The following is a 121896-nucleotide window of genomic DNA, read 5'->3' on the forward strand; positions in this document are numbered from 1 at the left end:
AGACAAGGATTGAGAAGATGCAAGAAAGGTTTAACAAGGACCTAGAAGAAATAAAAAAGAGTCAATATATAATGAAAAATGCAATAAATGAAATCAAAAACACTCTGGAGGCAACAAATAGTAGAATAACTGAGGCAGAAGATAGGATTAGTGAATTAGAAGATAGAATGGTAGAAATAAATGAATCAGAGAGGAAAAAAGAAAAACGAATTAAAAGAAATGAGGACAATCTCAGAGACCTCCAGGACAATATTAAACGCTACAACATTCGAATGATAGGGGTCCCAAAAGAAGAAGACATAAAGAAAGACCATGAGAAAATACTTGAGGAGATAATAGTTGAAAACTTCCCTAAAATGGGGAAGGAAATAATCACTCAAGTCCAAGAAACCCAGAGAGTCCCAAACAGGATAAACCCAAGACGAAACACCCCAAAACACATATTAATCAAATTAACAAAGATCAAACACAAAGAACAAATATTAAAAGCAGCAAGGGAAAAACAACAAATAACACACAAGGGAATTCCCATAAGGATAACAGCTGATCTTTCAATAGAAACTCTTCAAGCCAGGAGGGAATGGCAAGACATACTTAAAGCGATGAAGGAAAATAACCTACAGCCCAGATTACTGTACCCAGCAAGGCTCTCATTCAAATATGAAGGAGAAATCAAAAGCTTCACAGACAAGCAAAAGCTGAGAGAATTCAGCACCACCAAACCAGCTCTCCAACAAATACTAAAGGATATTCTCTAGACAGGAAACACAAAAACGATGTATAAATTCGAACCCAAAACAATAAAGTAAATGGCAAAGAGATCATACTTATCAATAATTACCTTAAACGTAAATGGGTTGAATGCCCCAACCAAAAGACAAAGACTGGCTGAATGGATACAAAAACAAGACCCCTACATATGCTGTCTAAAAGAGACCCACCTCAAAACAGGGGACACATACTGACTGAAAGTGAAGGGCTGGAAAAAGATTTGCCATGCAAATAGGGACCAAAAGAAAGCAGGAGAAGCAATACTCATATCAGACAAAATAGACTTTAAAACAAAGGCTGTGAAAAGAGACAAAGACGGTCACTACATAATGATCAAAGGATCAATCCAAGAAGAAGATATAACAATTATAAATATATATGCACCCAACACAGGAGCACCACAATATGTAAAGCAAATGCTAACAAGTATGAAAGGAGAAATTAACAATAACACAATAATAGTGCTCCCACTTTAATACCCCACTCACACTTATGGATAGATCAACTAAACAGAAAATTAACAAGGAAACACAAACTTTAAACGATACAATAGACCAGTTAGACCTAATTGATATCTATAGGACATTTCATCCCAAAACAATGAATTTCATCTTTTTCTCAAGTGCACATGGAACCTTCTCCAGGATAGATCACATCCTGGGCCATAAATCTAGCCTTGGTAAATTCAAAAAAATTGAAATCATTCCAAGCATCTTTTCTGACCACAATGCAGTAAGATTAGATCTCAATAACAGGAGAAAAACTATTAAAAATTCCAACATATGGAGGCTGAACAACACGCTGCTGAATAACCAACAAATCACAGAAGAAATCAAAAAAGAAATCAAAATTTGCATAGAAACGAATGAAAATGAAAACACAACAACCCAAAACCTGTGGGACACGGTAAAAGCAGTCCTAAGGGGAAAGTTCATAGCAATACAGGCACACCTCAAGAAACAAGAAAAAAGTCAAATAAATAACCTAGCTCTACACCTAAAGCAACTAGAAAAGGAAGAAATGAAGAACCCCAGGGTTAGTAGAAAGAAAGAAATCTTAAAACTTAGAGCAGAAATAAATGCAAAAGAAACAAAAGAGACCATAGCAAAAATCAACAAAACCAAAAGCTGGTTCTTTGAAAGGATAAATAAAATGGACAAACCATTAGCCAGACTCATCAAGAAACAAAGGGAGAAAAATCAAACCAATAAAATTAGAAATGAAAATGCAGAGATCACAACAGACAACACACAAATACAAAGGATCATAAGAGACTACTATCAACAAATATATGCCAATAAAATGGACAACATGGAAGAAATGGACAAATTCTTAGAAAAATACAACTTTCCAAAACTGGACCAAGAAGAAATAGAAAATCTTAACAGACCCATCACAAGCATGGAAATTGACACTGTAATCAAAACTCTTCCAGCAAATAAAAGCCCAGGTCCAGACGGCTTCACAGCTGAATTCTACCAAAAATTTAGAGAAGAACTAACACCTATCCTACTCAAACTCTTCCACAAAATTGCAGAGGATGGTAAACTTCCAAACTCATTCTATGAGGCCACCATCACCCTCATACCAAAACCTTAGAAAGATGCCACAAAAAAAAGAAAACTACAGGCCAATATCACTGATGAACATAGATGCAAAAATGCTTAACAAAATTCTAGCAATCAGAATCCAACAACACATTAAAAAGATCATACACCATGATCAAGTGGGTTTTATCCCAGGAATGCAAGGATTCTTTAATATCCACAAATCAATCAATGTAATACACCACATTAACAATTTGAAAAATAAAAGCCATATGATTATCTCAATAGATGCAGAGAAAGCCTTTGACAAAATTCAACATCCATTTATGATAAAAACTCTCCAGAAAGCAGGACTAGAAGGACATTCCTCAACATAACAAAAGCTATATATGACAAACCCACAGCAAACATTATCCTCAATGGTGAAAAATTGAAAGCATTTCCTCTAAAGTCAGGAGCAAGACAAGGGTGCCCACTTTCACCATTACTATTCAACATAGTTTTGGAAGTTTTGGCCACAGCAATCAGAACAGAAAAAGAAATAAAAGGAATCCAAATTGGAAAAGAGGAAGTAAAACTCTCGTTGTCTGCAGATGACACGATCCTCTACATAGAAAACCCTAAAGACTCCACCAGAAAAGTACTAGAATTAATCAATGGTTAGAGTAAAGTTGCAGGATATAAAATCAACACACAGAAATCCCTTGCATTCCTATACACTAATAATGAGAAAACAGAAAGAGAAATTAAGGAAACAATTCCATTCACCATTGCAACGAAAAGAATAAAATACTTAGGAATATATCTACCTAAAGAAACTAAAGACCTATATATAGAGAACTATAAAACACTGGTGAAAGAAATCAAAGAGGGCACTAATAGATGGAGAAATGTACCATGTTCATGGATCGGAAGAATCAATATAGTGAAAATGAGTATACTACCCAAAGCAATTTATAGATTCAATGCAATCCCTATCAAGCTACCAACGGTATTCTTCACAGAGCTAGAACAAATAATTTCACAATTTGTATGGAAATACAAAAAAACCTCGAATAGCCAAAGCGATCTTGAGAAAGAAGAATGGAACTGGAGGAATCAACCTACCTGACTTCAGGCTCTACTACAAAGCCACAGTCATCAAGACAGTATGGTACTTGGACAAAGTCAGAAATATAGATCAATGGAACAAAATAGAAAGCCCAGAGATAAATCCACACACATATGGACACCTTATCTTTGACAAAGGAGGCAAGAATATACAATGGATTAAAGACAATCTCTTTAACAAGTGGTGCTGGGAAAACTGGTCAACTACTTGTAAAAGAGTGAAACTAGACCACTTTCTAACATCATACACAAAAATAAACTCAAAATGGATTAAAGATCTAAACAGAAGACCAAAAACTATAAAACTCCTAGAGGAGAACATAGGCAAAACACTCTCCAACATACATCACAGCAGGATCCTCTATGAACCACCTCCCAGAATATTGAAAATAAAAGCAAAAATAAACAAATTAAACTTAATTGAGCTTAATTAAACTTAAACCTAATTAAACTTAAAAGCTTCTGCACAACAAAGGAAACTGTAAGCAAGGTGAAAAGACAGCCTTCAGAATGGGAGAAAATAATAGCAAATGAAGCAACTGACAAACAACTAATCTCAAAAGTGTACAATCAACTCCTACAGCTCAATTCCAGAAAAATAAACGACCCAATCAAAAAATGGGCCAAAGAACTAAATAGACATTTCTCCAAAGAAGACATACAGATGGCTAACAAACACATGAAAAGACACTCAACATCACTCATTATCAGAGAAATGCAAATCAAAACCACAATGAGGTACCATTTCACGCCAGTCAGAATGGCTGCGATCCAAAAGTCTACAAGCAATAAATGCTGGAGAGGATGTGGAGAAAAGGGAACTCTCTTACACTGTTGGTGGGAATGCAAACTAGTACAGCCACTATGGAGAACAGTGTGGAGATTCCTTAAAAAACTGGAAATAGAACTGCCTTAAGATCCAGCAATCCCACTGCTGGGCATACACACTGAGGAAACCAGAATTGAAAGAGACACATGTACCCCAATGTTCATTGCAGCACTGTTTATAATAGCCAGGACATGGAAGCAACCTAGATGTCCATCAGCAGATGAATGGATAAGAAAGCTGTGGTACATATACACAATGGAGTATTACTCAGCCATTAAAAAGAATACATTTGAATCAGTTCTAATGAGGTGGATGAAACTGGAGCCTATTATACAGAGTGAAGTAAGCCAGAAAGAAAAACACCAATACAGTATACTAACGCATGTATATGGAATTTAGAAAGATGGTAACAATAACCCTGTATACGAGACAGCAAAAGAGACACTGATGTATAGAACAGTCTTTTGGACTCTGTGGGAGTGGGAGAGGGTGAGATGATTTGGGAGAATGGCATTGAAATATGTATAATATCATATATGAAACAAGTCACCAGTCCAGGTTTGATGCACGATACTGGATGCTTGGGGCTGGTGCACTGGGACAACCCAGAGGGATGGTATGGGGAGGGAGGAGGGAGGAGGGTTCAGGATGGGGAACACGTGTATGCCTGTGGCGGATTCATTTCTATATATGGCAGAACCAATCAGTATTGTAAAGTTTAAATTAAAATAATATAAAATAAAAAAGCAGAGACATTACTTTGCCAACAAGGTCCATCTAATCAAGGCTATGGTTTTTCCTATGGTCATGTATGGATGTAAGAGTTGGACTGTGAAGAAGGCTGAGCGCCGAAGAATTGATGCTTTTGAACTGTGGTGTAGGAGAAGACTCTTGAGAGTCCCTAGGACTACAGGGAGATCCAACCAGTCCATTCTGAAGGAGATCAGCCCTGGGATTTCTTTGGAAGGAATGATGCTAAAGTTGAAACTCCAGTACTTTGGCCACCTCATGCGAAGAGTTGACTCATTGGAAAACACTCTGATGCTGGGAGGGATTAGGGGCAGGAGGAGAAGGGGACAACAGAGGATGAGATGGCTGGATGGCATCACTGACACGATGGACGTGAGTTTGAGTGAACTTCAGGATTTGGTGATGGACAGGGAGGCCTGGCGTGCTGCGATTCATGGGTCACAAAGAGTCGGACATGACTGAGCCACTGAACTGAACTAACTGATGAAATTGCATAGGATCAAATGATTACGTGGTCCGAATTTGTCAGTAATCACATCCTGGTTTCAATGATGTTTTGAGGAGTTACACACTGAAGAATTCAGAGCCACTGAGCACCATGTTGGCAGTATATTCTCAAACTGTTCAGCAAACACAGAAGGCTGTACTGTACTTGAAAATTTGGTGGGAAACTGAGATTATTTCAGTCTTCAAAAAGAAAAGTGAAAGTTGCTCAGTCATTTCCAACTCTTTGTGACTCCATGGACTATACAGTTCATTGAATTCTCCAGGCCAAAATACTGGAATGGGTAGCTTTTCCTTTCTCCAGGCTATCTTCCCGACCCAGGAATCAAAACAACGTCTCCCACATTGCAGGCGGATTCTTTACCAGCTGAGCCACAAGGGAAGCATAAGAATACAGGAGTGGGTAGCCTATCCCTTCTCCAGCAGATCTTCCCAACCCAGGAATCCAACTGGGGTCTCCTGCCTTGCAGGTGGATTCTTTACCAACTGAGCTATCAGGGAAGCACTTCAAAAAGTAGGAAACACTCTATTTTGAAAGAGACAAATATATGAATAGATAAAACATTTCTATCATATGGTTATAGGCTCAGCCCTGGGACACTCCAACTTTTAAAAATCAGTCAGCAGAGAAACAGCCAGCCAAGAAGGGCTGAGAAGAAACCATCAGTGAGGCAGAATATAAAGCAGGAGAAGCTGAGGAAGAAAAAATTTTCAGAAGTAGCAAGTGGTTCAGTCTGTCAAATGCTGCTGAGACATCAAATAGCATGAACAGAAATCACGTGATCACTGGAACTGGCCCCAAGGCATCCTGGGAGGAATCCTGTTGGAGCCGTTTTCAGCTGAGTGAGGACAGCAGTCAAATTAAGAAGAGATGAAAAAAGAAAGGGAGGTGAGGATGTGGAGTGAGTGAATATAGATATCTCATCCCAAGAGTGTTGTTATAAAAGGGAGTCGAAAATGTTGTAGGTGGTTGCAGGAGTTACTAGTTAGCCACCTGTTGCTCTGGCTAAGGCATGAGAACATCACCATGGGAAAAGAATAAAGGCAAAATATAGCAATACAGCATAACCCAAACAAAAGTACATCAGGTTGATTAGTTGGGGTCATCATGCCCTGGTAAGCTGAGGAAAAACATAGTGTGGACCTTGGAAAGCCAGGTCAGCACAGGTTCAGATCGCTGCTTGTGCACACACCAAGATGTTTTCCCAAGATGTTTTCCATATGCAGGTCTATGCCCTCCAGCTAGACAAAACCCTTTGTAAAAGAAAATAACAAAGATAGTTTAAAGTAATCAATAAAATGGGAGACATGACCGGGGACACAGGAGGCTGACTTCATCGTTGCACAATAGATGCTTTCTGTTGCCAAGACACTAAATAAAAATGATGTGGCTCCAAAGAACAGGGCTCTTGATCTAAGAAGTCTTGAGTTCTCTGGTCCCATCTTTAAAACTTTAATTTTGACTCTGGTTTATTTTTTCCCAAACTGTGCATCGACCACTTTTGATCCCTACCTGCTGCACTGGCCGCAGCAGTTAGAGGGGTGTGTAGAGCCTACGGAGAGTTCTATATAAGATGAAACGTTCCCAGGGCAGCTCGTGCAGTGCTGGGGATGATCCAGCAGAGGGAGAAATCGGGATGCAGGAAACCCTCAGCCTAAACTGGAGTCGTGAGAGGGCTGTGATAGACTGCATTTGGAGACTGCCATTTGAGGAGCAGAAGCCCTTCATCCCAGTGATAAGGGGAAAGAAGGGAGGGCGGGCCCAGGGAAAGATGTTAGCTCTGCTATGCTGGCCAGGAGGGGAGGAGTTTGTATGAGGTTGCTTCTGTTCTGTCAGTGTAATATCATCTGACAGATGACTTAAGACTGTAAGGCGGACTGTAAGGTCATCTGCTGAGAGCAGAGTATGGAAGGCCAGGGGTTGGTGTGTGTGCTGGGACTTTGAAAAGAGGGAAGTAAATAGTGACAGTCATTTTGGAGAGTGAGGACACCAACACAGAAGGATTTCAGAGAAGTGACTATGATGACCAGGTAGACGTGAGGGCCCATTTGAGATTTGTATTGATGAATTTTAAGTGAGGGGAAATCCTTGGTGGGTCCATGGTTAGGACTCTGTGCTTTCACTCTTTAGAGTAAGAAGTCAAGCCCTCTTGGGGAACTAAGGTCCCTGAAGCTGTATGGCACAGCCAAAAAAGATTAAACATTTAAAACATTAAGTGAGCTATCAGCAGGCTTATGGATTTCTCTAGCAATATCCACCTGTTTCAGTACAGGTGAGAATGTAGGAAATACTAAGTGTCAGATCATTATTTCCCAATACATACGTATTTCTTCAGAGACATTAAATGGCTCTAAACAAAGGAAGACAAAGTATGAATTGCAAAGCTTTTAATGAAAATGTTTTTCTTTTACAACATGCATAGTTTCACATCTATTGAATAGCAATTAATTCAATGCTTGCAGGCTCATCTGCTTCTGAATTTAGTCATAATGCATGAATTTAAGCTGATAAAACTAAGGAAAATCAACAGCTCATCTAATCCTTCTTTATATTCCTTCAGGATCAGCAGGATGCCTATATGAGTTCTTTACAAAGGCTAAAATAGGTTGATGTATAAACTGTGAGTTTATTTTTAAAGCTGTGTGAATGCAACATTTCTACTAAAACATTTAAACCAAAGGTCACACTTATGAAAACAAATTCTTGATCGGGCTGTTTCCATTTTTACCATTTGACGTTCTGCTCTTTTTGACAAAACAGATGAAAGTCCACATGCCTACTCAGGTGGGGCTTTGCCTAAGATCAATTTGCTTAGAGATATTGTTTTGTTGGAGAAGGCAATGGCACCCCACTCCAGTACTCTTGCCTGGAAAATCCCATGGATGGAGGAGCCTGGTAGGCTGTGTCCATGCTAAGGGTCGGACACGACTGAGCGACTTCACTTTCCCTTTTCACTTGCATGCGTTGGAGAAGGAAATTGCAAGCCACTCCAGTGTTCTTGCCTGGAGAATCCCAGGGACCGGGGAGCCTGGTGGGCTGCCATCTCTAGGGTCGCACAGAGTCGGACATGACTGAAGTGACTTAGCATAGCATTGTTTTGTTCTATTTTGTTGAATATTGGGGAGTACTTATATCATTCAAGATTAAGTCTGGGTTATCTCTTTGAGGAACTAAATGTACCAGAGATACATGTGATAATGAAGATTTTAGACAATTATTCACCAGCATTAGTTCTGTTAGCAAGCTGAAAAATGTAGGCCCAATATCAAACAATAAACACATGAGGTAAATGTCAGCCTCTTCGAAGAAAGACGATATGCTCCTGCTTTGGTAAAAACATGATTTGTTTGAAAGAGTGGTAGTATAACCTTTTACTCAACGATTACTTCCTTAATATGAAAAAGAGACAAATGAGCTGAAGACGAAAACTCCACAGTTACACTCCGCAACCCTTAACATATCTCGTGAGATCTCGGTTTTGACACTTGTTTTTCCATGCCACCCTGTAGAAAAAGGTAAAACAAATGATAATAAGATTAAAACATATCTTCATTGTGTTATACATACTTCAAATCCTTTGTGAGAACAAAATAGTTAATCAGTCCATGAAATACAAGCTACAGACAGATCCAAGTATTGCTTATTTATCAACTGGAGACATGTATACCAAGGCTTCAGTAGAGCACAGAATGCTGAACACAAATGTTGAGTCTTGTGTAGTCCACAACACAACTGCAAAGCGTATTCCATATTTACTTACTTTCAAAAATAATTTCAAGATATGACAAGGCATTGGTAGAGTGTGGAAAAACTTAAAAATTCTAGAAGTCCTTAGAATAAATTGAGGTTAAAGTAGATTGTTTCTATGTAGTACACTGTTTAGCATAAATCATAATATTTAGATTTTCCATTTTCAATTCCCTTGGTCTTAGAGAATCTTCCCACACTTTTCTCATAACAGTAAGATAAAACCACTCCCTACCCTCTCACACACACCTTTTTTTGGCCACACACACCACATGGCCTGTGGTATCTCAGTTTCCCAACCAGGTACCAGATCCCCTCCTGCGTTGAAAGCATAGACTCTTAACCACTAGGGAAGACCCCACATCTCTCCTTTAATGCTTAACCCATACCTTGCTCTGTGAAGGGAACTTACCTAGTGTTGAAGGTCCATTATACTTGAAACACAAACAAACTCAGAAAAAGAAATCAGATTTGTGGTTACCAATTGTGGGTATTGTGGGTGGGGTGCAATGGCACCCCACTCCAGTACTTTTGCCTGGAAAATCCCATGGATGGAGGAGCCTGGTAGGCTGTAGTCCATGGGGTCGCTAAGAGTTGGATTCGACTGAATGACTTCCCTTTCACTTTTCACTTTGATGCATTGGAGAAGGAAATGGCAACCCACTCCAGTGTTCTTGCCTGGAGAATCCCAGGGACAGGGGAGCCTGGTGGGCTGCCGTCTATGGGGTCGCGCAGAGTCGGACACGACTGAAGCGGCTTAGCAGCAGCAGCAGCAGTGGGTGGGGTGAGGGGTGGGGAATTGGATGAAGGCATTGGAAAGTACTACAAACCTCCAATTATAAGATAAGTAAACACTGGAGATGTGATGTGCAACATGATGAATAGAATTAACACTGCTGTGCTCACATATGAAAATAGATTAGAGAGTAAATCACAAGATTTTTCATCACAAATTTTTTTTCTTCTGTTTCTTTAAGTTTTTAATTTATTTTTAAATGAAGGATAATTGCTTAACAGTATTGCATTGTGTTTCTTTAAATGTGTATCCATTGAGATCATGGATGATCACTAAACTTACTGTGATAATCATTTCATGATGTACTAAGTCATTATGCTGTACACCTTAAAATTATGAAGTACTGTGTGTCAATTACATCTTAACAACACTGTATGGAAAACAAAAACCAAAAAATAACATACCACGCTCTAATGCCTTGCTGAGTGACAATCTTCTTTGCACATGCTACAGCTTGAGTGATGTCATCTTTCAGCAAAGCTGAAAAAGAGGTGGTGGGAAATGAGGACAATGTTCACAGAAATTCACGTAAATTTTAGGTTCAGCCAGCTTTATTCTCTTAGGCTGAGGAAAGAACAAATACAATTATTTTTTTAAGAGTCCCTGTTATCTGTGAATATTGGGAGAAAACTCACTCTCTCCATTCTATCCCCTTTGGCATGAAATAAAGCATTCTGTTTTTCGTTTGCCGATGTCATTGGAAGCACTGAAACCATTAACTAATATGATAGAAGGTTCTCTTTTCACTGGACACTTTGAAAACAAAACAAAAACAAACAAGCAGAAACCAGTCTAGCAGTTTTTTGCTCAGCAGTTCTACTAGTGAAAATTCATTCCAAAACAAAAAAAGTAATAAGTGATGTACCCAAGATGTATGTATCAATACAAGAGTTGGATTAATAAATGTTAGAATATTTAGTGAAATTCTATTCATCCAGAAAAATTAATAAGATTGATATTTGTTGAGAAAAATGATATTGTGCAATAACGAGCATATTGTAAAGTAGTAAATAGAGTACAATTTCATTTTTGTTGAAGCATATTGCTTGCATGTTTGTATGTGGGTACAAATGTGGATTATATAGCTTTACAGTCATGTACGTGAGTGATGTGTATTCTGAAAGAAGATGTGGAGACCACAAGTTACTGTGGTCATAAGTCTCTGGGTAGTAGAACTTTTATTCAATGACCACAGATTACTATATAATACAAAAAAATTTTTTAACTAAACTAACTGTATACAAAAGATATGTCCAGAACGAATCTTCTTTATTAGGAATTTTAATATTAAAAATTAAACAATATCAAATTGGCAATACTTCTCCAATATTTTATGCAATAAATACTGTGTGGCACACGTGCATGTGTGACTCTCTGCGACCCCATGGACTGTAGCCCCCCAGGCTTCTCTGTTCATGTTGATTTCCTAGGCAAGAATGCTGGAGTGTGTTGCCATACCCTCCTTCAGAGGATCTTCCCAACCAGGGATTGAACCTGCATCTCACATCTGCTGATTGTCAGGAGGGTCCTTTACTACTAGCCCCACCTGGGAAGCCCTAAATATTGCATATGTTATCTCAGTTTTAAAAGGAACTCAATAGAATATTTGTTTCACCCCAATTAAAAACAAATGCATATATTAATTTGTTAGAATGACAGTGATTAAATAGGAAGTGCATGTTTGAGATATGCAAACTAAAGAATTTAGGAATGAAATGTGAAATGTTTCTAATTCACTTTAAAATCACTCAGCCAAAAACCCCTACTGTATAATATATACATAAAAGAAGTAAATATGACAAAATTTTAAAAAAGACCACACAACCAAATTATCCCTAAACCTCTCCCAACCAGGTAAATTAGTAGGAATGGCATTGCTCTTTACAAAGCATCAACATGTCCAGTTACAATGCAGTGATAGATCATTCCAACTCTTGTATGTTAGCAAACAGCAACCTTCTGTGATACCAGCTTTTTGATTTCTGACTTAAGGAATTATGAGGTAGATGATAAAGCCGTTTCTAGAAGTTAAGATGGAGCTTTTCTGGGTCCCTCATGAACTCTTCAAGACCTTTTCATTTGTACTAAGTCTCTCCTCTTATAGGTACCACCAAATGGGGCCTGTGCCATCACTCAACAGTGTCTTGTCTTACCACTGCAGGATACGCCACAGCCGTTAACTGCTTTTGGGGTTTTGCCATCATTACACCACCATTTGCTGTTGATCTGAAATATCCCATAATCAGTGCTTTTGCTTCCAGGATTATAGTTTATAGCTTGTGTGTTATAACTGCTTTCTCCTTCGGCCAAACACATCCCTGAAAAAAAAATGTATTTTTAGTATTAAACAGCAACATCATATGACTTATATTTCATAGCACAATTCTATTTTATACTGATTTATTTTAGAAGCATAAAGATATATTTCACTTGTAAATATTTTAACATTTGATGTTAGGGGCCCTTAGGAGAATTCTTTTGTTAGCAAATCATTTGCTAATACTAATGAAACAAGATAACACGTTGTAAAAAATATTGAAATAGCTGTGTCTTCCATTGCTCCCATCCCCCAGGTAAGATTGAGCCTAGAATAGAAAAATGAACAGAGTGATTAAATGGGTTTGGTCACTGGCAGCAGATGCATATGCTAATATAAAAATATTTGTACTAGCAAAAATAGGGATTTACTAGGAGAAACAAAATTTCTTATGATACCTAAACGTGAATTTGGATATCAAATTAGAATCCAGACAATAAGAATCACAGGATAGGAAAGACTATGTCATCCATCCATCCATCTAGCCATTTGCTCATGTATTAAAAAATAGTTATGGAGCGGAAATGTCTGAATTCACTCTGAAAAATACAATGGACTGAAATACAAAGGAACTTTTCCTTAGGGCACATCTTGAATTCTGTGGAAGAAAATGAAAAATAATTAATGAACTAGAGGCAGAATAATAGAATGCTATTTCATGCTACATTTCAGGGATCCTTATGTAGATATTGATTGAGGAGAAACAGGTTCCTACAGTCCCTGTTCTAAGAGTTCAATGTAATTTTTTAAAAAGCTTGGCTGTTAAAAACCCAGCATCATGGTAGGGGGATTAAAAATGACAAAAATACTGCCTTACTCTTGCTTGCTGAACCCAAATTGCAAGCTGGAAATGGCTGAGGGCTGAAATATATCTTGTAGTCACCCTACAAGTGCCAGCTGGCAAGTTTAGTGGCACTAGAGGAGTACAGCAAGACCTGGCATGCTTGGAATGGTATAGAATTTGACCCTCCCATGCCTCAATCCTTCCCTGGGTACATCTGATTCTGAGCTGATGTGTTTGAGCCATTGTAAATGTACAAACCCTTCAAGGGACATTAAAAAAAAGCCATTCACTCAAAGTCCCTTTCTTATTCTTCTTCCTCAGTTAGTATCTGTTCCACAGCTGGCTGACTATTTGGAAGGATGAAGAATAGTTAACTTACAGTTTGCCAGGCTGACTCCCTTGTAGCCAGCCAATCCAAGTTTCTTCAGAGTTCTGGCAAGCTCACACCTCTCAAATTTCTTGCCCTGGACAGCAACAGAAAGGAGCAGAAGCCCCAGAATAAGGAGAGCCTTCATGTTCACAGAAGCCAAATGTCCAAGTTGACCAGGTGAGCTGGACTTGCTATTTAACATCTTTTCACTTCCCCCTTTTCTGACCAGTTTGGGAGCTCCACCCTTGGAGACACGTGGAAAGCAGGGAATGTTTATTGCTTCACTTACGCTAAAAGTTTTGATGTCCTAAGAGTTAATTGCAAGAAAATCATGAAATGATATTGCTTGAAGACATTGCTCAGAAAGAACTGGCATTAGCTCTATTGCCCAAAGAGGAACTTCCTCCTATTTGATTATGAATGTGAGCAACTAGAAAGCAAAAGACCCTGAATGAACATATTACACAATGGAAAATGTGCTCCCATCTTTGATTAACATTCATTTGCATTAAGTTTTTTATGTGCTTTCATTATGTTGTCTTCATCTTTTTCACTTAAAAGTATTTTATGTACACTTTCCACAAAGAATGTGACACTCTGCCTGTTGTTCTGATAAGTATATAGCAAAGCACCACGTTGATCACAGAATCCTATGCTGACTCTTTTGGTTGTTTCTCAGTTCTTAATTTGTAAATCAATATTTTACTGTTTTAAGTAAGCCTCATGTGAACATTGCTAAGTCCTTTCTGACAATGTCTTACTTCACTTTCTCATGTTAGAACATAAACAGTCATTGTAAAGCAAGAAAACAGTATAGTAAAACCTACAAAAGAACAGCAGAATTATGCCACCCAAAATCTTTCCATTTGGCACAAGGATTGTTTTGAGCTGAAGGCAGTTGAAAAGAAGCAGATTTAAGAAAAGTCCTCTTCCTCCCTCTATTTTCCTGAAAGTAAAACATAAATGTGTGCAGAAATTAATCATTTAAAACACTAGACACTTATCAGCCCAAGACAGCACCTGAGGACTCTGCAAGAGAGCCTTTACTGACTAGCTATTATCTTCCATTATTCTCTAATGTATTTACTGTCCCACAATTTGCCACTCTTGGAAGCCTAGTACTCTGTTCCTCTGTCTTGTTGCTCACTTAAAAATATACTGTTCTTTGGTTAAGATAATCTGTAAGTCCAAATGCTGGCTTCCTCCTTGAGTTAGTCATCCCTGCATTTCTTACAAGTATACATGAGATGCATATGTTAATATACTTGTTTCCTTTTCTCTGGTTAATCTATCTTTGGTTACAGAGCCGCAGTGAAAAGCTGAAAAGGGTAAAAGGAAACACATGTCTCTTCCTGCACAGTTTCTAGTGATGAGGATGGGACAGCGAAATGCTAGAACGCTCCACTCTCCCTGGAGTGCAGTTGAGATATGGGATAACCGACAACAGACCAGCAGAAGATAAGAGGTCTTACCATGTCAGTCTCGCAAATCTCTGTCTATACAGCATAGTCAGGAGAGAAGAATAAAGATTTCTCTTTGTCCCTTTCCAAATTCACAGCGGCAGGAGTAAAACATTTGTGAAAATGGATATTGAATCATGACTCTTGTGAATTTGATTTTGGTAATCAACACCTATGGTGACTGATTCTTGGCCTCCCAGATAGAGTCATGTTTTCCTTTATCATAAGGATGAAAAACTATAAGATGAGACTCTCCATTTGTTTTGTTTTATGTATTGAGAGCTTGGCTTTATAACCAGTGAGAATGTGCCCTCTGGTTTCTGCCCCTTATGGGGTCCAGGTTTCTGTCACACTTGCATCCACAGCCAGCTAGAAGCCTAAGACATGAAGTGAGAGGCAGCATTCTCTGTCCAAACATGCTGGCTCTCAGGGAAGTGTGTCTTAATAAAGTGTGCAAATTCATAAGGGACCTTTTTGGTCTCTACCTTCGTTGCCTGGTTTTGAGGGGAAAATTCACACAGTATTGTCACTAGTCTGGTAACCCAGGTTAGGAGGTCAGCGATTTAAGATGTCTCACTTTGTGGGAGATAGAGGTTTATTTGTCACCTGAGACAAGGAAGGTCTTTGCTTCTTAGGCTTTCTCTGCAGAGGCTCTGCATCTTGAGAAGGCTACATTTCTTAGAGAACACCACTGGTGTCCCTGGGTAAACCCTAATGTTGGTTTTAAGCCATAAAAATACTCACTGGCTGGAGTCAGAACTGAAATAGATACATTGAAGATTTGGACTTGTACACCTAAAAGATTTTTTACATTTTATTTGTTTGTTCACTTGTTTATGTATGGCTGCTCTGGGTCTTCCTTGCTGTATACAGGCTTTCTCTAGGTGCTGCTAGCGGGGGCTATCTCTAGTTGTAGTGGGTGAACTCGTTGCAGGGGCTTCTCTTGTTACTGCGCATGGGCTCCATCCAGGTTCCCAGGTTCCATAGTTGCAGAGTGTGGGCTCAGTAGTTGTGGCGCCTGGGCTTAGTTGCCCCACGGCATGTGGAATCCTCCCAGATCAGAGATCAAACCCATGTCCCCTGCATGGCAGGGTTCTTAACTACTTTACCACCAGGGGGTCTCTAAAAGGATTTTTTTTTTAATTAATTTATTCTATTGCTGGCTGTCCTGGGTCTTCATTGCTGCGCGAGCTTTTCTCTAGACGTGCAGAGAAAGTGCTACTCTCTAGTGTGTGGGCTTCTCACTGTGGTGGCTTCTCTTGTTTTGTACCACAGGCTCTAGGGCACATGGGCTTCAGTAGTTGGGATTCATGGGCTCAGTAATGCAGGTCCTAGGCTCAAGAACAGAGGCTCAGACGTCGTGGTGCACAGGCTTAGTTGCTCTGGAGCATATGGGATCTTCCTGGATCAGGGATCATAACCATGTCCTGTGCATTGGAAGGCGGATTCTTTACCACTGAATCATTAGGGGAGCCTGCTAAAAGGATTTTTAAGAGAGCTCTATTCCCTGGTGGCTCAGACAGTAAAGCGTCTGCCCGTGTTGCAGAAGACCCGGGTTTGATCTCTGGGTCGGGAAGATGCCCTGGAGAAGGAAATGGCAACCCACTCCAGTACTCTTGCCTAGAAAATTCCATGGATGGAGGAGCCTGGTGGGCTACAGTCCATGGGGTCGGAAAGAGTCGGACACGACTAGGCCACTTCACTTAATCTTAAACAAATGTCCTCTTGGTACCTATAAGAAGATCACATTAAAGAAAGAAAGACAAAGGAAGAAGAAAAGAAACAAGAGAGAAGTATATACAGAATACCTTGGCTGTATATACACAAAACACTTCCTTAACATGTTTTGGAGGGGAAATTCAGAGACCCAAATGTCAAGAACTGCAGATGGCACTCAGGTTGGTGTGAAACTTATGGAAATATTGATAGTGAGGAAATGGTTTTGACGAAGGTCAAGAAAATGCACAAAAAGGCTTGATAGACTGTCCCCTCCTCTGTAAGCTGACCCCACCAGGTCCAGACCTTCCCGTATTTGGGGCAGGTACTACAGAAAAAAAATTATTGAACTATCTTATCCAACCATTAAAGAAAAGAAAAACATTACGGTAGGCAAATATGCCTCTGAGTTCCTTTTTTGAAATTCTTTCTTAGTCCCTTGGAAATATTGACCTTACCATGTCTTTGAAATGTAAGCATCCAAAAAGACAAATGTTGGCTAAAGCAAACATGGAACTGGGGAAAAAAAAAAAACGAGAAACACAATTTATTAAAAAAAACAAATTGCTATTTGATATTTCTGTAAGCTCCGTTTCTTCAGATTTTGTCCATGGCCTCCATAAGATTGTCTATTAAAGAGAAGTAAAAAATTTTTCCACAAATATTGGTAAAATGCTTTAGCCATCTGAATTGGGTATACTTAACTTGTTCCATCTTGCAAGAAACACCATTTAGATACAGCTATTCTTTTATAATAGTTATCAGAAATAACTCTTCTACTTTTATTTTAAACTTATAAACCATAGAAGTTTATTTGCCACAGCTCTGGGGGCTGGGAAGTCCAAGATCAAGGCACCAGCACATTGGATTCTTCTGCAAGTCCCCTTTCTGGTTCATCACCAGTGCTTTCTTGCTGCTCTTCACAAGGCGGAAGGGTCTCTGTGGGGTGTGTTTTATGAGCCCACTAATCCCATTCATGAAGGCTGCACCCTCATCACCTGAGAACCGCTCAAAGGCCCCATCTCCTAATATATCATCTTTGGGGCCTTAGGATGTCAACATCTGAATTTAGGGATAACACAAACAGAATATAACTACTCTTATAAAACTATTCTTTTGTAAGTTCATCTCAAGGTGTAGTTGGGATGTTTTGGAATTTTAAATCCCTTAAAAGGTGTTAGCTTCCTGCCCTAGCAGTTCGCTACCAGTTAATAATTGTTTAAATGAATATTCTTATGATGCAAAATTAGTTCTCAAGAAGTTTCAGTGTTCTGGGACTCTGTCAGGTGATCTTAATCAGGAGTTCTGGGTTATTGAAAAAAGGGGGAATCTATTTACAGGTCTTCCTTGATTTACGGTGAGGTTACATTCTGATAAGCCTATTGTAAGTTAGACATATAGTAAGTAAAACAAATGTATACTATACACCTAACCTACCAAACATCGTAGTTCTGCTCAGCATACCTTAAACTTTTCCGGGACAGATATATTAGCCTACAGTCGAACAAAATCATCTGACGCAAAGCCTATTTTAAAATAAAGTGTTGAATATCTCATGTAATATACTGAATACACTTCTGAAAGTGGAAGACAGAATGTTTGTCTGGGTACAGAATGGTTGTAAGTATATTGGTTGTTTACCCTTATAAACAAAAAATATCACTATCCTGGGAAAAGATCACATTTTATATTTTCTACTGAATGCATACCACCTTCACACCGTTACAAAGTTGAAAAGTCGTAAGCCGTCATGAAGTTGGGGACCTTCTATACTGTTATAGCAAATTTAGACAGTGCTTGCCATGTCCCAGGCATTATTCTAAAAAGCTAAATATGTATTAACTCACTTAACTCCCCTTGAAAAAGGTATTGTCAACATTGGCATTTTACAGATGAGGAAACAGAAATTCACTGAAGTCCAGCAGTTTGCCCACAGCCCCTTTGGGAGTGAGTAAAAGGCCCCCCTGCCTGTCCACCTGCTTTTCCTGTAAGCTCTACCCAACATTCAGTAAAACTACCCATTAAAGGCCCATCAGAGCGCCTCTAACAGGAAGTTGATCTGAAAGCAGGCCAGTTAGTAGAGCAGGAATCTGTGGGAAATGGAAGGACAGACTTGATGACAGAGTGCTGTATCTTCCTTGGGTTGTTGCTGTTCACTTAGCATTCCATTTAAGGGTCATACTAAGGTACATAGAAGGAGAGGCCTACCTGTGTTTTCATTTATAGGTTCTCTTGCATGCAAGAAGCTGACAGGGCAGATAATCAAACCTGTGATCATTGTGCTCATTGTTACTAGGGTAATTCCCTGGCTCCACCAGAAAAATAGCTTCAGGGAGAAGTAACAGTTCCCAGGAGCCACCAAATGCTTGCAAAGGCTGGAGTTTTACTTCCTCATCAAGATAAGCCTCTCCAAAAACACGCGGGAAACTAACTATGCAAATTCTTGAAAGTATACATTTGCCTGGTGTGAATCACTACTTGCCTAATTGGGTGCTTTGTTAAGAAAACAGCTTTGAATAAGGATGGGGGGAGAAACAGGGACAGGAGGTGGTGGAGATGGTGCTGGAAAGGGATGGGCAGGATAAATAACTGTTAGGGCAAATGTATTAATTCTATCTGCAGAGTTTTTTGGTTTTTAATTTTTATTGGTTTGGGGGTTTTGGAGGGTTTTTCAGGTTTTGGTGTCATTTTGGTTTGTTTCTGGCCGATCTTTCTCTTTAATTCTACAAGGTGAGTTTGACCAAGCAGAAGACAGACCCTCTGATCTTAGTGGTAGTTTCCAAAGTTACTTGTTACTCACTTGGTGGCTGTTGAACTCTGAAATCTCCTCTTTTACTTTCTGAGAAAGGTGAGAATTCCATTTTTAAAAGTTTGCATACAGATAACATCAGGATTCGGTAAACTTCATAAGAAGTTGGGTTTTGGCTTTGTGTCTGGCAGAGAGTTCCTTATCCAGGAGAGTTGGTTTTGATCGTTCTAAGCAACGAGGCTTACCGTGAATGCTCTTCTGTCTTCAGCAGCCACAGGTCTGCTTGTTGCCTGGTGTGTGCACCCGCCCCTTGCTTTAGCCACCCTTTGTGGACACAGGAGATTAATTAAACCCTGTGCAGTTCCTTTTCTTTCAAGTTCTGCTTGAGAGAACGTTCTGATTTTCAAGTAAGAAAATTTGTTTAACTTCTAGTCATTCTGGAGCAGGACCCTGAGGTGTCTTGCCACAAGTTAGAATCCTTGAATTATGGACAGGGAGGCGATAGCTTAAATTCAAATCTTTTTCTTGCATGTGTGATCTCTCAAGGAAAATGTTCCAAGTCTATGCCTTATAGGTAAAACTGAGCATGTCATTAAATGATGGAGGCTTAATAAAAAATGGAGGCTTCTCTTTTGGCTCAGTGGTAAAGAGTTAGCCTGCCAATGCAGGAAATGCAGGTTCGATCCCTGGGTCAGGAAGATTGCCTGGAGAAGGAAATGGCAGCCCACTCCAGTGTTCTTGAGTGGGAAATCCCACAGACAGAGGAGCCTGGTGGGCTACAGTTCATGGGGTCATGAAAGAGTCAGACATGACTTAGTGACCATAACAACAGCAACAATGAAAGATGCTTGTCTGAGAATTTACACGGCAGGCGTAGAAATCCAGGAACTTGACTGTCATCCTTCAGAAAAGCCCAAGCCTCATTGCCTTTGTTCCAGATAAATTTTCTGCTGGCGTTTGTGTGTTTGGGAAGGGTAAGTGCTTCAAGGAAGACAAAGAGCTAGCGTGCAGGGTGTGGGTGAGGCCGGGAATGGTGTCCCTTGTGTCATGCCTGTGTCACCTTCGTGCCACCCTCCACCCCTGGCTTGCTTTTCAAATTTCTGTTGTTTTGCAAGCAAGGTGAGCCAAGCAGAGGCACTGTAGTTCTTGGGAGATAACTTGTTATGAAGCTCATAGATGGGAAAGGGTGGTGTTTAAGATCAGTTAGATCGTATTTTAAGACAAAACAGAGGCAATTACTCTATTTCTTTATGGACCACCTGCAGAACTACTGGAGGTACTGACTTTTAAAAAGAAGAGTTTTCTATACCCCCCCCCCACCAAAGTTGATATTAAGCCCTGAGAATCTGCTACTTTAACAGGCACCCCATGTTTTTTCAAATATTAACTGTAAGTCTTAGAGCTTTGCAGAGTATTTCATAGACTGAAGGGATATATCCATGTGCACAGTTCTCTCTCTTTAAAAAATTTACTTCCACACTGAGAGTAATGGCCAGCCTGCAAAGAGACTCCCTATCCTGCCTCACTTAGCCCTGGAAAGGATTTAGTTCAGTTCAGTTGTTCAGTCATGTTCAACTCTTTGAGAACCCATGGACTGCAGCATGCCAGGCCTCCCTGTCCATCACCAAGTCCTGGAGTCTACTCAGACTCATGTCCATTGAGTCAGTGATGCCATCCAACCATCTCATCCTCTGTCCTCCCTTTCTCCTCCTGCCTTCAATCTTTCCCAGCATCAGGGTCTTTACAAATGAGTCTGTTCTTCCAATCAGGTGGCCGAAGTATTGGAGTTTCAGCTTCAGCATCAGTCCTTCCACTGAATATTCAGGACTGATTTCCTTTAGGATGGACCGGTTGGATCTCCTTGCAGTCCAAGGGACTCTCGAGTGTTCTCCAACACCCCAGTTCAAAAGCATCAATTCTTCAGTGCTCAGCTTTCTTCACAGTCCAACTCTCACATCCATACATGACCAAAGGAAAAACCATAGCCTTGACTAGATGGGCTTTTGTTGGCAAAGTAATAACTCTGCTTTTGAATATGCTGTCTAGGTTGGTCATAACTTTCCCTCCAAGGAGTAAGCATCTTTTAATTTCATGGCTGCAGTTACCTGTACTATAAGTACTTTTACATTTCATAACTTATTGAATATCCTTTACAACCCTTGGAGGAAGGTACTGTTAGCCCCATTTTGCATAGAGAGATTTGATATCTTGCCTCAAGTTACTCAGCAAAGAAAGAATTTAATTCCATACAGAGTCTAGACTCTTAACCAACATACAGAGTTGTATTTCTTTTTAAAAGCCTTTCAGTCCAGTTACATTGTAAGTTATATTGACTTTGCAAAAATAACATTTCTTTTTTGAATTGATTTACTGTAAATTGAGGCTTCATTTGGAGATTTGAAATGTTTTATATATATCTATAAACATACACACATATATACATACATATATAATGTATGTGTAAGCATTTAATCTACAGAAGCAGAAAACTAAAATAGGCTAAAGAAGTTTTTAAATGTTTTCCCCTAGGATCTCATTGCTATTTAACCCAGTCCTTCCAATATATGGTACCCTTTAGAATCTTCTGACTTGTCAAAAATAAAGTGTAGTGACTAAATCAAATAACAAAAATCCATATATGTAGTGAACCCAATCCTCTGATGAATTAAAATCGGGTCTTCCTGACTAGATTTAAAGCTACCTATTACACTCAGGCAGTCCTTGTTTTTTCCCAAATCTTTCTGTACTATTTCCAAGGCCTGCTATGTCCACTTCATCCAATTTCTTTCTTATTCTTGAAAACTCAGTTCACATTTTCCTACTGCCAAGAAGCCTTCCTTAATGTACACACACACAATTTGCCCTTTTGTATGAATCCTATCTGCTCTCTTAGCTCCCTGATTACCTCATGACACTGTAATGCATTTTTCCTTCTTATCTGTCTGCTACCTCTGCTGTATCTGCCGTATCCCACCCAGCATCTAACAATGTGTCTTTACTCTGCATATGTTTTTATTTGATATGGCGTGGGGGAGTTGAGGGGGAACAGGAAGATAAAAATTTCCACATACTAAAAAAGCATTGTCAACAAAGTCTATAGACAGACATACCATGAAGAAATAGTGTATTCATACCCCACATGACTTTTTTCTTTGATACATAAACAGCTCCTACACATCATTAAAAAAGTCCACTAACCAATAACTAAAAAGCCTCTGCAGAGCAAAGGAAACCATCAACACAATGGAAAGGCAGCTTACTGAATAGGAGGAAATATTTGCAAATTATGTATCTCATAAGTCCAAAATATATTTTTGTTTCTATCAAAAATACATAAATGCATGCAACTCAGTGGCCAAAAAAAAAAAGCATAAAATTCAATTAAAACTGAGCAGAAGAGTTAAATAGATATTTTTCTAAAGAAGACATGCAGATGGCCAACAGATACACAAACACGCTCAATATCAGTAATCATCAAGGAAATGTGAATCGAAAACACAATGCAATATCACTTCATATCGGTTAGAAAGTCTATTATCAAAAACACAAGAAATACCAAGGTTGGCAAGGATGTGGACAAAAGGAAACCTTTGTGCAATGTTGATTGGTACAGCCACATCTAGACTGTATATTGTCAGCCTGCTTATTTAATTTCTGTGCAGAATACATCATGCAAAATGCCAGGCTGGATGAGGCACAAGCTGGAATCAAGACTGCCGGGAGAAATATCAATAACCTCAGATATGCAGATGACACCACCCTTATGGCAGAAAGTGAAGAGGAACTAAAAGCCTCCTGATGAAAGTGAAAGTGGAGAGTGAAAAAGTTGGCTTAAAGCTCAACATTCAGAAAACGAAGATCATGGCATCTGGTCCCATCACTTCATGGGAAATAGACGGGGAAAGAGTGGAAACAGTGTCAGACTTAATTTTGGAGGGCTCCAAAATCACTGCAGATGGTGATTGCAGCCACGAAATTAAAAGACGCTTACTCCTTGGAAGGAAAGTTAATACCAACCTAGATAGCATATTGAAAAGCAGGGACATTACTTTGCCAACCAAAGTCCGTCTAGTCAAGGCTATGGTTTTTCCGGTAGTCATATATGGATGTGAGAGCTGGTAGTGTAGAAAGCAGAGCACCAAAGAATTGATGCTTTTGAACTGTTATGTTGGAGAAGACTCTTGAGAGTCTCCTGGATTGCAAGGTGATCCAACCAGTCCATTCTAAAGGAGATCAGTCCTGGGTGTTCTTTGGAAGGAATGATGGTAAAACTGAAACTCCAATACTTTGGGCACCTCATGCGAAGAGTTGACTCATTGGAAAAGACTCTAATGCTGGGAAGGATTGGGGACAGGAGGAGAAGGGGACGACAGGGGATGAGATGGCTGGATGACATCACTGACTCGATGGACGTGAGTTTGAGTAAACTCCGGGAGGTGGTGATGGACATGGAGGCCTGGCGTGCTGCAATTCCTGGGGTCACAAAGAGTCGGACACAACTGTGCAACTGAACTGAACTGAACTGATCTGGGGAATGGGAGATGGCAGACGGAATAAGGCTCATAGATAAAGCAAGATAGACCATATGTTCCATTTTTGAAGCTAGGCAAGAGGACATGGGAATTATTTTCTCTACTTTTGTATATGCTATAGTTTTTCCATAATAAAAGGGGCTTTTTAAAATTTAAATTTTTTTTTAATTAAAATTTTTTTCTTGGAATGTAGTTGCTTTCGAATGTTGTGTTTGTATCTGTTGCACTTTAAAGTGAACTAGCTCTATATATTGGAGGATATGGCAACCCACTCCAGTGTTCTTGCCTGGAGAATCCCAGGGACAGCAGAGCCTGGTGGCCTCCATCTATGGGGTCACACAGAGTTGGACACGATTGACGCGACTTAGTAGCAGCAGCAGCAGCTCTATGAATACATTTATCCCCTCATAGCCCTTCCTCACACCCCATCCCATCCATCTAGGTCACCACAGAGGACCAAGCTGAGTTCCCTGCATTGTACAATAGGTCGCCACTAGGTATCTGTTTTACACATGGCAGTGCACATCCACCAATCCTGATCTCTCAGTTCATCTCACTGACATCCCACCGCCATGTCCTTAAGTGCTTTCCCTATGTCTCTGTCTCCATTCCTGTCCTGCAAACAGATTTATCTGCCACTTTCCTAGAGTCCACATACACCTATATTTGTTTTTCTCTTTCTGACTTTACTCTGTAGGTCACACTCTGGGCCCATCCACTCATCTACAAATGACTTACTTTTGTTCCTTTTTATGGCTGAGTAACATTTCATTGTATGTATGTACCACATCTTCTTTATCCACTCATCAGTCAGTGGACACTTAGGTTGCTTCCATGCCCTGGCTACTGTAGACAGTGCTGCAGTGAACCCTGGGGTGCACGTGTCTCTTAGAATTACAGTTTTCTCAAGGCATGTGCCCAGGAATGGATTGCTGGATCATATGGTAGTTCTATTTTTAGTTTTTTAAGGAACTTCCATATTGCTCTCCATAATGGCTGTATCAGTCCACATTCTCACCAACAGTGCAAAAGGGTTCCCTTTTCTCCACACCCTCTCCAGCATTTATTGTTTGTAGATTTTTTTTGATTCTTGCCGTTTTGACCCTGTGAGTTGATACCTTATTGTAGTTTTGATCTGCATTTTTCTAGTAATTAGTGATGAGCATCTTTTCATGTGTGTTTTTGTTGCAATGGTAAATGGGATTGTTTCCTTAACTTCATTTTCTGCTTTTTCATTGTTAGTGTACAGGAATGCAAGAAATTTCTGCATTCACTGTGTATCCTGCTGCTTTACCAAATTCAGTGATTAGCTATGGTAGTTTTCTGGTGACAGCTTTCGAATTTTCTTCGTATAATATCATGTCATCTGCAAACAGTGACAGTTTTACTACTTCTTTTCCAATTTGGATTCCTTCTACTTCTTTTTCTTCTCTGATTGCTGTGGCTAGGGCTACCAAAACTATGTTGAATAATGGCGAGAGTAGACATCCTTGTCTTGTTCTTTATCTTAGAGGATATGCTTTCAGTTTTTCACCATCGAGAATGATGTTTCCTGTGGGTTTGTTGTTTATGTCCTTTATTATGCTAAGGCAGGTTCCCTCTCTGTCTACTTTCTAGAGAGTTTTTATCATAAATGTGTGTTTAATTTTGTGAATTGCTTTTCCTGTGCCTATTGAGATGATCTTATGGTTTTTATTCTTTAATTTGTTAGTATGGTGTGTCACATTGATTGATTTGTGTACATTGAAGAGTCCTTGTATCCCTGAGATCCCACAATCCTGGTATGATTCTTATACTGTGTTATTGGATTCTGTTTGCTAGTTATTTTGTTGAAGATTTTTGTGTCCATGCTCATCAGTGATATTGGTCTTTTAATTGTGATTTAATTTAAAATTTCTTGGTCTTTCATATTTTGGTGATATCTTTGTCTGGTTTTGGTATCAGAATAATGGTGGGCTCATAGAATGAGCTTGGGAGTGTTCTTTACTCTGCAATTTTTTGCAAAAGTTTGAGAAGGATGAGACCTAATTCTTCTCTGAATGTTGGTTAGAACTTGCCAAGAAGCCATCTGGCCCTGGACTTTTGTTACACAGCAAAAACTAACACAGCATTGTAAAGGAATTAAAAGTCAATTAAAAAAAAAAAAGGCTAAGCAAAATCCTTAACAGACATTGCTTTCCCTTTGGGCCAGCTTTTACTAATCTGTCCTCCCATGGCTGGTCACATAGACTTGAGACCTGACCCTTGGAGCCTCAGAAGCTGCTGTACTGGAATCATGTGGGATGAGAAAGTAAGAAAGCTCTCAAAATGCCCACCTTGGGGGAATATGCTAAATAATTGGAGAGATTGATTCAATCAACTGATATTTATTGGTCATGTATCATGTTACAGGCACTCTTGCAGGTGTTTGGAGTATGGATGAAAACAGGAGTAAAAAGTTTCTGCCCACCTTCCTGTAAGGCCCAGTGACCAAACATGATGTGCTAGAGATGTAACACAGTAGAGAAGGTGAAGAGATGTGGAAGAAGAGGTGCCTCAGTGAGGGGTATCAGCGACTGAATGAAAAGCATCTATTCCACAGTATGGCAGAGTTGAAAGACTGATTACATATAAGCAAATTGATCAAATCTTTGCAGATGCTCAGATACTTTTAAAGGTATTACAGACAGTGGGAGCTTGGTTTCTCACTGTCATGCTATGGAGTTTCCAACAGAGGAAAGGAAATTTACTTAATAACTAAAATTAACCTTGTAGTGTGAGAGTGGAATAAGACGTGTTATATGAATTCAGTTTAAATAGATAAAACTATGTAAATGTATTCATTCTCCAGCTCTATCCATAGATGGAACCTGGGAACAGTGATACTCTAGTGCCCAGTGCTTAGTTTTTTTGCATATCATTGTCCTCTGTGAGGAATAAGGGCTTTTTGGCAAAATACCTGATTCCAGGCTGAAGGAGGAAAAGTACAACGTGACTCTTAGAACATCCTGTGAGAGAAAACAAACAGGTGGCCAGAGAATAATGGGGACAATTCAAAATGACAGACTTAGCTGGCAGAGACTCCTATTGCCAAATCAGGGAAAATATGAACATCAAAATAAATGATAGCAATGAATTATGATTCATTGTAATTGGAGTAAAGTAGGAAACCAGGGGTCCATACTGATATAATGTGTGTATGCCTGCTCTTTGCAACCCCAGGGACTGCAGCCCACCAGGCTCCTCTGTCCTTGGAATTATCCAGGCAAGAAAACTGGAGCATATAGCCAGTTTCCTCTCCAGGGGATCTTCCTGACCCAGGGATCAAACCCATGTCTCTGGCGTCTCCTGCATTGGCAGGCAAATTCTTTATCACTGAGTCACTGGGGAAGCCCATGCTGATATAATAAGTGAATATAAAAATTGAAACTTTGTTGTGGAATAAAATTCCTCAAAGTGCCTCCCCCTCTCCCAAATACTTCACAGTGGAGGTGATCTGCAGACATCACCTAAATCAAATGATCAATGCGAACATCATCAGTAGTAGAACATTTCAGAACTGCATGTCACTTGAAAGGATGCATCGGGAAGAACACAGGGTCACATCTGTGGTATCCCTGCCAAAGGTGCATAACCTAACCTACTCCAGAGAATATCAGAAAAACCTTAGGCCATTTTACACAATGACTGGTTGAGGTCTTCAAAAGGGTTAAAGTCATAAAAGTCAAGGAAAAGCTGAAGTGAACTAGATGGAAGGAAACTGAAAAACATGACAGCCAAATTATAGCACTCGATTCTGAATTAGACCTTTTCATTAAGAAGGATTTATGGGACACTTGATGAAATTGCATGGGGTTCTCAAGGCAAGAATACTGAAGTGGTTTACCATTCCCTTCTCCAGTGGACCACATTGTGTCAGACCACACTGTGAGTGCACAATTGCACTAATCACATGCTAGTAAAGTAATGCTCAAAATTCTAAGCCAAGCTTCAGCAATACGTGAACTGTGAACTTCCAGGTGTTCAAGCTGGTTTTAGAAAAGGCAGAGGAACCAGAGATCAAATTGCCAACATCCACTGGATCATGGAAAAAGCAAGAGAGTTCCAGAGAAACATCTATTTCTGCTTTATTGACTATGCCAGAGCCTTTGCCTGTGTGGATCACAATCAACGGGAAAATTCTGAAAGAGATGGGAATACCAGAGCACCTGACCTGCCTCTTGAGAAACCTCTATGCAGATCAGGAAGCAACAGCTAGAACTGGACATGGAACAACAGACTGGTTCCAAATAGGAAAAGGAGTACATCAAGGCTGTATATTGTCACCCTGCTTATTTAACTTCTATGCAGAGTACATCATGAGAGACGCCTGGCTGGACGAAGCACAAGCTGGAATCAAGATTGCTGGGAGAAATATCAATAACCTCAGATATGCAGATGTCACCACCCTTATGGCAGAAAGTGAAGAGTAGCTAAAAGGCCTCTTGATGAAAATGAAAGTGGAGAGTGAAAAAGTTGGCTTTAAGCTCAACATTCAGAAAACGAAGATCATGGCATCTGGTCCCATCACTTCATGGAAAATAGATGGGAAAGAATGGAAACAGTGTCAGACTTTATTTTGGGGGGCCGCAAAATCACTGCAGATGGTGACTGCAGCCATGAAATTAAAAGACGCTTACTCCTTGGAAGGAAAGTTATGACCAACCTAGATAGCATATTCAAAAGCAGAGACATTACTTTGCCAACAAAGGTCCGTCTAGTCAAGGCTATGGTTTTTCCTGTGGTCGTGTATGGATGTGAGAGTTGGACTGTGAAGAAAGCTGAGTGCCGAAGAATTGATGCTTTTGAACTGTGGTGTTGAAGAAGACTCTTGAGAGTCCCTTGGACTGCAAGGAGATCCAACCAGTCCATTCTCTAGGAGATCAGTCCTGGGTGTTCTTTGGAAGGAATGATGCTAAAACTGAAACTCCAAAAGTTTGGCCACCTCATGTGAAGAGTTGACTCATTGGAAAAGACTCTAATGCTGGGAAGGATTGGGGGCATTAGGACTAGGGGACACAGAGAATGAGATGGCTAGATGGCATCACCTACTCAATGGATGTGAGTTTGAGTAAACTCTGGGAGGTGGTGATGAACAGGGAGGCCTGGCGTGCTGCGATTCATGGGGTCACAGAGTCGGACACGACTGTGCAACTGAACTGAACTGAACTGATTTGGGGAATGGGAGATGGCAGAGGGAATAGGGCTCATAGATGAAGCAAGATAGACCATATGTTCCATTTTTGAAGCTAGGCAATGGGAATATTTTCTCTACTTTTGTATATGCTATAGATTTTCTGTAATAAAAGGGGCTTTTTAAAATTTAAATCTGTTTGTTTTTAATTAAAATTTTTTTCTTGGAATGTAGTTGCTTTCAAATGTTGTGTTAATATCTGTTGTACTTTAAAGTGAACTAGCTCTATGTATACATTTGTCCCCTCATAGCCCTTCCTCACACCCCATCCCATCCATCTAGTTCACCACAGAGGACCAAGCTGAGTTCCCTGCATTGTACAATAGGTCGCCACTAGGTATCTGTTTTACACATGGCAGTGCACATACACCAATCCTGATCTCTCAGTTCATCTCACTGACATCCCACCGCCATGTCCTTAAGTGCTTTCCCTATGTCTCTGTCTCCATTCCTGTCCTGCAAACAGATTTATCTGCCACTTTCCTAGAGTCCACATACACCTATATTTGTTTTTCTCTTTCTGACTTTACTCTGTAGGTCACACTCTGGGCCCATCCACTCATCTACAAATGACTTACTTTTGTTCCTTTTTATGGCTGAGTAACATTTCATTGTATGTATGTACCACATCTTCTTTATCCACTCATCAGTCAGTGGACACTTAGGTTGCTTCCATGCCCTGGCTACTGTAGACAGTGCTGCAGTGAACCCTGGGGTGCACGTGTCTCTTAGAATTACAGTTTTCTCAAGGCATGTGCCCAGGAATGGATTGCTGGATCATATGGTAGTTCTATTTTTAGTTTTTTAAGGAACTTCCATATTGCTCTCCATAATGGCTGTATCAGTCCACATTCTCACCAACAGTGCAAAAGGGTTCCCTTTTCTCCACACCCTCTCCAGCATTTATTGTTTGTAGATTTTTTTTGATTCTTGCCATTTTGACCCTGTGAGTTGATACCTTATTGTAGTTTTGATCTGCATTTTTCTAGTAATTAGTGATGAGCATCTTTTCATGTGTGTTTTTGTTGCAATGGTAAATGGGATTGTTTCCTTAACTTCATTTTCTGCTTTTTCATTGTTAGTGTACAGGAATGCAAGAAATTTCTGCATTCACTGTGTATCCTGCTGCTTTACCAAATTCAGTGATTAGCTATGGTAGTTTTCTGGTGACAGCTTTCGAATTTTCTTCGTATAATATCATGTCATCTGCAAACAGTGACAGTTTTACTACTTCTTTTCCAATTTGGATTCCTTCTACTTCTTTTTCTTCTCTGATTGCTGTGGCTAGGGCTACCAAAACTATGTTGAATAATGGCGAGAGTAGACATCCTTGTCTTGTTCTTTATCTTAGAGGATATGCTTTCAGTTTTTCACCATCGAGAATGATGTTTCCTGTGGGTTTGTTGTTTATGTCCTTTATTATGCTAAGGCAGGTTCCCTCTCTGTCTACTTTCTAGAGAGTTTTTATCATAAATGTGTGTTTAATTTTGTGAATTGCTTTTCCTGTGCCTATTGAGATGATCTTATGGTTTTTATTCTTTAATTTGTTAGTATGGTGTGTCACATTGATTGATTTGTGTACATTGAAGAGTCCTTGTATCCCTGAGATCCCACAATCCTGGTATGATTCTTATACTGTGTTATTGGATTCTGTTTGCTAGTTATTTTGTTGAAGATTTTTGTGTCCATGCTCATCAGTGATATTGGTCTTTTAATTGTGATTTAATTTAAAATTTCTTGGTCTTTCATATTTTGGTGATATCTTTGTCTGGTTTTGGTATCAGAATAATGGTGGGCTCATAGAATGAGCTTGGGAGTGTTCTTTACTCTGCAATTTTTTGCAAAAGTTTGAGAAGGATGAGACCTAATTCTTCTCTGAATGTTGGTTAGAACTTGCCAAGAAGCCATCTGGCCCTGGACTTTTGTTACACAGCAAAAACTAACACAGCATTGTAAAGGAATTAAAAGTCAATTAAAAAAAAAAAAGGCTAAGCAAAATCCTTAACAGACATTGCTTTCCCTTTGGGCCAGCTTTTACTAATCTGTCCTCCCATGGCTGGTCACATAGACTTGAGACCTGACCCTTGGAGCCTCAGAAGCTGCTGTACTGGAATCATGTGGGATGAGAAAGTAAGAAAGCTCTCAAAATGCCCACCTTGGGGGAATATGCTAAATAATTGGAGAGATTGATTCAATCAACTGATATTTATTGGTCATGTATCATGTTACAGGCACTCTTGCAGGTGTTTGGAGTATGGATGAAAACAGGAGTAAAAAGTTTCTGCCCACCTTCCTGTAAGGCCCAGTGACCAAACATGATGTGCTAGAGATGTAACACAGTAGAGAAGGTGAAGAGATGTGGAAGAAGAGGTGCCTCAGTGAGGGGTATCAGCGACTGAATGAAAAGCATCTATTCCACAGTATGGCAGAGTTGAAAGACTGATTACATATAAGCAAATTGATCAAATCTTTGCAGATGCTCAGATACTTTTAAAGGTATTACAGACAGTGGGAGCTTGGTTTCTCACTGTCATGCTATGGAGTTTCCAACAGAGGAAAGGAAATTTACTTAATAACTAAAATTAACCTTGTAGTGTGAGAGTGGAATAAGACGTGTTATATGAATTCAGTTTAAATAGATAAAACTATGTAAATGTATTCATTCTCCAGCTCTATCCATAGATGGAACCTGGGAACAGTGATACTCTAGTGCCCAGTGCTTAGTTTTTTTGCATATCATTGTCCTCTGTGAGGAATAAGGGCTTTTTGGCAAAATACCTGATTCCAGGCTGAAGGAGGAAAAGTACAACGTGACTCTTAGAACATCCTGTGAGAGAAAACAAACAGGTGGCCAGAGAATAATGGGGACAATTCAAAATGACAGACTTAGCTGGCAGAGACTCCTATTGCCAAATCAGGGAAAATATGAACATCAAAATAAATGATAGCAATGAATTATGATTCATTGTAATTGGAGTAAAGTAGGAAACCAGGGGTCCATACTGATATAATGTGTGTATGCCTGCTCTTTGCAACCCCAGGGACTGCAGCCCACCAGGCTCCTCTGTCCTTGGAATTATCCAGGCAAGAAAACTGGAGCATATAGCCAGTTTCCTCTCCAGGGGATCTTCCTGACCCAGGGATCAAACCCATGTCTCTGGCGTCTCCTGCATTGGCAGGCAAATTCTTTATCACTGAGTCACTGGGGAAGCCCATGCTGATATAATAAGTGAATATAAAAATTGAAACTTTGTTGTGGAATAAAATTCCTCAAAGTGCCTCCCCCTCTCCCAAATACTTCACAGTGGAGGTGATCTGCAGACATCACCTAAATCAAATGATCAATGCGAACATCATCAGTAGTAGAACATTTCAGAACTGCATGTCACTTGAAAGGATGCATCGGGAAGAACACAGGGTCACATCTGTGGTATCCCTGCCAAAGGTGCATAACCTAACCTACTCCAGAGAATATCAGAAAAACCTTAGGCCATTTTACACAATGACTGGTTGAGGTCTTCAAAAGGGTTAAAGTCATAAAAGTCAAGGAAAAGCTGAAGTGAACTAGATGGAAGGAAACTGAAAAACATGACAGCCAAATTATAGCACTCGATTCTGAATTAGACCTTTTCATTAAGAAGGATTTATGGGACACTTGATGAAATTGCATGGGGTTCTCAAGGCAAGAATACTGAAGTGGTTTGCCATTCCCTTCTCCAGTGGACCACATTGTGTCAGACCACACTGTGAGCGCACAATTGCAGTATCTCACATGCTAGTAAAGTAATGCTCAAAATTCTAAGCCAGGCTTCAGCAATACGTGAACTGTGAACTTCCAGATGTTCAAGCTGGTTTTAGAAAAGGCAGAGGAACCAGAGATCAAATTGCCAACATCCACTGGATCATGGAAAAAGCAAGAGAGTTCCAGAGAAACATCTATTTCTGCTTTATTGACTATGCCAGAGCCTTTGCCTGTGTGGATCACAATCAACGGGAAAATTCTGAAAGAGATGGGAATACCAGAGCACCTGACCTGCCTCTTGAGAAACCTCTATGCAGGTCAGGAAGCAACAGCTAGAACTGGACATGGAACAACAGACTGGTTCCAAATAGGAAAAGGAGTACATCAAGGCTGTATATTGTCACCCTGCTTATTTAACTTCTATGCAGAGTACATCATGAGAGACGCCTGGCTGGACGAAGCACAAGCTGGAATCAAGATTGCTGGGAGAAATATCAATAACCTCAGATATGCAGATGTCACCACCCTTATGGCAGAAAGTGAAGAGTAGCTAAAAGGCCTCTTGATGAAAATGAAAGTGGAGAGTGAAAAAGTTGGCTTTAAGCTCAACATTCAGAAAACGAAGATCATGGCATCTGGTCCCATCACTTCATGGAATATAGATGGGGAAAGAGTGGAAACAGTGTCAGACTTTATTTTGGGGGGCCGCAAAATCACTGCAGATGGTGACTGCAGCCATGAAATTAAAAGACGCTTACTCCTTGGAAGGAAAGTTATGACCAACCTAGATAGCATATTCAAAAGCAGAGACATTACTTTGCCAACAAAGGTCCGTCTAGTCAAGGCTATGGTTTTTCCTGTGGTCGTGTATGGATGTGAGAGTTGGACTGTGAAGAAAGCTGAGTGCCGAAGAATTGATGCTTTTGAACTGTGGTGTTGAAGAAGACTCTTGAGAGTCCCTTGGACTGCAAGGAGATCCAACCAGTCCATTCTCTAGGAGATCAGTCCTGGGTGTTCTTTGGAAGGAATGATGCTAAAACTGAAACTCCAAAAGTTTGGCCACCTCATGTGAAGAGTTGACTCATTGGAAAAGACTCTAATGCTGGGAAGGATTGGGGGCAGTAGGACTAGGGGACACAGAGAATGAGATGGCTAGATGGCATCACCTACTCAATGGATGTGAGTTTGAGTAAACTCTGGGAGGTGGTGATGAACAGGGAGGCCTGGCGTGCTGCGATTCATGGGGTCACAGAGTCGGACACGACTGTGCAACTGAACTGAACTGAACTGATTTGGGGAATGGGAGATGGCAGAGGGAATAGGGCTCATAGATGAAGCAAGATAGACCATATGTTCCATTTTTGAAGCTAGGCAATGGGAATATTTTCTCTACTTTTGTATATGCTATAGATTTTCTGTAATAAAAGGGGCTTTTTAAAATTTAAATCTGTTTGTTTTTAATTAAAATTTTTTTCTTGGAATGTAGTTGCTTTCAAATGTTGTGTTAATATCTGTTGTACTTTAAAGTGAACTAGCTCTATGTATACATTTGTCCCCTCATAGCCCTTCCTCACACCCCATCCCATCCATCTAGTTCACCACAGAGGACCAAGCTGAGTTCCCTGCATTGTACAATAGGTCGCCACTAGGTATCTGTTTTACACATGGCAGTGCACATACACCAATCCTGATCTCTCAGTTCATCTCACTGACATCCCACCGCCATGTCCTTAAGTGCTTTCCCTATGTCTCTGTCTCCATTCCTGTCCTGCAAACAGATTTATCTGCCACTTTCCTAGAGTCCACATACACCTATATTTGTTTTTCTCTTTCTGACTTTACTCTGTAGGTCACACTCTGGGCCCATCCACTCATCTACAAATGACTTACTTTTGTTCCTTTTTATGGCTGAGTAACATTTCATTGTATGTATGTACCACATCTTCTTTATCCACTCATCAGTCAGTGGACACTTAGGTTGCTTCCATGCCCTGGCTACTGTAGACAGTGCTGCAGTGAACCCTGGGGTGCACGTGTCTCTTAGAATTACAGTTTTCTCAAGGCATGTGCCCAGGAATGGATTGCTGGATCATATGGTAGTTCTATTTTTAGTTTTTTAAGGAACTTCCATATTGCTCTCCATAATGGCTGTATCAGTCCACATTCTCACCAACAGTGCAAAAGGGTTCCCTTTTCTCCACACCCTCTCCAGCATTTATTGTTTGTAGATTTTTTTTGATTCTTGCCATTTTGACCCTGTGAGTTGATACCTTATTGTAGTTTTGATCTGCATTTTTCTAGTAATTAGTGATGAGCATCTTTTCATGTGTGTTTTTGTTGCAATGGTAAATGGGATTGTTTCCTTAACTTCATTTTCTGCTTTTTCATTGTTAGTGTACAGGAATGCAAGAAATTTCTGCATTCACTGTGTATCCTGCTGCTTTACCAAATTCAGTGATTAGCTATGGTAGTTTTCTGGTGACAGCTTTCGAATTTTCTTCGTATAATATCAAGTCATCTGCAAACAGTGACAGTTTTACTACTTCTTTTCCAATTTGGATTCCTTCTACTTCTTTTTCTTCTCTGATTGCTGTGGCTAGGGCTACCAAAACTATGTTGAATAATGGCGAGAGTAGACATCCTTGTCTTGTTCTTTATCTTAGAGGATATGCTTTCAGTTTTTCACCATCGAGAATGATGTTTCCTGTGGGTTTGTTGTTTATGTCCTTTATTATGCTAAGGCAGGTTCCCTCTCTGTCTACTTTCTAGAGAGTTTTTATCATAAATGTGTGTTTAATTTTGTGAATTGCTTTTCCTGTGCCTATTGAGATGATCTTATGGTTTTTATTCTTTAATTTGTTAGTATGGTGTGTCACATTGATTGATTTGTGTACATTGAAGAGTCCTTGTATCCCTGAGATCCCACAATCCTGGTATGATTCTTATACTGTGTTATTGGATTCTGTTTGCTAGTTATTTTGTTGAAGATTTTTGTGTCCATGCTCATCAGTGATATTGGTCTTTTAATTGTGATTTAATTTAAAATTTCTTGGTCTTTCATATTTTGGTGATATCTTTGTCTGGTTTTGGTATCAGAATAATGGTGGGCTCATAGAATGAGCTTGGGAGTGTTCTTTACTCTGCAATTTTTTGCAAAAGTTTGAGAAGGATGAGACCTAATTCTTCTCTGAATGTTGGTTAGAACTTGCCAAGAAGCCATCTGGCCCTGGACTTTTGTTACACAGCAAAAACTAACACAGCATTGTAAAGGAATTAAAAGTCAATTAAAAAAAAAAAAGGCTAAGCAAAATCCTTAACAGACATTGCTTTCCCTTTGGGCCAGCTTTTACTAATCTGTCCTCCCATGGCTGGTCACATAGACTTGAGACCTGACCCTTGGAGCCTCAGAAGCTGCTGTACTGGAATCATGTGGGATGAGAAAGTAAGAAAGCTCTCAAAATGCCCACCTTGGGGGAATATGCTAAATAATTGGAGAGATTGATTCAATCAACTGATATTTATTGGTCATATATCATGTTACAGGCACTCTTGCAGGTGTTTGGAGTATGGATGAAAACAGGAGTAAAAAGTTTCTGCCCACCTTCCTGTAAGGCCCAGTGACCAAACATGATGTGCTAGAGATGTAACACAGTAGAGAAGGTGAAGAGATGTGGAAGAAGAGGTGCCTCAGTGAGGGGTATCAGCGACTGAATGAAAAGCATCTATTCCACAGTATGGCAGAGTTGAAAGACTGATTACATATAAGCAAATTGATCAAATCTTTGCAGATGCTCAGATACTTTTAAAGGTATTACAGACAGTGGGAGCTTGGTTTCTCACTGTCATGCTATGGAGTTTCCAACAGAGGAAAGGAAATTTACTTAATAACTAAAATTAACCTTGTAGTGTGAGAGTGGAATAAGACGTGTTATATGAATTCAGTTTAAATAGATAAAACTATGTAAATGTATTCATTCTCCAGCTCTATCCATAGATGGAACCTGGGAACAGTGATACTCTAGTGCCCAGTGCTTAGTTTTTTTGCATATCATTGTCCTCTGTGAGGAATAAGGGCTTTTTGGCAAAATACCTGATTCCAGGCTGAAGGAGGAAAAGTACAACGTGACTCTTAGAACATCCTGTGAGAGAAAACAAACAGGTGGCCAGAGAATAATGGGGACAATTCAAAATGACAGACTTAGCTGGCAGAGACTCCTATTGCCAAATCAGGGAAAATATGAACATCAAAATAAATGATAGCAATGAATTATGATTCATTGTAATTGGAGTAAAGTAGGAAACCAGGGGTCCATACTGATATAATGTGTGTATGCCTGCTCTTTGCAACCCCAGGGACTGCAGCCCACCAGGCTCCTCTGTCCTTGGAATTATCCAGGCAAGAAAACTGGAGCATATAGCCAGTTTCCTCTCCAGGGGATCTTCCTGACCCAGGGATCAAACCCATGTCTCTGGCGTCTCCTGCATTGGCAGGCAAATTCTTTATCACTGAGTCACTGGGGAAGCCCATGCTGATATAATAAGTGAATATAAAAATTGAAACTTTGTTGTGGAATAAAATTCCTCAAAGTGCCTCCCCCTCTCCCAAATACTTCACAGTGGAGGTGATCTGCAGACATCACCTAAATCAAATGATCAATGCGAACATCATCAGTAGTAGAACATTTCAGAACTGCATGTCACTTGAAAGGATGCATCGGGAAGAACACAGGGTCACATCTGTGGTATCCCTGCCAAAGGTGCATAACCTAACCTACTCCAGAGAATATCAGAAAAACCTTAGGCCATTTTACACAATGACTGGTTGAGGTCTTCAAAAGGGTTAAAGTCATAAAAGTCAAGGAAAAGCTGAAGTGAACTAGATGGAAGGAAACTGAAAAACATGACAGCCAAATTATAGCACTCGATTCTGAATTAGACCTTTTCATTAAGAAGGATTTATGGGACACTTGATGAAATTGCATGGGGTTCTCAAGGCAAGAATACTGAAGTGGTTTGCCATTCCCTTCTCCAGTGGACCACATTGTGTCAGACCACACTGTGAGCGCACAATTGCAGTATCTCACATGCTAGTAAAGTAATGCTCAAAATTCTAAGCCAGGCTTCAGCAATACGTGAACTGTGAACTTCCAGATGTTCAAGCTGGTTTTAGAAAAGGCAGAGGAACCAGAGATCAAATTGCCAACATCCACTGGATCATGGAAAAAGCAAGAGAGTTCCAGAGAAACATCTATTTCTGCTTTATTGACTATGCCAGAGCCTTTGCCTGTGTGGATCACAATCAACGGGAAAATTCTGAAAGAGATGGGAATACCAGAGCACCTGACCTGCCTCTTGAGAAACCTCTATGCAGGTCAGGAAGCAACAGCTAGAACTGGACATGGAACAACAGACTGGTTCCAAATAGGAAAAGGAGTACATCAAGGCTGTATATTGTCACCCTGCTTATTTAACTTCTATGCAGAGTACATCATGAGAGACGCCTGGCTGGACGAAGCACAAGCTGGAATCAAGATTGCTGGGAGAAATATCAATAACCTCAGATATGCAGATGTCACCACCCTTATGGCAGAAAGTGAAGAGTAGCTAAAAGGCCTCTTGATGAAAATGAAAGTGGAGAGTGAAAAAGTTGGCTTTAAGCTCAACATTCAGAAAACGAAGATCATGGCATCTGGTCCCATCACTTCATGGAATATAGATGGGGAAAGAGTGGAAACAGTGTCAGACTTTATTTTGGGGGGCCGCAAAATCACTGCAGATGGTGACTGCAGCCATGAAATTAAAAGACGCTTACTCCTTGGAAGGAAAGTTATGACCAACCTAGATAGCATATTCAAAAGCAGAGACATTACTTTGCCAACAAAGGTCCGTCTAGTCAAGGCTATGGTTTTTCCTGTGGTCGTGTATGGATGTGAGAGTTGGACTGTGAAGAAAGCTGAGTGCCGAAGAATTGATGCTTTTGAACTGTGGTGTTGAAGAAGACTCTTGAGAGTCCCTTGGACTGCAAGGAGATCCAACCAGTCCATTCTCTAGGAGATCAGTCCTGGGTGTTCTTTGGAAGGAATGATGCTAAAACTGAAACTCCAAAAGTTTGGCCACCTCATGTGAAGAGTTGACTCATTGGAAAAGACTCTAATGCTGGGAAGGATTGGGGGCAGTAGGACTAGGGGACACAGAGAATGAGATGGCTAGATGGCATCACCTACTCAATGGATGTGAGTTTGAGTAAACTCTGGGAGGTGGTGATGAACAGGGAGGCCTGGCGTGCTGCGATTCATGGGGTCACAGAGTCGGACACGACTGTGCAACTGAACTGAACTGAACTGATTTGGGGAATGGGAGATGGCAGAGGGAATAGGGCTCATAGATGAAGCAAGATAGACCATATGTTCCATTTTTGAAGCTAGGCAATGGGAATATTTTCTCTACTTTTGTATATGCTATAGATTTTCTGTAATAAAAGGGGCTTTTTAAAATTTAAATCTGTTTGTTTTTAATTAAAATTTTTTTCTTGGAATGTAGTTGCTTTCAAATGTTGTGTTAATATCTGTTGTACTTTAAAGTGAACTAGCTCTATGTATACATTTGTCCCCTCATAGCCCTTCCTCACACCCCATCCCATCCATCTAGTTCACCACAGAGGACCAAGCTGAGTTCCCTGCATTGTACAATAGGTCGCCACTAGGTATCTGTTTTACACATGGCAGTGCACATACACCAATCCTGATCTCTCAGTTCATCTCACTGACATCCCACCGCCATGTCCTTAAGTGCTTTCCCTATGTCTCTGTCTCCATTCCTGTCCTGCAAACAGATTTATCTGCCACTTTCCTAGAGTCCACATACACCTATATTTGTTTTTCTCTTTCTGACTTTACTCTGTAGGTCACACTCTGGGCCCATCCACTCATCTACAAATGACTTACTTTTGTTCCTTTTTATGGCTGAGTAACATTTCATTGTATGTATGTACCACATCTTCTTTATCCACTCATCAGTCAGTGGACACTTAGGTTGCTTCCATGCCCTGGCTACTGTAGACAGTGCTGCAGTGAACCCTGGGGTGCACGTGTCTCTTAGAATTACAGTTTTCTCAAGGCATGTGCCCAGGAATGGATTGCTGGATCATATGGTAGTTCTATTTTTAGTTTTTTAAGGAACTTCCATATTGCTCTCCATAATGGCTGTATCAGTCCACATTCTCACCAACAGTGCAAAAGGGTTCCCTTTTCTCCACACCCTCTCCAGCATTTATTGTTTGTAGATTTTTTTTGATTCTTGCCATTTTGACCCTGTGAGTTGATACCTTATTGTAGTTTTGATCTGCATTTTTCTAGTAATTAGTGATGAGCATCTTTTCATGTGTGTTTTTGTTGCAATGGTAAATGGGATTGTTTCCTTAACTTCATTTTCTGCTTTTTCATTGTTAGTGTACAGGAATGCAAGAAATTTCTGCATTCACTGTGTATCCTGCTGCTTTACCAAATTCAGTGATTAGCTATGGTAGTTTTCTGGTGACAGCTTTCGAATTTTCTTCGTATAATATCAAGTCATCTGCAAACAGTGACAGTTTTACTACTTCTTTTCCAATTTGGATTCCTTCTACTTCTTTTTCTTCTCTGATTGCTGTGGCTAGGGCTACCAAAACTATGTTGAATAATGGCGAGAGTAGACATCCTTGTCTTGTTCTTTATCTTAGAGGATATGCTTTCAGTTTTTCACCATCGAGAATGATGTTTCCTGTGGGTTTGTTGTTTATGTCCTTTATTATGCTAAGGCAGGTTCCCTCTCTGTCTACTTTCTAGAGAGTTTTTATCATAAATGTGTGTTTAATTTTGTGAATTGCTTTTCCTGTGCCTATTGAGATGATCTTATGGTTTTTATTCTTTAATTTGTTAGTATGGTGTGTCACATTGATTGATTTGTGTACATTGAAGAGTCCTTGTATCCCTGAGATCCCACAATCCTGGTATGATTCTTATACTGTGTTATTGGATTCTGTTTGCTAGTTATTTTGTTGAAGATTTTTGTGTCCATGCTCATCAGTGATATTGGTCTTTTAATTGTGATTTAATTTAAAATTTCTTGGTCTTTCATATTTTGGTGATATCTTTGTCTGGTTTTGGTATCAGAATAATGGTGGGCTCATAGAATGAGCTTGGGAGTGTTCTTTACTCTGCAATTTTTTGCAAAAGTTTGAGAAGGATGAGACCTAATTCTTCTCTGAATGTTGGTTAGAACTTGCCAAGAAGCCATCTGGCCCTGGACTTTTGTTACACAGCAAAAACTAACACAGCATTGTAAAGGAATTAAAAGTCAATTAAAAAAAAAAAAGGCTAAGCAAAATCCTTAACAGACATTGCTTTCCCTTTGGGCCAGCTTTTACTAATCTGTCCTCCCATGGCTGGTCACATAGACTTGAGACCTGACCCTTGGAGCCTCAGAAGCTGCTGTACTGGAATCATGTGGGATGAGAAAGTAAGAAAGCTCTCAAAATGCCCACCTTGGGGGAATATGCTAAATAATTGGAGAGAGTGATTCAATCAACTGATATTTATTGGTCATGTATCATGTTACAGGCACTCTTGCAGGTGTTTGGAGTATGGATGAAAACAGGAGTAAAAAGTTTCTGCCCACCTTCCTGTAAGGCCCAGTGACCAAACATGATGTGCTAGAGATGTAACACAGTAGAGAAGGTGAAGAGATGTGGAAGAAGAGGTGCCTCAGTGAGGGGTATCAGCGACTGAATGAAAAGCATCTATTCCACAGTATGGCAGAGTTGAAAGACTGATTACATATAAGCAAATTGATCAAATCTTTGCAGATGCTCAGATACTTTTAAAGGTATTACAGACAGTGGGAGCTTGGTTTCTCACTGTCATGCTATGGAGTTTCCAACAGAGGAAAGGAAATTTACTTAATAACTAAAATTAACCTTGTAGTGTGAGAGTGGAATAAGACGTGTTATATGAATTCAGTTTAAATAGATAAAACTATGTAAATGTATTCATTCTCCAGCTCTATCCATAGATGGAACCTGGGAACAGTGATACTCTAGTGCCCAGTGCTTAGTTTTTTTGCATATCATTGTCCTCTGTGAGGAATAAGGGCTTTTTGGCAAAATACCTGATTCCAGGCTGAAGGAGGAAAAGTACAACGTGACTCTTAGAACATCCTGTGAGAGAAAACAAACAGGTGGCCAGAGAATAATGGGGACAATTCAAAATGACAGACTTAGCTGGCAGAGACTCCTATTGCCAAATCAGGGAAAATATGAACATCAAAATAAATGATAGCAATGAATTATGATTCATTGTAATTGGAGTAAAGTAGGAAACCAGGGGTCCATACTGATATAATGTGTGTATGCCTGCTCTTTGCAACCCCAGGGACTGCAGCCCACCAGGCTCCTCTGTCCTTGGAATTATCCAGGCAAGAAAACTGGAGCATATAGCCAGTTTCCTCTCCAGGGGATCTTCCTGACCCAGGGATCAAACCCATGTCTCTGGCGTCTCCTGCATTGGCAGGCAAATTCTTTATCACTGAGTCACTGGGGAAGCCCATGCTGATATAATAAGTGAATATAAAAATTGAAACTTTGTTGTGGAATAAAATTCCTCAAAGTGCCTCCCCCTCTCCCAAATACTTCACAGTGGAGGTGATCTGCAGACATCACCTAAATCAAATGATCAATGCGAACATCATCAGTAGTAGAACATTTCAGAACTGCATGTCACTTGAAAGGATGCATCGGGAAGAACACAGGGTCACATCTGTGGTATCCCTGCCAAAGGTGCATAACCTAACCTACTCCAGAGAATATCAGAAAAACCTTAGGCCATTTTACACAATGACTGGTTGAGGTCTTCAAAAGGGTTAAAGTCATAAAAGTCAAGGAAAAGCTGAAGTGAACTAGATGGAAGGAAACTGAAAAACATGACAGCCAAATTATAGCACTCGATTCTGAATTAGACCTTTTCATTAAGAAGGATTTATGGGACACTTGATGAAATTGCATGGGGTTCTCAAGGCAAGAATACTGAAGTGGTTTGCCATTCCCTTCTCCAGTGGACCACATTGTGTCAGACCACACTGTGAGCGCACAATTGCAGTATCTCACATGCTAGTAAAGTAATGCTCAAAATTCTAAGCCAGGCTTCAGCAATACGTGAACTGTGAACTTCCAGATGTTCAAGCTGGTTTTAGAAAAGGCAGAGGAACCAGAGATCAAATTGCCAACATCCACTGGATCATGGAAAAAGCAAGAGAGTTCCAGAGAAACATCTATTTCTGCTTTATTGACTATGCCAGAGCCTTTGCCTGTGTGGATCACAATCAACGGGAAAATTCTGAAAGAGATGGGAATACCAGAGCACCTGACCTGCCTCTTGAGAAACCTCTATGCAGGTCAGGAAGCAACAGCTAGAACTGGACATGGAACAACAGACTGGTTCCAAATAGGAAAAGGAGTACATCAAGGCTGTATATTGTCACCCTGCTTATTTAACTTCTATGCAGAGTACACCATGAGAAACGCCTGGCTGGACGAAGCACAAGCTGGAATCAAGATTGCTGGGAGAAATATCAATAACCTCAGATATGCAGATGTCACCACCCTTATGGCAGAAAGTGAAGAGTAGCTAAAAGGCCTCTTGATGAAAATGAAAGTGGAGAGTGAAAAAGTTGGCTTTAAGCTCAACATTCAGAAAACGAAGATCATGGCATCTGGTCCCATCACTTCATGGAATATAGATGGGGAAAGAGTGGAAACAGTGTCAGACTTTATTTTTGGGGGCTCCAAAATCACTGCAGATGGTGACTGCAGCCATGAAATTAAAAGATGCTTACTCCTTGGAAGGAAAGTTATAACCAACCTAGATAGCATATTCAAAAGCAGAGACAGGGTGGAGGAGCTAAGATGGCAGAGGAGTAGGACGGGGAGAACACTTTCTCCCCCACAAATTCATCAAAAGAGCATTTAAATGCCGAGTAAATCCACAAAACAACTTCTGAATGCCGGCAGAGGACATCAGGCACCCAGAAAAACAACCCACGTCTTCGAAAGGAGGTAGGAAAAAATATATAAGACAAAAAAAGAGATAAAAGGGAGAGGGACGGAGCTCTGTCCCAGGAAGGGGTCTTAAAAAGAGAGAAGTTTCCAAACACCAGGAAACCTGCTCACTGCCGAATCTGTGCCGACCCTTGGAAGCACAGCAAGCAACTTAACAGGGAGGAAAAATAAATAAACAATTAAAACCCGCAGATTACGAGCCCTACGGTAACTCCCCCAGCGGAGAAGCAGCACAGACGCCTGCATCTGCCATTAGCAAGCGGGGGCTGGGCAGGGAGGCACGGCGCGGGCTGTGTCCCTTAGAGTAAGAATCTGGCCTGAATACCCCGAGCGCTATCTGAGCAAAAATAATTTGGGCTAGCAAACCAGACTGTGGGATATTTACCACACAAAAAGCCAGCCCTAACCTAAGACACTGCCAGGCCCCCGCAAGAAACAAAGGACTATACAGACATAGCCGGCTGCAGACCGTCCCCCTCTGGTGACAGGCAGCCAGAGCTGGAAGGGGGCAATCACAGCCCCAGAGAGACATTATCTACAAAACTGTAAGCAGGCTTCTTTGCTAACTAAAACTTCTTGGGGGTCTGGACGGTCAACATCCGCCTGAGAAGGTGCGCCAGTTGTACACCTAGATAACCGAGCGGCGGAGAGGTGATAATATGCAGCAATCGCGCTCGCCAAAAACCTCATCACCTGAGCTGCTCGGACCTGGGAAGGGCACAAAACGCTGGCCCAACTGAGTCTGCGCCTCTGAGGACTACCCGAGTGCCTGAACCTGAGCGGCTTGGACCTGGGAGGTGCAAGCAGCCCAGGGCCGGCCATGGATGGTTCCTGGTGGAGCAATCTAGAGCCTGAGCAGTGTGGACATGGAGGCTACACACGCTGTAAGCGGAGGCAGGCCCAGTGTGGCTGAGGCACTGCGAGCACGCGCCTGTGTTATTTGTTTGCAGCGTCCCTCCCTCCCCACAGCGCGACTGAACAAGTGAGCCTAAAATAAAAAAAAGAAAGAAAGAAAAAAGTGTCCACCACCGTCCCCTTTGTGTCAGGGCGGAAACCAGACACTGAAGAGACCAGCAAACAGAAGAAGCTATAACAGAGGGAACCGCCTTGGAAGCTACAGGCAATAGATTAAAACCCTGTGGTTAGAACTGAATACATAGGAAGGGGCCTATAGACCTTGAGAAATATAAGTCAGACCAAGGAACTAGCCGAAAATGAACTGACCCCACAATACCCAAAACAAAATCAGAGGAAGTCCTAGATATATTTTTACTATTTTTATGATCTTTTTTTTTTAATTAAAAAAAATTTTAAGTCCTCTATTAGTCCTTAAATTTTCACTTTTATAACCTACTATTACTTTGAAAAAAAAAAGAGAGACCCTATTTTTTTTTAAGAAAGCAAACTTCATATATATTTTTTTTCTGATTTTTGTGACCTTGTTTTTTTTTTTCTTCTTTTCTTTAACATTGTATTTTTGAAATTCCAAACTCTACTCTAGATTTTTAATTTATGCTTTTTGGTATTTGTTATCAGTTTTGTACCTATATTTTCTTTACAATTTTTGTGACTTGGTTTGTTTTTGTTTGTTTTTTCTCTCTTTCTGTTTCTTCTTCTTCTTTTTTTTAACATTGTATCTTTGAAATTCCACACTCTACTCTAGATTTTTAACTTTTGCTTTTTGGTATTTGTTATCAATTTTGTACCAATATTTTCTTTATAATTTTTGCAACTTGGTTTGTTTTTGTTTGTTTGTTTTTCTCTTTCTTTTCATTATTGTTTTTTTTTCCACATTGTATTTTTGAAATTCCAGACTCTACTCCAGATTTTTAACTTTGGCTTTTTGGTATTTGTTATCAATTTTGTACCTATATTTTCTTTATAATTTTGCGACTTTGTTTTTTTCTCTCTTTCTTTTCCTTCTTCTTTTCTTTAACATTGTATTTTTGAAATTCCAAACTCTACTCTAGATTTTTAATTTTTGCTTTGATGTATTTCTTACCAATTGTGTACCTTTAAGAACCCAATCTTCAGTACCCATTTTTCACTAGGGAGCGAGACTACTGGCTTGACTGCTTTCTCCCTCTTTGGACTCTTCTTTTTCTCCACCAGGTCACCTGTGTCTCCTCCCTAACCCCTCTCTACTCTATGCAACTCTGTGAATTTCTGTGTGTTCCGGACAGTGGAGCACACTTAGGGAACTGATTACTGGCTGGATCTGTCTCCCTCCTTTTCATTCCCCCCTTTTATCCTGCTGACCACCTCTGTCTCCTTCCTCCTTCTTCTCTTCTCTGTATAATTCTGTGAACATCCTGAGCGGTCCAATTGTGGAGTGCACATAAGGAAGTGATTACTGGCTAGCCTGCTCTCTCCTCTATTGATTCCACCTCATCTCATTCGGGTCAGCTCTAACTCCCTCCTCCCTCTTCTCTTCTCCATGTAACGCTGTGAACCTCTCTGGGTGGCCCTCATGGTGGAGAAACTTTTCATCTTTAATGTAGATGTTTTATCAGTGGTGCTGTATAGAAGGAGAAGTTTTGAAACTACTGTAAAAATAAGACCGATAACTGGAAGCAGGAGGCTTAAGTCCAAACCCTAACTCCAGGGAACTCCTGACTCCAGGGAACATTAAACGACAGAAGCTCATCAAACGCCTCCATACATACACTGAAACCAAGCACCACACAAGGGCCAACAAGCTCCAGGGCAAGACATACCAAGCAAATTCTCCAGCAACAAAGGAACACAGCCCTGAGCTCCAAGATACAGGCTGCCCTAAGTCACCCCCAAACCATAGACATCTCATAACTCATTACTGGACACTTCATTGCACTCCAGAGAGAAGAAATACAGCTCCACCCACCAGAACACCAACACAACCTTCTCTAACCAAGAAACCTTGACAAGCCACCTGTACAAACCCCCACACACCGAGGAAATGCCACAATAAAGAGAACTCCACAAACTGCCAGAATACAGAAAGGACACCCCAAACTCAGCAATTTAAACAAGACGAAGCGACAGAGGAATAGCCAGCAGGTAAAGGAACAGGATAAATGCCCACCAAACCAAACAAAAGAGAAAGAGATAGGGAATCTTCCTGATAGAGAATTCCGAATAATGATAGTGAAATTGATCCAAAATCTTGAAATCAAAATGGAATCACAGATTAATAGCCTGGAGACAAGGATTGAGAAGATGCAAGAAAGGTTTAACAAGGACCTAGAAGAAATAAAAAAGAGCCAATATATAATGAATAATGCAGTAAATGAGATCAAAAACACTCTGGAGGGGACCCACAGCAGAATAATGGAGGCAGAAGAGAAGTTAAGTGAGGTAGAAGATAGAATGGTAGAAACAAATGAAACAGAGAGGAAAAAAGAAAAATGAATTAAAAGAAATGAGGATAATCTCAGAGACCTCTGGGACAATGTTAAATGCCCCAACATTTGAATCATAGGAGTCCCAGAAGAAGAAGACAAAAAGAAAGACCATGAGAAAATACTTGAGGAGATAATAGTTGAAAACTTCCCTAAAACGGGGAAGGAAATAATCACCCAAGTCCAAGAAACCCAGAGAGTCCCAAACAGGATAAACCCAAGGCAAAACACCCCAAGACACATATTAATCAAATTAACAAAGATCAAACACAAAGAACAAATATTAAAAGCAGCAAGGGAAAAACAACAAATAACATACAAGGGGATTTCCATAAGGATAACAGCTGATCTTTCAATAGAAACTCTTCAGGCCAGGAGGGAATGGCAGGATATACTTAAAGTGATGAAAGAAAATAACCTACAGCCCACATTACTGTACCCAGCAAGAACGTGAACGTGAAGTCGCTCAGTCGTGTCCGACTCTTTGCGACCCCATGGACTGTAGTCTACCAGGCTCCTCTGTCCATGGGATTTTCCAGACAATAGTACTGGAGTGGATTGCCATTTCCTTCTCCAAGGGATCTTCCCAACCCAGGGATCGAACCTGGGTCTCCCACATCGTAGACAGACGCTTTACCGTCTGAGCCACCAGGGAAGTCCAGCAAGGATCTCATTCAAATATGAAGGAGAAAGCAAAAGCTTTACAGACAAGCAAAAGCTGAGAGAATTCAGCACCACCAAGCCATCTCTCCAACAAATGCTAAAGGATCTCTAGACAGGAAACACAAAAAGGGTTTGTATTTGGGTTCTTGTTTTTGTATCCATTCAGCCAGTCTTTGTCTTTTGGTTGGGGCATTCAGCCCATTTATGTTTAAGGTAATTATTGATAAGTATGATCCTATTGCCATTTACTTTATTGTTTTGTGGAGCAAACTTCATATATATATATATATATTATAATTTTGTGACTGTAAATGGCAACGGGATCATACTTATCAATAATTACCTTAAACATAAATGGGCTGAATGCCCCAACAAAAAGACAAAGACTGGCTGAATGGATACAAAAACAAGACCCCTATGTATGTTGTCTACAAGAGACCCACCTCAAAACAAGGGACACATACAGACTGAAAGTGAAGGGCTGGAAAAAGATATTCCACGCAAATACAGACCAAAAGAAAGCAGGAGTAGCAATATTCATATCAGATAGAATAGACTTTAAAACAAAGGCTGTGAAAAGAGACAAAGAAGGACACTACATAATGATCAAAGGATCAATCCAAGAAGAAGATAGAACAATTATAAATATATATGCACCCAACATAGGAGCACAGCAATATGTAAGACAAATGCTAACAAGTATGAAAGGGGAAATAACATAATAATAGTGGGAGACTTTACCACTTCAACACAATAATAGTGGGAGACAATAACACAATAATAGAAATTAACAATAACACAATAATAGTGGGAAACTTTAATACCCCACTCATACCTATGTATAGATCAACTAAACAGAAAATTTAAAAGGAAAGACAAACTTTAAATGATACAATAGACCAGTTAAACCTAATTGATATCTATAGGACCTTTCACCCCAAAACAATGAATTTCACCTTTTTCTCAAGTGCACACGGAACCTTCTCCAGGATAGATCACATCCTGGGCCATAAATCTAGCCTTGGTAAATTCAAAAAAATTGAAATCATTCCAAGCATCTTTTCTGACCACAATACAGTAAGATTAGATCTCAGCTATAGGAGAAAAACTATTAAAAATTCCAACATATGGAGGCTGAACAACACGTTGCTGAATAACCAACAAATCACAGAAGAAATCAAAAAAGAAATCAAAATATGCATATAAATGAATGAAAATGAAAATACAACAACCCAAAACCTGTGGGACACTGTAAAAGCAGTGATAAGGGGAAGGTTCATAGCAATTCAGGCATACCTCAAGAAACAAGAAAAAAGTCAAATAAATAACCTAACTCTACACCTAAAGCAATTAGAAAAGGAAGAATTGAAGAACCCCAGGGTTAGTAGAAGGAAAGAAATCTGAAAAGTTAGGGCAGAAATAAATGCAAAAGAAACAAAAGAGACCATAGCAAAAATCAACAAAGCCAAAAGCTGGTTCTTTGAGAAGATAAGTAAAATTGACAAACCATTAGCCAGACTCATCAAGAAACAAAGGGAGAAAAATCAAATCAATAAAATTAGAAATGAAAATGGAGAGATCACAACAGACAACATAGAAATACAAAGGATCATAAGAGACTACTATCAGCAATTATATGCCAATAAAATGGACAACGTGGAAGAAATGGACAAATTCTTAGAAAAGTACAACTTTCCAAAACTGAACCAGGAAGAAATAGAAAATCTTAACAGACCCATCACAAGCACGGAAATTGAAACTGTAATCAGAAATCTGCCAGCAAACAAAAGCCCAGGACAAGATGGCTTCACAGCTGAATTCTACCAAAAATTTAGAGAAGAGCTAACACCTATCCTGCTCAAACTCTTCCAGAAAATTGCAGAGGAAGGTAAACTTCCAAACTCATTCTATGAGGCCACCATCACCCTAATACCAAAACCTGACAAAGATGCCACAAAAAAAGAAAACTACAGGCCAATATCACTGATGAACATAGATACAAAATCCTTAACAAAATTCTAGCAAACAGAATCCAACAACACATTAAAAATGTGTTTTTTATACATATACATACATTTTCATACATCATGACCAAGTGGGCTTTATCCCAGGGATGCAAGGATTCTTCAATATCTACAAGTCAATCAATGTAATACACCACATTAACAAATTGAAAAATAAAAACCATATGATTATCTCAATAGATGCAGAGAAAGCCTTTGACAAAATTCAACATCCATTTATGATAAAAAACCCTCCAGAAAGCATGACTAGAAGGAACATACCTCAATATAATAAAAGCTATATATGACAAACCCACAGCAAACATTATCCTCAATGGTGAAAAATTGAAAGCATTTCCCCTAAAGTCAGGAACAAGGCAAGGGTGCCCATTCTCACCACTACTATTCAACATAGTTTTGGAAGTTTTGGCCACAGCAATCAGAGCAGGAAACGAAATAAAAGGAATCCAAATTGGAAAAGAAGTAAAACTCTGTTTGCAAATGACATGATCCTCTATGTAGAAAACCCTAAAGACTCCATCAGAAAATTATTAGAGCTAATCAATGAATATAGTAAAGTTGCAGGATATAAAATCAATACACAGAAACCTCTTCCATTCCTATACACTAATAATGAGAAAACAGAAAGAGAAATTAAGGAAACAATTCCATTCACCATTGCAATGAAAAGAATAAAATACTTAGGAATAAAATACTTAGGAACATATCTACCTAAAGAAACAGAAGACCAATATATAGAAAACTATAAAACACTGGTGAAAGAAATCAAAGAGGACACTAATAGATGGAGAAAAATACAGTGTTCATGGATTGGAAGAATCAATACAGTGAAAATGATTATACTACCCAAAGCAATCTATAAATTCAATGCAATCCCTATCAAGCTACCAAAAGTATTTTTCACAGAGCTAAAACAAATAATTTCACAATTTGTATGGAAATACAAAAAACCTTGAATAGCCAAAGCAATCTTGAGAAAGAAGAATGGAACTGGAGGAATCAACCTGCCTGACTTCAGGCTCTACTACAAAGCCACAGTCATCAAGACGGTATGGTACTGGCACAAAGACAGAAATATAGATCAATGGAACAAAATAGAAAGCCCAGAGATAAATCCATGCACCTATGGACACCTTATCATTGACAAAGGAGGCAGGAATATACAATGGATTAAAGACAATCTCTTTAACAAGTGGTGCTGGGAAAACTGGTCAACCACTTGTAAAAGAATGAAACTAGAACACTTTCTAACACCATACACAAAAATAAACTCAAAATGGATTAAAGATCTAAACGTAAGACCAGAAACTATAAAACTCCTAGAGGAGAACATAGGCAAAACACTCTCCGACATACATCACAGCAGGATCCTCTATGACCCACCTCCCAGAATATTGGAAATAAAAGCAAAAATAAACAAATGGGACCTAATTAACCTTAAAAGCTTCTGCACATCAAAGGAAACTATTAGCAAGGTGAAAAGACAGCCTTCAGAATGGGAGAAGATAATAGCAAATGAAGCAACTGACAAACAGCTAATCTCAAAAATATACAAGCAACTCCTGCAGCTCAATTCCAGAAAAATAAATGACCCAATCAAAAAATGGGCCAAAGAACTAAACAGGCATTTCTCCAAAGAAGAATACAGATGGCTAACAAACACATGAAAAGATGCTCAACATCACTCACTATCAGAAATGCAAATCAAAACCACAATGAGGTACCATTTCACGCCAGTCAGAATGGCTGCGATCCAAAACCGTCTCCCCCGGGACTGGGGAGCCTGGTGGGCTGCCGTCTCTGGGGTTGTGTAGAGTCGGACACGACTGAGGCGGCATAGCAGCAGCAGCAGCAGCATACAGAGTGAAGTAAGCCAGAAAGAAAAACATCAATACAGTATACTAATGCATATATATGGAATTTAGAAAGATGGTAATGATAACCCTGTATGCGAGACAGCAGAAGAGACACAGATGTATAGAACAGTCTTTTGGACTCTGTGGGAGAGGGTGAGGGTGGGATGATTTGGGAGAATGGCATTGAAACATGTATATTATCGTATGTGAAACTAATCGCCAGTCCAGGTTCAATGCATGATACAGGATGCTCAGAGCTGGTGCACTGGGATGACCCAGAGGGATGGGATGGGGAGGGAAGTGGGAGGGGGGTTCAGGATGGGGAACACATGTACACCCGTGGCAGATTCATGTCAATGTATGGCAAAACCAATACAATATTGTAAGGTGATTAGCCTCCAATTAAAATAAATAAATTTATATTAAAAAAGAAGAATACTGGAGTGGGTTGCCATGCCCTCCTCCAGGGGCTTTTTCCAACCCAGGGATTGAACCTACATCTCTTAAGCCTCCTACATTGGCAAGTGGGTTCTTAACCATTAGCACTACCCGGGAAGTAAGGAGATTGAATGTAATCAAAAAGCTTCCCAATGAACAAAAGCCTAGGACCAGGAAGCCTCACTGGTGAATTCTACCAAGCATTCAAAGTGGAACTAATACCAGTCTTTCTCAAACTCTTCCAAATGTAGAAGAGGAAGAAACACTTCCAAACTCATTTTATGAGGCCAGCATTACCCTCACACCAAAACCAAACAAGTACACCACATGAAAAGGAAATTACAGGCCAAAATCCCTGATAAATATAGAGCAAAAATTCTCAACAAAATATTAGCGAACTGAATTCAGCAACACATTAAAAGGTACATAATCCATGATCCTTAGTATAAGGATGTAAGAATGGTTCAATATACACAAATCAATCGTGATATACCATATTAACAAAATGAAGGGTAAAAAAAATGATCATTTCAATTGATGCAGAAAAAGAATTTGATAAATAAAATTAAACATCCTTTATGATAAAAATTTCCATTGTGGGTATAGAGGAAACAGTGTACCTCAACATAAAAAGTCATAGATGACAAAGTCCACAGCCACCATCCTCTTAAATGATGAAACACTGAAAACTTTCCCCCTAAGATGAGGAACAAGACAAAGATGACAACTCTTGCCAGTTAAGACTTGATGCATTTACAGTCATGGCCCAGATTCAATTCAAAGTTGGGGAACTAAGATCCTGCAAGCTGTACATTGTGGCAGGAGAAAAAAAAAGAGAGAGAGAGAGAGACCAGAATATGAAGAAAAGGAAACACTTGTGCACTGTTGGTGGGAAGGTAAATTAGTATTGTCATTATGGAAAACAGTATGGAGTTCCTCAAAAAATTTAAAATACAACTACCGTATGATCCAGCAATCCTACTGCTGGATATTTATCTGAAAAAAAAATGCTAATTTGAAATCCCATTTTCATTGCAACATTTATAACAGCCAAGGTGTGGAAACAATCTATGTATCTATCAATGGATGAATGGAAAGAGAAGATGTACTATGGACAGAGGTTCGTGACATTGTACAGGAGACAGGAATCAAGACCATCCCCAAGAAAAAGAAATGCAAAAAAGCAAGGTGGCTGACTGGCCTTAAAAATAGCTGTGAAAAAAGGGAAGCAAAAAGCAAAGGAGAAATGGAAAGATATATCCATTTGAATGCAGAGTTCCAAAGAATAGAAAGGAGAGATACAAAAGCCTTCCTCAGGGATCAATGCAAAGAAATACCCAAAGCAATTTATAGATTCAATGCAATCCCTATCAAGCTACCAATGGTATTCTTCACAGAGCTAGAACAAATAATTTCACAATTTGTATGGAAATACAAAAAACCTTGAATAGCCAAAGCAATCTTGAGAAAGAAAAATGGAACTGGAGGAATCAACCTGCCTGACTTCAGGCTCTACTACAAAGCCACAGTCATCAAGACGGTATGGTACTGGCACAAAGACAGAAATATAGATCAATGGAACAAAATAGAAGGCCCAGAAATAAATCCACACACATATGGACACCTTATCTTTGACAAAGGAGGCAGGAATATACAATGGATTAAAGACAATCTCTTTAACAAGTGGTGCTGGGAAAACTGGTCAACCACTTGTAAAAGAATGAAACTAGAACACTTTCTAACACCATACACAAAAATAAACTCAAAATGGATTAAAGATCTAAACGTAAGACCAGAAACTATAAAACTCCTAGAGGAGAACATAGGCAAAACACTCTCCGACATACATCACAGCAGGATCCTCTATGACCCACCTCCCAGAATATTGGAAATAAAAGCAAAAATAAACAAATGGGACCTAATTAACCTTAAAAGCTTCTGCACAACAAAGGAAACTATAAGCAAGGTGAAAAGACAGACTTCAGAATGGGAGAAAATAATAGCAAATGAAGCAACTGACAAACAACTAATCTCAAAAATATACAAGCAACTCCTGCAGCTCAATTCCAGAAAAATAAATGACCCAATCAAAAAATGAGCCAAAGAACTAAATAGATATTTCTCCAAAGAAGACATACAGATGGCTAACAAACACATGAAAAGATGCTCAACATCACTCATTATCAGAGAAATGCAAATCAAAACCACAAGTGGTGCTGGGAAATCTGGTCAACCACTTGTAAAAGAATGAAACTAGAACACTTTCTAACACCATACACAAAAATAAACTCAAAATGGATTAAAGATCTAAATGTAAGACCAGAAACTATAAAACTCCTAGAGGAGAACATAGGCAAAACACTCTGACATACATCACAGCAGGATCCTCTATGACCCACCTCCCAGAATATTGGAAATAAAAGCAAAAATAAACAAATGGGACCTAATTAACCTTAAAAGCTTCTGCACATCAAAGGAAACTATTAGCAAGGTGAAAAGACAGCCTTCAGAATGGGAGAAGATAATAGCAAATGAAGCAACTGACAAACAACTAATCTCAAAAATATACAAGCAACTCCTACAGCTCAACTCCAGAAAAATAAATGACCCAATCAAAAAATAGGCCAAAGAACTAAATAGGCATTTCTCCAAAGAAGACATACAGATGGCTAACAAACACATGAAAAGATGCTCAACATCACTCATTATCAGAGAAATGCAAATCAAAACCACTATGAGGTACCATTTCACACCAGTCAGAATGGCTGCAATCCAAAGGTCTACAAGTAATAAATGCTGGAGAGGGTGTGGAGAAAAGGGAACCCTCTTACACTGTTGGTGGGAATGCAAACTAGTACAGCCGCTATGGAGAACAGTGTGGAGATTCCTGAAAAAACTGGAAATAGAACTGCCTTATGATCCAGCAATCCCACTGCTGGGCATACACACTGAGGAAACCAGAAGGGAAAGAGACACGTGTACCCCAATGTTCATCGCAGCACTGTTTATAATAGCCAGGACATGGAAGCAACCTAGATGTCCATCAGCAGATGAATGGATAAGAAAGCGGTGGTACATATACACAATGGAGTATTACTCAGCCATTAAAAAGAATACATTTGAATCAGTTCTAATGAGGTGGATGAAACTGGAGCCTATTATACAGAGTGAAGTAAGCCAGAAAGAAAAACACCAATACGGTATACTAACGCATATATATGGAATTTAGAAAGATGGTAACAATAACCCTGTGTACAAGACAGCAAAAGAGACACAGATGTATAGAACAGTCTTATGGACTCTGAGAGAGAGGGAGAGGGTGGGAAGATTTGGGAGAATGGCATTGAAACATGTAAAATATCATGTATGAAACGAGTCGCCAGTCCAGGTTCGATGCACGATACTGGATGCTTGGGGCTGGTGCACTGGGATGACCCAGAGGGATGGAATGGGGAGGGAAGAGGGAGGAGGGTTCAGGATGGGGAACACATGTATACCTGTGGCGGATTCATTTTGATATTTGGCAAAACTAATACAATTATATAAAGTTTAAAAAATAAAATAAAATTTTTTAAAAAATTTAAAAAAAAAAAAACACAATGAGGTATCATTTCACGCCAGTCAGAAGGGCTGCGATCCAAAAGTGTACAAGCAATAAATTCTGGAGAGGGTGTGGAGAAAAAGGAACCCTCTTACACTGTTGGTGGGAATGCAAACTAGTACAGCCACTATGGAGAACGGTGTGGAGATTCCTTAAAAAACTGGAAATAGAACTGCCTTATGATCCAGCAATCCCACTGCTGGGCATACACACTGAGGAAACCAGAAGGGAAAGAGACACGTGTACCCCAATGTTCATCGCAGCACTGTTTATAACAGCCAGGACATGGAAGCAACCTAGATGTCCATCAGCAGATGAATGGATAAGAAAGCGGTGGTACATATACACAATGGAGTATTACTCAGCCATTAAAGGAATGCATTTGAGTCAGTTCTAATGAGGTGGATGAAACTGGAGCCTATTATACAGAGTGAAGTAAGCAAGAAAGAAAAACACCAATACGGTATACTAACGCATATATATGGAATTTAGAAAGATGGTAATGATAACCCTGTATACGAGACAGCAAAAGAGACACTGATGTATAGAACAGTCTTTTGGACTCTGTGGGAGAAGGAGAGGGTGGGATGATTTGGGAGAATGGCATTGAAACATGTATAATACCATATATGAAACGAGTCGCCAGTCCAGGTTCGATGCATGATACTGGATGCTTGGGGCTGGTGCACTGGGATGACCCAGAGTGATGGTATGGGGAGGGAGGTGGGAGGAGGGTTCAGGATGGGGAACACATGTATACCTGTGGCAGATTCATTTTGATATATGGCAAAACCAATACAATTTTGTAAAGTTAAAAAATTAAATTAAATTAAATTTAAAAAAAAAACAAGAAAGAAATAGATGAAAACAATAAGAATGGGGAAGACTAGAGATCTCTTCAAGAAAATTAGAGATACCAAGGGAACATTTCATGCAAAGATGGGCTCAATAAAGGACAGAAGTGGTAGGGACCTAACAGAAGCAGAAGACATTAAGAAGAGGTGGCAAGAATACACAGAAGAACTGTACAAAAAAGATCTTCACAACCAAGATAATCACGATGGTGTGATCACTCAGTTAGAGCCAGATATCCTGGCATGTGAAGTCAAGTGGGCCTTAGGAAGCATCACTAAGAACAAAGGAGGTGATGGAATTCCAGTGGAGCTATTTCAAATTCTAAAAGAGAATGCTGTGAAAGTGCTGCACTCCATATGCCAGCAAATTTGGAAAACTCAGCAGTGGCCACGGGACTGGAAAAGGTCAGTTTTCATTCCAATTCCAAAGAAAGGCAATGTCAAAGAATGCTCAAACTACTGCACAATTGCACTCATCTCACACTCTAGTAAAGTGATGCTCAAACTTCTCCAAGCCAGGCTTCAGCACTACATAACTGTGAACTTCCAGATGTTCAAGCCAGTTTTAGAAAAGGCAGACGAACCAGAGATCAAATTGCCAACATCCACTGGATCATCAAAAAAGCAAGAGAGTTCCAGAAAAACATCTATTTCTGCTTTATTGACTATGCCAAAGCCTTTGACTGTGTGGATCACAATAAACTGTGGGAAATTCTGAAAGAGACGGGAATACCAGACCACCTGACCTGCATCTTGAGAAACCAGTATGCAGGTCAGAAAGCAACAGTTAGAACTGGACATGGAATAACAGACTGGTTCCAAATAGGAAAAGGAGTACGTCAAGGCTGTTTATTGTCACCCTGCTTATTTAACTTCTATGCAGAGTACATCATGAGAAACGCTGGGCTGGAAGAAGCACAAGCTGGAATCAAGACTGCTGGGAGAAATATCAATAACCTCAGATATGCAGATGACACCACCCTTCTGGCAGAAAGTGAAGAAGAACTAAAGAGCCTCTTGATGAAAGTGAAAGAGGAGAGTGAAAAAGTTGGCTTAAAGCTCAACATTCAGAAAACTAAGATCATGGCATAGGGTCCCATCACTTCATGGCAAATAGATGGGGAAAGAGTGGAAATAGTGGCTGACTTTATTTTTCTGGGCTCCAAAATCACTGCAGATGGTGATTGCAGCCATGAAATTAAAAGATTCTTACTCCTTGGAAAGAAAGTTATGACCAACCTAAACAGCATATTAAAAAGCAGAGACATTACTTTGTCAACAAAGGTCCATCTAGTCAAGGCTATGGTTTTTCCAGTGGTCATGTTTGGATATGAGAGTTGGACTGTAAAGAAAGCTAAGTGCCAAAGAATTGATGCTTTTGAACTGTGGTGTTGGAAAAGACTCTTGAGAGTCCCTTGGACTGCAAGGAGATCCAACCAGTCCATCCTAAAGGAGATCAATCCTGGGTGTTCAATGGAAGGACTGATGTTGAAGCTGAAATTTCAAATCTTTGGCCACATGATGCAAAGAGCTCACTAATTGTAAAAGACCCTGATGCTAGGAAAGATTGAGGGCAGGAGGAGAAGGGAACAACAGAGGATGAGATGGCTGGATGGCATCACCTACTCAATGGACATGAGTTTGGGTAAACTCTGGGAGTTGGTGATGGACAGGGAAGCCTGGCGTGCTGTGGTTCATGGGGTCACAAAGAGTCAGACACAACTGAGTGACTGAAATGAACTGAACTGAACTGAGGGCATTATGTTAAATGAAACTAGTCAGAGAAAGACAAATACTTTATGAACCATCAGGGACTTCCCTGGTGGTCCAGTGATTAAGAGTCCAAGATCCCACTGCAAGGGTCCAGGTTCGATCCTTGGTCAGGAAACTAGATGCCACATGACACAATTAAAAAAAAAAAAAAAGATCCCAAATGTTGCAACTAAAGATCCCACATGCCCCAGTGAAGATCTAAGATCCCAGGGCCACAACAGAGACCGGCATGGCCTAAATAACAAACAACAACAACAGGAAAGAAAACCAAGCTTATAGGTTTGGAGAACAGATGAATGGTTGCCAGAAGGTGGGGAAGGGGTTGGGGAGTGGGAGAAATAGGTGAAGGGGGTCCAAAGGTACCAACTTCCAGTTACAAAAGAAGTCATGGGGATGTGACATACAGCACAGTGACTATAGTTAACAATACTCTATTGTATGTTTAAATTTGCTAAGAGTACATGTTTAATGTCCTAAACACAAGAAAAAAAATTTTGTAACTAGGTATGGCAATGTATGACTAACATAACGACCAAACCTGGTTTACCAAGAGAGACTGGGACAAACCTTTTGCCAAAACCTATCCAATTGTAGGTACCTGGACAGGGCAAAGCTGTCCAATGGTAGAGGCTCAACTTGTCTTTGTGGTCTCTCTCTCTGCCCCTTATAATAGGCCCATTGGTATATTCAGTCCCCTGGTATATTAGAACCCATTATGGACTAACTACAATTGCTTTGTTTCTTAACTTGAAAGTTTAAGAAAGTCGATCATATAAAATGATCAACAGCCTTGTATCCAAGTCTAACTAAAATCCAATTAGCCATGGTCAAGGCACAGGGTCCTTTCCAGGGATAAATGAAGCAGGCAGAGAGTCTCTTTGCAGCCTGGCCATTACTCTCAATGTGGAAGTAATTTGTTTAAAGAGAGAGAACTGTGCACATGGATATATCCTTTCAATCTATCAAATACTCTGCAGAGCTCTAAGATTTACAGTTAATATTTGAAAAATCATGGGGTGCTTGTTAAGGCAGCAGATTCTCAGGGCTTAGTGGTAGCTTTGGAGTGGAGTATAGAAAAATCTTTCTTTTAAAAATCACCTCTAGTAATTCTGCAGGTGGTCCATAAAGAAACAGAGTAATAGCTTCATTTTAGTCTTGAAATATCATCCGACAAATCTTAGACACCGCCCTTTTCCAACTACTAGCTTCATAGCAACTTTTCTCCTGAGACCTACTATGCCTCTGCTTGGATCACCTTACTTGCAAAAGAACAAAAATTTTAAAAGCAAGATGCGGGTGGAGGGTGACACAGGGGACAGGAATATCATTCCCGGCCTCATCCACACCCTGCACACTAACTCTTTGTCTTCCTTGAAGCACATACCTTTCCCCAGCACACAAAATCCCACAGAAAGTTTATCTGGAAGAAAGGCAATGAGGTTTGGGCTTTCCTGAAGGCTGACAGACAAGTTCTCAATTTCTAAGTATCTCAGAAGTATTTTCTTGTGTGTTCTCAGAGAAGCATCTTTTATCAATCACGCAGGTAGTGACATGCTCAGTTTTACCTAAAAGTGGTGGACTAGGAACATTTTCCTTGAGAGATCACACATGCAAGGAAAAGATTTGAATTTAAGTTGTTGCCTCCCATAATTCAAGGATTCTAACTTGTGTCAAGATGTCTCAGGGTGCTGCTCCAGAATGACTAGAACTTTAGCAAATTTTCTCACTTGAAAATCAGAACATCCTCTCAATTAGAGTCTCCTAGAACTCTTCAGAGAAAAGGAATGGCACAGGGATTAATTAATCTCCCGTGTCCACACCGGGTGGCTAAAGCGAGGGGAGGGTGCACACACCAGGCAACAAGCAGACCTGTGGCTGCCGAAGACAGAGGAGCAGTCACAGTAAGCCTCCTAGCTTAGAAAAATTAAAACCAACTCTCCTGGATAAAGGAACTCTCTCCCAGACACAAAGCCAAAACCCAGCTGCTTCCAAAATTTAGAGTCCTGATGTTTTCTGTTTGTGTGCAAACTTATAAAAGTGCCAAATACTCACCTTTTTCAGAAAGAGGAAGAGGAACTTTCTGAGTTCAACAGCCACCAAGTGAGTTACAAATAACTTTGGAAACTTTAACTAAGATCAGAAGGTCTGTCGTCTACCTGGTCATTCTCAGCTTGTAGAATTAAAGAGAAAGATCTACCAAAAAAACAAACCAAAATGAAACCAAAACCCAAAAACTCCCCCAAATCCAAAACAACAAAAATTTTTAAAAATACAAAAACCTACAGATGGAATTAGTACAGTTCATTTGACAGTTATTTATTATTCTGCCCACTTCTTTCCAGCACCATTTCCATCACCACCACCCTGGCCCCTCTTCTCCCCCAGTCCTTATACAGCTGTTTTCTTAATTAAGCACTGAATTAAGCAAGTAGTGATTCACTCCAGACAAGGGTATGCTTTCAAGAATTTGCATACTCAAGTTTCCTGTGTTTCTTTGGAGAGGCTCATTCTTGATGAGGAAGAAAGCATTTGGTGGCTCCTGGGAACTGTGACTTCCCCCTGGAACTATTCTTCTCTTGGATCCAGGGAATTCCCCTACTAACAATGAGCACAATGAACACAGGGTTTGATTATCTGCCCTGCCAGCTTCTTGCATGCAATAGAACCTATAAACAAAAATACAGGTAGGCGTCTGCTTCTATGGAACTTAGTATAACCACTTAAATGGAATGCTAAATGTACAGCAACAATAAAAGGAAGGCTGATAGAGCACTCTGACATCAAGCCTGTCTTTCCATTTCCCACAGATCCCAACTGCTTTCAGATGAACTGCCCATTAGAGGCATTCTAATGGGCCCTTATTAGGCAGTTTTGCTGAAAAATTGGGTAAAGCTTACAGAAATAGCGGTGCATGAGCAGGCTGGCCTTTTACTCACTCCCAGAGGGGCCATGGGCAAGTTGCTGAACTTCAGTGGGTTTCTGTTTCCTCATCTGTAAAATGGGGATGTTGACAATACCTTTTTCAAGGGGAGAAAGTGAGTTAATACATACTAAGCTTTTTAGCATAATGCCTGGAACATGGCAAGCCCTGTGTCTGAATTTGCTATTACAATACAGAAAGTCCCCAACTTCACGATGGCTTAAGGTGTTTCAACTTTACAATGGTGTGGAAGTGGTATGCATTCAGTAGAGAATATACCTGGAGTTTGAAATGTGATCTTGTCCCAGACTGATGCTGCTGCTGCTGCTGCTGCTAAGTCGCTTCAAGTCGTGTCCGACTCTGTGCGACCCCATAGACGGCAGCCCACCAGGCTCCGCCGTCCCCGGGATTCTCCAGGCAAGAACACTGGAGAGGGTTGCCATTTCCTTCTCCAATGCATAAAAGTGAAAAGTGAAAGTGAAGTGCCCCAGACTAGTGACATTTTTTGTTTATGAGGGTAAACAACTGATATAACTATTTTGTACCCAGACTGCCATTCTGTTTTCCATTTTTGGGAGTGTATTCAATATATTACATGAGATATTCAACACTTTATTCTAAAATAGGTTTTGTGTCAGATGATTTTGCCTGACTGTACACTAATGTATGCATCCTAGGAAAGTTTAAGGTATGCTGATCAGAACTATGATGTTTGGTAGGCTAGGTGTATAGAACGCACTTTTGACTTTATTTCTAATTTATGATGGCTTTATGTCTGACTCTTTGTGAACCCATGCACTGTAGCCTGCCAGGCTTCTCTGTCTATGGAATTCTCCAGGCAAGATTACTGGAGTGGATTGCCATTTCCTTCTCCAGGGTATCTTCCCTACCCAGGGGCTGAACCTGGGTCTCCCTTGTTGCAGGCAGATTCTTTACTTTACCTTCAGGGAAGTCCAGTATCAGAATGTTATCCCACAGGAAATCAAGGAAGATCTATATATAGACTCCTCTCTTCTTTCAAAAACACAAAACTCCTGATAAAAATCACCTGGCAGAGGCCCAGAATAGTGTAAATTCATGAGAACTAATTTTGAAACATAAGAATATTCATTTAGACAATTATCAACTGCTAGCAAATTCCTAGGGCAGGAAGTGATTTTTAAGGGATTAAAAATTCTAAAACATTCCCTTGGAATGTTCAGCACCTTAGGCCGAACTTAAAATAGTTTTTAAAGATATTGAAGAGAACAGTTATATTCTTATAATTATTAAGCAAGAATTTGTTGTTGTTTTTCAGTAGCTAAGTTGTGTCTGGCTCTGCAATGCCATGGACTGTAGCCCGCTCGGCTCCTGTCCTTAGAGTTCTCCCAGCAAGAGAGTTCTCCCATTTCCTTCTCTAGCTAAGTAAGAATCAGTTCAGTTCAGTCGCTCAGTCATGTCCGATATTTTGCAACCCCATGAATTGCAGCACGCCAGGCCTCCCCATCTACCAACTCCCGGAGTTCACTCAAACTCACGTCCAGCGAGTCGGTGATGCCATCCAGCCATCTCATCCTCTGTCATCCCCTTTTCCTCCTGCCTCCAGTCCCTCCCAGCATCAGAGTCTTTTCCAATGAGTCAACTCTTCGCATGAGGTGGCCAAAGTACTGGAGTTTCAGCTTTAGCATCATTCCTTCCAAAGAACACTCAGGGCTGATCTTCAGAATGGACTGGTTGGATCTCCTTGCAGACCAAGGGACTCTCAAGAGTCTTCTCCAACACCACAGTTCAAAAGCATCAATTCTTCAGCACTCAGCCTTCTTCACAGTCCAACTCTCACATCCATACATGACCACTGGAAAAACCATAGCCTTGACTAGACAGAATAGTTGGATATAAATGCTGTTTCTGGCAGATGGAACAAGTTAAGTTTACCCACTCAGATGGCTGAAGCCTTTTATCAATATTTATGGGAAGACTTTTTAAGATTTTTACTTGCCTTTTTAAAATTTATTTTTAATTGAGGGAAAATTGCTTTACAATGTTGTGTTGGTTTCTGTTTTACAGCGATGCAAATTAGCCATAATTATACATATATCATCTCCCTCTTGATCTCAGAATTATTCTTCTCCACAGAAATCTTTAGTAAAAAGTGAAAGATTTATATGATAGGAAGAGAAACCAGAGTATTACTTGTCTTTAATAGATATCTTATCGGGGACCTGGCAAGGGAGTTTATGGCACTGGAGTTATGGAAATATTAAATAGCATTCTGCTTTTTAAAATCTCTCTCTCTCTCTTTGTTTGTTTTTTCCCCAGTCCCAAGGTTGCTTTAGCCAACAATTATCTTTTTGAATGCCTACATTTCAAAGATATAAGATCAATATTTCAAGGGATTAGGAATTGTAGATTTTATCTAAGAAGGAAGTCAAGGACCTATTTGCCTGTTAGCAGAAATCCAGGATAATTGCTATAATCTTTTTCTTTTCTTTAATGATAGGAAGATTAGTTGAGTATTTTTTGTGTGTGAAGTGCCATCCCCAAATACGCAAAAGTCTGGACCTGGTAGGTTCTGCTTACAGAGTAAGGGACAATATATCAAGCTTTTTTGTAAATGTTCTGGACCTCTGTTAAAGCAGTTTCCTGGCTATCAGTATTTACATAAGTTTTCCACTGGCTGAGTGCCATCTGTAGTTCTTGACATTTGTTCTCTGATCTTCCCCTCCTAATCTTGTAGAAGCAATAAAGGCCCATTATGACTTTACTAAGACAAACACCCCTGACAGCTGGCCTGGTTGGACAAAAAGAAGCTTGCTTTTAACTTCATGTCTTAGGCATCTAGCTGGCTGGCTAGCTGCTAATACAAGCCTGACAGACAACCTGCATCACCCAAGTGGCAGAAACCAGGGGTGCCAGGAGCCAGCACGGGAGATCCCACCCATGACAAGGTCATGTGGAAGAGGTCTGACGAGCAAGGCAGATCAGGACTCGAGGGACCCCCTGGACCTGCTTGAGCATCTAACCCAAAACCAGAATCTGTCTGTCTTACTATTTTGTGCCTTTCACCAACTCTTCTGACATTAACAGGGGGCTATCCCTGACCACCTTTCTCTGGAAAAAGTCAACTTAGGGCTTTAGTTAATAAGTCTCCTGGGCATGATAGGAGTGTTTCAATTCAAACCCCTCTGATGGCTTTCTAGCTTGCCTGACAGGTTTATCCAGACTCTTGCAGCTACGCATGTGATTGTTCCCAGCCTCCCAACCGTGAGAGACATGGGAAGCCTAAAACATTCTAAAAATATAGAGCGTTTTGAAGAGTTAAAAACTACTGGAGTAGTGCTGGTGTAAGATTTCATTGTTGAGCCAATGCTTGCTGCCAAGTGCCCATATCCCTTATCCATTGTGCACCTGGGAGTGCATTGGTTAACATAGTTGGAATGTAAGAAAAGCAAGTAGTAGCCTTGGAATTAACCACATCAGACCTTTGAGCTAATTGGTTCTTTCTTTGTTGTAACTCACTGCACCTTTGCTCCGTGAGAATGTAACTCTGTTTAGCACTTTCTGAGGCTGACATAGATTATAAATATAAAGAAAAAACACTTCAAGGGAAAATAAGTTTTCTGGTTGAACAGCCTTTATCAAAAAAAAGGGTCATAAAATGTTCACAGGCCTCCAAAGCCAGAAGATAATGTACACAACATTGTTTATGGGAAAGGTATGCAGAAAAAATTCTGGTTTCGATAAAGACAAAACAGATGTAATGTTTGGGCTGACTCTGCATGACTTTGCATCTTTCATTTCCCTCTATGTACAAGTCAAGGTATAAAAGTTCCTTTTGAAAATAAAGTTATGGGCCTCGCTCACCTAAGCTTGGTCCCCCAATGTCATTCTTTCTTTCTTTCCTTTTCTTTCTTTCTATCTTCTTCTTTCAGGATGACTCCTTGGGGCACAAGGGCTCTCTGAATTCACTTTTTTGCCTGGGCTTCTAAGACCCAATCAGGAAGGCGCCCTGTGTCTTCACCAGGGAGAGGGCGTCCTGCGTCCTCACCCCACCGAGAGGGCGCCTGCAGCCTCCGTGAACAGAGCAAGTTCCGTGTCAGGAGCTTTATTGGCTTTCTGTGTAAACCAAGGAAGATCAAGCCTCTTTCTCTCCCCTTTTACTTTCCTTATCACTGATGCTGTCATCCTGAGGGATTCCCTGGATCCTGCCAGGGCTGGACCCCGGCACAGGGGGAATATACTCACTCATTACAAAAGTTCTCAGTATATAAAACAAGACAAATAGAGATTCTCTTCTCATGGTTTTTCATCCTTATGACAAATGATGGAGACAAAGGAAAGCATGATTCTTTCTGGAAGGCTAAGAATCAATAACCATAGGTGTTGATTGCCAAAAGCAAATTCACAAGAGTCACAATTTAAGATCTGTTTTCACAACTGTTTTTCTCCTGCCACTGTGAATTTGTAAAGGAAGAGACAAGGAGAAATTTTATCCTCCTCTTTTCACTGTGCACTACAGGCAGAGAGCTGGGAGATGGTTATTAATGTTGTTCAATCGCTCAGTTGTGTCCGACTCTTTGTGGCTGTTTATGGTTGGCAGCACACCTGGCTTCCCTGTCCATCACCAACTCCTGGAGTTTGCTCAAACTAATGTCCAGTGAGTTGGTGATGCCATCCAACCATCTCATCCTCTGTCATCTACTTCTCCTCCTGCCTTCAATCTTTCTCAGATTCAGGGTCTTTACCAAGGAATGGTTCTATGCATCAGGCGACCAAAGTATCAGAGCTTCAACTTCAGCATCAGTCCCTTCAATGACTATTCAGAGTTGATTTCCTTTAAGATTGAGTGGTTTGATCTCTTTGCTGTCTAAGGAACTCTCAAGTGTCTTCTCCACCATAGTTCAAAGGCATCAGTTCTTCAGCACTCAGCCTTTTTCATTGTCCATCTCTCACATCCATACATGACTACTGGAAAAACCATAGCTTTGACTATAAGGACCTTTGTAAGCAAAGTAATGTCTCTGCTTTGTAATATGTTGTCTAGGTTTGTCTTGCTTTTCTTCCAAGGAGCAAGTGTTGGTTAATTTCATGGCTGCAGTCACCGTCCACAGTGATTTTGGAGCACAAGAAAACAAAATCAGTCACTGTTTCCATTGTTTCCCCATCTATTTGCCATGAAGTGATGGGACCAGATGCCATGATGCTAGTGTTTAGAATGTTCAGTTTTAAGCCATCTTTTTCACTGTCCTCTTTATCCTTCATCAAGAGGTTCTGTGTTCCTCTTCACTTTCTGCCAAAAGGGTGGTGTCATCGCCATATCTGAGGTTATTGATATCTCTCCCTGCAACCTTGATTCCAGCTTGTACTTCATCCAGCCTGGCATTTCACACGATGCACTGTGCATGTAAGTTAAATAAACAGGGTGACAGTATACAGCCTTGACATACTCCTTTCCCAGTTTTGAACCAGTCCATTGTCCAAAACATGTCCATGAGACTGACATGGTTAGAATTCTTACTTTCTGCTGGTCTCTTGTCAGTTATCCTGTATCTCAACTGCATTCTCCAGGGAGAGTGGAGTGTTCCAGTCTTTCACTGTCTCATCCTCATCACTAGAAACTGTACAAGAGGAAACATTTGTTTCCTTTTACCTGGAATGTTAGATTCATGAATCAAGGCAAATTGGAAGTGGTCAAACAGGAGATGACAAGAGTGAACATCGACATTCTAGGAATCAGCGAACTAAGATAGACTGGAATGGGTGAATTTAACTCAGATGACCATTATATCTACTACTGTGGACAGGAGTCCCTTAGAAGAAATGGAGTAGCCATCATGGTCAACAAAAGAGTCCTAAATGCAGTATTTGAATGCAATCTCAAAAACGACAGAATGATCTCTGTTCGTTTCCAAGGCAAACCATTCAATATCGTGATAATCCAAGTCTTTGCCCTGACCAGTAATGCTGAAGGAGCTGAAGTTGAACAGTTCTATGAAGACCTACAAGACCTTCTAGAACTAATACCCCAAAGAAGATGTCCTTTTCATTATAGGGGACTGGAATGCAAAAGTAGGAGTAACAGGCAAATTTGGCCTTGGAGTACAGAATGAAGCAGGACAAAGGCTAATAGAGTTTTACCAAAAGAATGCACTGGTCATAGCAAACACCCTCTTCCAACAACACAAGAGAAAACTCTACACATGGACATCACCAGATGGTCAACACTGAAATCAGATTGATTATATTCTTTGCAGCCAAAGATGGAGAAGCTCTAGACAGTCAGCAAAAACAAGACTAGGAGTTGACTGTGGCTCAGATCATGAACTCCTTATTGCCAAATTCAGACTGAAATTGAAGAAAGTAGGGAAAACCACTAGACCATTCAGGTATGACCTAAATCAAATCCCTTATGATTATACAGTGGAAGTGAGAAATAGATTTAAGGGCCGAGATCTGATAGATAGAGTGCCTGATAAACTATGGACAGAGGTTCATGACATTGTACAGGAGACAGGAATCAAGACCATCCCCAAGAAAAAGAAATGCAAAAAACCTAAATGGCTGCCTGAAGAGGCCTTACAAATAGCTGTGGAAAGAAGGAAAGTGAAAAGCAAAGGAGAAAAGGAAAGATATACCCATGTGAATGCAGAGTTCCAAAGAATAGCAAGGAGAGATAAGAAAGCCTTCCTCAGTGATCAATGCAAAGAAATAGAGGAAAACAATACAATGAGAAAGACTAGAGATCTCTTCAAGAAAATTAGAGATACCAAGGGAACGTTTCATGCAAAGATGGGCTTGATAAAGGACAGAAATGGTAGGGACCTAACAGAAGCAGAAGATATTAAGAAGAGGTGGCAAGAATACATAGAAAAACTGTACAAAAAAGATCTTCACGACCCAGATAATCACGATGGTGTGATTTCCCACCTAGAGCCAGACATCCTGGAATGTGAAGTCAAGTGGGCCTTAGGAAGCATCACTACGAACAAAGGAGGTGATGGAATTCCAGTGGAGCTATTTCAAATCCTAAAAGATGATGCTGTGAAAGTGCTGCACTCAATATGCCAGCAAATTTGGAAAACTCAGCAGTGGCCACGGGACTGGAAAAGGTCAGTTTTCATTTCAATCCCAAAGAAAGGCAATGCCAAAGAATGCTCAAACAGCTGCACAATTGCACTCATCTCACACACTAGTAAAGTAATGCTCAAAATTCCCCAAGCCAGGCTTCAGCACTACGTGAACCATGAACTTCCAGATGTTCAAGCTGGTTTTAGAAAAGGCAGACGAACCAGAGATCAAATTGCCAACATCCACTGGATCATCAAAAAAGCAAGAGAGTTCCAGAAAAACATCTATTTCTGCTTTATGATTATGCCAAAGCCTTTGACTGTGTGGATCACAATAAACTGTGGAAAATTCTGAAAGAGATGGGAATACCAGACCACCTGACCTGCATCTTGAGAAACCTGTATGCAGGTCAGAAAGCAACAGTTAGAACTGGACATGGAATAACAGACTGGTTCCAAATAGGAAAAGGAGTACATCAAGGCTGTATATTGTCACCCTGTTTATTTAACTTCTATGCAGAGTACATCATGAGAAATGCTGGGCTGGAGGAAGCACAAGCTGGAATCAAGATTGCTGGGAGAAATATCAATAACCTCAGATATGCAGATGACACCACCCTTCTGGCAGAAAGTGAAGAAGAACTAAAGAGCCCCTTGATGAAAGTGAAAGAGGAGAGTGAAAAAGCTGGCTTAAAACTCAACATTCAGAAAACTAAGGTCATGCCATCTGGTCCCATCACTTCATGGCAAATAGATGGGGAAACAGTGGAAACAGTGGCTTACTTCATCTTTCTGGGCTCCAAAATCACTGCAGATGGTGACTGCAGCCATGAAATTAAAAGACACTTCCTTCTTGGAAGGAAAGTTATGATCAACCTAGATAGCATATTCAAAAGCAGAGACTTTACTTTGCCAACAAAGGTCCGTCTAGTCAAGGCTATGGTTTTTCCAGTAGTCATTTATGGATGTGAGAGTTGGACTGTAAAGAAAGCTGAGTGCCAAAGAATTGATGCTTTTGAACTGTGATGTTGGAGAAGACTCTTGAGAGTCCCTTAGACTGCAAGGAGATCCAACCAGTCCATCCTAAAGGAGCTCAGTCCTGGGTGTTCATTGGAAGGACTGATGTTGAAGATGAAACTCCAACACTTTGGCCACGTGATGCACAGAATGAGTCATTGGAAAAGATCCTAATGCTGGGAGGGATTGGGGGCAGGAGGAAAAGGGGACGACAGAGGATAAGATGGTTGGATGGCATCACTGATGCAATGGACATGGGTTTGGGTGGGCTCTGGGAGTTGGTGATGGACAGGGAGGCCTGGTGTGCTGTGGTTTATGGGGTCACAAAGAGTCAGACACGACTGAGCAACTAAACTGAAACTGAAACCCTTTTAGGGTTTTTGGCTGGGGCTCTGTAACAAAAAATTAAGAGAAAAGCAAACATGTTTGTTAACATGTACGTTTCATATATACTTAAGTGAAATACAGGCAGCAGTAACTCAAAAACATGGCTAGAGCCAGGATTTACAGATTATCTTAATCTAAAAACAATATATTTTTAGAGTAGCAACAAGACATAGGAAAAGAGTTCTAGCTTCAAGGGTGGCAGATTTTGGGATGATAAATACATTAGAAGCTAAGGAAAGATACTAGCTACTCAGTAAATGTTTTGTCAGTCCCCTAGTGCTGTCTTGGGGCTGATAAGTGTCAATAGTTGTTGGTGATTAATATCTGCACAAATTTATTTTCTGCTTTCAGGAAACTAGGGAGAGGGCAGAGAATTTTTCTTGGACCTTCTTCCTCTCAATTGCCTTCAGCTCAAAATTATCTTTATGCCAAAGGGGAAGATTTGGGGATATTCTGATATCCTTCTGCAGGTTTTACTGTTAAGTTCTTTTGCTTTGCAATGACCTTTTATGTTCTAACATGGAAATGTGAAGTAAGGCATTGTCAGAAAGGAGTTAGGAATGTTGTTCTCGTGAACTTACTTATCATAGGAAAATACGGATTCATAAATTAAGAATTTACAATAGACACCAAAAAAGTTGATAGAGGAATCTGGTTGAACGACATGGTGTGGTGCTACATACCTGTCAGAACACCAGGCAGCGTGTCATGTTGTTTTGTGGAAAATGAATATATATAACAATTTCAAGTGAAAAAATTGAAGACAACAGAGTGAAAGCACATAAAACAATGTAACAAAAAAAACTTAGTGAAAGATTTGAGCTCATTTTCAGTTGTGTAAAATATTCAGTTTTTTTTTTCTTTACAGTTGCTCAAATTTATATTTATATAGGAGGAAGTTCCTCTTTGGGCTATAGTGCTAATCCCAGTTCTTCCTGAGCAAGGTCATTAAGCAATCTCATCTTATTATTTTCTTTCAGGTTAATACTTAGAATATCAGCATATCCCTTTATTTACAGTTGCTCAAATTCATATTTACATAGGAGGAAGTTCCTCTTTGGGCTATAGTGCTAATCCCAGTTCTTCCTGAGCAAGGTCGTTAAGCAATCTCATTTTATTATTTTCTTTCAGGTTAATACTTAGGATATCCACATATTCCTTTAAACATAAGGAAGAAAACTTACATGTCACCAAGGGTGGAGCCCCCAAACTCGTCAGAGAAGAGGGAAGTGAAAAGATGTTAAATACCAAGTCCAGCTCACCTGGTCAACTTGGACATTTGGCTTCTGTCAACATGAAGGCTCTCCTTATTGTGGGGCTTCTCCTCCTTTCTGTTGCTGTCCAGGGCAAGAAATTTGAGAGGTGTGAGCTTGCCAGAACTCTGAAGAAACTTGGATTGGCTGGCTACAAGGGAATCAGCCTGGCAAACTGTAAGTTAACTATTCTTCCTCCTTCCAAATAGTTAGCCAGGTGTGGAACAGATATTAATAGAGGATGAATAATAAGGGATATTGTGTGAATGGACTTTTCTTATTTCTTGGCGGGTTTGTACATTTACAATGGTTAAAATATCAATGTTTCCTTTAGAATCAGATGTACTGGGTAAAGGATTGAAGTATAGGATGGTTAAATTCCATACAATTAGAAGCATGCCAGGTACTGCTATACTCCTCTAGAGCCACTAAATTTGCCAGCTGGCATATGGAAGCAGACTATAAAATATATTTCAGCACCTGGGATATGTCTGTCAAGCCCTTGGTGTTTGACTCTAGCCATTTCCAGTTTGGAACGTGAGCTCTGCAAGCCTGAGTAAGGCAGTAATTTTCTCATTTTTAGTCCCCCTACCATGACACTGGGCAAAGTTTTTATACATTTCATTGAACTCTTAAAACAGGGACAGAAGGAACCTATTTCCCCTCAATCAATATCTATATAAGGATCCCTGAAAGGCAGCCTGAAAGACATTTTATTATTCTACATCCAGTTGATTATTTTTAATTTTCTTCCACAAAATTAAAGATATGTCCTAAGGAAAAGTGACTGTATTTTAGTCCATATTTGTCAATGTCATCACTGTATTTTTCAGACTGAATTCAGACATTTCCCCTCCATAACTATTTATGAATGAATGAGTGGATAGATGGATGGATGTCTTTCCTATTCTATGACTCTTTTCAGGACTCTAATTTGATATCCAAATTCAACTTTAGGTGTCGTAAGAATTTTTTTTTCCTCTCAAAAACTCCTTGTTTTTCCAGGTAAAAGTATTTTTCCATTAGTGTATGCAGATACTACTAATTCGGAGAAGGCAATGGCACCCCACTCCAGTACTCTTGCCTGGAAAATCCCATGGGTGGAGCCTGGTGGGCTGCAGTCCATGGGGCTGCTAAGAGTCAGACATGACTGAGTGACTTCACTTTCACTTTTCACTTTCATGCATTGGAGAAGGAAATGGCAACCCTCTCCAGTGTTCTTGCCTGGAGAATCCCAGGGACAGGGGAGCCTGATGGGCTGCCGTCTATAGGGTCGCACAGAGTCGGACATGACTGAAGCGACTTAGCAGCAGCAGCAGCATACTACTACTAATTGGGCTTCCCAGGTGGCACAGTGGTAAAGAATCCAACTGCTGATGCAGGAGACACAAGAGACATGGATTTAAGACCTGAGTTGAGAAGATCCCCTGGAAGAGGGCATGGCCACCCACTCCAGTATTCTTGTGTGGGAAAATCCCACGGACAGAAGAGCCTGGCAGGCTACAGTCCATGGCATTACATAGAGTCGGACATGACTAAAGCGACATACTTCACACATATGCAGCTAATGACTGAATCCACTCAACTCTGCTGATTTTTCTATTCTAGGCTGAAATTTATGTGAGCGATGGGAGCAGGGGAAGGGTAATAGCAATGAAGGAAACATCTATTTTAATATCTTTTATAATATGTTAGTTGTTTCATTAGTATTAACTAATGTTTTGCTAACAAAAGAATTCTCTTAAGGGCCCTTTAATACAAAAGTGTTAAAATATTTTACAAGTAAGATACATCTTTATACTTATAAAACAAGTTGTTAGTAAAGTAGAATTAAAAAGAACTAATTATGCTGTGAAGTATAAGTTATGTCGTGTTGCTGTTTAATACTAATTTTTTTTCAGGGATGTGTTTGGCCAGATGGGAAAGCAATTACAACACACGTGCTACAAACTACAATCGTGGAGACAAAAGCACTGATTATGGGATATTTCAAATCAATAGCCGCTGGTGGTGCAATGATGGCAAAACCCCAAGAGCAGTTAACGCCTGTGGTATACCCTGCAGCGGTAAGACAAGATAATGTGGAGTCATGGCACAGGACTCACCTGGTTATACCTGTTGGGTTATCCAAAAAGTTCGTTCAGGTTTTTCTGTAAACATCTTATGGGAAAACTGGAATGATCCTTTAGGTCAAGAGTCAATAGAAATAAAAAGGTCTTGAAGGGCTCATCAGGGACCTTGAAAAATTCCATATTAACTTCCTAAAACTCCTTATTTTGCTCTTCATAATTCCTCAAGTAAGAAATTAAAGAGCTGGTATCATAAAAGATCTGGAGTGACCTATCACTTCATCATAACTGGACATGTTGATGCTTTGTAGAGAACAATGCCATTCCTCCTACTTTCCTTGTTTGTAGAGGTTTAGGGGTAATTTGGTTATAGGGGGTTTTCATTTTTTTTAATCTACACTCCTTTATTGGAAAATGAAAAGATTAGTGGATAACCAAAGAAGAAGAATATGTGTGGTTTTTTAAAATATAATTTTTGCTTTTTATTATGAAATGTTTTAATATATGGAAAATTAGAAACATTAGCATAATAAACATCAATATGCTCATCAACTGTACTTTTACAGTTATTTACATTTTGTCATATTTACTTCTTTTATGTATATGGGGGTTTTTTTGCTGAGTGATTTTAAACTGATTTAGAAACATTATGACATTTCATTTCTAAATTCTTTGGTTTGCATCTCCAAAAAATACAGTGCCTTTATAAGCATAATCATTCTAACAAGCTAATTTACAGATTTAATTGGGATGAAATAAATAATCTATTGAGTTCCTTTTAAAGTAGAGATAACATATGAATCTTTAGTGCATAAAATATTGAAAAAATATTGCAAAACTGATAGTTATATTTTTAAATATTCAAAATCCTATAAAGATTAGTCTTTAGAATATTATTTTGTATCCAGTTAATTTATTTTAAAAAATATTTTTAAATAATACTTTAAAAATAAAAAATATATTTTTTATTTTTTAATAAAGTCTTTATTGAATTTTTGAATATCACTTTTGTTGAATTTGTTAAAATATTGCTTCTATTGTTTCTTATATTCTGGTTTTTTGGCCATGTGAAGTCTCAGTTGCCACAGGCAGGATCTTCATTGTGCCATGCAGGCTTCTCTCCAGTTGGGATGTGCAGGCTTAACTGCCCTGCAGCATTTGACATCTTCCTTCCCCGACCAGGGATTGAACCAGCATCCCCTGCACTGGAAGGTGCACTCTTAACCACTGGGCCACCAGGGAGTCCTCAGTCTATCTCTCAGGGTTAAGCACTTAGGCTGTTTCCATTTTCTCCTTTTATATAAACTGCTATGAAACATTTTGTATACACATCTTTGGGTACATACCATGATTTCTTTAGGATAAATTTCCATTAGGAGAATTGCTAAGTAAAAAACTGCTAGACTGTTTCTGCTTGTTTGTTTTGTGTTTACACTGCCTAGTAAAAAGAAACCCTTGTATCACATTAGTTAATAGTTCCTGAACATCCACTGACTTTGGTAAATGAGAAACAGAATGTTTTATTTCATACCAAATGGGATGGAACGAAGAAAGAGTTTTCCTCCAAAATTCATACAGATATAAGGACTCTTAAAAAATAATATTAGTTGTTCTTTCCTCAGTATAAGAGAATAAAGCTGACTGAACCTAAACTTAAAATGAAATTTCTATGAAGATTGTTTTCATTTCTCACTTCTTTTTCAGCTTTGCTGAAAGATGACATCACTCAAGCTGTAACATGTGCAAAGAGGGTTGTCAGCGATCCACAAGGCATTAGAGCATGGTATGTTTTTTCCCCCTTCCAGGTTTATTGAGATGTAATTGACATAGAGCACGGTAAAAGTTTAGGGTGTATAGCATAATGATTTGATTTATATTCATCATGAAATGATTATCACAATAAGTTTAGTAAGCATCCTTTATCTCATATAGCTATAAAATTAGAGAAAGAGAAGAAAAAAAATTTTGTGTGGAATGAAAAGTCTTAAAGTTTAATCTCAGCATCTCACCTTTGTATATGTATAACATATAGCAATGTTAATTATATTTATCATGTTGTATATTGTACCGTTGTTGTTTAGTTGCTAAGTTGCATCCAACTCTTTAACGACTCCATGGACTGTTGCCTGCCAGGCTACTCTGTCCATGGGATTTCCCAGGCAAGAATACTGGAGTAGGTTGTCATTTACTCCTCCAGAGGGTCTTCCCCACTCAGGGATTGAACCCGCATCTCCTTTTTTTTTTTTTTTTTTTTAAATTTTATTTTATTTTTAAACTTTACAAAATTGTATTAGTTTTGCCAAATATCAAAATGAATCCACCACAGGTATACATGTGTTCCCCACCCTGAACCCTCCTCCCTCCTCCCTCCCTATACCATCCCTCTGGGTCGTCCCAGTGCACTAGCCCGAAGCATCCAGTATCGTGCATCAAACCTGGACTGGCAACTCGTTTCATACATGATATTTTACATGTTTCAATGCCATTCTCCCAAATCTTCCCACCCTCTCCCTCTCCCACAGAGTCCATAAGACTGTTCTATGCATCAGTGTCTCTTTTGCTGTCTCGTACACAGGGTTATTGTTACCATCTTTCTAAATTCCATATATATGCGTTAGTATACTGTATTGGTGTTTTTCTTTCTTGCTTACTTCACTCTGTATAATAGGCTCCAGTGTCATCCACCTCATTAGAACTGATTCAAATGTATTCTTTTTAATGGCTGAGTAATACTCCATTGTGTATATGTACCACCGCTTTCTTATCCATTCATCTGCTGACGGACATCTAGGTTGCTTCCATGTCCTGGCTATTATAAACAGTGCTGCGATGAACATTGGGGTACACGTGTCTCTTTCCCTTCTGGTTTCCTCGGTGTGTATGCCCAGCAGTGGGATTGCTGGATCATAAGGCAGTTCTATTTCCAGTTTTTTCAGGAATCTCCACACTGTTCTCCATAGTGGCTGTACTAGTTTGCATTCCCACCAACAGTGTAAGAGGGTTCCCTTTTCTCCACACCCTCTCCAGCATTTATTACTTGTAGACTTTTGGATCACAGCCATTCTGACTGGTTGAACCCGCATCTCCTGCATTGCAGGCGGATTCTTTACCACTGAGCCACCAGCATAGGCCTGTGGTACATTGCATCCCTACTGTTATAACTACAAGTCTATAGTACCTCCCACTGCCTTTGTCCAGTTCCTTACCCCTCACCCCACCTACAAGCCCCACACCAGGTAACCACAAATCTGACCACTTTCCTATGAGGTTGTTTGTATATTTGTGTTTGAAGTATAATGGACCTACAACAGGTGTAGATTAGTCTTTAGGATAAGACTAATCTTATGAGTCTTTAGTTTCTGTTAAGAGCACAGTATGTGTTAAACATTAAAGAGGAGGGCTGATTTATCCTGCTGATGTGAGAGAAGTGAGAGAATATTCCGAAGACTACAGTATGCTACTGAGAATTGAAAATTGCAGCTTTAGATTTATGCTAAACAGTGTATTACATAGAAACCATCTATTTTACCTGATTCAGAATATTTTACTCTTTTACTATTCAGTTTATTTTAGGGAATTTCTAGAGGTTTGAATTCTCTACACAATACCTTGAAACTATTTTTGGATTTAAGTAAATGTGGAATGCACTTTGCAGTGCTGTTGGGGACTTCACAAGACTCAACATTTGTGTTCAGCATTCTGTGCTATAGTGTAGGCTTGTGGAGATGTGATGTCCCTGGTATATGCATCACCAGTTAATAAATAGCAACATTTGGATCTGTCTGTAGCTTGTATTTCATGTACTGATTAACTATTTTGTTCTCGCAAAGGATTTGAAGTATGTATAACGCAATGAAGATATGTTTCAATCTTATTATCATTTGTTTCATCTTTTTCTACAGGGTGGCATGGAGAAACAAGTGTCAAAACCGAGACCTCACGAGTTATGTTAAGGGTTGCGGAGTGTAACTGTGGAGTTTTTGTCTTCAGCTCATTTTGTCTCTTTTTCGTATTAAGGAAGTAATCATTGAGTAAAAGGTTATACTATCACTCTTTCAAACAAATAATGTTTTTACCGAAGCAGGAGCATATGGTCTTTCTTCTAAGAGGCTTGACGTTTACCTCACATGTTTATTGTTTGATATTAGGCCTACAACATTTTTCAGCTTGCTAACAGAACCAATGCTGGTGAATATTTGTCTAAAATCTTCATTATCAAATGTATCTCTGATACATTTAGTTCTTCAAAGAGATAACCCAGACTTAATCTTGAATGGTATAAGTACTCCCTAATATTCAACAAAATATAACAAAAGAATATCTCTAAGCAAATTGATCTTAGGCAAAGCCCCACCTGTGTAGGCATGTGAACTCTCATCTGTTCAGTCAAAAAAAGAAGAACGTCAAATGGCCAAAAATGGAAACAACCCAAATCAATGAATTTTGTTTTCAAAAGTGTGACATTTGGTTTAAATGTTTTCGTAGAAATGTTGCATGTGCACAGAATTTTAAAAATAAACTTACAATTTATACATCAACCTATTTTAGCCTTTGCAAAGAACTCATTTATGCATCTTGCTGATCCTGAAGGAATATAAAGAAGGATTAGATGAGCTGTTGATTTTCCTTAGTTTTATTAGCTTAAATTCATCCATTATGACTAAATTCAGAGGCAGATAAGTTTGTAAGCATTGAATTAATTGCTATTAAACCGATGTGAATTTATGCATGTTGTAAAAGAAAAACAAACATTTTCATTAAAAGCTTTGCAATTCATACCTTGTCTTCCTTTGTTTAGAGCCATTTAATGTCTCTGAAGAAATACATATGTGTATATTTGGTAAATAATGATCTGACACTTAGTATTTCCTACATCCTCACCTGTACTGAAACAGGTGGATACTGCTAGAGAAATCCATAAGCATGCTGATTCTCAATGTTTTAAATTTTTAATCTGTTTTGGCTGTGCCACACAGCTTCTGGGACCTTAGTTTCCCACTTCAGTTCAGTTCAGTCACTCAGTTGTGTCTGACTTTGAGACCCCATGAATCACAGCACGCCAGGCCTCCCTGTCCATCACCAACTCCAGGAGTTTACTCAAACTCACATCCATCAAGTCGGTGATGCCATCCAGCCATCTCATCCTCTGTCGTCCCCTTCTCCTCCTGCCCCCAATCCCTCCCAGCATCAGGGTCTTTTCCAATGAGTCAACTCTTCGTATGAGGTGGCCAAAGTATTGGAGTTTCAGCTTTAGCATCAGTCCTTCCAAAGAAATCCCAGGGCTGATCTCCTTCAGAATGGACTGGTTGGATCTCCTTGCAGTCCAAGAACTCTCAAGAGTCTTCTTGAACTCCCAAGAGGGCTTGAATTCTTACTCTTAACAGTGAAAGCATGGAGTCCTAACCATGGAACACCAAGGAATTCCCCTCACTTTACTTTCATAAACATAAATCTCAAATGCACCCTCAAGTCAGCCTAATCATCTTAGTCACTTCTCTTCAATCCTTCTGTATTGGTGTCCCCACTCTCCAAAATGACTGTCACTATTTACTTCTCCAATCTTTTCAAACTCCCAGTAAACATGCCCAACCACTGGTATTTGACATGTGCTCTCAGTAGATGACCTGGCCTCATATTACAAAAATAGAACAGAAGCAACTCATACAAAATTTTCCTCTGCTGGCCATCAAAACAGAATTCACATCTTTCCCTGGGCCCACCTTCCCTTCCTTCCCCTTTATTACTAGGATGCAGGGCCTCTGCTCCAGCCAGTGGCAGTGTCTCCACATGCAGTCCATCACCATACTGCCCTGGTAATCTTGCTTGTTATACAGAACTCTCCGGGGGCTCTACAGAACCCTCCAACTACAACATCATTCTCTGCTCCCTTTCCAGTAACACTTCTGGGGTGAGATATCTATGTTAACCCACTCCATGCTCTCACCTCCCTTTGTCTTTTCATCTCTTCTTAATCTGACTGCTGTCCTCACTCAGCTGAAAATGGCTCAAACATGACTCCTCCCAGGATGCACTGGGGCCAGTTCTAGTGATCACCTGATTTCTGTTCAATCTACTTGATCTCTCAGCAGCATTTGACAGAGTGAACCACTTGCTACTTCTGAAAACTTTTTCTTCCTCAGCTCTCCTCCTTTATATTGTGTCATTGATGGCTCCTTCTCAGTCCTTCTTGGCTGACAGTTTCTCTGCTGATTGATTTTTTAAGTGTTGGAGTGTCCCAGGACTCAAACCTGTAACCTTTTGATAGACATGTTTTACTTATTCTTTTAGATGAAGTATAACTTTCAAAAGAATAGAGTTTTTTCCACTTTTTAAAGAGATTGAAATAATCTCAATCTTACCCCAAATTTGTAAGTACAGTGCAGCCTTTTATGTTTTCTGAACAGTTTGAGAAACTGGTGCCCATGGCTCCAAATCCTTCAGTGTGCAATTTCTACAGAACCTCAAAAAAACATCCATATCAGGAGGTAAACACTGACAAAATTAGGACCACCTAGTCATCAGATCTATGCAATTTCATCAAGTATCCCACAAATCCTAATTAAAAGGTCTAATTCAGAATCACATTATATTTGGTTGTTACATTTTTCAGTTTCCTTCAATAAAGGTAACTTCTTCATGTTTCCATGACTTTTATGACTTTAACCCTTTTGACGACCTCAACCACCTATGGTATAAAATGCCTAAGGTTTTTCTGATGTTCCCTGGAGTAGATCAGGTTATGCATCTCTGGCAGGGATGCCACAGATGTGATATTGTCCTCTTCTCACTGTGTCCTTTCAGCTGACATGCAGTTTTGAAATGTTCTGTTACGGATGATGTTCACAGTGATCATTTGATTAAGGTGATGTCTGTAAGTCACCTCCACTGTGAGGTATTTGGGAGAGGATGAGGTACTTTGAGAAATTTTCTTCCTCATCAAAATGTCAATTTTTGCATGTACTTATTATATCAGTATGGACCCCTGGCTTCCTACTTTATTCCAATTATAATGAGTCATAATCCATTGCTATCATTTATTTTTATGTTCTCATTGTCCCTGATTTTTCTCCTTTCAGAGAGACTCTGCAAGCTAGCTTCTGCATCATCTTGACATGACCTCATCATTCTTTGGGTACTTTTTTGTTTTCTGGCACAAGCTGTCCTAATGCTCACCTTGTTCTTTTTCTGCTTCAGCCTAGAATCAGCTATTTCTCCAAAAGCTCTTAGCCCTCACAGTGGATAATAGTATTTAAAAAAACAATTCTGGGCAGTAGAGTGGCACTGTTCCCATGTCCCATCAAGGGACACAGCTAGAGGATGTATGTATTTACCTAACGTTTATCTACTCAAATTGAGTTCATAGAATACCTCCGATTCCAATCCCATACCACAAGGTTAATTGTAGGTTTTTTTCTTTTCTTATGTTGATAACTTCCTTGTTATACAGTCAGAAAGCAGGTACCCATTTTCCTTAACATTCTTAAAATGTATCCTGAGCACATGCACATATTTAATCAGTTTGCCTGTATGTAACCAGTCTCCCAACACTGCCACACAATGGAATAGACTGTCTCCACTCAGGCTTTGATACCCTTCAGGCGGTCAGCTCTTCTTCCACATTGGGATATCTTTACTGCGTTTCATCTCTGACATACCATGCTGGGACACTGTTTTTACAGCAAGGAGGGCAGAAAGTTTTTCCACTTGTTTATGCCCACATTCCCAATACCTAGAACAGTGCCTGTAACATGATATATGGTCAATAAAAACCAGCTGCTTGAATGAATCTCCCTGATGATTTAGTATATTCCCCCACGCTGGGCATTCTGAGAGTTTTTTACTCTCCAATCTCACATAATTCTAGTACAGCAGCTTCTGCGGCTCCAAGGGTCAGGTCTCAAATCTATGTGACCAGTCCCCTGGAGGACAGCAGAGGGGCCCAACTCAGGTGCCTCCTCAGGTTTCAAGATTCTGGGACCATTTTGATATGAATCAACAGGAAAGAATGTGGGTTTATTCATAGCAGGATATCCAGAGGTGTACAAAGAATGAGTCAAGGTAGGGGAGAGAGGCTTGAAGAGTAAGAGCTCAGATGCAGAGATAGGATATATCTAAGAAGCACCAGGACTGATGCATAACAATGGCTGACTGAAGAAACAACCAGAGATTAGCAAAAGTTGGCCTAAGAGAGAAAGCAATTCTTGTTGGAGATTTTGCTGTGTTTTTGATAAATGTCATGTCTTACTTATACCTGTTATTTTAATACAATCAAGTTCCCAAACCAAATTTTCACCCTTATTCAGAGGACAAAGTAAAAATCAATATGAAAGTTTCATCATTTTTAAAAGAAGTTCAATTCCAATGTTGCTTACCTTCACATCAGGCTATTATTTGAAACACAGAGTGATATTCCAGATTAAAACTGGGCTTTCATGTGGCACTAATTATAACTGAGCCCTGAGCATATTTCTTCCATTTGTATTTAGCAGACTTACTTTAAAAAAAAATTTTTTTTAAGTTGCTAAGGGGCATCCCGGAGAAGGCAATGGCACCCCACTCCAGTACTCTTGCCTGGAAAATCCCATGGATGGAGGAGCCTGGTGGACTGCAGTCCATGGGGGTCACTAAGAGTCGGACACGACTGAGCAACTTCACTTTCACTTTTCACTTTCATGCATTGGAGAAGGAAATGGCAACCCACTCCAGTGTTCTTGCCTGGAGAATCCCAGGGGACGGCGGAGCCTGTTGGGCTGCCGTCTATGGGGTCGCACAGAGTCGGACACGACTGAAGCGACTTAGCAGCAGCAGCAGCAGCAAGGGGCATCCCAGGTGGCGCTACTGCTTAAGAAGCTGTCTGCCAGTGCAGGAGATGTAAGAGATTCGGGGTCAATCCCTGGATTGGGAAGACCCCCTGGAGGAGAACATGGCAACCCACTCCAGTATTCTTACCCAGAGAACCTCATGGATAGAGAAGCCTGGCAGGCTACAGTCCATAGTGTCGCACAGAGTCAGACATGACTGAAGCGACTCAGCAGGCACAAAGGGAATTATGAAAAGTTATAATCATGAGTACCCACTCCAGTGTTCTTGCCTGGAGAATCCCAGGGATGGGGGAGCCTGGTGGGCTGCCGTCTATGGGGTCGCACAGAGTCGGACATGACTGAAGCGACTTAGCAGTAGCAGCAGCAAATACAATTACTTTCTTCTCTTATGTAAGATTTATTTTCCCTAGAGCCAGTAACTGCATAATTGTTATACTGTCTTACCTTTATTTGTATCTATCATTAGTTCAATTCCCAAACTCTAGGTCTCTTTTTTCTTTATTGAGGTATGGTTCATGTACAATACTACTAAGTTTGAGGTGTATGACATAGTGATTCACATTTTTATAGGTTATATTTCATTTAGTTATTATAAAATATTGGGTATATTCCCTGTATGGTACAATATATCCTCCTAACTTATTTATTTTGGACTGTGCTGCATGGCTTGTAAGATCTTAGCTCCCAAAGCAGGGATCAAACACAGGCACCCTGCAGTAGAAGCGAGGAGTCCTAGCCACTGGATGGCCAAGGAAGTCTCAGTTTATTTTATACATGCTAGTTTGTACCTCGAAATCCCCACTGCTCTATGTCTTCCATTTAAATCTCCTCTCAGGTCTTCAGAGGCAGTGAGAATTTCATTAGTCTAACCTTGCTCTGAGGTTTTTTTTTCCATTTCTGTTATCATATTTTTAATTTCCAACAACTCCTTTTCATTTTTGAATACTCTTTTCTCCTTGTTTTGTGTCATGCTTGCTATTTCTTATTCTGTATATAGTATTAATATATTTACTATATAGTAATAATATGTAATAAATATATTTACTCTATTTTGGATATAGTATGATAAAGGCTTCCCTGGGAGCTCAGCTGGTAAAGAATCCACCTGCAATGCAGGAGACCCTGGTTCGATTCCTGAGTCAGGACGATCCCCTGGAGAAGGGATAGGCCACCCACTGCAGTATTCTTGGGCTTCCTTGGTGGCCTGGATGGTAAAGAATCTGCCTGCAATGTGGAAGACCTGGGTTCAATCCCTGGGTTAAGAAGATCACTCCAGTATACTTGCCTGGAGAATCCCCATGGACAGAGGAGCCTAGTGGGCCACAGTCCATGGGGTCAAAGAGTTGGACATGACTGAGCAACTAAGCACGGCACACAGCATATTAATAACAGTTAGATTGATTTTGGTTTTAGTTAACTTCTCTGTCTCCTCTAATCTGCCATTTTGCTTGTTTACTTTGGATTATATCTTTCATACTAGAGGAGTCTCTCTGTTATTTGGCAATCCTTGGTTATCTACTTGAATTTAGGATTGGGAACCTTTAAAAGTCATTTGAGGTTCTGAGGGCCTATGTGGATTTGACCATATGTACTTCACTGAAGGATGACCTGGTCAGTTGAGTCAGTTTCACTGAGGCTCCTTAGATCTCTCCTCTTAGACTGGACACATCCCCCAGGGCAGCCTCTCCCTATTCTCTACTAGAGAAAAAAAGGCCTGGTTGCCAGTATTTTAGAGTTAAGTGACAGATGAAGTCTTGGTACCAGGCATGTGTTTAGCTAAACTGCCTATTTTCTGTAGGATATTTCTCAGGTCAAGAAGCAACAGATAGAACTGGACATGGAACAATGGACTAGTTCAAAATTGGGAAAGGAGTACATCAAGGCTGTATATTGTCACCCTGCTTATTTAACTTATAGGCAGAATACATCATATGAAATGCCGGATTGGATGAAACTCAAGCTGAAATCAAGATTGCAGAGAGATACATCAATAACCTCAGATATGCAGATGATACTACCCTTAAGGCAGAAAGTGAAGAGGAACTAAAGAGTTTCTTGATGAAGGTGAAAGAAGAGAGTGAAAGAGAAGGCTTAAAACTCAACATTCAAAAAACTAAGAACATGGCATCCGGTCTATCACTTCATGGCAAATAGATGGGGAAAAAATGGAAACAGTAACAGACTTTGTTTTCTTGGACTCCAAAATCATTGTGGATGGTGACTGCAGCCATGAATTAAAGATGCTTGCTCCTTGGAAGAATAGCTAGGACAAAGCTAGACAGCATATTAAAAAGCAGAGACAAAACTTTGCTGACAAAGGTACGCCTAGTTAAAGCTATGGTTTTTCCAGTAGTCATGTACAGATGTGAGAGTTGGACCATAAAGAAATCTAAGCACCGAAAAACTGATGCTTCTGAACTGTGGTGCTGGAGAAGACTCTTGAGAGTCCCTTCAACAGCAGGGAAATCAAACCAGTCAATCCTACAGGAAATCAACCCTGAATATTCATTGGAAGGACTGACGCGGAAGCTGAAGCCCAATACTCTGGCCACATGATGCAAAGAACTGACTCACTGGAAAAGACCCTGATCCTGGGAAAGATTGAGGGCAGGAGGAAAAGAGGGCAACAGAGGACGAGATGGTTGGATGGGATCATCGATTCAATGGACAGAAGTTTGAGCAAACTCCAGGAGATAGTGAAGGACAGGGAAGCCTGGTGTATGCCACCCCATGCCATGGCATAGAGTCAGACACGACTGAGCGACTGAACAACAAACAACAAAACTTGCAAAGTAGTTAGTACCACAGAAGGGACAAAGGAGGGGAGGTCTGTTGTCACGTTAGGGATCTTAGAATCGAAACTGAGCAGAAATAGGAAGGAAAGAGATGAAGAAGGCAGTAAATAAATTATAATAAATAAATAATAAAAATAAATATAAATAAATAATAAATAAATTATCGATGCAACCATGTAAGTCTGAGACTGCTCAGTTCAGTCGCTCAGTCGTGTCCGACTCTGCGACCTCAAGAACTGCAGCACGCCAGGCCTCACTGTCCATCACCAACTCCTGGAGTTTACTCAAACTGATATCCATTGAGTCGGTGATGCCATCCAACCATCTCATCCTCTCTCGTCCCCTGAGATGGCTGCTGCTGCTGCTAAGTCGTTTTAGTCGTGTCCGACTCTGTGCGACCCCAGAGACGGCAGCCCACCAGGCTCCCCCGTCCCTGGGATTCTCCAGGCAAGAACACTGGAGTGGGTTGCCATTTCCTTCTCCAATGCATAAAAGTTAAAAATGAAAGTGAAGTCTCTCAGTCGTGTCCAACTCTTAGCGACCCCATGGACTGCAGCCCACCAGGCTCCTCCGTCCATGGGATTTTCCAAGTAAGAGTACCATTGGAGTGGGGTACCATTGGAGTGGGGTGCCATTGCCTTCTCCTCTGAGACGGCTAGTTGAACGCAAAGAAAAGTGGTGAGTAGACGAAATTTCATGAACATAATTTCAGAACTGTAACGCTTTGGCGATGGCAATGTATCACCTCCAACAGCCAGTTTCTCTGTCATTGCGAAGCCAAGTGGTCTGGGCCTGCGACGTGCTGACTGGAAATTCCCGGCTTCCTCCGACCCTGGCAACCGAGATTGGTCCAGCAACACCCCACCGCAACGGCCCTGCGCGTGCGCAGTGTAAGAGAGCTCGTCGCGCCTGCGCACAAACGTCGCCGCTGCCGCCCACTCCAGATCCTACCTCACCGAAAGCGGAGCTGAATGGGCTTCCGGGACGCCGACAGCGGCGAGGAGTTGGCGCTTCCTAGGCGACCGGAGTCCCGCTGACTCGTCCTCCTTCGACTAGAAACCCTCCTCCTGGGCCCGCGCGGGAGGAGTGGGGTCTCTGAGGGAGCGGCGAGCCCGCCGGCCCCGGTCTCTTTTCCTGGCGGCGGCGGCTTCTACTGTAAGACAATATGTTCAAGAGAATGGCCGAATTTGGGCCTGACTCCGGCGGGAGAGTGAAGGTCAGTGCGCGGCCGGTGCCTCCCCTCACGGAGTATCTTTCTCGTCCCGGCTCTTTCTAGCGCGGCCTGGGGAGGGTCAGCTTGTTCCCGCTCGCTCCTTCTTGCCTCAGGCTGAAACCGGGGTTTCTAGGAGGACGGCGACTCAGAGCCCCAAAGGGAAAATCGTGGTTTCATTGGGCCCCAACTTCAGGTGTAACCCCCTCCCTTCCATCCCAGCCAAAATAAATCGACATAATCCTTGGTGCCTGGGGGAGAGATGGACGTCGTCGCCAAGGACGAAGCCACTTGGAGGGCTGGCATATCCTGGCTTGGTGTTCATCCGCTGCCAACCCAGGTTACCTGTAGATCGGGGTCGGGGGGCACCCACCTATTGTGGGATAACAACAGCCGATTCCGTGCTAAAGAAGCACGTGGGTGAATGCTTTACCGGATTCTCTCGCCCCTATTGCAGCCTTAAAAAGGCAGTGTTACTCCCAGTATTTACAAGTGTGATAACGATAGAGCTGGCGGATAGAAAAGTTCCCGAAGACTTCCCCAAGTTAGTAGTGTTCATAAAGCCTCAAGGCTACTGCCAGGATACTAATTAATCAAGCAAAGAAGATGCCTGGCACATAGGCAACATTCAGTACGTTAGTTTCTTAGTTTGTAATTAAAGTTATAATCGAGCTTGACGTGATGTTTGACACCGTGACAGATTTCCCTCCCACTTTAATACGTTACCTGGAACATTAATTTTTTATGTCACGACCGGCTGATTCCTGATATAACATTGGTATTTACCCCCTTCAGATTTTTATTTACCACAGAAAGAAAAATTTTTTCAAAAAGAAACCACCCAATTTTTGCACCAATCTAGTTGCTCTAGGTTTTAAGAATCCTTCTCCATATCATATTGTTCACATAAATTTATGCTGTATATGCAGTTGTCATACACAGTGCTTTAATGTTTCTTATAACGTGAGAGCTCTTTGAAAGTTTCAAAAGCTACTGAAATTAAATGGAAGGGGAAAGAGATGGCCAGGTAAAATTTATAGTAGCAGGAGTTTCATAAACATATTTTCTCTGCTTTGGGGCCAGAGATTTTGGAATGATAAGAAAGTACTACAGAAAAGAGGATTATAAAAAGATTTAAAAATAATAATAAAAAATAAGGGAAAAAAGAAAACAGAAAAGAGGATTATAAGATTGGCTTTCAGAGAAGAACTTACAGAGCTTTCTCAATTTGTAATCATGTTAGGTTCTAAAAGTCTTTTAAGTCCAAAATGAAGTGAGATTAGGCTTGTAAACCTCAAATGCTTTTCCACCAAAAATGGATGTGAGTTAGTCATTTAAAACTTAAAATTAGGGACCTGTGTCTTCTCCTTGCTGATTGTTACCTGATCTTGTAAGCATCTTTTTCCAATTTAGATAAATTTCATCCTAGTAGAAAGTCCACTGGCAAATGAAAGCCCTTTAAATATTTGAAGAACTCAACAAGTTCCTGTCAACACTGGTGCTGTGGAATCTGTTACCTAGTCACCTTGTCAGTGCTCTTTGTTATTTATTCAGTCCTTAAACGTGAGGCCCTATCTTTGTGTGCCGCAAAAGTGCACTTGCTGTGATTTTTTTTTAATTCCCATACAAACTGCTTGCCTTCTTCTGAATTAACTTTAGGCTAATAGGTATTGAATTTGTTTGAGGATTACCTAGTCACAATGAAGTTTTTCTCTTTATGACCAACCTACTGTATAGCAGGTGCAACTCTCACAGCCTGGATGGGAGGGGAGTTTGGGGGAGAATGGATACATGTGTATGTATGGCTGAGTCCCTTTGCTATTCACCTGAAACTATCACAACATTGTTAATCGGCTATACAATACAGAATAACAAGTTTGAAAAAAAAACAAAAGAAAAAGTTTTTCTATTTGTTCACCGCTTTTCCTCTTCTTATTACTTGTTGATTACATTGGCCCAACACTTTTTACATATGATACATCTTGGTCTTGACCTTCAGGTACATTCCTACTATTCAACAGTTAGTCTCAAATTCATGTGCAACATTCAGCATTTTCTCCTGAAATTTTTTTCTCTCTCCTTTTCATCAGAATCTGCCTTTGCAGTTCTGAGATGTGCGCAGAAACATGTACATGCATCACAGAACTGAGCACAAATGTAGCAGACTTGCCATCAGTCAAGTGTTTATCAAGCTTGAGTCCTCCAAGTGCCTCTGCCATTATCTGAATTCAAATGTAATATTTGTTTGTTAAATCTAATGTTTAAAGTCCCTTCCTAAGCATTACTGTTCATGAAATTGTGATTTGAATTGCTAGTTGTAGTTGTGGTTTTTCTAATATAGATTAAAGTAAGCACAATTAATAAAAAGAAAATGCTTCCCGTATTCTACCAAAAAATTCTCTTCCAAACTGCCTTTAATTTTTGTACTGTGCTTTGGAAAACCCTGCTGTAAGCTGATTAATAAGGACATTACCATCAGGTGATGACAGTTAAAGTTAGTGACTATTAATTCCTGGTTGTTCTTTAAAGTTTGTAAATAAAGAACCTTTTCTGTTTCTTTATTAAAAAAAAAAAAAGGCAAAAATAGAAACTCTCAAAGTACTTTATATGAATTAAATAGATGTTTTCAAAGTGGGAACATTGTAATTACTATGATGTTTAGTTCAGTTCAGTTCAGTCGCTCAGTCATGTCCAACTCTTTGCGTCCGCATGAATTGCAGCACACCAGGCCTCCCTGTCCATCACCAACTCCCGGAGTTCACTCAGACTCACATCCATCGAGTCAGTGATGCCATCCAGCCATCTCATCCTCTGTCGTCCCCTTCTCCTCCTGCCCCAATCCCTCCCAGCATCAGAGTCTTTTCCAATGAGTCAACTCTTCGCACGAGGTGGCCAAAGTACTGGAGTTTCAGCTTTAGCATCATTCCTTCCAAAGAAATTCCAGGACTGATCTCCTTCAGAATGGACTGGTTGGATCTCCTTGCAGTCCAGGGGACTCTCAAGAGTCTTCTCCAACACCACAGTTCAAAAGCATCAATTCTTCGGCGCTCAGCCTTCTTCACAGTCCAACTCTCACATCCATACATGACCACAGGAAAAACCATAGCCTTGACTAGACATGCTATCTAGGTTGGTCATAACTTTCCTTCCAAGGAGTAAGCGTCTTTTAATTTCATGGCTGCTGTCACCATCTGCAGTGGTTTTGGAGCCCAAAAAAATAAATTCTGACACTGTTTCCACTATTTCCCCATCTATTTCCCATGAAGTGATGGGACCAGATGAGGCTAATTGTCTGGAATTAATTTTTAAGGGAAATCCATGGTATATGCAAACCTAGGTTGTTAGGCTACCTGCCATTTCTTTAATCAGGCTTTCAAAGCTTTCCTTCTGTTTATTTGGATAATGATACAATGTTAATTTATGTTGAAATTGTTTTTCTTTTAGGGTGTTACTATCGTTAAACCAATAGTTTATGGTAATGTTGCTCGATATTTTGGAAAGAAAAGAGAAGAAGATGGGCACACCCATCAGTGGACAGTATATGTAAAACCATATAGAAATGAGGTAAATATTTCTTTTTCCTAAAACCTTTTTGAAGCTATGGTTTGTTTTGCTTGAAGATAAATTGTAATATCATTTTATAGTAACTGATAATAAAACTGTCCCATTGTAGGATAACCAGGGTCCTACTGTGTAGTGCATGGAACTCTGCTGAATGTTATTGGGAGGGGAGTTTGAGAGAGAATGGGTACATGTATATGTATGGCTGAGTCCTTTCACTGTTCACCTGAAACTGTCATAGCATTGCTAATCAGCTTTACTGCAGTACAGAATAAAACGTTTTTTGTTGTTTTTTTTTTAAAAAAAGGTAAAAAAAAATTGCCCATTGTAGAAATGTTACCCCAAAAGTTGAAAGAATAAAGTAAGAGCTGTCATCTTTGTATACTTGTTAGTAGAATTCAATTTTCCAAAACTGTTTTCTGATTATAATTAAGTTATGAGCTTCCCTGCTGGCTCAGTGGTTAAGAATTCACCTGCTAATGCAGAGGAGGTGGGTTCGGTCCCTGGGCCGGGAAGATTCCCTGGGAAAGAATTGGCAACCCACTCCAGTATTCTTGCCTAGGAAAGCCCATGGACAGAGGAACCTGGCAGGCTATGGTCTGTGGGGTCACAAAAGAGCTGGACACAGCTTAGTGACTAAACAACAATGGCAACAAGAACTGTCCTGTATACATAGTATACATAGTATGTCTTCTAATCACCACCTCTTAAGGTAGCCTAGTGTATAATCACATGTTTCAGGAATGACAAATTTACGTTATAATTTGATAATCAGAGAAGATGAAAGACAAAACTGCTACATAATCTGGCTGCTGGTAGTTTGGTTTTGTGGCTGAATCTCTAATGCCTGGAATGTAGTCACTACATAGTAGGTATTCAGTAGGTACTGAATGAATAAATATTCCTCTGTTTAAAACCCTTCTGTATGTCAGCTGTTTCTGGTCCAATATAGTGGAAGCAATAAGGCAAGTGAGAATTTATGTTATCATTGTAATCATTTGTCACCGTCTGGAAACATCTGAGAAAGCATTTAGAGGCGTCATGAAGAGATGTTAACTTCTGAAAAGTTGAAAATGGTGCCAAATACCACAGAATAGATTCATAGCTTGATAATGATAAAGATATCCTGCTTCAAATACTTTTACCACATGTAAGGGGCACATTTTGTGACGGAAGCTAGTAACTGTTCAAAATAACTTTATAGTGTCAGTTTTAAGGGTCGTCTTCCCATGTAACCCCACACTGTGTTCAGTCATGTTTAATAAATTAAGAGATGATCAATTTAGAGGTAATAAATAATTTAGAGGTAAATAAAACAAAATATGCCACACATTAAACTGCCATGTAGGACAGTTTATAGTGACTCAGCTCAGTGCGTGCATGCTGACTTGCTTCTGTCGTGTCCGACTCTTTGCAGCCCTATGGACTGTAGCCGTCCAGACTCCTCTGTCTGTGGGATTCTTCAGGCAAGAATACCAGAGTGGGTTGCCATGTCCTTCTCCAGGGGATCTTCCACACAAGGATCGAACCCACATCTCTTATCTCCTGCACTGGCAGGCAGGTTCTTTACCACTAGCACCACCAGGGACGCCCACATAGAAACTCAGTGCAGCCACAATTTAAAGGTGACTAGTTGAATGTAGGCCGCTGGAGCCGAAATTGAGCAAAATACAGCACAGCAAGTAGTGATGCCACCCAAAGTTATCTTAATTTCAAGGGCAAAGAAGATTCTAGTTGACCTTTGATTTCTGTTTATCTTTTCTTGGTATATTTCACCAAAAGACTGAATTAAAATAGTGAAACCAACTAAGCTTGATAATGTTTCTTCTTCAGCATTTATACTATCCTGTATTAAAATTAAAAGACAAAACTTTCAAAGTCCACACAAAAACTTGTATGTAAATATTCAGTGGCATTACTCATAATTGCCCAAATGTCTCCAAACTGATAAGTGGATAAATATGATATATTCATACAGTGAAATATTATTAAGCAATACAATGAAGTAATGATGCATTCTACTACCACATGGAAGAAATGTATTTGTTTTTATGGAAAAATCAGAATTGATTTTGAATATTGTTAACAGAGATATATCAAACAATACTCAAAGGTACATAACATAAGAATTGCAACACAAGTGAATAGAGACATATATATTTTTATATATGATGAATTATGAAAGAATCTGGCACAAGCTTTCTTTGTTTAAAATAAAAAACCTCCAGGTTGTAATTCATATTTCTTAGGCATTTCTTATCTATAAAATTAGTACATATGTCCAAATGTATTTCCCTCCTAATTTTTATATGTAGATGGCAGAACTAATTAATTCCTCTGTATTTTAGGATATGTCAGCATATGTGAAGAAAATCCAATTTAAATTACATGAAAGCTATGGCAATCCTTTAAGAGGTACAGTAGTTCTGTGATTCATAACATACAAAATATAAAAGAACTAGGAAACTGTATCAGCAATTTAAAATTCCTAATTGTTTTCTTTTTTCTTTCTTTTAGTTGTTACTAAGCCTCCATATGAGATTACTGAAACAGGATGGGGTGAATTCGAAATAATCATCAAAATATTTTTCATTGATCCTAATGAAAGACCTGTGAGTAATGTTACTCTTTGTAGATATAAAATGGATTTTTTAGTAATTGTGAAAATGTAATAGTACATTAGACAACATATACAAGCTGTATGTTGACATTTTTTTATTCAGGTATAGTTTATATAAGTTTATGTCTTGCTATATCTTGCCATGCATTAATGTTTTTCTTTTTTAAATGAAGTGCCTTTCAAAAATCTTTTATTTTCCAAGTATAAAAAGAAGGAATACAATACAAACAGTTATTTGAAATAAATCATGGAAATTATATGATTACTACAGCAAAAAAAGGTCTAAAATTCATTAGTATTTTTTGGTTATTAGTAATAAACAAGTTGAGTCCATACACTCTCTGAAATGGGAGTGTCCAGTTTTTTTAAAAACCCTAGAATGCCTTTTTACTTTTTCATACTGTCATCAATACTAGCAGCTTTATCTTATTCATGATTCCTTATTATAACTACTGACTTTTTCATCATTTGCTCTCTTCAGATTGTTGCTGGCTAATGTAAAAAGTCCCAAAAGTTTTCACTTTGAACCCTCAGCAACTTGGTGAGCCCTCATTTTTAGACATGAGAATACTAAGGCTCAGAGATAAAGTTGTATTCAAAAATACAGTTAATTGTGGTAGAGCTAGTTTTTGAACCTGTATATTTGCATTCAGATGTCATACTCTTTCCTTTACTCTTTTGACTAAAACCACTAAGCCTGTTTTATTGTTAAACACAAAGAGTTACAACTCAGGCTATTTCATTGCACATTTGCATGGCCAGTGTTTAACTCCACTTTCAGGCTTTTAACATTCATCGTCATCAGTTTTCATCTTGATAGATTGAGTTCATTCCTTCAGCACCAAACATTTACAGTTTAATTATCTGATTACATTTGTAAAATAGTGTGCTTTTAAAGGAGTTGAATAGTACCTGGGCCAGTGATTCAGAGAATTAGTTCCTAACTAACTACACCAGAAATGCCTGAGGTATTTTTTAGAAGTTCAGACACCTAGTCCCCATTCTCTGGATGGTGATCCATAGGTTTGGAGAGGGGCCAGCACCCCCAGGTAATTTTGATGCACAGTAAGATTTAGGACCGGTTGACATAGACCACTACATAGAAGTTTCCTTCAGCCCCTCCAGTATAGTAAGAAAAGAAGACCAGCTTCCATCATGAAGTGAAACATCCTGTTCAGATTTGGAGAAGTTCTAGTTTTCAGAAAGTTCTGCTTTATATTAAGCTTCCTTGAACTTTTTCCTGATAATTATTCATAGATTAGTTTGTTTTTATTTTCCTCCTGAAGAGCCATCTAAATGGTTATTTAAATATCTTCCATGTGGTAATGTTTTGGTATCTCCTACCATTCTTGTCTTTCTGAGATACTTTCACAGATATTCTGTTTGGCAAAAAATTATTAAATATATTTGCAAGATACTTCTCAGAGGGCAGGATACAAAGATCAGACACTACACCTATCCTTGATCAAAATAGTCTATTTGGGAATATAGAGCACAGAATATGGCAGATACTGAGAGAGGGGAGAGGGAGAAATTATTAATGTTATTAGAGCTGAGATTCTTGTTAATTTTGTAAGGTTGCTTTGAATTCATTTTATTTTGAGAATGTGCTGCTTTACCTGTCTGCTGCCTCCTCTGTCTCCCCCATCTCACCTCCCTGCCCCTCCTTGGAAAATACATCTCTGAAAGAAATCATTATATCATGTAACTTCATTATGAGACAGTTCTCAAAGTCTACACTTGAAAGGAAGGTGATACATTCTTTTGCACTTCTGCAGTGATTAATTTATTAATAGGTTTTCATGTAAATCTACATGAACCTGAATTTTATCCACTCCAAATTGTTCTCGTGTTCTTTCAGTGTTATGAAACTATTATAGTTTTTCAGTTGACCCTTATAGAAAATAAGTCATATGAAGATTTATTTAAATTATAAAAGAAAGACATGGGTAACTTGTGATTTGCTTCCATTATCTGGTAAGCTATTACAGGTCAAGCAACTATGTAAAAGGAATGGTTGTTTGTAAAAGCAAAATACTAATATTAAGAGTTTTATTCCTAGAAATATTGCCAGCAGGTATAGGCATTTTCATTGCTCTAAGAATCTTCAAGCATCAGTGTAAATTAGAGACATATGTCTTGAAATTTTTCATTGTCTGTATCTGCATACTGCTAAGTTGCTTCAGTCGTGTCCGACTCTGTGTGACCCCATAGACGCAGCCCACCAGTCTCCCCCGTCCCTGGGATTCTCCAGGCAAGAACACCGGAGTGGGTTGCCATTTCCTTCTCCAATGCATGAAAGTGAAAAGTGAAAGTGAAGTCACTCAGTCGTATCCGACTCTTCGCGACCCCATGGACTACAGCCTACCAGGCTCCTCCATCCATGGGAGTTTCTAGGCAAGAGTACTGGAGTGGGGTGCCATCGCCTTCTCCGTGGTATCTGCATGAATGCCTCGCAAAATCTGAATAAGTCTGGGAAAGGACAGTTTTATGATGTAGTTTTCAATACTGCTCAAATTATAAAACACATAATATATAGTTTTATAAAAAGATTAAAAAATAAAATGTGCAAGCTTCCTGTATTAGGTTCCTATGGCTGCCATAACAGTATCACAAACTGAATGGGTGAAAACAACAGTTTATTCTCTTGGTTCTGGAGACTAGAAGTCCAGTTTCAAAGTGTTGGCCATGCTCTCTCCAAAGCCTCTAGGGGAGGATCTTTTCTTGCCTCCTGTAGTTTGTGGTAGCCCCAGGCGTTCCTTGGCTGTGGCAGCATAACTCCAGTCTCTGCCTCCACTGTCACATGGCCATCTCTCCCTCCCCATCTCTGCATCTCTTCCCTTTTTATGAGGATATCAGTCATATTGGGCTAGGGCCCCCCATGACTTCATCTTAACTTGATTACATCTCCAAAGATTCTGTTTGCAAATATGGTCACATTCACAGGTACTGAGGATAAGTATAGATTCTTCACTATCTTTGAGGGGATATAATTTAACCCCATAACATAGAAGTTACACCATTTCTGACGCCTTCTTCAGGAAAACGACAGCTACTGTTTTCAGTTCCTCTAGGAATTAACTCCCATGTATCTAATGTATTTAAATCCCTAAATTTGGATTTTTCCATTTTAGATAGAGCCTCTCAACTCCTGAGGATGACACATGATCCTTTATCTTCATATTTCTTTTTTCATTTTGCTGGAGGAATTTCTTCAGAAAGGATACCTAAGAAATAAATTTTCAGAGTAAATGCTCTCTAAAAATATCTTTATTTTTACTTCATACTCGATTGATTGGGTGAAGAATTCTAGGATCAACAGGAGGATATGCTCTCTTGTCTGTGAGTAAAAGGAGAAGAAGGAAGATTAACCAACCCAGCCAGCCAAAGCATTCTTGATTTCTACACCTGCCGTCTTTGAGCTTCCAGTCTCTTTTGGGCTCCACTGGGGCCACTGTCTCTCATCTCTGATGTAGTTTTCTTTCCTAAGTTTTTAGGTTATGATTTCCCCATTATGGTTTATCTATTGGTGTAGTCTCATCTGCTTTCTGTCATCCTAGAAATTTGTCAAGTTATCTGCTTTAAATATGATGCCTGCTTTTTATGATGATTTTAGGTGACTTTTTTGGAAAATTCTTCAAGTCCTCTCAGTTACTTCTCCAACTTCAACATGAACCCTTGATGTTTTACCTGCTAGAATCTGTTTTGTTCAAATAATCATACATTGTGCTACAAAGCTTTTCCATTGATGTCTTATATGTTTCCAAGTATTTTGAAGAGAGGTTGCTCTTGCCGAAGTGAATTATCAGTGGCTAACTTTTCGTTTATTATGCTACTTATGTTATAATCTTATTATTAATATTCTACCAGAGAAATTAACTTGTCCTCTAAAACTTGAGTATTTTAGTATTGATCATTCCTTTTGAAATCAAATCTTTTTTCCTCACAGTGAATTTGTAAACTTTATCTGTCACAGTTAAGCAAATTTCATTTGTGTAAGTAAAAGACTTTTTGTCTTAGTGATTTCCCAATTTAATTTGCATAGCCGTATCTTGTATTGTTTTTATATATAGTCACTCTCTGGAATGGTTTGTAGCCAGTCTTTACTTATCCTCTTTGTAGCATACATATTGAATAGATGTGGATAGATGTTAATACCTAATAGGAAAATAAAAGTACAGTCAGAGTTCGGATGATCTGCCATTGTAAGTTGTAGTTCTGACAAGATCCTGAATTTGATAAGTTTACTGCTTTACTTTAGTAGTTATTTCTGTAACTGTAAATCAGTTAGAGAAATGATAATCTCACATGATGATAAAAACCATCCACGGATGTTGTATCTGTTTTTATTTCACAGGTAACACTGTATCATTTATTAAAGCTGTTTCAGTCAGACACCAATGCAATGCTGGGGAAAAAAACAGTGGTTTCAGAGTTTTATGATGAAATGGTAAGATTTTATAATGAGAGTTTTTAAAGCATTTTCAGTTTGTAGATTTTGAAGTTACAGGGCTTTTTTCTCCATTCTATCCCATTAGATATTTCAAGACCCAACAGCAATGATGCAACAATTATTGACAACATCTCGTCAGCTTACCTTAGGAGCCTATAAGCATGAAACAGAATGTAAGTGCCATGAGTTTATAAATAATCCTGAGTAATAATACTTTGGAAGGAATGATGCTAAAGCTGAAACTCCAGTACTTTGGCCACCTCACATGAAGAGTTGACTCATTAGAAAAGACTCTGATTCTGGGAGGGATCAGGGGCAGGAGGAGAAGGGGATGACAGAGAATGAGATGGCTGGATGGCATCACCGATTCGATGGACGTGAGTTTGAGTGAACTCCGGGAGTTGGTGATGGGCAGGGAGGCCTGGCGTGCTGCAGTTCATGGGGTCGCAAAGAGTCGGACACGACTGAGCGACTGAACTGAACTGAATAATGTATTCAGTGATGGTGAAAGGATTGTATGATAAGTGACTATTAAATTTTTTATTATGTATAGGTAAAATTTTTAGGAGTTAGGAAACAAAATGTGTATTACCAAAGAACAAATAAGAAGGATGCTTTTAAATAGTTTTCAGAATAGGCCAACTTTCCAAAAGGTAAAAGACAGCTGCTCACACACTCTGAAATACTGTTTGTCTTTTATTCACTAATTCCATTTAAGTGTAGCTTGTCATTAATCTCGCTTAACCTATCACTCAATCATTTTCTGTGTGTACTAGTCTTTGCTAACGATTGGTGTGAAGAACCTTGCAGAACATTATACTTTAGTGTACTGTGGTTAGCGTCTCTGTCTCTCTACACAACATTTCATGCAGCTGTATCAATCATTTGCATTTGTCATTCAAGATGAAACCTATTTACCAACCCCATGTTGACATTTATGTCACCATTTATTCAGTTGTTCCTTTGATCTTTCATTTATTTGCTTACAATATATATTGAACATCTGTACCATGCCAAGCATTGTTCTAGGTTCGGAAGATAAAGCAGTGTCTAAAGCAGACAAAAGCCCTGTCCTCATGGAGCTTACATTCTAGTGGAAGGAAGAGAAATATCCAATAAATAGAACAATAAAATGTTAGGTAGTGATTGGATGGCATGGAGAAACCTAGAGCAGGTGAGGGAGTGCTTCTGGTGCAAGGAGATTGTTAGACTTTTAAATATCAGGTCAGAGAATGCTTCCTGAAATTGTGGCGTTCAAGCAGATACCAAAAGGAGTGGGGAAATGAGCCATGCAGCTGCATGAGGGAGGAACGTTATGTGTAGAGGGGCAGCAAGGGCAGGAGCCCTGAGGTAAGAACAAGCTTGATGTATCCGAGGAACAACAGAAAGGCCAGTGTGACTGAAGTAGAGGGAACACGGAGTGGGAGACAAGGCCAAACAAGTAAGAAGTTAATAGAGGACCAGGTCAAACAGGGTCTTACGGGTAACTATAAGGACTTTAGATTTTTAAACTGAAGGAGATGTGAAGTTTTTTTGTGGGTTTTGAGCAGCAGAGTGACTTATAAGAGTAACATTTTCAAAAGATCAATCGCCCTGGTTGCTATATTGAGAGCAGACTATAAACCAGAAAGTGTAGAAGCAGAGTAGTTAGGAGGTTGTTGCAGTTGTCCAGATGTGATAGAGTTGTGAGTAGTACCAATGGGACAGCAATGGAGGTTCTGTTTTAAAGATAGGTACAATAGGATTGCTGATGGTTTAGTAAGATGTGAGAGTAGGAGGTGTGTTAATACAAAGCATGACTCTTAAGGTTTGGAGCCCGAACAAGGAAACAAACAAACAATTATTGTCGCTTTTCATAGAGATAGGAAGTCTGGGAGGGGCAGCTTTGAGGGGAAAGATTAGGAGTAAAGTTTGGACATGATGGGTGTGAAATGCCTGTAAGACATGTAAGTGGAGATGTTGAGAAGGGAATTGTACTCAAAGTCTGGTATTCAAGGAAGGGTCTGGGCATATAGATGGATTTATAAATTGTGAGGCCATATGGTATCATCAGTAGAGTAAGTGAAGATAAACAGAGGTTCAAGGACTGAGCCCTAGGCTTTCCCAAAATTTAGAGATTAAGGAGATGACCGGCTAAGGAAATTAGTTTAAAAAAAAAAAAAAAAAGATAAACATGGGTGTGGAGAGAGTAAAGCTAGGTGCACATAGTACCCTAGAGCCAAGTGAAGAAGGTTCATCAGGAAATAGTCGTTAGCTGTGTACCTCTTATAGAGCAAGTAAGATAAGAGCCAAGAAATAGGTGATAGTAACGTGAAATTCCTTGGTGACCTCAGTGGGGCAGTTGAAGGAGAATGGTAAGGACAAAACATCAGTTGAAGTGGATCCAGAGAGAATGAGATGAGACACTGGAGACAGGTGCTATGGATAAGCCTGTCTTGGAGTTTGACCTGTAAAGGGAAAGTAGCTCTTGAAGCAGTAGGAAAAGCAGGATTTGGGGTCCAGAGGCCAGTGTTTTCCGGGGAAAGTAGACCAGTAAGTAGACCAGTAAGTGTAGGCTGAAAGAAGTGATTCAGTAAAAGAAAAGAGTGAGGGGATGAAAATACCCTGCTGGAGAAAGAGATTGCTGTTTAACCATTAATGATTATAGTAGTGTTTTGTTTGTGTTTTCATGAAACCCATGACTGGGAGTTAAGTGATCTGAATACTAATTAAAATTGCCACTTGGTAGTCGTTTAAAATTTCAAATCACACTCATTAAAAGGATTCATGCTTCATTTTCTACATCTGAAAATATGGCCTACTTTGTTGTGAACATAAAACAGAAATGTATATGATCACTTTGAAAAGGTAAAAAGCACAGTAATATGCTGTTTTAATTTGTTAATGGTCATTTTCTCTTCATTATAAATCTTTCTCCCATTTCATATTCATAGAGGAAAATTCTCTTTTAAAATTCAAGTGCCTGCATTTCTGTGTTTTCAACAAGACTAATATCGTTAATTCATATGTGTGTAACGGTAAAAACAAATGTGTTTTATAAAAAGACTTTTCCACAAACTACTTTTGCTATATTAAAGCTTATATGTGGAGCTTTATAACCTTGGCAAGTTTCTTTTTTTAATTTATTTAGTTTATTTTTTTAAGGCGGGTGGGTGGCCAACATTATCACCGCTCACCCTGTGCGCTTGCTTCGCCAACTGGCGTGCCCTGAAACCCCCCAGGCACGATCCGCTCCAACCCCCACCTCCCCGCACGCCTGGCTTTTGTGCAGAGCCCCTGACTCGCGCACATGTTAGACTCCTTGGTCCATGTTTCAAATTTATTTTTGGCTGCACTGGGTCTTTTGCTGCAGGAAGTCCTTCTCTAATTCCAGCAAGTGGAGGTTACTTTTCATTGCAGTGCATGGACTTCTCACTGCAGTGGCTTCTCTTGTTGGGGAGCAGAGGCTCTAGAGCACAGCCTCAGTAGTTGTGGAGCATGTGCTTAGTTGCCCCACTGCATGTGGACTCTTCCCATACTAGGGGTCTACATGTGTCCCCTGCATCAGCAGCTGAATTAACCACTGGGCCACCAGGGAAGCCCCAACCTTGGGAAGTTTTTATTAGTAAACTGCATTTTTTGTATTATCTTGAGGTTATTTTCTTTTTTTTTAAATATAAATTTATTTATTTTAATTGGAGGCTAATTACAATATTGTATTGGTTTTGCCATACATCAACATGAATCTGCTACAGGTGTACATGTGTTCCCCATCCTGAAACCCCCTCCCACCTCCCTCCCCGTACCATCCCTCTGGGTCATCCCAGTGCACCAGCCCCAAGCATCCTGTATCCTGCATCGAACCTGGACTGGCGATTCGTTTCATATATGATATTATACATATTTCAATGCCATTCTCCCAAATCATCCCACCCTCGCCCTCCTCCACAGAGTCCAAAAGAGTATTCTATACATCTGTGTCTCTTTTGCTGTCTTGCATACAGGGTTATCGTTACCATCTTTCTAAATTCCATATATATGTGTTAGTATAGTGTATTGGTGTTTTTCTTTCTGGCTTCACTCTGTATTATAGGCTCCAGTTTCATCCACCTCATTAGAACTGATTCAAATGAATTCTTTTTAATGGCTGAATAATACTCCATTATGTATATGTACCACAGCTTTCTTATCCATTCATCTGCTGATGGACATCTAGGTTGCTTCCATGTCCTGGCTATTATAAACAGTGCTGCGATGAACATTGGGGTACGTGTGTCTCTTTCCCTTCTGGTTTCCTCAGTGTGTATGCCCAGCAGTGGAATTGCTGGATCATAAGGCAGTTCTATTTCCAGTTTTTTAAGGAATCTCCACACTGTTCTCCATAGTGGCTGTACTAGTTTGCATTCCCATCAACAGTGTAGGAGGGTTCCCTTTTCTCCACACCCTCTCCAGCATTTATTACTTGTAGACTTTTGGATCGCAGCCATTCTGATGCGTGAAATAGTACCTCATTGTGGTTTTGATTTGCATTTCTCTGATAGTGAGTGATGTTGAGCATCTTTTCATGTGTTTGTTAGCCATCTGTATGTCTTCTTTGGAGAAATGTCTATTTAGTTCTTTGGCCCATTTTTTGATTGGGTCATTTATTTTTCTGGAATTGAGCTGCAGGAGTTGCTTGTATATTTTTGAGATTAGTTGTTTGTCAGTTGCTTCATTTGCTATTATTTTCTCCCATTCTGAAGGCTGTCTTTTCACCTATCTTGAGGTTATTTTCTTAATAGCATCAAATCTATAAGGAATAAAAACATAATTCTGTAAATGGTATTGGCACAGTTGATAACTTTTGAGAAGAAAACTTAATTTAGATCATTGCTTCATGGCACTTAATCAGTTCCATTTTAATTAATGGTAGTTAATTGTTTTTTGAGTTTTTTTGCCATACCATATGCATATGGCCAAGCAAGGATCACACCCGTGCCCCTTGTATTGGAAGTGCAGAGTCTTAACAATTGGACAACCAAGGAAGTCCCTAAATTTTTTTTATATCAATTAACCTGTTTAAAAAATTAGAGAAATGACTGTCTATCCTGGCTAGGGAAGACTTTGTAAATTTGAAGTGTTAGAAGAAATTACATTGAAAGACAAAAAGATTTTTTTGCAAAAGATATGTAACTTATGCATTTCAAAAGGGCAAAAGAACAAAAAATAGATTTTTGGGAAATATGACAAAGGATTAAAAGCTGTAACACTCTAAAATAAAAAAAATAGAATATAGTTTTAAACTTCAGTTGATAAATGGACCCTGGAGTGGACAGACAGAAGAAAGATGGTTAGTAAAAAAAAGTAAAATATTTGACCCTGCTAGTAATTTTTAAAATGCAAACCAGTAATAATGGATGGCTATATTTGTATCAAATATGCAAAAGAAATCTTTCATAGTTGTACCTAGTAAGGATGTGGTGAACACTGTTCTCATGAATTGTTTATGTGAATAGGCCTTTTAGGAAAGCAATTTGGGAATATTAATCAAAGGTGTAAAAAAAGATAGATGCACTTTTACCAGTTTGAGAACATTATACTCAATATTTGGTAATAATATTAGATTTGTTGAGTACTTACCATTTGTACTTTTCTAATCTGTACATGTACAAGCTCATTTATATCTATAATAACTTTTTTAGGTAATCCATTTAGAAAAGGAAACTGAGGCACACATTGGTAAGAAACTTGCCCAATTAATATGAGTTAGTGGTACAGCCCAGTCTCCTAGGCAGTCCTCAGAACTTAGGGTCTAAAAGCATTGTAATATTGTAGATAAGAGTAATAGGATAGAGGTTGCTCATTATAAAGCACATTAAAAGTTTATAAAGATATTTATACTGGTAAATATGCAGAAATTGACTTAAGCACTAATGGTCTAGCTTTTAATAGAAGTTGCTTCTACAAGGAATAACTAAACTGATATTGTATACTTAATAGAGCTTACATGTACTAGATAAGTGCTTTACATTTCTAAAGTGAAGTGAAAGTTGCTCAGTCATGTCTGACTCTTTGCAACCTCATGGACTATACAGTCCATGCAATTCTCCAGGCCAGAATAATGGAGTGGGTAGCCTTTCCCTTCTCCAGGGGATCTTCCCAACCAAGGGATTGAACCCAGGTCTCCTGCATTGCAGGTAGATTCTTTACCAGCTGAGCCACAAGGGAAGACCTTAGGAATTCCCTTGATAGCCATCAGAGGGAGGTACTACTGTTAACCGCATTTTGCGTAGAGAGTTTTGATCTTGCCCCAAATCACTCAGCAGAGCCAGGATTTAAACCCACACAGAGTCTGTGCTCTTAACCAATAAGTTGTTTCTCTTTGTAAAAAGCCTGTGCTTCTAACCAGTGCGTTATATTTGCTTTGCAAAACTAATAATTCTTCTTTGGATTAGTTTACTGTAAATTGAGGCATCATTTAAAATAGAAATTTTATATATATTTATATATGCTATAGCCCATGGAATTTCAAAGAGTCAGACACGACTGAACACACACACACGTACATACATACATACACATGTGTACATACATACATACACACACGGACATGCATATGCATATATATATCTTAAATGTATGTGTTAACATTTAATATATAGGAAGCAGAAAACTAGAACAGGCTAAAACAAGTTTTTAAATGTTTTCTTCTAGGATCTCCTCATTAATTAACCCATTTCTCCAATATATGGTACCCTTGGCAGTTTTATGATTTGTCAGAAATACAGTATGGTGACTAAATCAAAGAACAAAGATCTATATCTACAATGAATGCTGTCCTCTAACAGATGAGTTAAATTAAGTCTTCCTGACTAGATTTAAAACTACCTGTTACAGTCATAAAGTCCTTGTTGTTTCCCAAATCTTTCTGTACTGTCTCCAAAGCCTGCTGTGTCCCACTTCATCTAATTCCTATCTTATTCTTTAAAACTCAGTTCAGATTTTACTTCTGCCAATAAACATTCCTTGATATATATATATACACACACACACACACACACACACACACGTACTCTTTCCCCTTGTTATGAATCCTGTCTGCTTTATAGTTCCCTAACTACCTCATGACACTGTAATGCATTTTTCTTTCTTGTCTATTTCCTATGTCTGTGTCCCAGCCTCTGTCAATGTGCCTTTCACTCTGCTGTTGTTTAGTCGCTTGGTTGTGTCCAACTCTTCGTGGCTCCGTGGACTGTGGCCCGCCAGGCTTCTCTGGAAATCCATGTATGTGCTCAGTCACTTCAGTTGTGTCTGATTCTTTGCAACCCCATGGACTAGCCCACCAGGTTTTTCTGTCCACACAGGTTCTCTGGACAGGAATACTGGAGTGAGTTGCCATGCCCTCCTCCAGAGGATCTTCCCAACACAGGGATAGAACCCAGGTCTCCCTCATTGCAGGCAGATTCTTTGCCGTCTGAGCCACCAGGGAAGATCAGAAGTCCATGGGATTTCACAGGCAAGAATATTGGAGTGGATTGCCATTTCCTTCTCGAAGGGATCTTCCCAGTCCAGGGATTGAACCTACCTGTCTTGCATCTGCTGCATTGCAGACAGAGCCTTTACCCATTGAGCCACCAGGGAAGCTTGCTTTCACTCTGTGTATGTCTTTTAATTGATATGAAGAGAGTAGGGGAGCAAGGGGGTAAAAATCTCTGCATTGTCAACCAAGTCTAAAGACAAACCATGAAAAGAAATACGGTACTTCTATCATAGATGACTTGTTTCTTTTGTATATAAAGAGCTCCTGCATATCATTTTAAAAGGCCAATAACCAGTAATTAAAAAGCTTCAGAGCAAAAGAAACCATCAACAAAATTAAAAGGAAACCTACTGAATGGGAGAAAATATTTGCAAATCGTGTATCTGATAAAGAGTTAATTTCCAAAATATATACAGAACTCATACAGCTCAATGGCCAAACAAAGCATACAATTCAATTAAAACTGGACAGAAGAGCTAAATAGATATTTTTTCAAAGAAGACATGCAGATGGCCAACAGATATCAAAAATACGTTCAATATCACTTATCATCCGGGAAATGCAAATCAAAACCACAAAGTATTATTTGATGTCTGTTAGAATGGCTGATCGGAGAAGGCACTGGCACCCCACTCCAGTACTCTTGCCTGGAAAATCCATGGATGGAGGAGCCTGGTAGGTTGCAGTCCATGGGGTCATGAAGAGTCAGACATGACTGAGCGACTTCACTTTCACTTTTCACTTTCATGCATTGGAGAAGGAAATGGCAACCCATTCCAGTGTTCTTGCCTGGAGAATCCCAGGGACGGGGGAGCCTGGTGGGCTGCCGTCTATGGGGTTGCACAGAGTTGAACATGACTAAAATGACGTAGCAGCAGCAGCAGAATGGCTGATATCAAGAAGACTAGAAATAACAAGTGTTGGCAAGGATGTGAAGAAAAGAAAACCCTTACTCAATGTTGACTGGTGTAGCCACTATGGAAAACAGTGTGGAGGGTCCTCAAAACAATAAAAGTAGAACTACCATATGATCCATCAATTCCACTCCTGGATATGGCTCTGAAGGAAAACAAAAACACTAACTTGCAAAGATATATACACCCCATTTTTGTTACAGCTGCTGCTGCTGCTAAGTCACTGCAGTTGTGTCTGACTCTGTGTGACCCCAGAGATAGCACCCCACCATGCTCCCCTGTCCTTGGGATTCTCCAGGCAAGAATACTGGAGTGGGTTGCCATTTCCTTCTCCAATGCATGAAAGTGAAAAGTGAAAGTGAAGTCGCTCAGTCATGTCTGACTCCTAGCGACCCCATGGACTGCAGCCCACCAGGCTTCTAGGTCCGTGGGATTCTCCAGGCAAGAGTACTGGAGTGGGTTGACATTGCCTTCTCCGGTTCATTACAGCATTATTTACAATAACCAAGATGAAAACAACGTAGTGTCCATCAATAGACGACTGGATAAAGAAGTGTTTTTTATACACACACACATACATACATACATACATATATACACATGTACACACAAACATAATGGAATAATATTCAGCCATTAAAAAGAAGAAATCTTTCCATTTGCATCAACATGGATGACCTCAAGGGCATTATGCTTAGTGAAATGAATCAGAGAAAAACAAATACAGTGTAATTTTATTTATATGTAGACTCTTAAAAACAAAAGCTCAAAAATAACAGAGAACAGATTAGTGGTTGCCAGAGATTGGGGTTGTGGGGGGCGTGGCCAAAAAGGTGCAAACTTCTAGTTATAAATAAGAGGTGATATGATTTACAGGATAGTGACTATAGTTAATAATATTATATTGCATGTTTGAGAGTTGCTGAGAGTAGATTTTAAAATTTCTCCTTACAAGAAAAAAATTCATAACTATATATGGTTCAGTTCAGTTCAGTCGCTCAGTCGTGTCTGACTCCCTGAGACCCCATGAACTGCAGCACGCCAGGCCTCCCTGTCCATCATCAACTCCCAGAGTCCACCCAAACCCATGTCAACTGAGTCGGTGATGCCATCCAGCCATCTGTTCCTCTGTCTTCCCCTTCTCCTTCTGCCCTCAATCTTTCCCAGCATCAGGGTCTTTTCAAATGAGTCATTTCTGTGCATCAGGTGGCCAAAGTGTTGGAGTTTCATCTTCAACATCAGTCCTTCCAATGAACACCCAGGACTGATCTCCTTTAGAATGGACTGGTTGGATCTCCTTGCAGTCCAAGGGACTCTCAAGAGTCTTCTCCAACACCAACAGTTCAAAAGCATCAATTCTTCTGTGCTCAGCTTTCTTTATAGTCCAACTCTCACATCCAAACATGACCACTGGAAAAACCATAGCCTTGACTAGACGGACCTTTGTTGGCAAAGTAATGTCTCTGCTTTTCAATATGCTGTCTAGGTTGATCATAGCTTTTCTTCCAAGGAGTAAGCGTCTTTTAATTTCATGGCTGCAACCACTATCTGCAGTGATTTTGGAGCCCAAAAAAATAAAGTCAGCCACTGTTTCCACTGTTTCCCCATCTATTTGCCATGAAGTGATAGACCAGATGCCATGATCTTAGTTTTCTGAATGTTGAGCTTTAAGCCAACTTTTTCACTCTCCTCTTTCACTTTCATCAAGAGGCTCTTTAGTTCATCTTCACTTTCTGCCATAAGGGTGATGTCATCTGCATATCTGAGGTTATCGATAATTCTCCCAACAGTCTTGATTCCAGCTTGTGCTTCTTCCAGCCCAGCATTTCTCATGATGTACTCTGCATTAGAAGTTAAATAAGCAGGGTGACAATATACAGCCTTGACGTACTCCTTTTTCTGTTTGGAACCAGTCTGTTGTTCCATGTCCAGTTCTAACTGTTGCTTCCTGACCTGCGTATAGGTTTCTCAAGCTGCAGGTCAGGTGGTCTGGTATTCCCATCTCTTTCAGAATTTTCCACAGTTTATTGTGATCCACAAGGTCAAAGGAGAAAAAAGCAGAATAGATGTTTTTAAAACTGGAACTCTTGCTTTTTCGATGATCCAGCAGATGTTGGCAGTTTGATCTCTGGTACCTTTGCCTTTTCTAAAACCAGCTTGAACATCTGGAAGTTTACGGTTCATGTATTGCTGAAGCCTGGCTTGGAGAATTTTGAGCATTACTTTACTAGTGTGTGAGATGAGTGCAATGAGCATTCTTTGGCATTGCCTTTCTTTGGGATTGGAATGAAAGCTGACCTTTACCAGTCCTGTGGCCACTGCTGAGTTTTCCAAATTTGCTGGCATATTGAGTGCAGCACTTTCACAGCATCATCTTTCAGGATTTGAAATAGTTCCACTGGAATTCCATCATCTCCACTAGCTTTGTTCATGCTTTCTAAGGCCCACTTGACTTCACATTCCAGGATGTCTGGTTCTAGGTGAGTCACCATCATGATTATCTGGGTCGTCAAGATTTTTTTTGTATATATGGTAACAGATGTTAACTTCAGACTTACTGTGATAATCATTATGCAATATATACAAATATTGACTCATATGTTGTACACCTGAAACTCATATGTTGTATGTCAATTATACCTCAGTTTTTTAAAAGGCAGGGGCCAGTCAAGGGAAACGATAAATAGGCAATTCATAGAAAGAAAGGGAGAAATATCCCCTAACCATATTAAAAGATTATCAATCTCAGAAGTAATAGAAGTGCAAATTAAAACTATTTTGAAATACAATTTTTAACCTTCCAGATTATTTAAGACCAAAAAGTTGATGCAGTAGGGGAACAGACATACTATGCTAATGAGATTATAAATTAATAATAGAACCTCTAAGAGTCACTTGGCATTCTTCCAAAATTACAAGCACAGTTATTCTTCAACCTACCAATTACTATTTACAGGAATTTATCACATGATTTTCCGCCTTTTAATTTTGTATCGGGTGTATGTACTACCTGTTTTCAAAAATAATTTTAAAAATAAAAGCAATGGAAAATTACAAAGAAAAATGTGGATTGTTTTGGGAATGTTAAAGTTTAGCTCTGTTACAAAATGTATCACAAAAAGAAAGTCACCAGCAGTGGGCAAAATAAGAACACATTATGTGTTTTAACATGCTGGATGCTTTTTACATGTATTACTTAATCCTAAATCCTCTGTGAAATACAAAGTTTTAACTATATTATATAGAAAGAAGAAATTAAGTGAGAGAGATATCAACATTCAGCTAGTAAGGGACCAAAGGTGTATTTGAACTCAAGTCTTTCTGATTTTAAAGGGTTTTAGTTTTTTTTCCTTCAATCCATGCTGCTTCCAACTAGTGATCATTTTACATTAACAAAAGTACAACTGTGCCTTAACAGTCATCAGCAGCAATTACCTGAAATGTCTACAAGGTGGAAATGTTGGGTAATAGTAGACATTTTTTTCTCTATAAAACATGGTACTACACTATCCAAGTGGAATATTTAAATAAATATAGTCTATTTTGCAGTAATGATATTTTTCTTTAGTTATTTGTTACATAGCCAGCTAGAATGTTTTAAATATTTAATGTTCCTCTGTCATAATAGTACTTAATATGTTTTTTTATGTGCCAAATGATATTCATTTTAAATCTTTTAAGCAAATATCACAGGTGTTTGCAATTATAATCTGTATTTTAGAAATGAGGAAATGAGCATGGAGATTAAAACAATAGCTTATTCAGAGTGGCACAACTAGTAGAGCTAGAATTCAAGCCTAGATAGTTTCTACTCTGTTTTGAAAAAAGATACAGGTTTACCAGTGTGATTTTGTTTATGTAACTTTTACCTACACATAAATTTAAGAATCCTCTTTTTAGTGCAGTTTTATTAGTTGGAAGTCTGTTGGACTATATACTCCCTAATTTCCAGATTAATATGTAAATAGAGAAAAACAAGGACATTATGTCTTAAAATCTTAAGTGTGAATTAAAATACTAGTGGCCCGAATTTTATTCTTTGTGATAGAAAACATCTTAGATCCTCTCTTGAGAGTTCAGACTTTCTCACCCACCTTCCTGTGTTTAAAGTTACATATCTTAAGTTGTTTGCATTTCATCATGGAAACACTGACCTAACGGAATGTCACGTTTATTACTCTGTGACATATCTCAGACATATGAGAAAAATGCAATAAATTAGTAACAGTCTGTTTTCTTTAGTTGCAGAACTTGAAGTGAAAACCAGAGAAAAATTAGAAGCTGCAAAAAAAAAAACAAGCTTTGAAATTGCAGAGCTTAAAGAGAGATTAAAAGCAAGTCGTGAAACCATAAATTGTTTAAAAAATGAAATCAGGAAACTGGAAGAAGATGATCAGACAAAAGAAATATAAACAGTTCTGAAGACAACTTGATAGTAAGCTAAGCGGAAAATAAGGTGGGCTTTAAAGGAGAGATCTACTACAGATGCTACAGTGTTTCTAAGAGGAAGTTTGTATCTAGTTGTCGACCATAGATTTTTCAGCAATGGGGTCAAAGTATTTGTAATTTACCAGCAATCTTTAATGTGAAATATATGTGTAATAAGAATGAATGGTGTATAGGTATTTTACCAACCCACTTTGGAGTAGTTCTGTGATGTTAAGCACAATTTTAAAACATTTTTATTGCATTGTATGTATAGCTTATCCTTTTGACAGGTATTGAAATTTCATTATAAAGTATAACTTATACAAATTTTGTACTTCCCCTAGTAGTTAGAATTAGTCATAAAATTAATGTGTATATTAAATTTTTACCTCCCCCATCCGAGCTCTTTTGTATCTGATGTGCCCGGTGTCCAGTAAGCACTGAATAAATGTAGTCTGCGTATGCTATTTCCGCCTCTTGATGGGTTTCTTTGTCTTGAATCCCGTGGAACTCTCATTACGATTAATGTATCTCCATAGTGTTGTGACCATGTATCTCTGATTTGCAGTCATTGTAACATACCAAAGCTCTCAGATGGCCAAGATCATATCTGAAGTATTGTTCGGCCTAACTACCGCAGTGTCATTAGTTTTCACATAGAACAATATTCAATCCCTTGTGCATGTTCCAAAGACACACAGGATGCATCTATGCAACAATTTTGTACACTACCCCTGATTTCTCTACCTTCTCCCTCAGACTGTCTTGTTCAAATCCACATGGTGAGTCCTCTACTTTTTTTTCTTTTTTCCCCTGACTATGCTGGGTCTTAGTTTTAGCATAAGGGATCTAGTTTCCTGACCGCGGATCAAACCCAAGGCCCCTACACTGGAAGCACAGAGTCTTAGCCGCTGGACCACCAGGGACATCCCAGCCCTGTACTTCTGAGTCATCTAATTTGAACACTAGTGGTACTTAATTTTTAAGGCCTTTTTGGCTAACCCATCTTGGCAACCTAGGAACAACAGTAAGTAGGAAAGTATTTGGAAAACGTAATACTAATATGTTACAAGTTCCTAAAAATGGAAGCTATGCCTGTGCCTAATGCAGATTCTTTAGCTTCTAGAGAGGGATAACTAGGCACTAGTACTTTAAGATACTTTTAATCTATCTGCCTTGGTGGACTGGTTACTTTTTTACCTTATTGCTTTATTTTTTTAGGTTGTGACATTTATAAACATTATGGAGGTATGCAAAACTCTCTGTGGTCTGAAATTTCTGCCAGGGGATCTGGTTGGGGGTGTTGGAGATGGCACTTCTAGTTATGCCAGGCATCATTCAACTTTACCCTACCTCTAGCCCAATGCCCACAGTGTGGCGTAGGCTTGAGGATAGATCAGAAAAAAGAATGGGAAAGTCCCATTCTACTTGAACCCTGACATGGGAGATCATCCCTCCATTATTCCATTAGATTAGCCCCTAAGAATGTATTCATAAAGCTAAAGGTCATAGAGGTAATTCTGACTTTATGCATAGATGAATACAAGAGTTTAAAATACATAATCATGAGTCGATCTAGCCCTTTGTCAGGTCTTATTTCTGTTTTGGCTTAAAGTAAGATCTTCCATAAGTATGCAAAGAATCCTTATAATCAAAATAATAAGAACAACCCAGTTTTTGAAGGAACAAAGGATTAAATTGACATTTATCCAAAGAAATACAAATGGCTAGTAAGTACATGCAGAGAAGGCAATGGCACCCCACTCCAGTACTCTTGCCTGGAAAATCCCATGGACAGAGGAACCTGGTAGGCTGCAGTCCATGGGGTCACTAAGAGTCGGACACGACTGAGCGACTTCACTTTCACTTTTCACTTTCATGCATTGGAGAAGGAAATGGCAACCCACTCCAGTGTTCTTGCCTGGAGAATCCCAGGGACGGCGGAGCCTGGTGGGCTGCCGTCTATGGGGTCACACAGGGTCGGACACGACTGAAGCGACTTAGCAGTAAGTACATGAAGGGATGCCCAGCATCATTGGTCATTACGTAAATGCAAAGCCAAACCGCAACAAGAGACCATTTTACACCCACCAGGATGTCTATAATTTTAAACAAAACCAAAAGCAAGTTGGTGAGGATATGAAGAAATTATGAAACTCATACATCACTGACAGTAATGTAAAATGGTGCAGCCACTTTGAAAAATAGTTTGGCTATATCTCAAGGAGTTAAGATTGGTTACTCTAATGACCCAGCAGTTACACTCCTAGATGTGTACCAAAGAGAAATGAAAACATTAACATGAAAACTTGAATGTACATGTGTGTTCATGGCAGAATTCTTTATGATAGTCAAATAGGAAGCAACACATGTATTCATTAACTGATGAATGAATGAGTAAAAATAGTATATCTAAACCATGGAATAGTGTTCATTCAGAAGAAGGAAATAAGTACTGATTGTGCTACAGAATGAACGAATCTTGAAAACATATGCCAAGTGAAAGAAGCCAGACAGAAGCCACATACTCTATGATTCCATTGATATGAAATGTCCAGAGTAGGCAAATTTGTTAAACAAAAAACAGTTGATTCGATGTTGCCAGGTGATGTGAAGGGGATTTCCAATTTGGGATGATGAAGTTTTCTGGAATTAGTGATGATGATTGCACAATCTTGTGCATATATTAAATCCTCAATTGTACATTTTTACAATGATTTCAGTGAGTACTATGTGAATTTTATTTCAAAATATTTTTTAAACATTTAAGTAGCAAATTCTGTTTAGAATGATAAAAACTTTAAAAATATTCTACCATGTCTTGATTTCTACTTCCTCATTCTTCTACAAATAGAAGAGAATATTTACCAAAGATTAAAGTGAAAGTCACTCAGTCATGTCCAACTCTTTGCGACCCCATGGACTATACAGTCTATGGAATTCTCCAGGCCGGAATACTGGAGTGGGTAGCCTTTCCCTTCTCCAGGGGATATTCCCAACCCAGGGATCAAACCCAGGTCTCCTGCATTGCAGGTGGATTCTTTACCAACTTAGCCACAAGGGAAGCCCCAAAACAGTGGAGTGGGTAGCCTATCCCTTCTCCAGGGGATCTTCCCAACCCAGGAATCAAACCGGTGTGTCCTGCCTTGCAGGCAGATTCTTTACCAACCAAGGTATCAGGGAAGCCCACCAAAGATTAATTCATTGAGATAAACATGAAGAATACTTGAAACATCTAATTAGGCAGCTCACTTCTTTAAAGATCAAAGTATAAGTCTCATTGTTCTAAGAAGTGTGGTAGGCGCTGCTATCCATATTTTATAGGTAGGAGATTAAGGGACTGTAGCTAGATGCTGACTCAACAATGAGACTCAGACCATCTTTCTGCCTCAATAATACTTCTCATATTCAGTCTCAGCATTTTTAATTGTTTGAGGCTTATGCCTAAATACTCCTCAAATCTCCTTTCTTTACTAAATGGAGTAATTTAAGACTTTATGAACATCAGGTGGCACGAATGTGAAACTGAGATAAGAAACAGGTAAGAAAATTCTGGTGTTTAAAATTAGTAACATGTAAGAAAATCTAAGAAATCCCTTAGAAGAAATGGAATAGCCATCATGGTCAACAAGAGAATCCTAAATACAGTACTTGGATGAATCTCAAAAACGACAGATTGATCTCTGTTCATTTCCAAGGCAAACCATTCAATATCACAGTAATCCAAGTCTATGCCCCAACCAGTAACACTGAAGAAGCTGAAGTTGGACAGTTCTATGAAGACCTACAAGACCTTTTAGAACTAACACCCAAAAAAGATGTCTTTTTCATTATAGGAGACTGGAATGCAAAAGTAGGAAGTCAAGAAACACCTGGGGTAACAGGCAAATTCGGCCTTGGAATACGGAATGAAGCAGGGCAAAGGCTAATAGAGTTTTGCCAAGAAAATGCACTGGTCATAACAAACACCCTCATCCAACAACAAAAAAGAAGACTCTACACATGGACATCACCAGATGGTCAACACCGAAATCAGATTGATTGTATTCTTTGTAGCCAAAGATGGAGAAGCTCTATACAGTCAGCAAAAACAAGACTGGGAGCTGACTGTGGCTCAGATCATGAACTCCTTATTGCCAAATTCAGACTGAAATTGAAGAAAGTAGGGAAAACCACTAGACCATTCAGGTATGACCTAAATAAAATCCCTTAGGATTATACAATGGAAGTGAGAAATAGATTTAAGGGACTAGATCTGATAGAGTGCCTGATGAACCATGGATGGAGGTTCGTGACATTGTACAGGAGACAAGGATCAAGACCATCCCTTTGGAAAAGAAATGCTAAAAAGCAAAATAGCTGTCTGGGGAGGCCTTACAAATAGCTGTGAAAAGAAAAGTGAAAAGCAAAGGAGAAAAGGAAGGATATAAGCATCTGAATGCAGAGTTCCAAAGAATAGCAAAGAGATAAGAAAGCCTTCCTCAGTGATCAATGCAAAGAAATAGAGGAAAACAACAGATGGGAAAGACTCCATCTGTTGGGAAAGACTCTCTTCAAGAAAATTAGAGATACCAAGGGAACATTTCATGCAAAGATGGGCTTGATAAAGGACAGAAATGGTATGGACCTAAAGAAGCAGAAGATATTAAGAAGAGGTGGCAAGAATACACAGAAGAATTGTACAAAAAAAATCTTGACAATCCAGATAATCACTATGGTGAGATCACTCACCTAGAGCCAGACATCCTGGAATGTGAAGTCAAGTGGACCTTAGAAAGCATCACTACGAACAAAGCTAGTGGAGGTGATGGAATTCCAGTGGAGCTATTCCAAATCCTAAAGATGATGCTGTGAAAGTGCTGCACTCAATATGCCAGCAAATTTGGAAACCTCAGCAGTGGCCACAGGACTGGAAAAGGTCAGTTTTCATTCCAATCCCAAAGAAAGGCAATGCCAAAGAATGCTCAAACTACCACACAATTGCACTCATCTCACACACTAGTAAAGTAATGCTCAAAATTCTCCAAGCCAGTCTTCAGCAATACATGAACCGTGAACTTCCTGATGTTCAAGCTGGTTTTAGAAAAGGCAGAGTAACCAGAGATCAAATTGCCAACATCCGCTGGATCATCGAAAAAGGAAGAGAGTTACAGAAAAACACCTACTTCTGCTTTCTTGACTATGCCAAAGCCTTTGACTGTGTGGATCACAATCAACTGGAAAATTCTGAAAGAGATGGGAATACCAGACCACCTGACCTGCCTCTTGAGAAATCTGTATGCAGGTCAGGAAGCAACAGTTAGAACTGGACATGGAACAACAGACTCATTCCAAATAGGAAAAGGAATACGTCAAGGCTGTATATTGTCACCCTGCTTATTTAACTTATATGCAGAGTACATCATGAGAAACACTGGGCTGGATGAAGCACAAGCTGGAATCAAGATTGCTGGGAGAAATATCAATAACCTCAGATATGCAGATGACATCACCCCCATGGCAGAAAGTGAAGAGAAACTAAAAAGCCTCTTGATGAAAGTGAAAGAGGAGAGTGAAAAAGGTGGCTTAAAGCTCAACATTCAGAAAACGAAGATCATGCCATCTGGTCCCATCACTTCATGGGAAGTAGATGGGGAAACAGTGGAAACAGTGTCAGATTTTATTTTTTTGGTCTCCAAAATCACTGCAGATGGTGGTTGCAGCCATGAAATTAAAAGACGCTTACTCCTTGGAAGGAAAGTTATGACCAATCTTGATAGCATATTGAAAAGCAGAGACATTACTTTGCCAACAAAGGTCTGTCTAGTCAAGGCTATGGTTTTTCCAGTGGTCATGTATGGATGTGAGAGTTGGGCTGTGAAGAAAGCTGAGCACCGAAGAATTGATGCTTTTGAACTGTGGTGTTGGAAAAGACTCTTGAGAGTCCCTTGGACTGCAAGGAGATCCAACCAGTCCATTCTGAAGGAGATCAGTCCTGGGATTTCTTTGGAAGGACTGATGCTAAAGCTGAAACTCCAGTACTTTGGCCACCTCATGTAAAGAGTTGACTCATTGGAAAAGACTCTGATGCTGGGAGGGATTGGGGGCAGGAGGAGAAGGGACGACAGAGGAACAGATGGCTGGATGGCATCACCGACTCAATGGACATGAGTTTGGGTGAACTCCGGAAGTTGGTGATGGACAGGGAGGCCTGGCGTGCTGCAATTCATGGGCTTGCAAACAGTCGGACACAACTGAGCGACTGAACTGAACTGAACTAAAGAAAATCTAAGAAAATTGTGGTGTTAAGTCCTGTTTGATGGAATATCAAAGAGGTATTTGAAATCTCTAGTAGAGGACATTTCAGGTACTTACTCCTTAGCATTACCCCACATGTTCCCAGCTGATTTTTGTCTTTGGATTAAAAAAAAGAAAAAAAAGTTGTAGACTTCAAATTCTTAAGGTTGAAACCAGAGAAAATGAGATTATACAGGGACTAGCTAGAAAAAACATGAGTAAATATTTTTCTGGAAAGAACTTGTAAAACACAATCGGAAACCTGAAATCCTGAAGTTCTGGATCTCAAATGAGTTTAGGAATCTCTTGGGATGTGCTTTGAATCTGGGGAAATGGGAGATGGTAGAGGGGAATAGGGCACATAGGTAAAGCAAGATAGACCATATGTTGATCATTTCTGAGGTTGGGCAATGGGATATGGGAATTACTCTCTGTACTTTTATAAGTGCTTAAAATTTTCCATAATAATAGGAACTTCTTTAATGTTAGGGGGGGAAAAGTTAAAAAATTTTTCTTCTTCTCCCTAAAGTCAAGAACTGATAAAGAATAGTCATTTTAATCACAGTGCACTCTCTCAGAAAGATATAGCTTCTGATCACATTGTTTGTATGTTTGCCTCTATTTTAATTTTAATAATTCTCGAAAATTTTTTACTCTTGATCTCTAAATAAAAGTCTGGAAGGATGGGTAGGAAGTAAGGAAGAAGGGAAAAAGAAAAGAAGGAGATAGAAAGAAACCCCCCAACAGAGGTTTTTAAGTACAGAGTCCCAAGTTTTATTCCCAGAAATTTGATTGACTACATCTAGAACCCATTGTAGACGTAGGAATTTGTATTTATACAAAACATCCAAGTGATTTGAGAAACTGTCACAGTAGTATAACTTCCCAGGTGGCTCAGTGGTAAAGAATCCACCTGCCAATGTAGGAAACACAGAAGACTCTGGGTCAGGAAGATCCCCTGGAGGAGGAAATGGCAACCACTCCAGTATTCTTGCCTGGGAAATCTCATGGACAGAGGAGCCTGGCGGGCTAGTCCATGGAGTCTCAAAGAGTTGGACAGAGCTGAGCACACACATTTGTTCATAGTGATTTGGCTTGATTAACTGGTACACACAGTACTTCTAGATGGGGGATAAAACAAAAATAGTTAAAAGGAAAACAGTTATATATGTGTCTAATTCCTTAATGATAAAAACATTCTTAGAAATCATTAAGGAAGACAAATAAACCACTGGCAAAAGGAACAAATATGAAAACAGGTAGTGCACTAAAGAGGACGTGAAAGTGGCCTATACTTATACCTGCTCTCACTAAGTCCTACTAGATTTGGGGGGAGGGGGGCGGGGGCTGCACCATGTGGCATGGGATCTTTATTCCAAGACCAGCAATCAAACCTGAGTCCCCTGCATTGAAAAGCACAGTTTTAATTGCTGGACTGCCAGGGAAGTTCCCTTGATCCCACTAAGTCTTAAGAATATGTAAATTTAAATAGCAAGTTTTCTCATCCATTTAGGATGAGAAAAATGTCTACAATAAGTGTTGATAATCAGAGAAGACGATCACTGATGATACCAAAGGAGAGACCAGACGTGGAAGCCAGTTCACAGATGAAGATGGTTGATCTTTTATCTGAATTCAAATTTATCTAGACATTCTACTTTTTACTTGCTAAATCTGACATCTCCATCTATATAAGATGAGAAAGATTTTTTTAAAAAACAAAAAGACTGCCCAGTGCTAGCTAGAGAGTGAGGAAACATCTGCTTTCGTACACTGGTGAGATTATAAATTGGTTCAACATTTTGGAGGATAATTTGGCACTGTCTACTAAAATACTCTTTGAGCCAGCAATCTTACTTTTAAAATTTACATTTGTACACCTAACTTTTTATTGAAGCAGTTAGTTTTAAGAAGGTATTATTTAGAAACATTTACCCAAATATGCAAATATATACAAGGATGTTCACTGCAGTATTGTTTACATATCCAAAAATTGGAAACAAGGTAAATGCCCATCAATAGGAATGGCATAAATTATGATATTGTGATATGATGGACTCCCCTGTAGCTGTCAAAATGGATAAAGCAGATGTGTATTCTGTGACATGAAAAAATACCTGGATTATAGGGGTTGGTTAGCAAAAATTCATGTCGATGTATGGCGAAAACTGCCACAATATTGTAAAGTAATTAACCTCTAATTAAAATTAATAATTAAATTAAGTAATTTAAAAGAAAAAAGAAAACAAAAAGACAATTTGCAAAACAGTGTTCATGATTCCATTTTTTGTAAATAATATTACATTAGTGTATAGAGAGAAAGCTTGACTTGGAGGAGACAATAGGAAAAGGAATGGGATTGTCACTATCTACATTATGTATGTGCATGTTAGAATTTTTTACAATAAGAGTGCATTTTATTTGCATTAAAGAGAATTTTAAAGTAGTTCAAAACTTGTATGAAAAGGAAAAATTGATGTGTTTTTTACATTTTTATTGGAGTATGGTTGATTTACAATGTTGTGTTACTTTCTGCTATACAGAAACCATTATTTTTTCATTATCAGAACATTGCTTTCTATGAACCAGATTATTATGAAGTGTCATGTGACATTCAGAGAAATGAAATGTGACCTGTGAATGAAGTAAGAAGCTCTTGGGGCAGGGCTTCTGGAACTTTGCTGAAGGAGCTTATGGGTAAGGTCCTTGCTCTTCACTACATCATCCAGTAAATGAGATAAATAATATTGTGATCCTGATGTAAAAATAGGTAGTGGGGTTTATCTGTCTTCTGTCCCAGCCTGGACTCTCTGATCTGGATTTTTAATTTCTTTAGTTATATTTAAAATGTATTTATTTATTTAATTTATTTGGCTCACTGGATCTTAATTGCAGCATGCAAACTCTTAGTTGTGGCCTGTGGAATCTAATTCCCTGACCAGGGATTGAACCCAGTCCTCCTGCATTGAGAGCATGGAGTCTTAGCCATTGGACCACCAGGGAAGTCCTTCTTTAGTTATATTTAATTAAAACAGTTTTTAATGACTTAACTACCTAGATTCCAGTAGCCTGTGTAATATGCCCCATGACATCCCTAACTCTGGGTAGCCTCCCCCACCCCAATGTTTACTTTCTCACTTTCACTTTCTACCCTCCCTAGCTTACCTGCTCCCTGTTCTCCACCAGGCTTCATTGCTCTTCAGTAATTCCTTATCTACCCCTAGTGAATTCCTCATCCATGCTGTTTGAAAATTTTTAGTCAACTGAATCACCACTCTGCTTATTCACTAAATTAATAGAGTCCTAAAACTGGAAAGGTAGCTTAGAAAACATCTAATTCAATTCCCTCATTTGGTGAAAGAGAAAAACTGGCTTAAAACACAATATTCAAAAAAAGAAGATCATGGCATCCGGTCCCATCACTTCATGACAAATAGATGGGGAAACAATGAAAACAGTGACAGACTTTAATTTTTTAGGCTCCAAAATCACTGCAGATGGTGACTGCAGCCATGAAATTAAAAGACGCTCCTTGGAAGAAAAGCTATGACCAACCTAGACAGCATATTAAAAAGCAGAGACATTACTTTGCCAACAAAGGTCCGTCTAGTCAAAGCTATGATTTTTCCAGTAGTCCTATATGGATGTATAAAGCAAGCTGAGCAGTGAAGAATTGATGCTTTTGAACTGTGGTGTTGAAGAAGTCTCTTGAGAGTCCCTTGGACAGCAAGAAGATCAAACTAGTCCATCCTAAAGGAAATCAGTCCTGAATATTCATTGGAAGGACTGATGCTGAAGCTGAGGCTCCAATACTTTGACCACCTGATGCGGAGAGCTGACTACTTGGAAAAGATCCTGATGCTGGCAAAGAGTGAAGGTAGGAGGAGAAGGGGATGACAGAGGATAAGATGGTTGGATGGCATCACCAATTCGATGGACATGAGTTTAAGTAAGCTCTGGGAGTTGGTGATGGACAGGGAAGCCTGGTGTGCTGCAGTCCATGGAGTCTCAAAGAGTCAGATATTACTGAGCAACTGAGCTGAACTGAAAGTCTTGCATATATTAAATGACTTGCAAAGTCACACAATCCACTGGGGCCAGAGGTAGAATTTGAACTCAGTATCCATTGACTGAGGAGTCATGGTACATCACTGTATAGCTACACTAAGGCTTAGAGGGGAGGGTATGAGTTGATAGTTTACTTGGAGAGAAGTTTCTCAAGAAAGAAGGAATCTAAGTTGCAGTATACACTGATACTGATACAGTCAAAGCCCTATCATCAATTTTTTGGTTTATTCCCCTTCCAGTTTATCTGGCCAAATCATGATCTCGAAATTAATGAGAATTGTCACCCCTACTTGGTTTAATAATATGCATGAATTGAAACCACAAGTCTATTTACTCTTATTGTGCACATCAGCAGATGACCTCAATTCTTATGTCATCGAGATCATGGATGCCATTCAAACTGACCCCGTAAACTTCTAGCCGAACAAAATTTCTCTTTGTTATCACCAAATCCTCCTTTCTTTCATCTCCCTAATGTTCTTCTCATCTGTAGTTGTGGTTTCAATGTGTACTAAGTACTACTGCAAATTTACAATTAGGGGAAAATCACTTCACTTTCCTGAGCCTCAGTTTACTTTAGTGTGAATATGACTGGACTACTCACCTCATGCAATTAAGTGAAATAGCACATATAAATATACTTTGAATGGTGGGAATAAAGACCATAATATTGTTAGTAGCTGCTTATAGAAATCCTCAACAAAATACTAGCAAACTAAATCCAGCAACATATAGAAAGAATTAAGTGATCTCATGATCAAGTGGAATTTATTCCAGGAATACAAAGTTGGCTCAGCATGTAAAAATCAATCTGTGGCCAACAGGGGACCAGTCTGGGTGTCTCGCAGGCCCCAGAGGGTGCAAAGTTGGGGCAGCGATTGAGGAGGAGGCACAGGGCCAGCCTGGAGTGTACCCCTGGAGGACTGGGGCTCCCTGGAACCACCTAGTGGAGACACGTGGGTGCCTTGGGGCTGATCCCCTGCAACAGCCACAGATATGTGGGTGTACTAGGCGGGAAGGAACTGGATGTGGTGTGAATGGGGGTCCCCCCAACTCCTGGTTGGGGCAGCCGCTCTGTAGCCAGATAGGGTCTGGACTTTGCAGAAGGGGATGGGTGGGAATTGACGAGCAAAGCTGGGGACTGGGAGGGTCGGAAGGGCAGGTGGTGAGCAAAGGGGGGCCGTACCCTGGCTGAGGTGGCCTCCCCAGAAGCTGCAGATCAGAGTCAAGAAACGAGTAGACCACTGTCTCATCAAATAGTGCAAAAGGTACATCCTGCACAGGTACTGCAAGGGAAAGCTAGAAGATGGAATGGCGTTTAACAGCACCCTGCCCCGGAACCAACCATTTGTCTTCTCTCTGGGCACAGGCCAGCTCATCAAGGGCTGGGACCAGAGGCTGCTAGGGATGTGTGAGGGGAAAAGCAGAAGCTGGTGATTCCATCAGAGCTGGGTTATGGAGCACAGGGAGCTCCCCCAAAGATTCCAAGTGGTGCAACCTTGGTGTTCTAGGTGGAGCTGCTCAAAATCCAGCAATGTTCAGAACTGTAGCTAAACTGGAGAGGGAAGATGGAGAGGCCCCCATCAGGGACCAGGCTGTTTAAAGAAAGAAAAAAACCTTAACCCCCTCCTCCCCAAAAACAGTCTGTGAAATACACTGTTATGGGCTGAATGGTATATGAACTCAAAGTTCATATATTGAAGTCTTAACCCCTAGGACTTCATGTATGTGACTGTATTTGGAGATCAGGTCTTTGAATGGGGTAATTAAATTAAAATGAGTTCATTAGGGCGGGTCCTAATCCAATATGACTGGGTTCTTGTAAAAAGAGATTAGGAAGACATGGGAAGACACAGGGAGAAGATGGCCATCTGCAAGCCAGGGAGGGAGAAAGGCCTCAGAAGAAACCAACCCTGTCAACAGCTTGATCTCAGGTGTCTAGCC

The 121896-nt window shown here is 39.7% G+C and overlaps 3 protein-coding genes and 2 pseudogenes across 4 annotated transcripts; 3 read left to right on the plus strand and 2 right to left on the minus strand.

Moving 5' to 3' along the window:
* Positions 1–7903: 7903 nt before the first annotated feature.
* On the minus strand, positions 7904–13995 carry LOC129651636 (lysozyme C, tracheal isozyme-like). Its single transcript, XM_055580267.1, has 4 exons — positions 13536–13995; positions 12209–12373; positions 10460–10535; positions 7904–9015 (listed from the first exon to the last, which is right to left on the minus strand). Exons 1-4 carry the CDS (start codon positions 13726–13728, stop codon positions 8949–8951), a joined length of 501 nt encoding a protein of 166 aa, XP_055436242.1. The 5' UTR covers positions 13729–13995; the 3' UTR covers positions 7904–8948.
* A 49603-nt stretch (positions 13996–63598) lies between these two features.
* Positions 63599–63704, minus strand: LOC129642442 (uncharacterized; annotated as a pseudogene).
* A 7435-nt stretch (positions 63705–71139) lies between these two features.
* Positions 71140–77955, plus strand: LOC129651624 (lysozyme C, milk isozyme). The gene is made up of 4 exons (XM_055580256.1): positions 71140–71415; positions 73140–73304; positions 75012–75090; positions 77210–77955. Exons 1-4 carry the CDS (start codon positions 71223–71225, stop codon positions 77274–77276), a joined length of 504 nt encoding a protein of 167 aa, XP_055436231.1. The 5' UTR covers positions 71140–71222; the 3' UTR covers positions 77277–77955.
* Positions 77956–85866: 7911 nt separating this feature from the next.
* YEATS4 (YEATS domain containing 4) lies at positions 85867–110075 on the plus strand. Of its 2 annotated transcripts, none has more exons than XM_055580275.1 (7): positions 85867–86140; positions 89579–89698; positions 92044–92110; positions 92213–92307; positions 96673–96765; positions 96854–96941; positions 104091–104176. In XM_055580275.1, the coding sequence occupies exons 1-7, from the start codon at positions 86090–86092 to the stop codon at positions 104159–104161; spliced, it is 585 nt and encodes a 194-aa protein (XP_055436250.1). In that variant the 5' UTR covers positions 85867–86089; the 3' UTR covers positions 104162–104176. The 2 variants fall into 2 exon arrangements, with proteins under 2 accessions (XP_055436250.1, XP_055436249.1); XM_055580274.1 differs by lacking the exon at positions 104091–104176 and adding an exon at positions 109423–110075 and having other exon boundaries at positions 85869–86140.
* Positions 110076–111630: 1555 nt separating this feature from the next.
* On the plus strand, positions 111631–121643 carry LOC129649421 (peptidyl-prolyl cis-trans isomerase FKBP2-like; annotated as a pseudogene).
* Positions 121644–121896: the final 253 nt, after the last annotated feature.

The sequence above is a fragment of the Bubalus kerabau genome, chromosome 1, assembly GCF_029407905.1.
Source record: "Bubalus kerabau isolate K-KA32 ecotype Philippines breed swamp buffalo chromosome 1, PCC_UOA_SB_1v2, whole genome shotgun sequence".
NCBI classification, from domain to species: domain Eukaryota; kingdom Metazoa; phylum Chordata; class Mammalia; order Artiodactyla; family Bovidae; genus Bubalus; species Bubalus kerabau.

Coding starts and splice junctions, on each gene's coding strand:
- LOC129651624 (XM_055580256.1), top strand. CDS start 71,223: ATGTTAAATACCAAGTCCAGCTCACCTGGTCAACTTGGACATTTGGCT. Junction 71,416..73,139: donor GGGAATCAGCCTGGCAAACT/GTAAGTTAACTA, acceptor ATTTTTTTTCAG/GGATGTGTTTGGCCAGATGG. Junction 73,305..75,011: donor CTGTGGTATACCCTGCAGCG/GTAAGACAAGAT, acceptor CTTCTTTTTCAG/CTTTGCTGAAAGATGACATC.
- YEATS4 (XM_055580274.1), top strand. CDS start 86,090: ATGTTCAAGAGAATGGCCGAATTTGGGCCTGACTCCGGCGGGAGAGTG. Junction 89,699..92,043: donor TAAAACCATATAGAAATGAG/GTAAATATTTCT, acceptor TCTGTATTTTAG/GATATGTCAGCATATGTGAA. Junction 96,942..109,422: donor CTATAAGCATGAAACAGAAT/GTAAGTGCCATG, acceptor TGTTTTCTTTAG/TTGCAGAACTTGAAGTGAAA.
- LOC129651636 (XM_055580267.1), bottom strand. CDS start 13,728: ATGTTAAATAGCAAGTCCAGCTCACCTGGTCAACTTGGACATTTGGCT. Junction 10,536..12,208: donor CTGTGGCGTATCCTGCAGTG/GTAAGACAAGAC, acceptor CCTCTTTTTCAG/CTTTGCTGAAAGATGACATC. Junction 9,016..10,459: donor CAGCAAGGCATTAGAGCGTG/GTATGTTATTTT, acceptor CTTTTTCTACAG/GGTGGCATGGAAAAACAAGT.